Source organism: Pocillopora verrucosa, chromosome 9 (assembly GCF_036669915.1).
Source record: "Pocillopora verrucosa isolate sample1 chromosome 9, ASM3666991v2, whole genome shotgun sequence".
Taxonomy (NCBI): Eukaryota; Metazoa; Cnidaria; class Anthozoa; order Scleractinia; family Pocilloporidae; genus Pocillopora; species Pocillopora verrucosa.
The window spans coordinates 15,973,382-16,088,655 of record NC_089320.1 but is presented as its reverse complement, the minus strand read 5'-3'; the positions used below and the strand labels follow the sequence as shown (position 1 = coordinate 16,088,655).

Here is a 115,274-nt window from a genome sequence, read left to right as displayed (position 1 = left end):
AAATTTACCCGGCATTCTATGAAAAATGACGCAATATTGGTGTTGATACATCTACAAAGCACTCGATCTTTCATGATGATCAAAATTTCAGTGTAGAGTTTTAAATTTTGTTAATCCGGAAGGATTTACAATTAAAGCAAAGTTAAAGTGTTAAAGGGCATTAGTTTTTTATTGGAATGTTTTAAAAGAGACGTTAACAAAGCAAGGGTCAGTCTCAAGTTTATTTGTTTGTTTTTTCTAATTTTTACCCTTTGAACACTTTAATTTTCATTATGGAATTTTAATTATTCAGGTAGGAAATAACTTTGATTACATCGTTTTTTCATTCTCATTTTTTTCCCATTTTCGAAAAAGGGGTGCACTACTACTCATCCGATAGCCTCATCAAAATTCACTTTGTGCTCCAGCTTTCAAAAGTCAGTAAGTGAATTTTTTAAGTAAATAAGATGTGTTTATATTCTGCTGGCAGTATGACCGGTCAATGGAGATTACATCATCACTTTGAAATTTAAACAATTATGAACCGTGAGTTGTGGTTCCGGCAATTATACGGGGTCATTTCTGAGAGAAATTAACCTGATTAAAATTGTCACCTTACAAAATGCCTTTTAGAGTTACGATCTTGAAAAAACTCGGCGATAAGATCAGTCTATCCTTCCAAGTTTTGTGCCGCTCACGTTCACTAAATAGCTACACATCTACAAACATTAGTAAGTAAATAAAAAATTATCCTAATCGCACGCTATTTCAGTGACTAAGAATTCAAAGATTGTTTACGATTTTATATCATGACGTCAACTGAGTATGATGATTGTTAACTAACCTTTTATGTTCGATGTATTTTGGTTGTATTTTGCATTAATTATGCAAGTTTCGATTTGAATAAACCAAATAATTGGTAGTTGTTTTGTCAGGGACAGCTACTTCATATAGAGCCGTGTGGCTTCAGTGAGAATGTAAATTGTCTTATTGCAACTTTAATTTTTCTCCTCATGGAACGCGAAAAACCGCACTTTTGAATATTTGCTTGAGGTTTAATGGAGAGCCGCCAATTTTTTATCTAGATAATGAAGTTTTCAACCGTGGAAAGTTTTGATATAGTATCTCTGATGGACTTTCACGCAATCTACTAAAATAACGCCTGTGCCCAACCCACCCCCGCAAGAAAACAGAAGAACGAGTGACGATACAGTCCGTTTATGTGCCGACCAATCACAGACTAGAATTATGATCGGTCATTATGCATTCTTGCCATCGTTGACGGTGGTTAGGATATTCGTCCGGTTGATGAAGTTCGTTTGAAGTCAAACAGTCTCCTCAGTGTGTAAATGCGTATTTGTTATTCACATCAAATTTAACGGGTCGTGTTGTGGTGAATGCTTTCCCCTAGAATGTGATTGAACCTCGTAAACGCCAAGCAACATGGATGGAATTCGAACACGGCAAGAGGAACGCGCTCATTTGCGAAAACTGATTGCCGAATGGAACGCATGCCGTTTAGACATCTTTGCAATAAGCGAACCTGATGAGGTAGTTTTTGTCCTTACAGCCAGTTTTAACACTTAGATGTAGACCGTTCTTAACGAGATTCTGCTTCTTGAAAGATACCTTGTTAGTGAAGGCTATTCGGGTTGACAATCTTTCGCCATATTCATTTCGCAGAACTTACTCTACCGTGGGGTGATGCGGTTTTATTTTCAAGATGCAGGAGCTAAAATGTCCACGAAATGTGTTCGCGTTTCCAGCACGGAAACAGCGGACGAAGTTACGAGAACTTTGGTGGAAAAGTTTCGCCCGGATATGAAGATGCTTTCTAATCCAAATTACTCTCTCTACGAGGTTCATCCAAGCGGAGGTAAGCCGAGAAACCTTTCAGATCAGACAAATGAAGTAGTTACAATCGCGTGTGACGGTTGTAAATTTCACGTCCTCTTTCTCGTTTTCATGCGGTTTGGTTATAAATTATAATGAGACCCGATTCTTTTTTTAATTATAAATTCTTTCGATTTTTCAAGGATTTGTTTCCCTTTTTATCGGTCTATGGATGCCGTTACGCTCACCCGAACTGGCTTCCAACGCGTCAAACGAATCGCCAAGCTCTGTCGAATGAAGTTGTACATTGTTTATCGTTCCAATCGTCCAGTTTAGAACGCAGCTTGAATACAGTGAACAATTTAATTTTGAAAACGCCCATTCTTACAACACGTTTCACTCGAAGACCGAAAGCTCGCATCGTGCGCTATTTTCGAGATCTTTTAATTTCTTGGGGTACGTGTTCAAGGCCTCGAGTTCGGGCGTCTAAATATGTGTTGAGATGAAAAATTAATCATAACCGCTAGGATATTGATTAGAAGACAGCTTTGGATTCTCGTTGAAGCTTTTGTAGTATCTCGCTGGTTTTGCTTGCATGAAAAGATTCTCTTCCCTTCAGTATGATTGACCTTTCGTCACAATTCCTTTGGTATTTAATTCTTGTGTCATATTTCCTGACGGAGAATGTCTGGCATTCTTCATGTAAGCAGCCGAATTTCGAATCGAGCCAGGTTTCATTGAGGCAATTTTTTGTCGCTCTTTGTTGATTGAAATGTGGTATTTTTGGTTCTGACCGTTTTGAAAGTTTTCAAGGAATATTTACTGCTCTATTTACTGGTGCTGAGCAGTATTTTTAACGCTTGTAAATATCTGAGATATTGGCTCCCATTGAATAGATCTTAAAATACATCATGTTCCATTTGGGACTTCTCACAAGACCGACTTCCGTACATCCTGGTTTCGTAACATTAGAATTATTTCCAGAGATGTATTCTGGATTAAGGTCTTTCGTGATCTGGGATGAATTACATAGTTTGAGAATGAAAGAAGCACCGGTGCGGTTGTACGAAGGTTTAGAACTAGTATGCAGAAAGAAGTCAAGAGTAGACAATTTGTCTAGTACAAGTTTATTTGCTTGATGAGATAATCAAAGTTGTCTCATCAGAACAGCCATTCATTTGCTAGGATATTTAATATTTTCAGTTTCAACACCAGTTGATTGGGGAAGCATTTTCAAGTTAGGTTCTTTTCATCAGATCTAGGGAACAGTATTTTGTGGGTACTTGACAATGCGGTGATGCGAAACGGAATTTAGGCTTCTCTCATGTATCCATCGTGTAAGTTCTTTGTGTTGTTGCTCAACACACTTATAAAATCAATTATTTTGTTAACATTGTGGTGCAACTTATTTAGAATGCTAAAAAAGAACAGAATGTGAGTGTTATGGCTATCTTCTCAACACACGCCTTATGTGGGTTTTGTTTCAATGTTATTCCAATGCAATGTTGTCAAAGGATGAAAGTAACATTTTGTGTACTAACTAGGCAAAAAGGTAGTCTATTTTAAGTCAAAAGTGGAAATAATTAGTAGTTACTGAATGTAAATCTTTCCTTTGTTTTTATGGCTGGTGCAGAAATTTATGCAGTATCTGAAAAACACAATTTCACTTGACAACTTGGAAAAGTGAGGAGATTGTATTGTTTCATTTGCATATGGAAATTGAGAAATTTTGTTTGAAGTAGATTTAATCATTCAATGCCTTTCTAGAGATTTTCAAGTCAAAACCAGTGACTAATTTGTGGTCAACGTTCTCCAAATGATCCCTTTGTTAAGCAACATCTTTCTCTTAGCAACCACTTTGCAAATAACTGTTTTGTTCCATATTAAAAAGCTGTTAATAAAACTGTCTCTTAAGGTATCACTGCTTGTACTTCTTAGGTGTTTGTGTCTACTTTCAAAGTCAGAAATTTTACATTCTTTTGTTATTTTTGTGAGGATGGAACACATTTCAAGGTGCAAAGGTGCATTAGCAGAAACCAAAAATGACCTAGTGGGTACTTTGCTGCGAGTTATTGATTTAGAATTCATATTTCTTGATGCCATAAATCTGTTTTACTTCTTTAACAAGTGAAGAAATAGTAATGATTACAGGATCCATTCAGCTTTTGGTTTTGTGTTGATTTCCCCTCGTATGACCACTTTCCTTAAACCAATGACTTTTTTGTGCACCAAGGGTGACTGTTTAGGGGTAAGTTGATGGTATTTGACTGTGTAATGATGAAGTATTTCTTAGCTTAAATGACTATGTCCGCAGTGGCTCTGAAAGCCGATGCTTTGCTAGTACTTTTAGATGAAGGTTGGTTCAACTGAATTTGTTCCTTAGAGTTGAATCAGCTTTCCTGTCTTCCTTCCTCAGCCTTTCTATGACCACCTTGTTAAGTAAATTCAATCTTATAGGGGGTAAGCAGTTTTAAGAAAGGAATCTCTTTAAATCTTTGGTTTGAATATTTACTCTTTGAGAAAGATTCTAGCAATCAAATTTTCTCCCTTGAGTTTTAAAAATCTCTGGTACTGGAAATAATGTCTTAAGTACAAAATGTATTTATTTTCAGAGTCCAGGAAGCTATTGAAAGATGACAAGCCTTTGTTTGTGCAACTGTTGTGGCTGCAAGGTGACAGGGAAGGGCGATTTCTACTGAAGAGTGATCAGGAAGCATTAATAACTACAAATGTTTTCTCAAGTGATGGTGACATTGAACCTGGTCAAAGTTTCAAGAGGAAGTTGTCTAAAAGAGAGAAGAAGGAGCTGAAAGAGAAAAGGAAAGAAGAAGCAAAGAAAGCTAAAATCTTAGGTCAGCCTTCATCTCCTACAAAAACTAATGATGATTCTGCTCTTGCACAAATTCTTTATGATGAATTGCCTGAAACCAGTTTTACACGAAGCATCTCAAATCCAGAAATAGTCATGAAAATGCGCCGCCAACGAAAGCTGGAACGTAGACTCCAAGAATTTCAAAGTAGTGATGGAGGGACGGACAGTGGAGGTACTTTGAAAATCTTTGCAGAAACACTCAAGCCTCAGATTCCCTACAAGACTCTTCTTGTTTCAATGCGTGATCCAACAACATATGTTGTCAAAGAAGCATTGGACAAATATGGCATGGAAAAAGAAAATCCTGACGAGTTCTGCCTTGTTATGGTTAACATACCACCTGGAGGTCAAAATGGAGGAAGTACACTTGGAAAAGAGAGAGTTGTTCACGATGAAGATAACCCCCTGGCTATTGCTGCAACATGGCCTCAACAGCAAGGCCATGTTGTCTTCCACTTGCGTCGCAGGGCAAATTTGCCCCAATACAGAAAACAGAAGAGAAGGTCTAAGTCTCCCTCAAGGGTACCCATGGATAGCACATCAGATAAAGCAATAGGTGAAAGACTGGCAAATTCATTTCCAGAACATTTGTTGCCCTATCTTCGGGAGTTGTCATCTGATGGCCGAGAGCTTGATTACAAAGCAAACATTCACAGGTTACCCATGGAAATAACCGAAGTGGGTAGTGAAAAGTCCCTGTCATCTGCAAATAGCTACCTGGAGTTGTTTGGATCTCACATCCTTCCCCGTCATTGTGTGATAACCAATATGGATGGAATTGTGTCAGTTGAGCGCACTAACCCTGATGCTGAAATATATGTGGATGGTAGAAGAGTTTATGAGTCAACCAAGCTAAGCCATGGTAGTGTTATAAAGTTTGGTAGACTTCACACTTTCAAGTTCTGTGACCCAGCCTTTGAAGATAAAGTAACGCAGAATTCACCAGTTCCTGACACTGGTAGTGTTAGTAGTGGGCACAGTATGAGTGATACAGATTCTCAGAAGCGGTCATCTAGATATAGGTAATAACCCTTGCAAAGGTTACATTTAGTCAGGGGAGAGGTGGCAAGAAAACAGAACATATTGGTGATAGGATTTGTCTCGCATTCTGTGAGCAAGGTTTTATTTCTAGACCTGGTATCACATAGGAGTTGAGTCTCTTGCCTTCAAATAGCAAGTTAAACCCTGAGAAAACACACACACAGACAAAAAAAACTCCATATTCCAAATTGACATTAAAACAGTAGTCCAAGAACCACTCCACGAATAAGCCACTGCTGAATTTTATGTTTAGTGATATTTATTTCTATTTCATAAAAATCAAGTAAGTTTCACTGCGAGACACTTTGTATGTGTCTTTGCAGCAATATTCTCCATCTGAATAAGTGCTGCTCTTATTTTCTGTTAGCACTAAAATGAAATACTTTTGAATCCCACATCATGTCATGTGGTCATCTCATGTCATCTTAGGTAATTTCATCCACTCTGATTCTTCTCACCCTTAGTCTGTCATGCTTTTCTGACTTCTCATCTTACTGTTGTTTACTAACTTTTTTAAAGATACATATGCTAATTAACTAATCAAAGGTGTACTCTAGCAGAGCTTGGAGGGTTAGGGGCCACTAACTTTTGTTGTTGTTGGAAAACATGCATAATTTTTGTGCTCATGAAAGCTTTTAGAACCAAGAATCCCAGATCTCTGAAACAAGACCCTCCAGGCATGGGTTGATTGTTCTAGAAAATACTGCTTTGCTTATGGAAATTTTTGTGATCAGAAATAATTTTTAAAAATCTCTGACCAAGATTATGTAGATAAGAACTACAATATGTGTTATTGTTACCTAGATCTGATCAGCCTGGTGGAAAAAATAGAGAATATGAGCAGAACAATGTGGAAGCAACAAATCACGAATCTGGCTTGTTTGAGACAACCTTTGGCATTGATGGTGAAATTGAGACTTACACAAGTGAAAAACCTGTGAGTACAAACTTGATAGCAATGATTAATGTACCAGTTACCTTTGTTAACTCTCCCATAAGCAAATTAGGAGATGGGAATATTTAAACTTTTTCCTCAAAGTTATTACAATATTACATTTATTAATATTACTAATGTTACACCAAATTCATGATCAATTTTCAAGGATATGTTTTGCAGCAAGAAGGGAGGGCTACATATGGGTTGTTGGAGTTAAAGTCAAGTCAGTTAAGACTGATCTGAATGTGTTCTGTGTTAGGGTCATGAGCGTCAGGACCAACCCCCCAATGGTCTGCGTTCTTCAGCTGATGACGTTTCAGATGATGGAATGGGTGACAAGCTTCCAGCAAGACTAGAGTTTAGAGAGTCAGGAGAAGATGCTTTCTTTGCAGCAGTTGTCAGTGAGGTGAATGGTGACAGAGTTCAGTTCAAACTGGCACCAACCTACACTCTTTACATGTGCTGTCGTTATCGCATCTCCCCAGCATATCGAGAGGAACTTTCAAAGCTTCAGCGTGGTGACCGGTTGAGTGTCACTGTTCAGAAAATTGCCAACATGGTGCGCTCAACAGTTGAGGTAAAGTTTGCCTGTGACATTCTTGCATTCTTGCTGATTTTAGTTCTATCTGTCTTTACAAGGCTTCTAATTAATGATCATTGTCTGGAAATGCCTTTCTCCCACAGGTTGATCCTTATCAATTCAGTCATTCAATTTACTGTCATCAAAATGAAATATTTAAGGAATAAGCTTTGAAAACAATGTTAAATAGATGTAATCCTCACGGTAACTTTGTTTCTGTTAAGTTTGTTGACAAGCAAGCAAGCTAAAAGTACTTTGTCCCCTCCATCATTTTAATGAATTTAATTACAGTTACGTTCATTCCCTTTGATTTAACTTTGTCATATATGGCAGAATACTGTCACCTTGCTTTTAATAAAAGTATCAGAGCAAACATTTTGGGCACACTTTCTGTTACCACTTATCTAAGATGTGGGAGTAAATTCTCCTTATGATGTGGATACAAGGTCAAGCAGGCAATTGATAATAATGAAAATAAATAGAAGTTTTGGGGAAGTGGTTTGAGTTAACATCATATTTTCAGTATTATTTTCACATGAAATGTGTGACAGAGAGTAAGGAGAATAAATATTTCTTCATGGAAGTGAAAGGGTTTGATCTACTTGAAGTTTTAGAGAAGTCTCCTAAGATTGAGTGCCAAGTCAAATTTTTACCCACAGGAAAATAGTCAGCTGCCAAGCAGTCTGGCATTTTGGATGGCAAACTCATCAGAGCTCCTCCATTTTCTGAAGCAAGATATTGATGTATCACCATTCTTAAAAGACAGTTACCAGGTGTTAGCACAGTCAGTTCAAATGGCATTCAGACACCTTGTGCAGTGTGTAGAGCAAGAGTTGCGACAACTGATGTCTGCATTCCTTGATGTCACTGAGGATGCTGACATGGAAGATGGTGACATAGATTCAATGATGGATATGAACTCTCCTGATGACATTATGGGTGAACGTAGTTTTCGATATGGTCCTTCTGGAAGACCCATGGGTGGAGACAGCTGGCTTGGTGAGTTGATCTTATGATTAAACTTCTTCAGCAAAGGAGATGCAGGGGCTTATAGCCCATTTGCACCAAAGTTTAAACATGTTTTAGAGCTTTTTTTTTTAACATGGTTCCATGCACAGAGCACAGTAACACTCCCAAGTATTGTAACTGTACTCAACCACTGGCAAGTGCATGTACTGCCAGAAAATTTGTGAAAGTACTTAAAGATGCTACAGGTTGGCAATACTGAGAACACAGTACTTATAGCTAATTTTGTAACAAATCCCTGTTTCTAGGTGGCCGCAGACGCCATGGCAAGCCCACAGTGTCTGACATCTTATATACACTGGCCTCGGCTATGTCATTGTTGCGACGCTGTAGAGTAAATGCGGCTCTAACCATTCAAGTGTTCGCACAATTATTCCACTACATCAACATGTGGATATTCAACAAGATTGTACTTCAACCTCAAATGGGCCTGTGTACCAGAGACTGGGGTTACAGACTAAGTCGAAGACTGGCAAGAGTGGAAACTTGGGCCCAGAAACAGGGTCTGGAAATGGCAGCAGAATGTCACTTGTGCCGTGTAGCTCAGGTTAGCCAATATGTTTCAGTCTTACTGTGGAATGGCCAATAATTGTTGGTGTGTATTCCTAGCTACTCAAGTTTTAATTTACAAACATTATTATTTTAAATAGTACACAACAATGAGTGGCAGGGGTAGTTGCCTGCCTTCCATTCCCAGCTGGTCCACAACCCTTCTCTTAACAAAAGAAACAGAAATCTTGTAATAAGCCAAAACAGAATTGTAATAAACAGAAACAGAAATCTTGTAATAAATTACTTAAAAGTTCCCCCTTTCTCCCTGATTAATGTTGCCTGAAATTAGTGGGCCTTTTATTTTAATACCAGCCAACATCAAAATGGGGGAAGGAAGAGTGAAATGAAAGTTATAGAAAAAAATTCAAAAAGAGGTAGAGCGTGCCGAGACTTTGGCCACTCGTTGTAATCTGTTACTGCAGGATGTCATATCAAGGTTAACCTGATAATTTTCTTGTACTCTTCTATACTTATTGGTTGAGAGAAATAACTTGAGCGTTTAGTTTAGTGTCTAATAATACAACACAACGGCACCCCTTGGGTTTGAAAACAAACGGTTCATAGGGCAGGAAGACACACGATGACCAAGTTGCAATTGGTTTTAGTTTTGAATGTAATTGGTTGAGCAAAGTGGTGCAGTTTTTCTGGACCAATCACGTTGCGAGTCGGATTTAAAGCGAAACCAAAGCGATCCCGGTTTCCTGCTCCATAAAGAAATTCGCGAATAGCTGGATTATATTTCTGTATGTGTTTTACATGTTATATATAAAAGCGGAAGTTTAAGTCTAGACGGGCTTCCAAGAACAGCATAATTTAATTTATGTATAGGTTGTAAACATCAGTTCCATCTGGCCAGCACATTGTAGACTGACAAAGATGGGTGAATTTTCGTCAGCTTTCTCGAAAGCCAAAGCAAAAAATTACCGTCTGTACTAATTAAACTTACGTGTGGCAAATTTTATTTCCTACTCAACCAAAACCATTTGTTTCCGTTTTGTCTTACTTTTAGACAAACGCACTCAAATTTGACTTTCATTAAGATAAAATAAACATCGAAAAACAGATGTCACGAACCGGGTGCAGAGATAAGAGCGTTGGAGTAGACAATCAATCATTCATAAGTCGACAGAGTTGAAGACGCTCAAGACGTTTTATGTTGGTTATTTTATCTTGCTTGTTTTTGTTGTTGTTGTTGATTTTTTTTAACTTCTTTTTCTCTTAACAGGCGGCTCATTTACTACAGGCTCCTAAAAACTCTCACGGCGACATCAATTCTTTATCATCAGCTTGTTATAAACTGAATTCAGTGCAACTACGTGCCTTACTTGAAAATTACCGACCTGCTGCGGACGAACTTAATATCCCAAGGTGTGTAAAACATTTTTAATATGAATATTTGATGCAACTGGTAACTGCTTTGTTGATACTTATTCGCTGTATAAAAGTATTGTGTGCTTTAAAAATCACCCCAACTTATGAGTGAGAAAATTAAAAAAGTAAAATTACCTTTAAAAATACAGCAGAATGATAACTAGTGTTACGGGCTAACAACGAGAATTCTATTTTTGACGTGGATAATTTCTCTCTGGAGCGGAGTTTTATCGGATTGCGCGGCTCAGCACAGGATCAGTTGAATGATAAACACGCTATCCTTCATGAATTATTTAATCGACAACGATTTTCCGATTTTCACCATATCCTTACCGTGCAAAGACTATGCGTTTTACAAACATTTATGAGTGTTTTTCCAAAGTGATTGTCTTAGATGTGTATGTACGCCTTTACTAATATCCACTTATTTGGATTTAAACTTTCTCAGGGATTTGATCGACAGCGTTGTGGCCGTTGCCGAGAATACGGCAGATGAGCACATTCGTAACCAGGGCCAAGCCGTGACACTTGAAGAGGACCCTCAACTTCAGCTCCCTTTCTTACTCCCTGAGGACAGGTACTCGTGCGAAGTGATCCGTGGCGTTCCTTCGGGTTTAAAGGAATTTTTGAGCCCTCTTGCAGGAATCGGTGAGTGTTTATACGAGAAAATTAAATTTTGGTCAGGAGAAAAGTTAGAGTTCACGTTTTTTGATTGACCCCAGCGCCATTGTAATTTACAATTTTATGATTAATCGTGTTTTCTTCATATGGATAATGCTTGGGTTGTTAGTTATGGTCCATCTTCCCTTCTTAAGGAGATGATTCGTTATTCCACAAGGCTGGTGTTTTGCCGAGTGGTCCCGGGTTCAAGATCTCTAACCCTGCTACACGCTGCATTTTTTTTTTTTTCGGTTGCCCCGAGTTCAACTCCTTTGCTGTACTTTGTTTATAGCAAACTGGTCTGCCTCTTGCCAGTTGGGATTTTTGAACACTACGCTTATTTACAATATTTGTTTCCAATTTTTGATATTGACCCTGAAAAGTCTAATTGGGGGTGTGGTTAATTTTGAAAACACACTGACCTTCGAAACAGGTCATGCTAAAAAAAAATACTTTGATAAAGGAAACCTTCCTCCAAGAAAGAAATTAATTAGAAGTAAATCCACGTTCACATTTTGGAACTTGTGTTTAGTTGATGGAGTAAGTCTTGGAAAGGTTTTAAGGAAGTGGAAAAGCAAATTTCACCATGTTTAACTTTCTTGCTTTGCAGGCTTATGTAGATTGACTATACAGCCAACCTCTTCGGGCTTATGGACTGTTTACCACGCCAAGCACAAGGACTCTGGTGAGAGAACTTATTCTCGCCGCTTGAATTTATCTGATTAACAAATAGATGCCGTGTTGCTGTACATCTGTTCAGTAATAGATCACAGATGACGTCAAAGTTTGTTTCTTATGATAGTATAGCAAAAGTTTGTTATGGTGACCTCATCGATCCATTTTTCCTTCAAGAGATCTTAAGTAAAAACTAATCAAAGTGCGTGGATAAATCACTGAGCTTATTGTATCATTCATTGTTTCGGTCATACTCGATTTTTGATAACCTGGCTTTGTATTTTTTCGTAGGTGGTGAAATTTCTGCAAAAACTCCTCAGGTATGGCGTTTAATTTTCGTCCGTCTGGAATCTTTCAGTAATAGCTTCCGCGTATATGTATTTTTTGCAGAAGTCCTCAATGAATCTCCCTTTGATTTTCTCTTGATCCTCTTGAATAACATTTGAATTTCTTTTTATTTATTTTATTCTCAGACCCCTGAAATTATGGACGTCTCCTTCTACAAAGGACAAGGAGGCATGGGTCTTAGCATTGTGGCCGCTAAGGTAATTTATTTTATGATTATCTTAAGCACGATTGTAAGGAGAAAAAGAACTATAAAGTACATGTACGTCTAGTCACTAGGTACATTATCCTCACGCTGTTGCCTTTTTTCATCGTTTTAAGGGTGTTGGACAAGACAAACTTGGCATTTACATCAAGCAAGTTGTTAAAGATGGTCCTGCTGCTAAGGTGGGTAACATTTTCCGTTTTACTTTTTGAGTTTTCATTTGTTATTTCGGAAATTTTTCGCAATGCTGAGATGTAACAGCTATTGCGTGGCAACCTCCTGCTTTCTAAAGTTTGAAATTTCTTATTCCTATCGTTAGGATGGACGTCTACAAGCAGGAGATCAGCTTTTATCCGTGAATGGCGAAAGCCTGGTGGGCGTTCCACAGGAGAAGTAAGAATATCTTTAAATGAATGTTTCCGATAAAATTAACCCTTTAACTCCCGTGAGTGATCAAGAGAGAATTGCTCCTTACTATATCTTTACAATATCATGCAGACAAGTGATGAGAATAAAGAAATATATTAATTATGGGATTACTAGTTGATCCGATACCAAATTCTCCAAACTAACATAATGAGAATCATTTGGCAGACAGTAGAGAGAATTACTAATGAGATCTTAGGAGTTAGAGGATTAATGGTTTTAACCCATTCTACCCTAACATTAGCATTCATATTCTCCACACTGTTCTCTTTATATTTTCTATGGCAATGACGTAAATAATTTGTTTGAAAATCAGGAGCTCCTAAAATAGGTGATCATGCTTCTCGTTCTCTTGACCTTTACATTTTATTGATTCGGTAAGGAGAAATTACAAGCTAGACTCTCTTTAAGGGTTAAAGGGTTAATAGTTATGTGGTTTATGTCTTGTTTTTTTTTTGTTGTTGTTTATTTCCCTTTCACCCTGTGGTGAGAACTTTTGGTAACAATTTCGTCTATGTTCCAACACTTAAAGGAAACACCTTGTAAAGAGAATCCCCACATATATGCCAAAAGAAACGTGGGGAGACCTGGAAGGAGAATTTACCAGGATTTACGTTTGATATGAGTCGAGTAATAATGTCGTGTTTGTTTCCCAGGGCTGCAGAGCTAATGGTCAAATCTGGACCTGACGTTACTTTGCGCATATCCAAGCAAGGCGCAATTTATCACGGCCTTGCCACTCTGCTGAGTCAGCCATCACCAATGGTTACCAAAGGTAAGACATGAGCCTTCTTCTAAAACTTTAGCATACTGTGGTCGTCGTCTTCGCGCTGAACGCAATATGAAGCAACAGGCTCTAAAGTATTGACAACAGATCACCAGAAAGAGTCTTGAAGATTGACACGGATCGATTCTTAGGCGTGTACTCGAATCTGACCGTAACAAACAAAACGTTATCTTAATATTTAGTGAATGATGTTTCTATGATAGTGGTTGTGGAACAAACATCATATCACAAACCAGACTATGCTCCTTATCAACAAACCTTTTTTCAGGTTTTTTTTAACGCTTTAAACCTCAACAAGGACCAGCATCTTATTTTCTTCGCACAGTATTACTGTTGATTCATTTATTGAGATATTGGGCATCAGGTAAATGATCGCCAACCTGAAAAACTTTGATTGTGAAACAAGTTTTCCACGTCAGTCTCAAAAGAAATGTATAGAGAAGTGTATGGGGTGGATTCTGATGTTAAGATGAAACAGGTTAATATCACTATTTATTAATTTATTTTTACGTAGAGCCACAACAGAAACTTGTAGCAGTGGACAACGAAGAAATACTTCAAGCATCACCAACTATCTCCGAGCAAGAGATGCAGCGGTCTCCTGGGCGGTGGCTACAAAAAGACCGCGATCAGTCCTACAGACAGGGTGACGAGGAAAGAGGGCGCCGGTATCAAGACCAGTGGCAAGTGGATGAAGACAGGAGAAGGAGGGATGGAGGAGACGAACGACGGCGATACTCTGAGGGTCAGCGGCGGATGGAGGAGGAAGAACGTATGCAAGTGGCGGAAAGGGAAAGGCGGTATAGAGAAGACGAAGAAAGGCGACTGGAAGAGGAGCGCAGACAGGAGCAAAGACGACAGGAAGAAGAGAGGAGACTACAGGAGGAGAGGCGGCTTGAGGAACAGCGAAGGCGCGCCGAGGAACAACGAAGATTAGAGGAAGAACGAAGACGCGCCGAAGATCAGCGGAGACTAGAAGAAGAACGGAGGCGCGCCGAAGAACAGCGGAGACTAGAAGAAGAACGAAGGCGTTCCGAAGAACAGCGGAGACTAGAAGAAGAACGGAGACGCGCCGAAGAACTCAAGTTAGAAGAAGAACGCCGTCGGGAAGAAGAACGGAGACTTGAAGAACAACGTTTGTATGCAGAGGAACAAAAGAGAATCGAAGAGGCTCGGCTACGTGAGGAAAGGCGAATAGCCGAAGAGCAACGAAGATTGGACGAGGAGCGCCGACGAGAGGAGGAACGAAGAATAGAAGAACAACGACGATTTGGTGAAGAAAGGCGTCGGCAGGAAGTGGAAAGGAAACGAGCGGAAGACGCCCTGAAAACGATTGGTGAACATCAGCGTCGACAAAAGACCATTCAAGTTGAACCCGTCCGATCTCCTTACAGGGTCCGATTTGAATCTGAAGATGTTGAGAGAGAAAGACAGCGATCACCACTCACTGTGAAAGTAGAAGAACCTGAGATAATGGCCCGTGAGAACAGAAATCGGATTTATAGTTCACCCACCTCCCCTGGGGCAACATCGCCTGGGAGGGGATCCCCTAGAGAGGTTTGTGAAAGTAGATAAGAATGCCTAGATGAAGAAAAATGATCGAATGACAATATCTTCTAGATGCTAAATAACAGTTCAACCTAAATGTGTCACAAGCTGTAGGAGGCGAGCTCTTTTCCATGAACTTCACTGCTTCCTGATAGGTGTTTATAAAGTTGATTTTTCTCAATACACTTTCGTTTTATTTTTCAGGAAAAATCTCCAGATGAACCTCCTTCAAGTCCAATTCGAGTCGACAGCCGCAATTCACGGTACGGACGGTACATCATGGTTAAACAGGGAGCACAAGCCACAAGACCAGGAGAAACTGAACAAGCCGGTAACTTAAAGCCGAACGAGAGAGACGAGTTAAACCGTTGGCAACGAGAGGAGGCAAGAACCGCTGAAGAAAAGGAGGGCACGTTGGAGCGCCGCGATCGAGATGAGCGAGCTTGGAGACATCATTTGGAAAGGCAGAGGAAAGAGCAAGAAGATAAAGAGCGTTTAGAACGCGAACGACAAGAAAGAGAGCAACAGGAACGACAACGTCGTGAAAGAGACAGGCAAGCACTTGAGAGTATCGAACGGTCGCGCGCGGAGCGTGAAAGACAGCAAAAATACGATCGTGAACGAGAGGAACGCGAGCGCGCTGAAGAAGAACGTATCATGAACCAAATGCAAAGGGAAGAATTGAACGAGCAGCGAGAAAGAGAAAACCATTTGAAGCAACTTGAAGAGGAACAGAAACAGCTTAGAGAAATGGAGCAATCCAGGCTCTCGAAGCTTTCAAGAGACAAGGGCAGCAAAGAATTTCTGGACACCATCGAGGCTCTATCGGCAGACGAGGTCGAACGAGAATTCCAAAAACGTCTTGAAGCAATGAGGAATCGTCGGGAATCTGCTGAAGATGAAGAGGTAAATGCATCACTTTTCGTTATCCTAACATTTGAAAAGTTTTTTTGTGTGCACGGAAATAACACGCAAATTGCTGGTATGATATTTTCTGGAGTGAGATCTTGGGAATTGAAGGATCCTCGCAAACTTTATTTTCATAAGATAATTGCGTGAGATATGGTACATGTTCGCACACAGGGGAAAAGTATGTTTTTTTTAAGTTTCCGACAATGTTTTTTCGCGACAGAGACAAGTGTGCGTAAATTTTTATCACCAATCTTTCGTTATTACAAAGTCTTCAGCGTAATTGAGTCGAGGATCGAATAACTACTCCTTCCAAAAACGTGTTTCTCGTTTTCAAAAAATTTCCTTTCCATTGAAAGTAGAAACGGTTAACGCTACCGACATGATTGTTCCGTTGTTATCCCATGGAGTGATTGGTTCAATTGTAACTGACGTCAGTGCTTTCAATTTTACTCGATTTTTTTTCACACTTTGTTACTTTTATTCGGTGTCTTTGCTTGATATTGCCAAACTCAAGTAGTTTAGTTTCGTACAAACTGTTTCGCGTTGATTCTTCACGAGAAATTGATATCGATTACTTTAAGTTACTATAGCTGCTTTTTTAAGGTAGGTTCATGTTTTCACGCTTAGAGAAGTCTTTGTCACTGGTAATGCCAGATACCCCGACACAATTTTTTTTCTAGTCTTTAGAATTTATAATTTGGTTGATTCCGTCGTCCACTTCAACGTTGGGAAGATTTGCCGCTATCTGAAGTATTTTTCCTAGAAACAATAGATTCGTTAACCGTGAAAAATTACCTAGAGATGTCTTCGAAGAATAACACGACTGACCGATCTTATCTAATATCCTGTATGACATGTTCGTTTTTCTTTCACATAGCATTTCTTTTCAGTTTGCCTGATGTTATTTCAAAAGGTTAAACTATTTGAAACTCATACTTGCGTTTTTGTCTTCATACACGAATGGTAGTCGAACAGTACACCTCTGCTAAAAATTTTTCAAGCGGTGAATGACAGATTTGGCTTTCGGTACTGTGTCCGAGATTTTATGGTTTTGGTGGTTTTTTTTTTTATTTCTTTTCGCCTTTTCTCTTGTATTCGTCCCATTATTTGAATTTCAATTTGGTGAGCTTAGCTGCTGCAAACGCAGATGACTTCAGTGCCTTGTGGATCATACGATGCATGTAATGTGAAATTCAAGATTAATGAATGGGTTCAGAAGTAAAAGTAGAATCGCCTCGAAGAATGCTTTCGGGTCAACTTTGTAATAACTACTTCTACGCCTCTGAGTTCAATCCAAGTAGTATTTCCTGTAGCATTCCTAAAGATCCGGTGGCTAGTAACCCACTGAAGATCTTGACTTTTTTTATATTTTTACAATTGCTTTCATTTTTTGGATATTTTTCGTTTACCTTGAGAATCTAATAACCTTGACCATGCTCTTACTTGCAAAGTAGTCTCGTTCGAAAAAGATGGGCATAATTAGAGATAGCACAAGCAGTTATTGAGTTTTTTTTTTTTCAAGAGAACTGCCTTTTTATTCATAGGTGCATGTGAATGAGGTATTAGCTCTATCTGTTATGGTTAGGACAGTAAATCGCTTCATTTTTTTAAAAATCTGTCTTGTATCGTAATTAAAGGATTGACTTGGGGTAAAGTTTTGGTTGCACTTCGAATAAACGACTTGGTAAGGAACGTGGAAGGGCAAGTCACTCCTTCCGTCGATGACACCGTCAAAGGATCATCTTTGTCAACTGTGCATATTTACAGAAGGATAACTAGTGTTTTTAAATCGTTTCAGTTAGCAAAGCGAATGAAAGAGTATCATAAGAAAAACGAGTTTTTAATAGACTTTGATTCAGTAATCAATCCGACAGATCAGAGAAGATAAGATAGAAGAGCAACAACAACAACAAAAATATAACACGATATAACGAATTAAGATATGATGTACTCGTGTTACATGTATATTTCAAAATATCTTAGCGTTTTAAGTCTATTTCTCCAAGGGTCACGTTTAAGGTTGTCTCGCAGTATTAATTTCACATTAAACCCTGTTTGTCTCAAATAAAGAAGGGATGATACTTTATCCGCTGGACAACGCTGTTCAGTTTTGAGTAACGAGGATTTTGCTTGTCTTGGCCGAAATTTAAAGCAATGGTAAACGGATCAGAGGAAAAGCTGAACAGCTTAATAATCTCTTTTTATTCTTCTCTTCTTCCTGGTCGTACAGGAGCGCACCGCTGGCGGACTGGTTTCAGTAACACGTGTCAAATACTACGCACCAGATAAGGAAGAGAGAATGGAGCGGGGGAAAAAGATTGACTTGCTACTCCAAGAAAACATCCGGCGTGAAAAGGAAAAGAAAGAAGCTGAAAAGAGAAGACAACAAAAAGAGGAAGAAGAGGAGATACTTCGAAGGTGATTGTTGAAGATATGGCTTAGTTTTAGTCTTGAGAAAAGGATATTTCACTCGCTAGATGATTTGTATTATTACGCCGGCGAAAAAGGGATAATACGATTCTTTTGTGCAAAAGAAAAATCGACGATCGGTCGATAAATAATCACTTAACACTCGAAAGTTCTCTTGTCAAGGTGGTCGTTTTCTGTGCGAGTGATTTGGGAGAAGGTAGTGGAAAGGTCACGAGAAAGAGGTTGTAGTGCTCGTCTTAGTCTTGACACAAGTCAGTTCACGCGGAATCAAAATTGATACCGCGTCTCCCATTAAAGATAGATGTTATTAAACTGGAATCGCGATGCCCAAGTGTAACTAACTCCTGCGATCTGTGTTCTGTTTTCAGAGAACGACAGCAGCGCAGACTTCAGCAGTTTGAATTAGATCGCGAACAGCAGAAGGAGGCGCAGCGAAAAATTCAAGAACACCGTGACCGAGAGCAAGAGGAATGGTTGAAACAGCAACGAGAGAAGAGAGATCAGCAGAGAATGGAACAGGAGAAGCAACGGCTGGAGAAGAAGATGCAAGAGGAAGAAGAACGTAATAGAAAGAGACTTGAAATACAGCAGCGACGTGATCAGGACGAACGGCTGCGGTGGCAGCAGAACCAAAAGTTAAAGGAGGAAGAGGAAAGATTGCGAAAGGAGGAGGAGCGAGAGGCGGAGGCTAGGCGTGAGTTCGAGCGCCAAAAGCAACAGGAGGAACAAAAGATCGTCAGAGAAAAAGAAGCACAATTGCGAAAGCAGCAGCTTGAAGATCAGATGCTTCAGGAAGGGAAAGTTCGGAAGCCTTCGGTCGAGGAGCACGTCAATGAATTGAAGAGTCGTGCGACAGCTGACTACGAACGGAGGCGAAAGCTGATTGACGAAGAGATAACTCGACGGCGTTCTGAACCACCATCGGCACTTCGCAATTCGGGATCAAATCGCCCCAAGAAGCAAGTATCCTTTTCAAATGTAGCGACAGAGATTCGCGAACCCGCTTCTCCAACATACGTGGTTGGGACAGCATCAGGTTACACAGCACGAGTTACTCCTGCCCCCAGTGTCCGGTATGTGAACACTCGTGCTCCTAGTGACTCTGAACCAGATTCTGCTAGGCCACCTCTCCCTGATGATGACGATGACCTACCGCCTCCTCCGCCACCGCCTCCTCCCCCTGACGAGTTGTTAGAAGACGACAATTTTCCACCACCACCTCCACCAAAATCGCTTCACAGCTCTGAACGATTTGCTGCTCTCAGTGGTGAGCGACCCTCGCGAAATGGTGGGTACACGTCCAGGGTGACGATCTCTGCCCCTGGGACTCGGGATCAAGCCTTCTACCCCCAACCTTACTCTAACACGGGAGTTCCTCTTCGACAGCCCCCAATTACCTCATCTTCCGCTTACCCAAGTTACGCCACATATCCTAGGCGACCTCGACCTGTGTCCTATCCAGCAGCCTTTGAGATGAATCAGCCAGGTCCTCCTCCGGCCCCTACAAGGTATGGTTCGCAGGACAATGTCTTAGACGGACCTCCATCTCGATCCCAGTCTCAGTACGCACCAAAGCCTGCCCGGTTGGATAGCGACGAGTTGAATGGGATGGAGATGACTCGCGGTCGCCTGGGTCGGATGTCCTTGACTGACGAAGAGAAATCCGAGGGCCAGTTTGTGTCCAAGAAACCAGAAAAGCTTGACTTCAAGGACAAGCTCAAAATGTTTAATAAAGACACACCAGAAGAGAAAGTCAGGACATCAAGATGGGAGCAAGGACAACTAGCGCAAATGAATGGCGATTTAACCTCTCCTTAACGGTATTTTAACCGTCCATGAGTTTCGAAGTAAGCGATGATTACACTGTGATCTCTCTATCTGAATAGTTTTTAAGCGAAAAAAAAGCGATAAGGGTGACTGTGCCAGAATGTTCGTATATTTTTATACAAATCTCTGAGAGGAACATTAACAGTCTTAAAGTAAAAAACCCGTGTAATATCCATTGCGAGAGGCCTGTACTTACCGGTGTCAAGCTACGAGATAAATTTAGCAGTCTCAGTCCGTGAGGTTCTCTGAGTTTTCTCGTTGTCACTGGCTTATCAAGGGAAGAATGTTTTAAAGAAAACTTTAAGGTTGGTCAGATCACAACATTTGGTGTGAGTTTGACCCCATATGATGGAAATTTCTTATTTTACTTGTTTTTTTAACTACTTGTACGTGGGAAGTAATATCATGCTTTATATCTTCATTATCTTATTTTCAGTTATAAATACACAGAGAAATAACTATAGAATTATTGTTTATTCAAAAGTGCTCTAATGAGAGGTGTCGTTTTCTTATTAAGAGAGTCATATCAAACGCGAAAAATTGCTTGGGCTTGATAGAAGCTATTTGGTTGTACCTTTCTGAAGCTGTAGTTGACTCAGGATTTTTTTACTTATAATTATATAGGGGATCTTAGAGTACATTTACAATAACTTACTGTGACATTATGCATTCTTTCGTATTACTCTGGAGATAAAGCTCTTCTGTAACGTTTTCGATGGAGTCGATGCGTTCCGAAAGTATACCGATTGATCACGACGGAACGATTAGTTACCAAGTGGTTTCGAAAATAGCGCGTTGAAAGTTTTCGCAGATTTTCACTATTCTAAGCACATGGAATCCAAATAGCATTTTAATTTTTAACAAGTGTGTAAATAAATCCAAGCTCTGAGCATTAGTTAAATGTCTGTATATAATATACGTTTTGAAAGGTATAGAATTTTCTCGGATGGGAACCGGGTATCATACACACTTGCTGTCATTAGTTTCTAAGGAAAAGTTTTATGTAGTTTTGCGATCTTTAATAAAAATGTTAGACTAAGAATGAACTGAATCTGTGTCAATAGATGACTTGTTTCTCGCTGTCCGCATCGTGAAATTGGACACCCAACGCCTCTGGTGATACCGAGAAAAAACACCTACTCTGGAACGGAGGGCAATGGTGGCATTTGTTGAACAAGGCGTTGGAGCATGAACATCTTGTTTTTTTTCCCACATTTCTGACGGAAACGTGGGCTCAACTACCAGTCGCGGATCAAGAAATGGGGCCACGTCCGAACCGGATTATTGAAAAAGGTGTAAAAATAAGCCTTATGTCAGGGGTTGTCTAGCTGCTCAAACGATAAGTCAAACATGACGACGGCATGAACCCCCAAAGGACTTGAACGAGATAAACAAACAAATGCAACAGCGCACGGGTGGGCAAGAATGATAAGGACTAGCTTGGTGTCACCTAGAAACAGTATCAGGACCTTTCTGTGTGAAACTACCATACTTAAAACTAGGAAAATCATCCCTTGTTGAATATGTGGTAAAAATTTGACTGTTACTCTTCCATTTGCGTACTAAAGGCTCGTTATAGTAAAATTTGGTTAGCATATGTACGGGAGCCAACGCCCACAATCTTAGCTGTAGAATGCTGTGTTGTTATAGTTAAAATAGTTCTATATTGTGACAATCAATTTACACACACTGTCCATACGAAAAAGATCCGACACTAAAAAGTTACTCTAACGCAACGAATCATTTCTGCAACGTCTCTGGAAGTTGGCTGAATCAGGCTGAGAACACATGGCAAGGGCGTGTCCGCTGAGAACTGTACATCCATCAAGCCAGAAGCGGAAGCCAAGTTCCTTTCAAATTGCTGCGTTCTCTGAAGAAAACAGGAGAAAGGAACAAACATCAGTAGATGATAGTAAAGAATTTATTATACAATCTCTCATTCCAAGGAAACAGACCTTTTCCAACACGAATTTCATTTTAAAACTCTGGAGTTTTTAAGATAGTTGACGTTATTGTTACAAGTTGATGGGAAAATAATTTTACTAACCCTTTCTTGAAAAGCAATGGCAAATAAATTAGGAGCTTTTATCAAATTTTTGAAAAGGAAAAGGCCTTATAAACAAGTTTCAAGAGATAACATCAACAGCTATCCTCATTTGTTACCACCACCACCTTTCTTAGGAGAGGACAAATGGTTTACCCCTTCCTGTTCTGTTAATTAGAAGAAAAAAAAGCAAAGTTTTTATACCTTATGTAATCTCTGGCATAGAGCTGGATTGCGGCTTTTCATAGCCTCTTGAATCTCCAGCTACAAATGTATCAAATGAGGACAGTAAGCCATAGCATGTAAAAAGAAAACTATGGTAAGGACTTTGCTCACTTAACCATAGCAAAATGTAGAGACCCAGAAATGCATACCCTGAAAATTTAAACCTTGGACAAAAGGGGCACATTAAGTTGGAGACAGACTGAATCATTAACCTGGGTTCACATGATCACTGGCCAGTGAGAACTCAAAGGCATGGGAAGAGCAGATGTCCAAGAAGCTGACAAGACACAACTGGTTTTTAGCTTGGAGTATGATTGGTTGAGAGAGTGACACAAACTTCATCAGAGTGATGTAAAGGAAAACAACAGTAATCACGAATAACTTTCAACACTCAATTGGAAATTATCTGGCCTGAATTGCACTTACTCTGTATTCATCTATTGGATATTCCAATAGTTGTGTCAAGATCTGGGAATAAAAACAAAATGAAAAAAACTTAAGATGAAATGCACACAGGTTTGATTTCAGTAGCCTGGTACTCTCTCTAGATGGGATATCAGATCAGTGAAGGCTGTTCACAGCACTTTTCCAGTTTTCTGTGAGTTTCCATCCAGGCTTTTTCATTATTTATCAAACAATCACAAGGCATGAAAATTAACTACACAAGAACGACTTGAAACACATTTCCCCACCTTTTCACTCAGCAAAGCATCCACAGTTGCTGTTCCATCATTGAGTTTTACAGTAATATTCCACTGGGTTGACATGGGATTTGGACGAGATAGCAATGTTGCAATGTAAGCCTATGTTACAGTTAAACAAAGGTGAAAGTTGACAAAAGTACATGACGTGATCAGCACTTCAACAAGGAAATATTCACCTGAAAAACTATAAACAAAACCCTTTACCACCTTTATCTAAAACTAAGCAGCAAGTAAACTCTTGCCCAAGAGTCATCTTCCACTCTGCTGGACCTCATCCTAGTTTCTGTTGCATAAAGAAACTAGGAAAAATATAGGTCCACTGAATGAGAAGCAAGTCTAGTTTCTGTCCCTACCCCCCAAATTTTTGATTTTCCCTAACAATCTGACAGAAACCATTTATACCAGTAAGCATACAAAAGTGCTATATCTTTCCCAAGAGGATATGTGGTGGTGAAACAGTTAGCACACTGAACCTTGAGTTGAGATACCTTGATTCAAGACCTGGTGAGGTTATTGTGGCAATACTCCCAATCACTTCATACTACAGAAACTGAGACAAGCATCAGCTGGATGAACTATTTCGTTTGAGTGCTTACTAAATTTTTGTCACGACACAATCTTGCATGGTATTTGCATCTTTTAATCTGTAATTCAGCACATAAAGAACCTTTATGCCTCTGCATTTCTCCCATTAGTATTTGCAGTTAACCTAGGCTCAAGCACACCAATAAGTACTTATTTTCAATACCAACCTTAACTCTGACAGTCTGATTCTCATTGTGAGGGGCATGTTTCAACACATCTGATAAGTACTTAAATGGAGCAGAACTATCTTGCAGATCTGTAATTGTTTGTAAATAAACAACCATTAGTTTAAAAAAGCAAGTTACATTTTCATTTGTGGGCATTTGATTCAAAACTATCATGTTATCAGTTTGCCTTGGATAGAGCAACTTTGCTCTTCAGTGATGACCACACCCACTATTGCTGTACACCCTTATTCCTTCAGCAACCACATCCCATGCAATACATCAAGCAGGTGAGCTGAATAAGAATAATGCTGATGACTGCTTTTTGCAGAATGACTTAGATGATTTTTGTTTTACAAAAACTTGTAGCTCTATACAAGGAAATGCAGCAACTCAAAAGCAGCATTCAAATGTTAAGAGCACAGAGTTGAAAGAGCTCTGAATTGGGCAAGCTACAGGCATTTTTATGACTCACAAATCTCCAATACATCCTCTACATGTTACCTTGTGTAAAAGCACTCAGGTGTTGATTTCCACCAAACTCAGTAGGAGAGGCATCATTGTCAAACTCATTATCTAGTTCTCTCTTGATAAGAACGCCAGAGGACTTGGTGAATGCAAGTCTTTTTGTTGCCAAATGATCACTGTTAGTATTTGTTGGATTTCTCTTCATCTCTAAATCTTTGGTCTTGTCGACTGGCTCACATTTGACAAGAGGAACACATCCATGTCTTGGATTATTCTTTTCACCCATGAATCCTCTTTTCATGTTGTCTGAGGAATTTGGTTGTTCATTGCTTGGTCTCCATGTATTGCCATCTGATTTTCTAGACATAGCAATAATGCTGTTAAAATTGCTTGATTTCTTTGCATGATCGCTAAATTTTGTTGATGAACTGTTTGATGCTATACTTGCTTGTTTTGACGCATGCACATGCCCTATAGTTTCTCCATTAGAAATTCTCTCATGAAGAGGTTTTATTTCCATGGAATCTGAATCATTTGCCAGTATATCTTCATCAACAAAGTCATCATCAAAGATCTCATCATAACATAGCATTTCACTGGGGATCATGTTCAACTTTACTGGAATACTTTTATTAGCTGTTGTGCTTGCTGAGGTTTGCATGTCTTTTTCAAGCTGATCTATTTGTTCCATATCAAAGTCCTCCTCAATCCCAAAGAAATCATTGTCAGCAACAGCTGCTAATAAGTCATTGTCATCATCAAAAAATTCTTCGTTGCAAACATTTTTCAATTTATCAACAGCACCAAACTGTTGAAGATCTCGACTGCAACTTTGAACCACTTTAGGTCCATTGGGTCCCTGTTGTTTTGATTTCCCTTTGTATTGGTTTTCATTTCCTGTGTTCCCTCTTTGATTGCTGTTGTTGCTGGTAAGACCCCCAGCACTAAAATTTCTTTGGTTTGTTTCTCTTTTCACCAGAGTTCTTGAATCCCTTAGGGTTGTAATATCAGCAGTTGAGTTATCTCGAACAGTCATTTGATCAACAGTGTGCATTTCAATGGTGATAGCTTCTGTTTTTATGCCATCTGGTTTTCTAGGTGGATCTTGCCCTCTAAAAAAAAGAAGAAAAATTTCTGCTATCCTTTACATCTTAGATGAGAAAATAGTTTCAGATTTTTTAACTTGGATCACAAAGTTCATCTGTAGTTACACTCATTTGTTGTTTATGTTGGGGGATCACCAACTACAGAAAAAGTATGTGGAAGCTGGGGCTATGATATAATTGTAAGCATGTCACAGAAACTGTTATCACTGCCTAGGGAATTAACAAATAGGAATACTTAGTACACCACTAATTGCAACTAAGATATCCTATCCAAAAGGATAGCATTAGACTTACATGGCTTGATACAGCATGTTCCAGTAAGAGTTTTCTTCTGTCAGATGCATAATACTTCCACCTAATACCTTGACATTGCTGGGGGTTAGTAGGAGGGCTCCAAGTCTATAAGTTAGGGGACCACTCACTTGTATCTTTAAAGAGAGAAGAACAACAGTCATGGTATTGAAAGAGTTTAATGGTTGTCACAAACATGGGGAAAAAAAGTGGCATGTTATGGTCTGAAATAGCATCAGCATTAGTGCCCCTATCACTGAGGTTAGGCCCAACAAACAAAGTGGCACAGGTTCAAAATCAAAATTCAAGTTTTTACTTTAGATCCAGGAGGTGTGTTGAATGTCAGGGATGGAATCTGTTGATACTCCATTCCAAATACAGTCTGTTTTCCATCTGTTATTTCAAGCAATAACATTCGACTTGGTTTTATCTTTGGTTCTGAGGGCTAAAAGTAAACAAGTAAGGATTATAACAGTAAGAGATGTTCAAAAGTGCACAGTAAGACCATATGTATGAGCTAAATTTTTTTCATTTTAAAGCCATGCTTACATTTGCTTTGAAGTTCAGCTCTTGAGGGTCATCTTGACCTTTAAGTTTCTGAATCTGAGAATATGCTGATTCTCCAACATTAAGGACTGAGTTAATCTGTGAGACCAGGAGAATGTAAAATCAATACTATGAAATAACTTTCCTTCACAAAAACTGTTACTTCTCAGCTAGTATCAAATGGTAATTATTGTAGAGTAATTTAGTATTATCAACTGAGTTGAAAAACATAAATTGACCTCTGTTCAGAGATTTGAAGCTGACATTTTGAGTGTTGGCCCTTCCTCAAGATTAATAGATGGAGGTTAGGTGGGGGTCTTAAAAGTAATTTTAAAACATGCAACTTCTCCTTATAATATCCTTTCATTATCCTGCAAACAGGTAATGAGAATACTCAAACGTATCAGGTAAAAGTTGTCATCTCGATTCAACACCAATTTCTTGTTACAAGAAAGATGGAGATGTATACCTCTCCCTTATTGGAATGAAACTGTATGTGCTGCAGAACACAGTTCAATTTCCGGGTCTTGAATTGGTCTCATACAGGGTAAGAATTCTCTAGTTAGGATCCTGGCAATTGTCTCTCCCAAACTAAAGCCTGGAAGATTGATCTGACTGGGTGTACACCTTAGCAGAGCATGATTTACATGTGTAGTGTGAATAATTTTTGACAAGTGAACTCTAGTAATATCTGTTATATATGCAAAACACGGTCAAGAATAGAGATCTCTACCACATTCTACACAAGGGTCACCGTTTAAAGCCTTCAGTGACACAACCTTCAACCAAACTTCTTTTCTCTTTCAAGTTTTAAAATCTTATCCTTCTAGCCAACTAAAGCATGAAAACAGTTTATCCCTTTCATGAAAAACCCTATTATTAATGACAAACATCATAATTACTACTCAAAGTAATAATTAATTTTATTTATTCATAAAATCATGCCAAAATTGTGATGTATCATCTGTAACCTGAAGATTGAAAGTCCCCTCGAGTTTACAAATATCCTGGTTCTCAAGGCCTTCTGGAAGACAAGGACGACTGGATTCCTGAATTTCAGCCATCAGCCACTGTTCATACACAAGTTCGTTCAGTTGATCAGGAGACAATGTTCCCTACAAATCAAAAATTATTTAATGCTGCTGTAATTTGATTGTTAAAATTAAACGTAGCCGGATACACCCATCATTGAAACTTAAAAACGGGCCAGCTGCAACAATTATTCACCCCCAGTTGTCGTACCTCATTGTCTTCTTTCACAAAACTTATGCAAGCATCTAGCCAGTCATTTTGACAATAGGTATTACGAGACTCTAGCCACCGACGGACGACCGCCATTTTGAATCTAGCGCGCGGAAGATGAACACATGCGTAGTACGTTAATTATGACGCAAAGGTTGTCGGGGACGGCCATATTTGTTGATGGCAACTGCAAACATTCTGCACATTTAGGAAGAAATATTTTTTCTAAATATTAACAGTTTTACAAAATGCTGCAAGGAGTGCATCTCGTTGGTGAGGATGAAGACGACGTCTACGGTGGTTTTAACGATTACAATCCAGCCTTTGATACAGAGGTTAGTCGAAGTTGTTTTCGTGTGAAGCGCCGTTCACCGAAAGAGATTGTACGAAGTGATCTGTACTGTGATTACGGAAAGTTTTGCGCGAAACTTTACAAATCCTGGATTTGAATACTGGTTAAGATAACTTAAATGCTCAAATAATTGAAGTGGTAAAAAGTCAGCCACCTCTTTTTTCTCCTTTTGCCTAACGTGGCAGCCAGTTAAACAAAACTGAGACAAGATCATGCACAAATAGGAATCTTTTACTGGTCCGGCTAGATTCTGACCCAGACTTTTTATCTTTGGTCTAAAACAAAGGTTTAAGCTTTCAACATATTCCCTTATCTCCCTTCTCTACCGAAAAGCTTAGGCTGCACAATTTGTACGTGAAAAAATTGTACTTTCAAATTGCATTGAGTGTTGCAGGTAATTTTTGCATTGTTTTGTTCAGGAAACTTAGGCCGCCCTGTCAGCCAGTCAGATGCAAAACTATCTCATCATGATTCCGTCAAACCTAATTAGATTTCGATTAAAATTTATCCAAGTCATTGAAGCTTGACTGTTCAGAAGGATTTTTCATTAGTCAAGAGATTTGTCATTTGAATAGCAATTGTTTTTTTCGGGTTGATTAAAATCTGTGTGTGGCCCTATCAAATAAGTGATCTTTCTCTATTTTGGTCATAAGTACTACCAATGTGCCTGAAATAAGATTGCAAAGTTTTCAAGGCGTTGAGATATATTGCAAAGTTTACATTTTATGTCAAAAGTCCAACCTGTTGAAATGGAGGATTTCCACTTAGTTATGCTTTCAATAGAATGTTAGTGGTTAAAAAGGTGGTAATCCATGTCAGAAGTGACTTCGTTATATTACAAATGATTATACTTCATTATAAGTGTATTTACCATGATGTTAACTACATCATGGTAACTTTTAATGGCACATCATCAGTTTTCTAGATGTACCCCTCTCCTCTCTGATTACTTGGAATCAAGACCCTTTTTTCTTATAGATAAATTATTATCTCTATTCTAATTATTGTACATACATATTAACATACTGGAGAGGAGGAAAACAGAAAAACAAAAAAGTTACAAAATGATTCACAGCAATGTTAAATACAGTGTAATTTTTTCTATAACTTGCAATCAGTACAAATGGATTAACCTCTTTCCTTAGCAGTGCATTTCTATTCATCAACATCATCAGCAATAATTAATCAATACTGTGTTTTTTTTGATGAGTAAGAATCTGTTTGATATCCTATTAAAAGACCCTTGAAATTGATTGTTCTGTTAAGCGCAGTCTCCATATCTAGCGGCCAAAATTGTGCTCTTTGAAGAATTACCAAGTGCATTAAGGCTCTTTTCTCAGAAATCAAGGCTGCCTAGCTCTTGAAAGCATGCAAATAAGCAAGGATGGATTGTGCAAAGACAAAATTCATTTCACTTTGGCACTTGTGCTCTGCTAGAGCACAGGCATGCATGACAGGTCCATGTAAAAATGTTTGTACAGTATCTAAAAATTTAAGAGCACAGAGCAGTATTATGAATAGAGGATATATCAGTTGTCTTGAATTTCACCCTTATGCTAATAGAATTAATATGTAGAATTGTAACCTGCAGTTTGTGTCATAACTTAACCTTAATTTCTATTATTCCATTAAATCCTACCGAACATTTTCTTTTGGATTTTTAGAATCTCGAGGAAGATGAAGAATTTCAACAAGCCCTGAAAACAAGTCATGGACAGAGACCTGGTTTGGTGAGTATCACATTTTGTTGTTGCCTTTCATTTTGCACTTAAAAGAGTTTGGTACCAGAAAGTCAACCCCCATAATATAACCCCCATAACTTGAAGCATACAGTTTGTTATTTTTTTTCTAAAAAACAGTGTTTCCTTTTACAACTTTGTATTGTTCAAACTACTTAGTAAACTAAAGAAATAGGAAAAGAGCTTAGGAGCATTTTTATTAAAATGAGAAAGGATGTTGTGTATGGGATTGGTTCACTTTAAAAACTGACTATGCATATATTTTATTATTTTGTAAATAAATGTGAGCTGATCCCAAATTGTAACAACCTGCTGTAATAGTTAATTAAAGATATACATGATGTGTTTGGTGTACTTACATATGATGTCAATATGAAATTATTTCAGACTAGTGCAATTTGTATTTTCTGCTTGTTGAGGATTATGGTAATGGACCTAGAACTGTGGAAAAGACAAGTCAAACTACTTTTTTGCAGTCTTTTTGACCTGCAATTTATTGTGAATGGCAGTGCAAATGTTGTGATCCTATATTTTACCTCGTTTAAGATTTGTATTTTCTTCCTCAAATTACAGAAAACTGGCATGAAAATATCCACATCAGCTGGGGTATGATACAACTTAAATTGCTATTTTCAAAACCATCCAAGAACTTAAAGTGTTCCTCAATTTCACTTATTGTTATCATTTCTCTTAAATATACATTTAGCGAGGGAAAGTGCCAGGATCTTCAATGGGACGACCAACAACTGGAATTGCAGTGAGTTTATGGTCTTCTCTTGCGTTCTTTTTTTTATGAGTTATTTTTGTTTTCTGCACATAAAGGTTAATTATTATTGTCAAGTTGCTTTTAACTGCTAATGCTTATCCCTGGTTTGTGTAGCACAGATTGAATAGGATTATGGTTAGTCCCTCTTAGATGGTATGTTAGTCTGTTAAAGATTCTCTCCAGTGCCCCCTCCCAAACATTTTGTCAGGTTTCCCTTGACAGTTTGTTGGTAATTGTTTATTTTTTCTGGCTCGAGAGAGGCACTGTGAGGGTGAAGTGTCTTGGCCATGACCCAGTCAGGACTTGAGCCCAGGCCTCCAGATCTAGAGTCCAGGCCCGGGTTGTTCAAAGCTGGGTTAAGGTAACTCAGGGCTAGTGAGAGATTTGATTTCAGGTCTGAAAGCTTTAAGAGAAAATTCAGTTCAAATCTTTTTGCTTCCAATTTGATCATTGGATGTTCTAAAAAAGAATGCTGAAAATTTTCCCTAAAAGACTCTTGGACAAAGAAATAAAGAAACCTGAATTAAAATTCAACACTGGGTTAGGGCTAATCGACCTTTGAACAACTGGGCCCAGGGCACTAACCACTAGGATAAGTTGTATCTCTCTTATATCTTAAGCATTTGTCAAACATTTTGGTTGAATTTTGAGTGTCAGATCTCTGAAATGTCAATGTTTGTATTTTTTTTATTGTTTTTGTACAGTCTATGTAGTAACAAAACAACCCAGATTGGGAGAAGAGATTGATGTATATAGTTTTAAAGCATTTAGTTCTGAAGTACATGTTTAACTACAATGTAAACAATGAACATTTCACCCTTGAGAAAAATGATATTATGAGAAGAACAATATCATGAGAATGTATACCAATAATTGAATTTGCAAAGAATAAAAAGGAATATTGTCTGATAGTGAAATACTTTCTATCTAGGATACAGGAATGGCTCGTCCTATGACTGCAGTGCGTGCAGTGGGTTACACATCATCAGAAAGTAAGTACTGAACTACAAGGTCTTGAGGCAGGCTGCATTCTTTGCAGTGAACACTGTATCACTGAGTACCAGCAATACTACTAAAGAACAGTTTGCTTCTACTTTATATACATATACACTGTATCTTGCATGAGTACAATTGAACCTGTATTGAGCAGCACCATACTAAGCAGTCACCTTGTAGTAAACATTTGGTCATCAAAATTCCAAATTTGTTTCCCCTTAATCACAGTAATTTTTACCTCTATTAATTGGTCACCTCTATGAGGCAGTCACAATCACCTTTGAGTGAGTCCCAACAGCCAGTTTGTATTTTCTTTCACCTGTTTTGAGCAGTCACTTAATGCAGAACTACTTGAATAGAACTAAGTAAAATTTAATCCATATTTCTCTCCTGAAATCAATGTCTGTGGTATTTTTGAGCAAGTTTTTGTACAATAAATGGTCAATTATGGTATAAAATGGTGTTTTTTTTATGGTTTTTCATATTACCCCATATTCTCCAGAACATGTATTAAGCAATCACCTACCGTTCCCTGTGGGTGACCACTCAATACAGGTTTGACTGTAAATTTTGTTGTCAAGAACAGTTAAGGGTAAAATTCATTGCCTAAATATATTTAGTAATCTGTGAACTTTTTCATGTTTGTATTGGAATGAGTAGTAATTGTTGATGTTATTTTAACATTGCAACTGCTGTCAGGGGACTTTAGTTACTTTATTTTTGATTGAACGCTAGGATTTGTATACTAAATACCTTGTTGCCAAGCTGGAGTTGTGATAGTTAATTCAGTAGAATTATAGTGCACATTTTTGTTTTCAAGGTGTAGTTAGTTCAGTGTTAATGGTGAGATGTGTGGCTGTCTTAGATAATGGATGTTAACAGTCATAAATAAACTTATTTGCACCTTGTTAACCAGATTAAGTTTGGATCGAGTGTCAGTGTAAAATATGGCATATACTAATGAATTGTACTTCAAAAAGATGAAAGATGGTAAAATGCATTACAGTAACCCTTAACAATTTATTGACCATGTATTTACATGTACTGCCTTACAGAAACATCCATGACTGGGGGTGCCCAGTTTGACCCTTTCAACCAAGCACGTTTACCTGCCCCTCCCCTTGAAGGAAAGGCAGAGGAAAGGTTGGTTGTTGATTCTATGTAAAGTACGTGCGTAATATTTAAGTTCATAATTCTAACTCATCAATTAGGGGCAACCTTGGTAGGTGCCTCAGATGATGGTGGACCCAGGGGCATACAAGCTTAGTGTTACATCAACATAACTGTCACACTGACTAAAGGAAATTTGGCTGAAATTGAAAATGTATATTTGCCAGTGAAGGAAGGGAAGGGGAGAGAATTTTTCATAAAGATGCGAAACAACACAGGGAAATCTTTGCACTATTAGTGTTGTAAGGCCTTGTACAGGGTTTTCTTTAGAAAGCTAAATTTGAGATGACAGTTTCACTCTACAGGAGGGTTAGACCCTCCTATTTCATAGAGGCAAGGTGATCTTATGTGCCACTTATTCTGCCATGGTAGTGTTCATAGTTTAAAACATAAGTGAAACTCTTGCTGGAGACCTTTTTACTTTCTGAGCTCCTAAATATAGATACAGTTAATCTTTCATAGTGTTGTTCTGCACTGCATCAAGTTAGTAGCAATACTTCAAACCACCATTACATTGAGTTTAAATTGCCTCATGTTGGTTTCATTTACAGTTATATTAAACCCTTTGAAATGTAGTTCTTAGTGTGAAATCCGATTGTTACTGATTACTACACTCTACTATAATTATAAATATCTCTACTATGTACCATTTTCCAAAAGTATTCCAGTACATTGATTATTAGTTTGAAAATTTTGTCATAAAGAGCAAATGATGACACGAGACTTGCTTTATGCTCAACAGTCCGGAAGAAAAAATTAAGCAAATGGAAAAGAAAGTAAATGAACTGGTTGAAGAGAGCTGCTTTGCTAATGATAGAGGAGAATATCCTCTGGTAAGTCAAATGCATTTTTTCAAGATACTTGTATATGTTCTCAACACTTTGAATTGAAATTTTCAGAAATTATTTTCTATATCTTCTACTCTGCTCCTTTATCCAAGTATGTCATGTAAGAAAACACTAAAAAAAAGGCTAAGATTAGAGTAAACTCCATCTAGGAATAGATGAAGTACAAAATTTTTGTGCTCACAATTTCAGTGACCTTCGGGATAAGGCACTGGAAACCTGAATATGATGTACAGTTCTGATTTATGGGCCAGTCCCAATGTTTTTGTATCATTTAGTAATTCACATGTAGGAGGCAAGACACCTTTGAATAGAAGATCTAGTACAGCTTCCTACCTTTCCAGGAAAAAAAAATGGCTTTTAACCCTTCAGGACACTGCACATGTTTAGAAAAAACTTGGGACAAATGTTTTCTGAACTGAGGGTATGGTTAATGGTAGTTGATGGTATTATTCTTAATTTCTCTCTAAAAAGGCCCTTGAGAAAGCCAAAGAGGCGGGCAGGAAAGAACGTGCCTTATGTCGTCAGAGGGAACAGTCATCTCTTGGAGAACAGGTCAATCTGGATATGACTTACTCGGTGAGCACCTTGTCATAATTTCATTTGGATTAATTTTCCCTTCAAGGAGAAAGATGAGGAAATTTATAACCTCTACTCCCTACAGTTAACAGTGACTTGTTCTGTAGTCACTTCTGTTATAATTATTTGGTATATTTATCCCTGTATCATTTATATGCTGTCATTTAGGTGTTGTTCAATCTGGCCAATCAGTATCATGCCAACAAACTGTATGCAGAGGCACTGAACACTTACCAGGTTATTGTCAAAAACAAGATGTTTAGCAATGCAGGTAAACTTCATTTTACACATATGTTGAGGCTCACTCGATCTTTCCTGTTCAAAATTTTTCAGCACAGTTGATCATTATTAATCTTTGTCTCAGATTACAATAAATTTGAACCAGACAAGTAATGTTATCGTAATGGATATGATGTATGCCTCCTTTTGTATATGTAATGTTTAGGCCTAGAAGGTGAGGAAAATGGTCTCCAGTGTACTTTAACTGTATGAATAACTTTGCCTAATTATGTGAATTTATTTTGTTATCCTGCACACTGAGAAAATATCATTAATATTGGTGCTAGTTTTATTTCATGAAAAACATTTTCCTTTAGGACGGTTAAGAGTGAATATGGGTAATATCTACTGTGAACAAAAGAAATATCCCCAGGCAGTGAAACAGTATAGAATGGCCTTGGATCAGGTGCCCAACACACACAAGGACATGAGGTATGTGAAGGGTACAAGATCAGAAAACAATATCTTGTAGGGGTCAGGTAAATTTGCAAGAAATTTTGCTGTTGATTGTGACTTGAAGAATCTAAGGATGAAATTGATAATGCAGCAGTCATGTTTCAATATTTGAATCAAATGAATGCGACTCAAAGGCAGTAACATAGACAAATTACATGAAGTATTTCATTTTATATTCTATAGTTTGGTTAAGAATTTCTAATTTTTTTAAGCAAAACCACAAGAAAAGAACAAGTGTCTTAAATTTTATTAAATATAATTCTTTCTTAGGATAAAGATCATGCAAAACATTGGTGTGGCATTTGTTAAGATTGGACAGTTTTCAGATGCTGTTACTTCTTTTGAGCACATTATGGGTGAGAAAGCAAGTTTCCAAACAGGTAAGATTGGTGAAAATACCTTAAGTCAACACTAATCATGAACCAACTCTTAAAATCTTTGCATTCAACTCATCATGATAAGCTGACTCAATCTCTTCACTCAAAGCCATCTTCAATATTGTCTTAATAAAAGAAGAATTAGCATTATTGGCTTTTGTTTCAAGCACATACATTAAATTGTTTCCTCAAAACTGTAATTAAGAACCTCAAAAAGTACTTTGAGCATCTCAATCCTCAATTCTCCATACTCAAGCCTCTATTCTTGAACCTCGATTCTTGATAGTTTCAAGTATCGAGAATCAAGTTTGGAGTCAAAACTGTCCACTTACTTTTGAGTAGTACTATAGGGCCAAAGAAGTAGTGCTTCATAAATAACATTTTTTAGTTATTACATTTCATAAGACTGAGATATGGAGTAATCAAACCTGCAATAATTATTAACATGGTTATCTTTAATATGTGATATCTATGTATTCAGGGTTCAACTTGCTTTTGTGCTACTATGCATTGGGAGACAAAGAAAAAATGAAGAAGACTTTTCAAAAATTGCTAACAGTTAGCCTTGGGTTTGATGACGAGGACAAGTACACTTTGACAGGGGTAAGAAAAACTTAAGTTCACATAATTTTGTAATAATTATTATTTGTGACTTCCTTTTTCAGTCTTACAAAGCTAGAAGAATTTATAAGATAAATTTTGCTTGTCTGGTGGGAGGAGTGCTTTATGAGCACTAGTTAACATTGTCTGAATCAAAACCTTCTTAGATGAAAGGATGGATGAAAGTGTTTCACCTTGACTGGGTTGTGATTTTTAGTTGTTTGCCTATACTTCTGCAACCTACCAACAGTTGGATGTTTAGGGTTTACAAAATAACCAGCCCTGCTGCTAACAAATGAATAAAGGGGGTAAGTTTCTAAAGAAACTGTGATGCAGCATCAGTGGGAAAGTCTAAGAGGGTAATTTGGTATATTATTAAATGAGTCCATAACATAACTTTGCAACTGTAAAGAGAATCAAAACTTATACATAGCTTTGAAACTCTTTACCATTGCCAATTTATGTTATCAACTCAGTTGATAATACTAAATTACCCCTGCTGCTCATAAGACTGGGATCAGTGACACTTTGCTGGTAAGCTCCTAATTTAATGCATTATGCGTTTCCTGTGTACAGTTGTATCTCCACACAGGACCCTGATCCTAGAAGTATGCAGGGCACTTGACACATGATCATAGTTTCTGCATGTGTGCCAATTTGGAATATTTAGAAGATTAACGTGATTTTTTTGTTTCAATCTTCAAGGATGATCCTCAGCAAGCATTGATTTTGGAAGTAATAAGAAATGACAGGCTGCGACAAATTGAACGTCAAAAGTATGCTTGACAGTGGTTAAATCTCTTTTAACTGTTTATATCTCATGGCTGTGGACAATAAAGGAGAGGTTTAAGGGTGTAGGATGAACTTTGTATTAACTAACAGATTTGTTTGGGACATAATTTGACTCTCAATTATAAGTGTGGGCAATCTACATTCCAAATGCATTGAATTATCCTTGGGACTTGTTTTATTTGGTAGAAAAAGTAATAAGCAGACAAAGATCTTATCTTGAAAAATTGTTTAAATTGTGTTGGTCTAGATTGAAGTTAATAAATTGCAAGCTTTTCATTCCCAAGCTGTTGTCAATTAATTAATAAATTTTAAAAATAATTTGTTATTTCTTTTTAGGAAATCCCAAGCAGATAAATGCATTATGAGTGCTGCTAAACTCATATCTCCTGCAATAGAGAGTAGTTTTGCTGCAGGATTTGACTGGTAATGTAGCCAAGAATGGTTCTGTAATAATTTCAGATTCTACTGAGATGACATAGTTGATCCAGTTAAACTACACAGTGTACTTGAGCTCATGTTTTATTATGTATTTTGTACTTATTAACAAGCCAAGTTAAAAAAGTCAACTTACTCTACTCTGAAACTGAGAAAATTGTGAATAACAAAAATATGTTTGAGGTGTTATGGTGTTCCATGGAAAGAGCCAATCAGTCATGAGAAAGCTAAACCCTAAACAGCAACAGTATTTAGTTTGTGGTTCAAAGGGTTGCTCACTTGTTGGAACCTTAGTTATGTTTGGTCAGCGCATAAAATGACGAAATAAGAATCAAATCTAAGTGTTCAGAGTGTGCTGAGTATCACAGCAATTGAAAAAATTGTATAGAAAATTGAGTTGATTAATTTCTTGCTATTGGCTTTGCAGGTGTATTGAATGTGTAAAGGCATCTCCTTACTTGGATTTAGCCAATGAATTAGAAATCACCAAGGCAATCACTTACTTGAAAGAGAAGGATCTTGCTAAGGTGTGGTTTGGTGGTTAATATAAAATTAACTGTAACTTGGCTTTATGACTACTCTACAGGTACTAATAGAAATACAATGTTTACCAAATTGACTTTGTTCACAAATCAAGTTTTTTTCTGTAAGGGTCACAATGAGTTTATTGATTGCCCTATAATATGTCAAATTCTCCAGTAGTCAGTTTTGAATTGATGTGCTAAATAAGCACGTTTAAAACTAAGAATGGTACTCTCATTTTAACTTATGCTTCATATTTTGCATTGATTGGCCATTCCATAAGTTTAACTGCTAAATGTAGTTCTTGTTGTATTCTGTATCATCTTTTTGTACCTCATTCACTTAATTTCTCTATAAAGGCCATCGAAACTCTCAAAGGATTTGAGAAGAAAGACTCCAAAGTACAATCCACTGCTGCCACCAACTTGTCCTTCCTATACTTTCTGGTAAGTTTCAAGTAAAATATGATGGATTATGTTTCTATACTCATCTGTAAAGAGGCATCATTAATCCAATTCTGTCTCTGCTTTGGTAATTATGGTTGTACATTTATACCATGGTTGAAATACACCATATTCTTTATTGAACCTGGAATGCGGTTGAATAGTCTCAATGTGTACAGAAATACTCAGAAGCAAAGAAGCAGTCAAAGAAGCAGTCAAATGTGTGATGGTACATATTTCTTATTTAGGAAAATGAAGTGTCACAGGCTGACAAGTATGCAGAACTTGCCATAACAGCGGATCGATATAACCCTGCTGGTAGGTTGGCACCCACACATCTTTAAGAGTTTGTATGTTTAATGTGAAGCAATGGGGGAGATGCTAAAAATTGAGTTAGAGTTAAATTTGTGAACACAGTAAGGGCACTGTAACTCTATTTACATAGAAGTGAAGAGTACTGGGATTCACATGAGGATAACTTATTAACTGTTCATTTCTGTATTTGCTTTCAGCATTGGTTAACAAAGGGAACTGTTTGTTTGCCAATGGGGAATATGAGAAAGCACGAGAATATTACCAGGAGGCTTACAATGTAGAGGCTTCTTGTACTGAAGCTCTGTTTAATTTAGGTGTGTCTTGAATGATTCAGTGGTAAATTAATGAGTCAGTTGGTTAACCAGTTAAGCAGGCAGGTGGTCACTCAGTTAATCTGTTAGACAGACGGACGGACATACTGACAGACAGACAGACTGTCAGTTAGTCACTTAACTGGTGATAAGGCAATCCATCTGTCTGATGGCCTAATTAACCACATTCCTGCACCTACTCTTGAACACCAAACAAATCAAATTTGTTATTCATAAATACAACAAGACAAACTCTGCGAACTATTTTCTCATTTGATGTTAAATATTTTTTTCCCCTGTTAAATGAACAGGTCTTGCAGAGAAAAAGTTAAACAGACTGGGTGTTGCTCTGGACTGTTTTTACAAGCTGCAGGCCATACTTAAAAATCATCCTCAAGTTCTTTATCAAATTGCAAGCATGTATCCTTTCTTAATCAATAATCAAATGAAATGTGACAAATATTCTATTTTTTATGCTACAAATTGTATCTTGTATGCTCACTTTTTTTAATTGGCTTCATGTTGTATTACAGAGGTGACAATAACTCACTTAATAACATGCTTATACACCTCTATATTCCATTTAGGGAAAGAAAGTTTCCTTGTTAATGATATTATGGAAGATTTTTCTAACTTGATTTTGATGTAATAAGAAACTTTAAAAACACAGTAGTGCACAAGTTTGTTGCCAAAAGCAAAAGAGTAAAAAGACCAAGCACTCTATTGAAAAATACTTATTTAAAGGTGATGAAAGTGTGGTAGAAAGGACAAACCATAATCATGGTGTATCCATGGATCATTTAAACTTGTTTATATTTTTGTTTCATATCTCATGAACAAATTAATGACATCATAGCTTTGATTTCCTTGACATTAGCTCAGACATGAAATGTTAGAAGACAAATCTCAAGCCATTGAGTGGTGAGTCCAAGTGGCATGTGCAGAATGTTTATCTTATTGCTACTACTAAATTTCATGGGCACTTCATTGTGCAAAAATATAAGAATCATAGTTGGCAGGTTCCTATTTTATATTGTACTATTTCATGTTTTGGCAGAAAATTTTGGTAGTAGAGCTTTGATGTTGAAATCTACCATTCACAATAGCTAACTGTCACATGCAGTAGTTGCTTGGTTGTCAGAAATTAAACAAGATGGGGGACTGTGATTTTATAAAATATAATGTTAAGTCCAGAAAAATAAGCTATATTCATAAGGTGAAGGTGTATAAAATTTCAGGGGAATGTAAATGATACAGCAGTAGTAATTGTACTATTTATAATAAGTAGGAAGAGTGGTGGTTCTTTGTGTGGTGATGCTCATTTCTCACAACAAACATTAAATATTTCTCTTTTATTAAAGGTACATGCAGCTTGTCTCTGTTGTGCCTACTGACCCATCAGTCCTGTCCAAGCTAGGTGAACTGTATGACAGTGAACAAGACAAGTCACAAGCATTCCAATATCACTTTGAGGTTAGAATTTTGAAAATGTAATTTGCCTTCACTTACCTTTTGGTGGAGACATTACTTCAGTTTTTCCGTCCTGCCCTTTCTCTTTCTTTCTCTGTTTTCCTCCTCCATATTTTCTTCTGGTTGGTTTTCTGTCTTGACCATATGAAAGACTTCTGCAAAAAATGCATGTCTCATTTTCATCAATTTCACTCAGCTTCCACATCCCTTAAAAAAAACAAGACTGTAATGATTTCCTTTTTTTATCAATTTAACATTTGAATGTAAAGCCAATTTAAAACTGATCATAAAATGTTCCTTTTCTTAGTCATACAGATATTTTCCATCAAATATTGATATTATTTCATGGCTTGGAGCTTACTACATAGACTCTCAGTTTTGTGAAAAGGCAATACATTACTTTGAAAAAGCAGCAGTCATACAGTAAGTTGGTTCTGTTCTGTGTTCTGTATGGGAAATAACAAAAGTGACATTGAAACCAGGAGCTCTACCTTCTCATGAAGACTTGCTTAGTGTTGAGACAATCCATCCAGTGAAAGCTTTCTGTAATTTTAAATGACAATTTTTTTGAAATAGTGCCCCAGGACAATGCGCTCAACCTCTCCAATATTTTCAAAGCCTCAAATTAAAGGCCTTGTCTTCCCTTACCTGGCTTTATTTACTTTTTTCTCCATTCAAATGGCTCCTTGCTGAGCAAGATTCCTCTACCATTGTGGTTTGTGCTCTTTCTGGTCATAATCTATCCATAGGTAAACAGCACCCAATCAAGCTAACTGTAATACAGAACACTTCCCTTAAGTTTTTGTCCCAGTATGTGACTCTTGTTATCCTAGGTTTGGATGAGCATCAACTATCATAAATGTTACAGCAATTATAGTATAGTGTTGTGGAAATGGATGTAGGCTTTTGTGAGCCACTGGGCTTGGTGAGACATAACTGTTAACCATTAGCCATTATTGACAAAATAAACATCCTTTTTAAGTAATTTTAAAACAATGTCAAACATCATCTTCAGGCCAAATGAAGTCAAGTGGCAGCTTATGATAGCAAGTTGTTATAGAAGAAGTGGTAGGTAGTTGAAATTTGAAAATGCTGTCTTTGTTTAAATGAATCAATTTTTTGTTTTTATGCTGTATATGGCTACAGGGTAGTGGAGCTGTGGGATCTGTGGCATATGAAATGCATTCCCCTAATGTAAGCTCACCCTAAGGCATATTTTCTTGGAAAACATGCTGCAAGATGCCAGAGAAGCTCCCACTGCTTCCACGTATCATGCTGACACACTATGTATAATTTTCCTGCGCAAAGCTACTTGGGATATATAACTGTCTGATATGGAGTTAAAAAACAGTTAGGAATTTTTATCAAATCTGGTGAACAAAATTATGGAATATGTTGGTTTCTAAATTGTTTGTCCTCCCTGTACTGCATTATGCTTATGTTTATTTGCAAATTACTCTGTTATAGAATTTTGCATCCTACTCTACATTTTCATGAGGACATACAGGTTTTCCAAATCCAGTATGCTTTCATTTTTTGCACCTTTTTACCATGCATGACATATTTCTTTTTACCATAACATATAAGCAAAGAAACTGTACTTTTATTGTTACAGGTAATTATCAACAGGCTTTGGAAACATACAAAACCATACATAAAAGGTTTCCAGAAAATGTGGAATGTAAGTACTTTTTACCAAAACTGCATGGGTTAAAAAACACAACAGGCTGTGCTCTAGTAGAACTTGAGTGTCACAGGTCACTAACTTTTGTCCTTGGGTGATTCATATAACTTTCCTTCTGTGAAAATTCTTGAAGCTAGGCACTTAAGACTCCTGAGACCAGAGCCATAAGGTACTTGGTTATTCCTTTGGGAGTGTGGTGTTTTATAACAAATTTATTTCCCTATTTTATGTGAAGATGTTACTTTCATTTAGATGAATTAGTTTCAAAGTGGTTACTCCCAAACTCCTTGCTTACCTGAAGAATCTCAAAACAAAACTTTTTTTTTTTTTTTTAAATAATTTTATTTACAAGACGATCACTTACACTACTTACAGTATTAATGACACTTACATTGTACTTGCTACTTACACTACTGATACTTATACTTACACTAATTATGCATACACTACATTACGATACATGTATTACAATATTATTAACATTAATTTAATTTACGGTTTGCGTGTTTACAAAGTTATTTTCAATTAAAAGACAATCACAAGTGAACATACAGGTCTCAAAAAATGCTACATTTCTTTGGATATTTACTTTTGATATAGCTTAAATAAATATTTATGAAATTAAGTATAAGTCTAACCTAAAAACAACAGCAGCATGAAAAATTAAAGTAAAAAAGCCCACGTGCAATAAAATTTCGGAAGTTCTTTTTTTGCGGTCGTGATCTCTTTTAGGATTTCAAGTTTTCCCGTGATGAACAGTAGGAAGATTTGAAAATCTAAGATGTCTCTGCAAAGGCTTGTGCAGAAAATGTGATATTTGGCTAACAATAGGCAATAATTTAGGACTTGCCAATGCTTTGTCCTATAATGCCAGCCATAGAGTATATGACTTGTGGATAACGTTATTGTTTCATTTGTTTTTTGGTGCCATCAGTCTTGAAACAGAATCCAGAAGTCTAGAAAAAAACTTGTTTAAATTTAAAATGAGTGAAAAGATAATCTTCTCTCAGAAGTTTTATGGATACCACATAAATGGTTCACTATTGATGGTCTCCTTGAGAGTATTAAATGAGTAGAATTCAGACTATTGAATTATCACAATTTTTGTCCCAACTGATGTGTTATAGGACAGCCTTCTATAAGATTTGAAGTTTGTTCTTTGATTTCTTTCCTGGGAATTTATTGTTCTGGACACTAAGGATTACTGTGCTGTCATTGATGTGGTTGGACCAAAACCCAAGTCTTCTCAGTAACAGTGCTCTAGCAGCATACTTTGTTAATGCCTGTTTATTTTAAAGGTCTTAAATTCTTGGTGAGAATTTGCACAGATCTTGGTTTAAAGGATGTTCAAGACTATGCTCAAAAACTGAAGAAAGCAGAAAAAGCCAGAGAGATGAAGCAACAGGTAACCAAGAAATTTTGATTGACTCTTCATCTGCTTTAAGTCTAGCTCTCTGATAAATACTACTATATGTCACGATAATCTTTTTATTTTGTCAAAAAGTTTCTATAATGCTATTCACAATAAGAATTATGGTCAGAAAATGAGCCAAACTCTTTGATCAGTTATCAGTGCTGAACTTGTTTATTTGTCCAATGAATGGTCTTCCTCCTACTGCTACCACTATTGTCATGTTGTTTAATGAAAGATTTAAGTTATGACTGATACCTGCACCTGAAACTTCTTGACCCTCAGAAACAAATGTGCAGACAATACTTTAACTTATTTTAGAAAAAAGCATGAATTAGAGGTTCTAGAAATTTGACAAATGACATCAGTTCTGTTAGAACTGTCCTCTGGGAAAAAAAGCATTTCTTTCTGCACTCCTCTATGTGATTCTAAGAACCCCAGAAGGAGAGACACTTAGCAAAGATGTTTGTGGAGAGGATTGTAACTCAGACATTACACTATCCTCTTTCTGCAGCGTTCCAACAGTGGATCTAGAAAAGGAAGTGGGCGAGCTGGAAGTGCTAACATGCCTGGTTCTGGTGGTTCACGCAATAACAGTGCAGGGAGTGGTAAGTGCAATTTTGAACATCACATGTTGACAGTGCAAACATCTAAAGTGGGCAGGTTGTATATCAAATTATACCCAGTAACTAACCTATCAGACTGCATAACATAGAGATAGTCACAACAATTAGGTTAAGGGAGAGAGAGCCTCTTGTGCAGCCCCTCCTTTCAATCTTCGTCAAGAAAGAAGCTAGCTTGTTTGGGATCCCTTACAAGAAACAGCATAGGGAAAATATCTAAAACAGCAAAGAGGAAATTCACCTAAACCCTGAATTTACGCAGATATTTTCTAAAAATCTCCCCTTCTGCTTCAATTGTCTGGTCACCGCATCACATATACTTAAAGCTTAAAATAGAACGCGTGCAGCGCAGAGCAACCAGATGGATATTAAAGGAAAGACTGCACGAATCCTCTTACAAAGAACGCTTAATTAAGTTGAATATGTTGCCTCTTTGTTATGACCGAGAGATCAAAGACTTAATATTTTTTTTATAACTGTCTGTACGGAATATCGCCTATTGACGTTAACAACTTTGTTAATTTTGTTCCCCACAACCGCACAAGAAACTGTTTTAATCCGGAATTATTGCTGAAAACTCAGTCCTGTAAAACATCTTTATTTAAGGCCTCATATTTTAATAGAATTACAAAACTGTGGAATATTATGTGTAAAGTAGCTCCTCCGTCTTCCTTAGGTACTCTTTCATCCTTTAAGAACTTTGTCACTAATCACTATTTTAATTTATTAGCAAATGTTTTCGATATTGACCAACCGTGTACCTGGTCAGTGTTTATAGACTGTTCCTGCCATAGAACTCATTCGCACTGACTTAAAACTTTGTAATATTTATTTATTTTTTATTCTGTAGGGAGTTTCCTTGCATGGGTACTCACGTCCCGTTCGTTACTCCCTTTTGGCAATTTTTTTTTTTTTTTTTTTTGTACGTGTAACTTCTCGTTTATTACTTTTGTAACTCAGTAGAATGCCAATAAAATTAATAAATAAAAAAAAAAAAAAAAAAAAAAAAAAATTTATCCCCTTGTAAACTTGTGAAGAAAATTTTATGTTTTTTCAATAACATTCAACAGATGCTTTTGTCTATTCCCACCACCCTTTTGTTGTATAATGCATAGAACTTGTGGGGAGAAAATGCATGTCAATTGTATCAGAGAGTTAAAGGCTTTATCTTATTGGTACTTTATGTAGAGTCAGGACGAGTAGACAGTGGAGGATCGGATAGGAGGAGAAGTGCCAACCGCTCTGCTGGACGAACAAAACCATTCATTCCAGATAATGATGACTCATTTAGTTTTAGTGGATCAAAAGAAGTTGGTGAGTTGGTAGAGAATTATTCCTTGGGTCAGGTTTTTAATACCACAGTTTTTAAGTATAAATTTAGTTTAGTTGGTAGCTTTGGAGACACTCCATCTATTTGTATGACTAAAAAACATATTACTCTCTTCAGTCACTATTTTGAGGCTAGGCACACACTGTAAATATCCACAATTGTTCACCTCTACTTCAGTGAATAATTTTATCTAGTTGACTCAGACTCCTTGGTCATAATCTAAAATAGGTGAACTGATGATTTGATCAGACAATTTTATCAGTAAGATAGTCCTACATTGGTGTAACAACAAAACTTCTTAGCTTATTTACTGAGAGCACATAACAGATTGAAGAGAGAATTACCAATCAGACATCTAGAGTTAAAGGCCTAACCCAGGTAGTGCATGTAGGTGAAACTCTTTGGGAAATGTTAGGTACCCTTCCTTGAATTATGCACTGATTTAAAGGAATGCTTGGTAGTAGGTTATGAAGTTTTGAGTTACCTAGTTCACAAAGTATCTTCTTTCCAATAATTAACTGTTTAAACATCCTGGTTTGTAGATGCCACTTATGCAGATCCTCTTGGAGAAGCTCCAGCAAGGCCAAAGACTGCTGGCAGGCAAAGGCCACAGCAAGTTGAGGATGAATTTGGTGATGAAGAAATTGGAGATGACCTTCTTCCTGACTAGAAAAAGGAGCCTTGATTTAACAGCCATGACTGCCCTAGAAATATAATCTTCCCACACCTGATGAAAGTTCTTGTTTAACTTATTTCCTTTTAACAATTCATGACATCAAGTCAGCATGCATAGAGACAATACCTTATGAAAGCAAATGAGCAGCCCATTCAAGTGATTCCTTGTCAGCCCAGCTAAAGAAATTCTCTATTCAAAACATGCTCTTCATGCATATACCAGGGGTTTCTAGAAGCCTTTTTCAGTTCCCAAAAATTTTCACTTTCACATTGAAGCCAGGTGCACAAAATTATTTTTTTGTAAATGTGGGTTTTCATTTTACATTTCATTATAAAATACAGGCTTGTGTATCTAAGAAATGACCCAATCAGATTTGTAAGGGAGAACATTTCACCCAATACACAGGCTTAAGCCAGGAAAGGTTTATAATGTTCACCGTCTGACTTTAACCCTTAAGTCCCTAAGAGTGACTAGCATCTTATTTCTCCTAAGTATATCACCCCTGAACCAAACATGAAAGTAATGAGAGTAGAAGAGATGATCACCAACTAGAGCAGCTCTCGACTGCTATACAAATTTTCCTTGTCAGCCCCTTTGGAAATGTATGGAGAACAGTATGGAGAATATGTATACTGATGTTAGGGGATAAAGGGGTTATCTTTTCCACTTGGCATTTTTAAAGGGCTGGAAGGTTGACATGATTTACTTACATAAACAAGTCATAAGGGAGAGCACTGTACAGAACTGTTCAAAATAGTACTCAAGTACCCTTTAAATTATTTGTAAAATACTATTGTAATTAAAAAAAAAGGAGAGAGTAAACATCTCTTCACAAGAAACTATATTTTATTTGTTGTTAAATTTGTAATTTAGACTCAAAAAAAGAAAGAGGGAAGAGAGCCAGCTCAAGCCTAGATTCCTTACACCTTATGAAAAATCTGAGCTTTCTTTCTTTATATGTCATAATTTAATAGAACTAAAAAGGGAAAAGATAAGACCAGACCTTTTGAATGTTAATGGCTCATTATGGATGTAAGGACACTTGTCACTGCATCACATTTTTCACATTTTTCTTATCTCCTTTTTCCTACTTTGAAGGAAGACCTCGTGAGCACTGCACAAATTTGGTTCTTAGTTTTATAAATGAAGATAAGTTTCTTGGACATGTAATACTTCTTCAAGTAGACAGCTCTAATCCAGAGAATGAATCACAAGTCTTAGTACAAAGAGGACAATGACTTTCCTTGTTTATCATGCTTTGAGGAGACCCTCAGGTTAGACTTGCCCTGAGCTTGTCCTTGTTCTCGTGTACACCCTTTGGTACTGAATCCTAGTCGTGAAAATTTCAAACGTTATGCCTTGAAGGGTCAAGTTCACTTATCTACTATTCTTTAAATTGCTTGTTATTGCTGTGTTGGTCTCAAAAATATTTCATCATAACCACTAGAATCCTGGTCTGTGCTTTTTCTTTCCTTTGCCAGATTTTTTTCCTTTCTTGGCTTCAATCCTTTCTTTAATGTTTTTTCGTCTTTGTTTTTGTTTCTCCTCTGCCATTTTCTTTTGATAACCAATCCGTTCTTCCCACTGCTTTTTACTTTTTGTTTTCGCCTTATCTCTTTTTTTCATCGCCTTCTTTAAAAGTTTAGGGTCATCGTGTTGTTTTATACCCTCAGCTTTTTCAATCGCCTGACTCCAAGAAAGTTTATCCATTAATTCTTTAGCTTTCGACAAATCCTCTTTTCTCAAAGATTCCAGCTTTTTCTTTCGAGCTTCAGCTTTAGCGAGCAGTTTTTCGTAATTTTTCTTTTTCATCCCAGGTCTTGGTTCTTTCTTAGCTTCCAAGAAATCAAATTTACTAAAAACAACATCTCCACTTTCGTTTAATATTTTCTGGCTGGGTAAAGAATCGTTTTGTCTACTTCCTTTCGATTCCTTAAAGGTAGCAGCCAATTTCTGCTTATTTTTTTCTTTTACTTCTTTCTTCGATTTCTTCGCACGTGGTTGTTGTAAGCCATCTGGCCTCCCACTTCCTGCGTTACGTTTTCTTTGCAAGCCTTCTATTCTCGCATGCAGGCGAGATCTTAGGTCCTCCAGACTTTTGCTTTCCACCCTTTCGACACTAAAGTTAGGACTCTCTATTTTTTCTTCATCGTTTAGATCAATTTGATTTCCGGTGGAAGCATTTCCCTCAGCCTCTTTTTGTATTTCTTGAATTGTTTTATGCTGGTTCGGATCGAGTCTTGCACGTTTGGCTTTCCTTGATGCCTCTTTAATAGTCTGTTTAGGTGCTTTCCTCGAACGATTTTTATAAAACTTGTTTGCTTTCTCTTCTTCATCAATAGGTAGGTAATATTTCACTGGTATCAACTCGATCAGGGAATTGAAATAAGCGGAATGGCTCGCTAACCGCTCTTCCAACTCAAGTCTCTCAACGTCCGCCATCTTACTTCCCACATGTGTATTAGAGCCTCGCATCGATGACACTTTCCGATAGGCCATTGATTTGCCGAACGAACAAAGCCATGTGATCAGACCAGACCAGGCGGCTTTCAAGATGGCGGACGCTGGTTTCTTTCGGGTGAGCAAAAACTAAGCTTGATATCTAAGCTTTCACTCGCTGTTTTTGAGGGTTTGGTTAGCTAAAATTCTAGAGGTTTCCCTTTTCTACAGGGTACGAGTGCAGAACAGGACAATCGATTTCTTGACAAGCAAAAGAAGTTGTTGAAATCAATGCGATTTGACGACGTTCTCAACAAAAAGGTAAGCCAGTGCTTTGTTGGCGTTTGATTTTCTCTTTCAAACTACATGGGTAACTGTAACATATTTCACGAGTACTACATACTTAAGGTACTTCGAAGACTTACGAAATTTTTCAGTCAATATGGACACATGCAGTATTAACATGCATGCAGCAAAATTGTGTTATCATGTTCACGTGCAAACGCTATTGTGTTTATGAGCCTAGGGGAAGCTTAAATTAGTTGACTAAGGAAATTGAAAATGTTAACAATTTACGTATTTTTCATCGAAAAAACTTTTAAATTTAGTACGATACATCAATACTTTTTATTTTTGGCTCGAAAATTATCATTAAGGAGTGACCTTAATGAGTATACCAAGGACGTAAAGTCTTAAGCTGCCACTATGGGCCACATCATTGAGGCACTGTACAGAAAGAGTTCTTTATTTTCAAATGTTTCTTTGACTTATAGCTTTGAGCATACTTGATAGACCAAGACGGCAATAAAGGCCGTTTGTATTATTGTCATGTAGGCAAAATGAACAATACTCATTTACACCATAACATCAGTTTGCAAGTTCTCCAAGTTCTCCTTACCATCCTCTATATTTTTCCCATGGTACTTACAAGGATTATTTGCTTTAGTAAGAGCTTCTTTACCAACCATTGTTATTGTTTCCTTTACTCTCATGACCTTGATATCTGATTCAGGTGTGATGCTGTTGCAAGAAATTAGATCTAAGCTTCTCACTCTCATTGGTGAAAGGGCTAAGATTCTAGTTCAGGCCCTTGTTTTTTTAAGGGTAGATAGTGCTATCCTGTAGGTGAATGGCAATCCAATTTTGGTAAACTAGTTTTTAACCATCATGGATAGATCAATGAAAATGTATTCCATGAATTGTGTTATACAGCCTTCAAGTAACTGTCACAACATGGTAGAAATAATAGAGAGCCTTGCCCTTTCGTTAACATGTCTTTTCTCTTCTGAATTTTTGTGTGTCAGGTGGACATGGAAAAGGTCAACCTTGATATAATAAAACCTTGGATAACAAAGAAGTTGATTGATATACTTGGAGCTGAAGATGATGTGGTTATGCAGTATGTCTTTAACATGCTAGAATCAGAAAAGGTGAAATAATGATTACTCATTTTACAGTCACTTTCTTTTGAGCTTTGAGTTTCACTCAGGGGGCCTTACAGAGTGACATTCTAATAGAAATAGGTAAAGAACAACATAGAATACAAGTAGAGAACCCAGGAAGCAACCTCTTAACCAGGATACCAAGTCTCCCTTGTCGAATTATTGTAGTTGAAACCTTCCAGAGGTGACTGCATTTTACAGTCTTTTGACAGGGTATGGGAAAATTAAATTGAAATCTTGCAGGAAAAATGTAAACTGTGCAGGATTATACAGCATTTTTGAACATGTATTTGGTACAATGATAGGGTTTTTTCATACTGGTATTAAGCTATTGTTTTACTCACTAATCAGTTACTGTTTCTTCCCTTTCCAATTATATATTACAACTGCCTTTCTTTATTTACAAAACTGTGATTTCAGCTGTGAGAAAAACATTGGGATTTTAAAGTATTACCTATTTATTTTTTATGTATTTGTTTTTTCAGAGTCCAGATCCAAAGTTCATGCAAATAAATATTACTGGCTTTTTGCAATCCAAAAATGCCCGTGAATTTATGAAGGAGTTATGGACTCTTCTTTTAAGTGCACAAGAAAATATTGGTGGTATTCCTTCTGAATTTATGGAAAAAAAGAAAGAGGAAATCAAGCAAAGAAAGGTTTGAATTCTCTGTTGGAAGAGGAATTGTTAGGATACTCAATAAAGAATGATTCTTGGGGCATTTGGAATCCAAATTGTAGATTGATATTTTTACTCTTGGGCTGGGTTATTTTTGTTTTAACTTTGCTCTCATGACTATCTTCACTGAGAGCAATATTCAATTGTGTGTCCCTAGTAGTTGGCAAATATATTTGCTTTGCTTCAGAGCATTACCCCTTTGTTAGAGTGCCCTGACAAAGGGCTAATGCTCAAAATGTCAACTTTACAAACTCTTAACAGCAGATTGCCAATTTACATTATCAACTCAGTTGATAAAACCCAAATTATCTTGTAACACCCTCCACCAATGTAGTATCACAGTCTCTTTAGAAACTTACCTCCTTAATCCATAAATCATATTCAAGCCTGATAAAAACCTGATTACTGTTTTGAGCTCTTTGATTCAGTGTTCTTTTCCTGTGAATTAGAGCTCTCTCTCTCTCCATATAAAGACCAACTGAAATCCTTGAAACTAGCGACACTAGTTCAGCACAGAGAGTTTCTTAGTTTGTTTCAGCTTTTTAAGTTCATTAAAGAATACTCTTCTGTAAACACTAATGATTAGATATCCTTAAGTAACAGGCAATCAAGAAAAAGTCATCAGTTTAAACTATATAAACCATTTTGCTCTACAGATATCTCTAAGTATTTTTGGCACAGATATATTGACACATGGAACAGTTTACCATCATCAGTAGTTGAATTTGACTCAATGAATGCTTTTAAGAAAGCACTAAAATCAACATTATTTAACTAGGCCTGTAATTACAAAATTAAATTATTCTATGTATTATACATTATTTAATTATCATTTTAAACAAAATTTTTATCTTAGATATGTCTTCTTTATTTAGATCTTATATTGATATAGATATATGCTTGTGTGTAAAATGTTTCAGTATGTATATGTATATTGCATAGTATTAAATTTTTATATCTGGGATATAGTTTACAATGAGGATTAAGTTCCTCCCTTCTATAACCCTTTTTTAATAATAATATGTTATATGTTATTATTTAAATAAAGTTGTTATGAATAAATGTTTATTTGCATTTTTGATAATTATGGCTGTTGTCTTCTTCTCTTGATAGCTGGAACAAGAGCGTATCCAAGCTAACCTTCAGAGATATCAAGGAGATCAGCAGCAAACAGAGCCAGACAGCACAGCAACAGATGATAATGTAGGCAATGAAAATGGATCTGCACCTGCATCTGCTGACATTACAGAGGAATTTCGGAAAGCTAAAGAACTGGCAGAGCAACTAGCAGGGAAAGAAGTGAGCATTTCTTAATTTCTTTTTACAATTGATTAACCATAGTGATAGAGAACTGTTAACAAGAATTGGAAGAATCTTGTGGAGGCTCTCATTGTTCAGATGCAGTAGATTGACACGTCAGGTAATCATATTACATGTGTTCACAGGTTTCACACATTCTATACCCTGTTCTTGATGAACCAAGGTGGTTAGAAAAATTGAGATTGTAAGCAGGGCTTGAGATTGCAACTGATGCTGGCACCAGTGCGACTAACATGTTCTGGTCTAGTCACTGTGTTACTATTTGAGCCTCTTGAAAATGTAGCTATTATCTTTCAAGTTCATTTTTTAACCATCTCCACCTTTAACTGTCCTTGTTTCTATCAATTTTTACAATTGCCTTTTTTTTTTTTTTTTTCATTTTCTTAGTTTAATTAACTAGCATTATTGTCTCTGACAAGTTAAGGGTGGTAGGTCACAAAAGTAATTCCAAATATTGTGACAGACCACATCATCTTTGAATAGAAAAGGCTTTGTTAAAAATAGTAATAATAATAAGAATAAAAAGGAACAAAATTGATAAAAATGGGTATAACTTGTATGCTATAGAAAATTATGCATTCACTCATGTTAGGTAACACTTTTTGTACACTGGTGTTTGTCAGAAATGTCAGGAAAATGCATTTCTGAGTAGGTGCTTCATGAAATGAATTTCTCTAATTGTAAACAACATCTTCCCTGGAATGAACAACTGATCATAATAATAAAATCAAGAAAGATGTTTCATATTTGTCACCATTATGGGAAAAATAAAAATCTGTTTTCCACTGGTTGATTCTAACCCCAGCCACTGCCAATTTTACACATGATTACTTCAACTAAGTTTGGAAGAACTTGTCGGTGAACAAGGCCATATGCAATGCATGCTTCAAGGATCTACAATGTTGGAAGTGCCTGGTTGTGAGATAGAGGAAGGTGAAGTTGCAATCAGAACATATTGTAAGAGTTTGAAATGGAAGTTGACAACACAAGCTCAATATACAACAATGATACAGCACTACCACTCTCAGGACCAAGAGAGTTGTCTCCTGAACAGGGATACTTCAAAAGAGAGATTCTCAATTAAATTCATGGAAAGAGGTCTTCTGGAGAGGTTTAACACATCCTCTGAATGAAAAGAAATGTTTCTTAGAATAGCATTTCTCTCCAAGTGTAGTGTATGTTACTCTTGCTGGACATTGGTGGCTGGCTAATGCCTCTTAAGGTAGAAACATAAGTGAGCTGCTTCTGCATCTACTTCAGTAATATTTGATTTTTGCCCTGATGTAAAGAGCTACATATGCACTATTACTTTGGTGTGTATGTGTTCTATAGTTTGAGATGTAACCCAGTCCATTTGTATGTAGTTCAAGGTGCATTAAAGGAGGATGTTTATATTCTGAACAAGCACTGGGAAAAAAATTAGTAGTTCCTCAAGATGTAAAAGAATTTCAGCCAGTTTTTATATCATTGTTAGATGTTCTAAGTGAGCTACAGAGATCATGATTGTAAGCTAGGCTATACTCAGTAATACACCTAATTCAGCATTCGTTTGTGACAAACTTCTCCATTGGGATGAATGAAAAAAGTACTTATACCTGTCAGCATTCACATTCAGACTAGTTATTAGGCTCCAAATACTCCCAATACATTGTAGCTTAAAGTGACCTATTCAATATAAAGACAACTTAGCAATGTATCAGGCAATTTGTCTCATGAACATGTCCTGCGAGATGAAATTGTAACTGCAATGTGCTGGCTTTGTGGTTGAAGTTGAGCATGGCTTCTTTTATTCACAGCAGACTAGAAATACTCTATTTAAGTATCTTCAGGTAAGAATATTATAATATAAGTTGTCATGGATAAGTTTTGGTTATTTGAATTTCTATGTTGCTATTTCATTTTCTATTTACTTTTTATTTTACAAACTTTACTAAGGTAAGCTAACTTTGAAATTGAGATTTTTTGTGTTAGAGTTACAAATTATGTTATTTATTTCAACACAGAACAACCCAAAAAGAGAGTACAAGAAGTCCAGGCAAGACTCTGCTCATTCTGACAGTGGTGAGAGTGATGATGAGAGGGCCTCCAGGAAAAAGAGTGGGTCAGACACAAGAGTAGATACGTCTGACCTTACATCAGTTGTGGAAGTGAAAAAGGAAAAAGATGCAGAGGTGAAGTCACCCAGTAAACTCCTCCAACCAAAATGGAGGTCTCGGCTCATGTCCTCAGCTGCCCAGCCAGTTGACAGAGATAAACCTGGATGGGATAAAGAGCATCAGCAGAATGTTGCCCTCGCAGCAACCCCTGACATCAATGTTGTCTTGACCGGGGACTCTATCATCAAAGGATTGAGTCGTTATCCAAAAATCTGGAGAAAGTACTTTGCCCCGCTGAAAGCACTGAACTTTGGTATTGGTGGTGACAAAACTCAGCATGTTCTTTGGCGACTCCAGAATGGGGAACTTGAGTGTGACCCTAAAATAATTGTTGTACTTTGTGGCACCAACAACATAGACAAAAACAGTTCAAGTGAAATTGCCCAAGGTATATTGGCCATTGTTGACTTCATTCGGAACAAAAAGCCCAATGTGAACATCATTGTGTGTGGAATCCTTCCCAGGGATTTATACCCCAGCTCAAGGCGCAACAAGGTTGATGATGTCAATGAGGAACTGTTTCAGTATATAAGCTATTCAGAAGAGCTGCAGAATGAGAATGTGTATTTCTTACCACCAGAGAAGGGCTGGACTGTCAGAGGAGGTGAACTTGACAAAAATCTCTACTTTAAAGATCACTTACATCTTGTAGAGGAAGGAGACGAGAAGCTTGCCAAATCAATCACACGTTTGGTGAAAGAGCTTCTTAAATCTGATGATACAGAAGGAGACAGTTCTGTTCCTAACAAAAAGCTCATTAAGGTATATATCTTCATTTGTATTGCCACTCCCCTTGGATATGGTCCTAATCCATTCCATACAACTCAAGCAGTACATCAAGTTTTCCCCAACAGTTTTTTGACATCCTTCACAGTCTCAAGTGAAGAGAGGCACTGAGGCTTAGTTGCTTGTCTAAGAAAACAACACAGTCATCTAGCCATGCCACAAAGTCAAAAATCTTTTGCAATAGTCCCTCTGATGTGATAATACTTGCATTAACACTCTTTTTTCCAACCTTACATAACACCTTTTCTTCCTCTCATCATTATTGTTTAGATTATCATGTACTAACATGTTGTTATCATTATAACTGATTCTTCAAGGAAGACCCATGCTTTCTGTAAAATTCACTCAAAGAGTGATATACATGTTAAAGTACTGTTATCCCGATTCTACACTGTAAAATTAATTCACATGTGCTAAAGGTCTACAAATGCCATGTCTCACTTCTATTGTTACTTGTACTTGCATGTAAAGGTGGACCCCTTTTTGCAGGAGATTTTCATATCGTTTCAGAGATGTCGAATCAAGCAATAAATTGCATGACTAAGTATGGTTGGGATTGTGATTTAGTCATGCAGCAACAAATGATTGTGAAAATCAGCTTGCCTAAGAAAATTTACCCCATCACAAAACTGGTGGTGTGTTCACTCTCCATGCTAAGTTACTTTGCCTTAGATGTTCACCATCATTTCTGTGTCAAAGATGAGTCTGATTTGGGGTTGTTAAAACCATAGAATATTTATACAAACACCAGTTAGCTTGAACCTAAAGCCTGTTTATAAAAGAAAATAAGTTGTGTTTTTACTGTAAATGTGAAGAAATACTTCTCTTAACCTCTGCATTCGATCTCTTGTTCTTTCCACCCACGTTTACCTTTGCACTGTAACAAAAAAAGAGTTTGGGGAGGGGTAGATTGGGAAGGGAAGAGCAAGGTAAAAGGATAGAGGATGTCAGAAAAGTATTTAGCTAAATATGTGCTTGTGTTGCTAGTTGTTTCTAAATATTTTTATCTTTTTCCTTCATCTTAATTTTACTTAAATGAGAAAATATGTACTGGTTGTGTATTTAATTCGGCATTTTTTTCATGTACATGTCAGAGAGGTTTTGATTTTTTTATTTGAGGTAGCATTATTTTTGTTTTGTCTCTCTATTGTATCAACACGATGCATTTAGATATGAAAAATGTTTTTTTTTAAACTTTTCAATTGACAGTGAAATGTAATGGGCCAGTGCTCATGGAAAAGCAGTTTAACAGGTAGTTACAATCTAGAAAAGAAGTGGCATCTGGCTGCTGTGTCCACTGAGCAAAATTAAAACTGTTTCTGTTCTCTATATTAAGTAATCTATGGTTTTTCCCATTATGCATCAACCATTAAAACCATCAAAACTCTCCAGGAAAAGAAAATATATCAGGCCCAAAGTGAATTTTCTTTTCTCTCTCTGTTACTCTCCACAGCAAAATGAAATTGAAAGAGCTGAAAAGGCCAAGAAAGGTAGGTGCAAGTTATGACATTATAACAGTGTTTCTTAAACTACATTCTAAACTTTTAGTAGCGTTAAAGTTCAGCAATTTTGAGTACCATTTCTAGTCGTAGTGCAAATTGAAATTTTTGCTCTGAACAGTCGTAGATAAAGAAATTGCCTCTCTGCAGGTGAAGCAGGCCTAATAAGGTTTTGTCTGCTTGAATACTCCTCGTCACAGAAGATGAAAGACCACAAAACTCTTTTTTTTTCATCTTTGTTTCTGTCCCTTCAGACAAGCCCCTTTGAGTAACATGTGCGCAAATACGCAAATTCTTGGACGCCGGAGTCACTGACTTCCAAATGATGATGATGTAGTTATTATGAGATTACTAATATTGATTATTATGATAATAATGATTTCAGCAAAAATTAATAAAAAACTGTTTCTTCATAACACAAATGTCCCCAAAAGGATATGTTGGCTTGATTTGTTTCCTTTACTATTTCTTAAAACTTGTCATTATCTTGTTTGTTTTGCTTCTGCAGAGGCTGCTGAAAACAAAGATATGAAGTAAGTTGTATAACTTACTAACAAGTTTTATTAATTATGTTTTTCATTATTGGGCAATTTAGTATTATCAGCTGAGGTAATAACGTAAATTGGCCACCGTAAAGAGGGCTAAGCCAACGTTTCGAGCGTTAACTCTTCGTCAGAGCGTCCTTACAGTGGCCAATTTACGTTATCAACTCAGTTGTTAATACAAAATTACCCTGTTATACTCTCCCACCGACGCATCATATTCCACGGCAAATTTACATCTCAATGAAGAAGACAGATAAACAGGAAAAGAAACTCAGGAAGGATACTTTGTTAAGATATAACTCAAGTAAATGTTAAAAGTGTCTGAAAAAAAGAAAAGGAATGAGAAGCGATGATATAGGCGACGATAAGGTGAACAAGGTTTACAGATTTAGAAATTCAAATATTCAGGGTTCAACCTTTGATGTCTATCGTTTATGAAATTTTCAGAAGAGGAAACTCTAGTTCACGTTCGCGGTCACGTTCAGGATCACGCTCTCGATCACGTTCACGTTCTCGCTCAAGAGACAGAAGAGACAGAACACGGTCAAGAGACAAGAAAGGACGTAAGCGTAGTCGGTCCAAGTCCTCAGCTTCTCGGTCACGTTCCCGGTCGTACTCAAGATCACGATCACGCAGTCGGGAAAGGCGGAGAAGGTCTCGTTCTCGCTCGCCCCGTCGTGTTTCTTCGTACAACAGAGGTCGATGGTCACCTCGCAGACGCCGTAGAACGCCTTCCCCAAGGAGGTGGTCGCCACCTAGAAGGGGAAGATCACCACCACGTAGAAGGTACATGATAGTTAAGTTCGATTTTGATCACATTTAGAGCAGTTTCTTTACCGCTCTCTTTGATTGGTTAAGAGAATTCGTGCAAGTCTCTCTTCTAATCGACTGCGCAAATAATACTTACTGCATCTCGAACACTTGAGGCCGTTGAGATTTAACTTTGAATCAATTGGTTCCTTTGTATTTATCTTTTCCCGGTTTGGTTTTGGTATTTTATTCCAGTTTTCGTTGTATTAAAGTCATTCGACAGATAAGCGCTTCGTACTGTGGAATTAACTTTATTTCCTCAAAGATAACGATTATGTATTAGAAAAGAACTCGAGCCTCTTGGATGATATCATTTCAGCTTCGGATGGAACGCGAATAAAGAGAGCTTGAATATGGTTCACGAGGTAGACTCTTGCACTGAGTCTACTCTAACAGCTGTCTTTTGTTGTCGCTGTTTTGTTTTGTTTTTTAAGAAGTCCCATTGCACGCGGAAGGGTCTGAACTAACTCAAATTCTGAAATATCCAAGGGGATCATTGTGTAACGAACTAAGCATTATTGTTTCTAGGTCTCGCTCTCGTTCACCGCGCAGGAAGCCACGTCGATCTCCATCTCCTCGCCGCCGATCACGCTCAGCGTCAGCGTCATCACGGTCACGTTCTGCAAGTTTCAGCTCACGATCGTCACGCTCACGCTCAAAATCACCTCGAGCCGACACAACACGAACAGAGAAAATGGAAAAGGGTAAAGAAAAGGAAAAGGAGGTTGAGAAGGAAAAAGAAGAACAGCAAGAAGACAATAAAGTTAAATCAAAGGAAAAGTCGGCCAGTCCGGAAAAAGCGAAATCAAAGGGTACTCCCAGCCCTCCACCGACGCATCATCGATCATCCTACAAAAAGCAGGAACAGCCTCATTCACCGGTCAAACAGCCTTCCCCGTCCTCGTCATCCTCTGCCTCGCCACCACCCCCTCAGATCAAACAAGAGAAAGAAGTCACGGAAGAGAAAGAGAAGTCGCCGCCTTTACCAAAATCCAAGAAAACGACAAGCCGCCGCTACCGCAAACACTCGCCGTCACCATCCTCGTCTGAAGGGGAGTGGTCGCCAGAGAGGAAGAAGAAAGCTGACTCCTCTAAAGATCGGAGAAAGGAACGAGAACGAAGTGAGTCACCAAGGGATCGGCGAAGAAAGCCCCGAGATGAGTCACTTTCCTCCAGACGAAGAAGGAGAGACGATTCACGCTCGCCTTCCCCACCCAGACGAAAAAGAAGAGAGTTTTCCCGTTCGCCTTCTCCCCGAAGACGGCGCCAAGAGAGACGTTCTTCTTCTCCTCGAAGGAGGAGAAAAGCAGAACATTCGCAATCACCATCTCCCAGGGAAAGGCGACGACGACCTGAGCCATCGCCGCCACGAAGTAGAGAGCGTAGAAAGGAAAGAATACCGTCCCCGCCACTGCGAAGACGCCTTCGGTCAAGTTCGTCACCTCCTGTAACTCGTCGGTCAGAATCGCCACAACCATCGGGTCGTCGTCGTGCCGACGAACAAGATCAAAAAGAGCGTCGCCGCTCTCCAGAACCAGAGAAAGTAGCTGGTCGGAGACGAAAGCGCTCGGAGAGGTCTCGGTCTTCTTCAGGCTCGCCAGTGTCACCACAGAAGCCACAGGCCGAACCTGATTCAGCGAAGAAGTTAAAAGCTCGTCAAGATAAACGATCATCTTCTTCGTCTGCTTCCCCTGAGCCGTCATCGGCTAAGAAAAAGACGCGTGAGACTCGAGAGTCTCCCGTCAAGTCTCCTCCAAGGGACGCAATTCGAGGAAAAGGAGAGGGAAGAAAACGATCAAGGTCGAACTCGCCTCGCGAGGATGCTCGGGATCGGAAACGTTCGGCTTCTCCTCGAGAAGATTCTCGTGATAGGAAACGAGGGGAAAGAAAGTCGCCGTCCATGTCACCCAAGAGGTAAGATGTTTAGGCTGTTATTTTGAGCGCGGTAATAAATGGTTGACAAAACTCCTACCGATATCAAATCTTCTCTTTTCTTACTTCATTGTTTATGGTTCAGAAAGTATATTGTGTGTGCATTGCATTTTACATAATTACTTATTTCTTAATTAACAGTGATTTTTTTTTGTATTGAAACTTAGTGGAAAATGAAAAAACTGGTTTCCTTAGGATAGTCAACATTTAATTTGTTTTAAGGCCCAAAAGTCGGAGATCAGCACAAGGTGCCTCTGCTTCGCCTGGCCCCAAAACCAAATCTCGTACAAAGCGTTCTGCTTCAGCCTCGCCCCAGCCCTCACCCGCGAAGGCTTCAAAGTCACGCGCCTCAAGGAGATCGCCGTCATCTTCTCCTGAACGGGAAGTCAAACCTAGATCTCGCGCTGCCAAGCAATCCTCGCCTGCCTCACCCGAAACTCGTCAGCAATCGCACGCGACCAAGAGGAATCCTTCGGCATCCCCATCACGTGAACGGGTCAAACGGAAAGCGGCAGCCAAGAGGACCTCTAGTGAGGAAAAATCCCCCGAGCCCTCAGCAAGAAAGGCCCGAAAAAGCCCCTCAGTGCCGGAAGAAGAGCCGCCGAGAAAGTCTCCTAGCAAGTCCCCTCCTGCTCCTGCTAAGGTATTATAAATACTCTCATAGTATTCGGTGTCAGTTATGTGGCGATCTTAACCTTTAAACTCCCAAGATCTTAGTACTAATTCTCTTTACTGTCTTCAAGATGATTCTCATAATGTAAGTTTGGAGAATTTTGTATCGGATAATATATGGATATTATTGGAGAAGTTTCATGTTAATCACTTCTGGGAGTTAAAGGGTTAATCTTGGTTTGTGTAACCTTTAACAGGAAAGCTCTGCTGAGGAACAAGAGAAACCAGAGGAAAAGGAAGCAAAAGGTGAAAAGAAAAAGAAACATAAGAAACACAAGAAACATGGGAGCTCGAAACACAAACATAAGCGTTCAAAACACAAGAAACACAAAGACAAGGACAAGTCACCTGGGGTTAGTAGTAACTTACGTGTTAACGCTGCGCTTTAAGAGAAATTTTTTGCAATTGAGTATCGAAAGTAGACCGGAATATTGCATCGGGTTTGGTTTTTTTCGCTCTGTCATTGGTCTAAAAAAACTCGTGTCACTCTCTCAACCAAACAGATGCAAAACTTAAACCAATCACGAATTGGACACCCGTGTTGTCCCGCGCTTTTGACAGCTTGCTTGATTGACTTTGATTTCTCGTTATTTCCCAAGGGTATTTCCCTTTCATCTCATCGGTTGTTGTGATACCTTTGAGTTTGGCTTTATGACACTTCATCGAAAACCGCTCCATTTTGCAAATGGGAATCGTATTCACCGACGTCCTAGTTAGCGCGCGGGTGTTGCCTGCGCCCACATGTCCACGTAATTTGCACTCTTTTGTACATGATGACCGTCAGAATTGATAAAAGGGGCATTTCTCGGGTCTAGTTTGTCTGAAGGTTTTCCCTGACAGAGCCCTTTTTTTCTGGGATAGTCGTTTATAAGGTTCTAAGGTTGTAAACAGATTAACCGTAAGATACGTTCTACACAATGAGGGAATGGCCTTCAACTGTTTGATGACTGTTTTAATCGTTCTCCAGTAATCGTATGCTAAATTTGTTTTTCCTTTTTCACAGCACTCGGATAGCATGGACGAAGATGACACAGAAACCTTGGAGAGAAAGCTAAGAGAGAAGGCTCTTCAATCGATGCAGAGACACGCCAAATCACCGGAAGGACAGGAGGAGAACGACGACGATTGATTCGCTGAAAAGTTAACAAAAGGCAAAATTCAAAAGTAGAGACCGACCGACTATCTTTGAGAGAAACACCCTGCCATTACCCAGGCGTTTAATATCTTGATATTTCTCTTGAAATAGCGCAGTTATCGTACACAGTATTAGTAGTTGTTCTTTATTTTTTAGCTGACCTCCTCCCACACAAAAGGACTTGATTTCAGTCCTTTTTTTTCAAACGTGATTCACCGCCAAGCGGTAGAGTGCGTGCTAGCTTAAGATCGTCTATATGCCTCCAGAGTTTTGTTTTCCTCTTTACCCAATATACAACCATTAGGCGAAAAAAAACGTTCTCAACTTGCCAATCAGTTTTGCACATTGCGGCTTTCGAGTTTAGAACAGAGAAGAATTTTGGTTCAATAGCATACCTTTCCAGTGGCATTGCACCAAGCAATGTTTTGTTCTAGTTAAGGGCTCTTACACGTCATGACTCCAGTGAAAAACCTTTCAGGTTACTGTTGTGCGTGGAATTCAAAATAGTAGAGCCTGGTTTTTAGTGCACCGCGCTTCTTGGTTGTAATGAAACGTCCTACGATACGTAAAGCTTTTTCAGGTTTCTGTGTCGGGACGTGTTTCTTCTAAAGCATAGGTATTTATTATGCGCATTAATTTTCCTAACCGTGTGTGATAAGTGGAAAGAGACGCCAACAAACGAACATTATTTCGAGGTATTTTATTTTCCGCACACTAAGTTTTATCTTTTGAGAAGAAGACAAGTGAGGCAACCATGATCAACCTGCGAGTCTTTTTTTATTAACTTTTGTTGTAATTTAGTAAACAAATCTGTAGTAAAGTCATTCTTGCAAAATATAACCGGTGAATCTCTTTACTTATGGTTGATGTCGCCCCATTAGGCAAGAGGGTTTCCAATGGGAAACGGGTCCCTGAATACGTGCGTTTTCCCGCACGATACCGACTGTAATCTTATTTTCTTTGTAATGAGCCGTCTCGTTGTTACCTTTTGAGGGTCATTGCCACGAGGTTGAACTTGGTTGAATTAAATTTAATTGTAAGTCAATTTGGGCGGAATCCACTGTTCCACCTGATATGTTTCAACACTCTTGCCAAAAAAAATCACATTTCTGGCTATATTTTCTGGACTTGTACTTCCAAACGACCCGAAAACTTAACGCTTCTTAGACTACGAGCAGTCCCTCCTTTTCGGCGGGTCCGTCGCGCGAGTCTAAAGAATTCAGCCCTCCCAGAGTTCCACGCAGTTCGATAAGATCTTTTTTTTTCCTTGAATGTTTTTTTATTCTTTTTTCTTCTTTTTCACTCCCCCGACGGACGTCGCCTTAAAGATGGCACTGCTCGTAGTCTAAACTTTCCTTAAGTACATAACAAATTACCACGCCAATTACGGGTATTTTTCTGTAAATAAGTACCGTGAGAATGGGATGGCAAGTGAAACCTTTACATTCATCTGTTGGGGCAAAATCAAGGCTCAGCACTAGTATCTCGAGCTTTTTTTTTATTTGTAAATTAAAACACTTTATCATGGATTAAATGAATTTTGTAAAGCGACCCTAACTACCGCGCGCGTGCATTTCTTTTCTCGCGCTTGACGTAGATCTTTGTGGCGTACAATCCGTCGATTCAAACGTCATTTTTTCCGTTTAGTATTGAGATGTCTGCTACACTGATTCGCACAGAAAAACAATTCTTTTAACTGGCAGAAACAGTTCAAACTAATTTGTTCTTCCGTCGAAGACACAGAAAGTGGATAAGGTGGTTTTAAAGCCGGAGTTTTCCTACAGGGTGTACATCGCAGCCGACCGGTAAGATAGTGCGCAAACTTAGGAAGTCGTTTCATGTAGATTACAACAACCAGAAGCAAACGTCTATCGCAGTCTGAGACCTATAGGTAAAAATCGTGAGACGTTGCCAATTCCTAAAAGCCTTATCAATTTTCGTGGGAAAGATGCATTATTTCACCGAGGAGAAATTTCAGTCACTGAATCTAAAGATTTTGGTTTCACTTCATTGTAACATACGTAGACAGAGGAAACTTTCTTTAATTTAAAGATAAAAAGATTCTAGCACTAATTGAAACGCTTCCTTTTATTTGTTATTTTACCCAGGAGATGAGAGATTGCCTGGGATTTTCAGGCGAAATTTTCGTGGGCTATTACAACGAAGTGAATCTGTTCTTTAAAGAACTCTCTATTTTACTGTATCACGGGTTCACGTAACGCTGAGACAAACTAGTCAAATCTTCAAGCATTTCTTTAAATGTTTCTTCTTCAGTACCTGATTCCAAAAACAAATGATGCTTACTGATATTTACTCTTTTTGCCCACTGAATCAATGACAGAAGCATACTAGCGATGCCGGAATTTGTCTCGAGACGACTAAGAACACTTGTCTGACTCACTCGTACACTCTCTGGTCTTGTATATCCATCAACAACAAGTCCATCATTGGTTACTCTTGAGCCGAAAATATTTGGAAAAGGAGGCTTGACCATACAAGTTTGATTGACATTCCAACACACAGGTTGAGTCTGAGGGTGTAAATTTTGCAGAAATGTTTGAACCATTTCACTAGCAGTTGTGCAAACTTCAAATGGGTTCTCATGCAACACAGAATTCTGGGACTGGATGTTTTGTTGAGGTGTATGGGTGAAAGAAGCAGGGATGCCTCTTATGACTGAAGACTGAGATATAAGAGAGGAAGAATGTGAAATACCAGGAGTTACTGACTGAAAAAGTTCTGTTCCATTTCTACTCAGTGTAGAGCCTAGAAGGGACGACAAAGGAATAGCATCTTCTATGGGTAAAGGGAAAGTCAACGAGAGGCTGGCAATCTTTCTCTCTCCAAATGCCACACTATTTACAAAGCTGTTCATGTTGACTGCCTGAGGTGTGAGGAGCCGGTAAGGCATAGTGATTGTGTCCACACATGCTCCCAACACTGCACTGGTGTGGTATGACAAAGCAGGCTGGGAAAGAAAAACAAAAAAAATACCTTAGCAAACAATTGCTTATGAGATGATTACTGGTTCTATAATGCTCATAAAAGGAAACTAAATCACCTTGTAATCTAAAAGAGGAAAATCCCTGGCTTGTCCCAGGTGTGGCCACACCTCTTGAGCAAGTGACATAGGTACAAACAGATCACTGTTTAATGCCAACTGACCAAAACTCAGAGCTGAATTCAGGATTCTATGAACAGCATCTTTATGTGCTTCCTTGGGAAATTCAGTTGGTGTAACTCCAAATGTAAGAAACGATTTATTCCCATACTCATCTCTTAGGTCTTCAAGTAGCTGGCTGCTTATGCCACCAAAACCATTATATACATCAGAGAATATCTGTAGGAACAAAATATAAAACTGACATCAGTTGAGCAGACATTGCAGAGACCTTAAAGAAGTGTCTATAACTGAAGCTGGACACTTACACATTAACCCTTTAACTCCCAGAAGTGATTAACATAAAACTTCTCCCTACAATATCCATACATTCTTCAGGAAACAGGTAATCAGAACTAATTTCTCATAACTAATTTAAAAGGAAATGTGTAGCAGATACAGGAGAGAATTAACAATCAGATCTTGGGGGTTAAGGGGTTAAGCAGTGCAAAACTAACACTATAGTTTTCACTATGCTCAATCAGAACATAGGAAAATATCACATGAAGCCAAAGAAAACTTAAACTACAGACACATCGATGGCCTCAGGCACAGGAAAGTGTGAATGGCTGAGCTATGATTAGTTTATATCTAATTGATTGCATATGTAGCACAGGTTTTCTGAACTAATAACAGATGAAAGTTAAGCACACAAAAAGCTAGACAAGCACCAGGCTCCTAAGTGCAATTAGGCCGGATCACTGGTCAAGGGGGGCAGGGGTTGGGAGAGGTAGAAGGAAGGAATTGAAAAAAGCAAGAAAATATTAGGGGGAGGGAAAATGGGCAGTAGATTGTTTTCCTATTATCAATTCTGTTCCTCACTGAGAAGCAAGGACCCAGATTAAGGTTAAACAGACCTGGATTACAATCCATAAGGCGTTAAGAATCACTTGAAAACAGACAACTACCTCTCTCAACTTACAAAATCACTAAGTGAACAAAATGGCGAAATGATCAAAACTTTGGTCTGATAGCTTCCAGACACTCTATGGACCTCACCACAAATTCATTTTTCCAAGCGGTATAATTCTAACCTGGAATCCCTGTAGACTGTCACATTCCTCGACAAAGAAATGAAGATTGCTTTCAAACTCATCATAAAAGTGTTCATCTTTGGCTACAGACTGTCCGTATCCAAACACATCAAATGGACTAGTGCTTCCACCATGCAGGTAATCCCGCACAAGCTGAATTGATTTCGGATGCAAGCAGGTTCCTAAGAAGTCTGACCACACAGAGACATTTTTATCCAGGTCATAATACTTTTCTCTTGGGTTTTTATCGACAGGATCCTGATCAAGCGTTCTATTGTCAACAGAAACTTCTGTTTCGCGATCGTTCTCAGACTCCAGTACCGCTTCTAAGTCCATTTGAAATTCATTTTTAGGTTCTGGTTCTGATTCATGTACAGAAACTGCCCCTTCCCACAAGGTTTCGTGGCCGTCAGATGGAGTCTGATACAAAGTTCCATATTTTGGTAGATTTTTTAGACTTCCTTTCAAATCGAACACCAACAACCTTGGAGTGTAAGTTTGGTCGCCCTGTAAAGTTAAACCTTCCCTAAACAACACATCGTGGTTAATTTCTTGTTGAAATGAAGAACTAGGGTCATAGCAGAAGCTAGATTCTTGAATATTCCACCAGTGAGTACCGACAAAGTTGGAGTAATGACCAAATTGGAGAGTTATCACCTCTCGTGTTAGACTGCCCGCCATATTGTTACTAATCGATCCTTATGAGCAGCGGACCCTAATAACAACTAAAGCGTGAACATATGTTAGTATGCGAATCCGCAGAATGATCGCAGATTCTTCCACCCTCATGTTCCAGTATATCTTCGTGGATTTTTGCAATTAATTCATCCATACATATAAGTTAAGGAATGAACAGCGTTGGACCTGAGTGTAATGACTTGAAGAAAGAATACGATTCTTGCTTTAATGTGTGGTATTCGGAGAGCTTCCTCAAAGGTGACTACAAAAGTGATCCTTGTAGTGAGCTGCTCAAGAACTACAGAGCATGTGTTTTGGTAAGTTGCACGATATATTAAGATACTTAATATTTTTCCCTTGAAGAGAAAATATTTTTCCTAACGAGGGTAGACGAGTTATCAATGAATTCCATGAGTTCATCATCATCAACATTTTCTAATCAGAAGCTTGCCTCTCTTACATTACGTTGCACACCGAAGATTGATGAGTGGTAGAAGGGGAAGTGAAGGGGTTGGGGCTGGGGTGGGTCGAGTCCCTGTTTATAGCCACAATGTGGGCATGCGCTCCTTGGTATCCAATCTAGTTGCCCCTGGACCAGCTCACCCACGCCAACTCATCCATGCATAAAATCACTTTAACAAGCCAAGCTCATTACAGAATTAGTCTTGTTTTAAGTTAAGGTCAGATATCTTATGAAATGATAATAAAATAATTGAAGTTTCAACATCAATTTGTTGGCTTTATGCCGTTGCATTACAAACTGAAGTGTTTAGTATCTGGTATACCGTTACACATAAACACTTAAATGCCATGGACACTTTCTAACACCTTTGTGGAAATGTGGATATCTTCAGAACAACAGCTTTCAGTTTGTTTGTATCTTACAATTTCTTTTTGTCATGTATGTCATGTTACACTTTGATGTTGATGGATCAACTAATCCCCAAATTGATATTTTTCTTCTTTCTCATCACTTATCTGTTTGATCTTGTATTGATATTGTAAGGAGAAATTCTGTCTTGGTCACTCATGGGGGTTAAAGGGTTAATGACTGTGAATGACAAAAATCGTATATGTGAACTGCTGATTAATAAATGATTATGAGAAGGATCTTTGTAGCAATGACCACTACTTTAAAGGCAGTAGAAAAGAAATTTTAAGTGTGGCTTGTTGACTTGGGCGAGTTGGTCTATGAGCAACTCAACTGAAATTTTGCTCCTCTGATTTGATAACAAAGGTACTTTTATCACTTGCTAAACCAAGGCTCTGTTAGCTCAACAACAACATCCAATATTCTAGGCCATATATAGAGACAATAGTTCATCTCAAGTTATTCTTCCAGAGACTTAATGCTTGTGTGATATATTTCTGTGGTCCTTATATGTTTGTATCTCTTTCTATAGAAGGCCATCAAGGAGAAAAATATAGATCTTTCAGATATTGAAACAGATGTCCTTGGAACCAACAGAGAAAAGCAACCACCTCCAGAAAAGTAACCACCTTTCATAAAATCTTGCAAAGTCATCACCAATGTTAGCAGGTCAATGTAGTTATCCCAGACAATAGCCAAGAAACCACTTGTACTTGGCATGGAATCAAACACAATTATTTGGTAGCCTTCTGACAAAGTTTACCACATGATTAAGTGTTTGAAAGCTTGAAAACTACAGCTACCAGGCACTGGTTGTAGTCCACTGTCATCTCTGGTTAGATAACATGAAATTCTCTGTATGGTGTTTGGAGTGTAAAAACAGTTTGCTTAATTTGCAGCAAAAATGCTATTAACTTCTCTGTTGACTATTGGCCAGACATAATTTGATATGAATGTACTACAAGAAAAATAAAATATGATGGAACCCTGTTCAGCTAGTTTAATGATTACTCTTACATTCATTTCCTTTCACTCCCAAAGTCTCATTTTAGTAATTCTCTGTACTGTCTATAATACAATTTATCAACAAATAATCCCCTAATTTATAAATTTCCATATTCTCATTGCTTGTCTGCTTGAGATTGTATTGACATTGTAACGAGAAATTATTTCTTGGTCACCCTTGGAAGTAAGGGGTTAATTTGAATACTTTGGAATCAAAAAGCGAAGTTTTGCTCTTTCATAATAGTCATATATCAGTTTTCCACCTTGTGCTGGCCAGTCAATTTAAAACCAGCTGTTCAGATGTTTTCACATGGCATACAACTCAATTTTTTTTAACAGATGTTTATAGGCCAACTCTCCAGGATACAGGAAAAATATCCCTGTTATCACCATACAGTAAATACTAGTTTTGAATTTAGGGACAGATACAAATTTATTTCTTGCACCATCTTGTGTTTTTTATTCATAATAATTTGTAAAATTTTTAATTTCATGAATAGTTGTGAAATGTAGAATGAACTTTACTTAAAGCAGTAGTAAATAATAGGAACATTTGTGAATAAAATTGATCAGCTAATCAATTCTGTGAATAAGGCTGAAGTCTAACTTTTCCAAGGTGTGGTGTAGTTTGTGTTGTTTTCAAATCTAAGGCATAGAATGTTTCTAAGAGTAAGAGAAGAACAAAAAAATGGCACACAAGGTAATGCTAGGGGGATCACTGACATTCTTATAACAATTTGATGTCTTCCATCATCTATTACCAAACAGAAGAACCAATCAAAATGCATGTATACTTCAGGTTGTCATATAAATAGGAACATTTCAACCCAAATGGGAAGGCTTTTTAGCTGTTTTGGTCTGCAAAAGAGTAAAGAATTTTCAAATTGAAAATGGATTTAGAAAGAGGCATGATTTGGTTAAAAAAAATTGAGACAAGATTTGGAGAACGTGGACAGCACATCCCTGCCAAGAATATCAAGGAGTGCAATTTCAACTTCCTGAGCTATGTTTCCACCTGTACACTCGTTGTTCACATTTAAAAACCAGATGAGAGCAGGCGGACTGAAGACTCGGATTAAACCCCCCTCCCCCATTAGACTATCTTTTTCATCTTCCACCTAAAGTACCCTTGAGGATTTTTGAAAGTACAGATATCTATATATATATATATATATATATATATATATATATATATATATATATATATATATATATATATATATAAGTGAAAGAATCAAAGAGGACGCATCGATTCTCTGTTGCGGAGCGGAGCCCGTGAGAGACCTGGGATCTAATAATAACATTCATCAAGATATCAAGATGGCGGACCTCTACTCAATTTGCTGCACCCAGCGAATTGTACTTTACGAGACGAAAGCGGTAAATATCATATTTAGGATAAGAGATAAAAACCTAGTTATATGTTATAATAACAATTTTTTTCGTCCTTCTTGCAGAGGTTCTTCCTCGTTGGCTCGAATAATGCAGAAACTCGCTTTCGTGTTTTGAAAATAGATAGGACTGAACCGTACGAACTGGTATTTTTCGACGATAAGGTTTGTCTCAAAACAGTTTACTTTAGGAATTATTTTAAGTAAATAACCCATTTATGAACGTCATCACCCTAAGCGACTCAAAGATCCCGTGCGTTGAAATGATATGAGTGATCAAAATCAGAAATCTCTTTAACTCTTTCACTACTTTGATCTAATTATTAACTCTCCTTACTCTCTTCTGTTTATTTCTTCGTGTCTAAGATATTTGTGTTAGAACAATCTATACCCTCCTCCCTTAAGATAATAGTTCTCTTGTCCAAAACCCAGTCACACAGAGTATGGCAGGTGCTTAAACAAGTACTTTTTTAAACCTCCATTTTGCATGCCAAAATCACGATATCTCTTTGAGATTTTGCACACCAAAATCACCAGATCTCTTTGAGTTCTGCCATACTCTGCAGACTATTTCAAAACAAGAACACAAGTCTCAAATGTGATTGGTTTCAAACAGACTGATTTGAAAGGACAGTTCACCCATCATGGATTGGACAGAACTGCAAATCACAACAAATGTAGATGTTCATGGGTCAAATTAAAATTCATCAAATATTTTGTGTTCTAATTCAAAAAATTTGCACTTGGTTTTTGCTCATGAGTATGTTTTGGATTTTTTTTTTTGAAAGGAAATCATTATGATAATTGTTATGTTGATTTTTTGAACCTAAACACTTCCTCTGTGGAACATGGTCTAAAAGTGTAGTGTTTGTTATGTGGATGACTAGAATTTGAAAAACCACTACTGCTATGTGTAGCTATGATCATGATGTTGGTGGTTGAACCCAAAAAACTGCTGTTGCTTTGCAAGGTCTTCAAGTGCAATGATTATCTTGTTAGTAGTTGGAACCTAAACATTGCTTTTGTTGTGCTTAGTCTACTTAAACAAATAGATTGTATGTTGCTGTGCATCTGTTCAGAAATAGAAGGCAGATGAGCCGAGTGCGTCTCTGATTTTCCTTAACCTCATTCATTAGTCTTCTTTGATCTATTATTGTACTAACCCACGGCAACATGGAGTCTATTTTGTATGGTAAAAAAGCAAAATGTTATGGATGGTGATGCCATTTCAGTAGATCATGAACAAGAACCAATCAAAAATGTATGTGCAATTCAGCTTTTCATATAATGTGCAGTGATTATGTTGTCAAGTTGGAACCTTGACACTGTCACTGCTGTACATGGTCTACATTTGTAGTAATTAAAATGTTCAAGTCCAATTCAAATGTCCTGTTTGAACAAGAAATGGCTGTATGAAGTGGACATATAATAATTAATGACAGGTTCCCTCTTAGATATTGGAGCTGAATGGATTTTGTCTTAAACTGCGTCATGATTTTATTTTATTTTATTTTTCTTGTTAGGTTGAGTACAATCAAAGGCAGATCAAGGATTTGTTGTCCATGATCAATGCTGGCAATTTGCCAAATAAAAACAAACCACATGAGAGTTCAAATAAAGGTCTACACAGGAGTATATCTGCTTATGGTATTGTAGGTGAGTCTTAATCTTGCAAGATTATTTTTCTCTCAACTCTTTCACCTCTAAATCCCTTAGATCTCAATATTAATTCTCTTCTCTATCTATTAAACATTTCTTCCAATTTAAGTTCTGAGAATTTGTCATGAGATCAAACAAACAAGAACTTCCATTTGATATTTGTCTTTAGATCAAACAAACAAGAACTCCCATTTGATCCCTTACCTCTGTTCTTGACCTCTCTTCTTGTATTAGTAAGATTGGAAGAAATTTCTTCTTGTCTGACCCAGGGAGGGAAAGACCCAATATAATAGATGAGAGTTGTTATACCAGGCATGACAGAGAGAGTCCTAGAATAATGAATAAGTCTTGAACAACTCTGTACTTGGTACAGACTGTCTTAGTTAAAATAAATTAGTCTTTGTGAAGTGTTCTTGGGCAACCTACTATAATCTCACACTAGGAGTCTGAAAATGTATTTATTGTAAGGAAAACAGAGCAGAATTGATATTAACTGCAGCTCCAGGATTGTTTGGGCCACTAGGTTTGAGAACAGACTATTGCACTGTACAGTTCAGTATTTCTCCTTAAACTTATGTGAAGTGGATATTCTTTGCAGGATTTGTGAGATTTCTTGAGGGGTATTATATCATATTGATCACAGAGAGAAGGAAGTAAGTTTACTTGTTAACCTTTTACACCCTTACATTAATATCGATATTCTCCATACTCTTTTGTATGGATTTCCTTTGGTACTGACAAGGAGAATTTGTTTAACAATCAAAGTTTTCATCATCATAATGAATGGTTAGGCAATATTACTGGAAAGAGAATTTGATGCTTGTCACTCTAAGGGATAAAGGGCTTGACTGTAATTTGCAAAATGAAAGGAAATGAAGATCTGTAATTTGAAAAAGGAAATGTGAAATGTGAAAAGAGAATGCCTGTTTCACTGACTGTTTTCCTCAAGCTCATTTTGATGGTATATTTTGGAGGCAAATTTACTCAAGTTCACTTGAGGTAAAGTTAGCTTGAGTTTCAGTTTCTCTGTGTCAAAAGGTCACACCAGTCTTTGTGACCAATATCAAGGTTAAAAACTGCAATACTCAATTATTATTCCATTAAAATGTTTTGGTATGCAAATCAAATCATAAAAATTCTTGAAGCTTAAGAATATCAAAGAGCTTGAGTCAGTTTCATTTACCCACCAAACATGATATTTCATTTAGAAACGTGCTGCATACACCTTTGGCAGCAACATCTTCTAAGTGTATGTCTGGTCATTTTTCAAATTAGAGATTTTCATTTTGATGGCTTATTGGCGCAATTCTTCTTAGCCAATGCACTGATTCATTCCCAAACTTAAGGAAGATTTTGCAAACGACATTCAAGAGATTTTACATTTTTCACCTTCGCGAGTTTGCATAAGCAATACACACTTATGGTCAACTGACAAATTTAACCTTATGGCTGGTGGGTTTTTCCATGGGGATTCTCGTTTCACAAAGTACAGATTTACATTTTGCAAATTACAGATTTTCATTTCTCAACTTACAGATTTTCATTTTGTTTTGCAAAAATTACAGTAAACTGTTTAAAGAGCTCAGTTGTGCATGAAAAAGTTAGGTTAAAGAGAAATATGAGGTGTTGTCATGATTGTTTTACTGAATTTTGGCTTAACCCAGAAATGCTTTTTTGATTTAACTTAACTTTTTAAAAGAATATGAAATATTACATTTTACAGGCAGGCTGAGATTGGAGGACACAGCATCTATAAAATTGAAGATACAAAGTTAATTCCAATAGCAAATGAACTCGTCAGACAGAAGTTCCAGCACCCTGATGAGAGCAAGTAAATGTTGTTACTGCAAAAACATGAAAACATGTTTTTTTCTATTTCCTTTACAAGCAGGCCAGTGGCAGTATTATGATATGAGTAATTCTTGAAAATATTCAATGAGTACATTCTCTTTCTTCAGATATGTCAAGATCTTTCAGAATGTTGATCTCTCTAGTAACTTTTATTTTAGGTATGTAAAGCTCTTATTCTCTTTGTAAGTTTGTATTTTGCCAAAGTAATCAAGACAAAAGAGACCACTGTTTCTGTATTGAGTTTTATATGTTATTATTATAATAACATGAATACAGTCATAAGCAGGTTTAAATCTACAGAGGAATGTACATGTCGGGGTTCAATTTTGTTCCTGTTTTAAATATTACTAAACCCAAAAAAAAAAAAATAGCCTAGAATAAAAAATCTAAAACCAAGGAAAAAATTGAACTCAACAAATAAATATACACATTCTTCTAAGCAGCCATTACATTTTGTAACAACTTTTTCTATTTCTTAAAGGCATCTGCATGCACAACCATCAACTATGCTTTTCATGATTAACGATCTGACCTAACGTTGTCTTTGATCTTTTCCTGCAAGTTTGTCTTATTGAGTGGTCAATTGGTTCCAACTTTTGCTCTTTATTGTGTTATAGCTACAGTTATGATTTGACTCATAACCTCCAGCGTCAAATGGCTCCCATCATTAATCCCCCAGCTTACTCTAGTACTGCACATTCATGGCAGGCTTGGGGACTATGCACTCACTTAGACAAAGAAACAACACAAGATGCATGTGCTTTGTTAGCTGTGCCAGAGGGCACAAAAGATAAATCTGATCCTCAGAATGCCAATGAAAATGGAACACATGATCAAGCTCTGGGCGGGAGTAAAGAAACTGGTGAACTAGCAAGTGACAAAGGTGCAAGTGATGTGCAAATTCAAAATAATGATGGGATCACTGAGCAAAGTGGAAATTTTGAAACTTCAGATACTGTGATATCCAGTGCATGTGATCAGAGGAGTGAAATAACAGAAGTTGGTACCACAAAACAAGATTTTTCTGCTGATCATGTTGTTGCTTCATCATCAAAAGAGATTCAGTCATCACCAAAGAAACCAGGACAAGCAACTGATTCTACACAGAAACAAGAGCTGGCAAGGGACTCTTGTGTCAGTAAAGATGAAAGAAAAGTTCCCTTTTGCCCTGACTGTGAGAAATTGAGGCAAAAAAGAGAGAGGCCTTTTTTGAGCAAGAGCAAATCATGTAGCAAGTTTGTGTGGAACAGATATCTGCTGAAAGGTTTTGAAGGAGCTGTCCACTCTGACTGGATTCTGCACATTGTGAATGGCTTTGTTGGACAATCTGGTATCCTTTCATTTATTATCAATAATTTTGGAGAAATATCAGATGTTCAGATATTGAAGATAATTATTGAATCAGATGTACACATGAAGGAAGGAACAGCATATTAGCGAGCTTTTCATCCACAGTTTGAACACAAAATGTCTTCTACTCTTGCAGTTAGAGCTGCTGGAAGAATGTAAGAGTAAGGTGAATAGGCTTTAAAGATAGCAGATTTGGCCTGGGTAAGGGATTTTATCTTTTTAAACTTTAGGCTTGTAGATCAAATCATTAGTCTTTGATCAGTTGTCCAAATTAGAGAAAGTGAAAAAACCTTTAAAAAGTTTGCTAACTTTAAGACCCTGACAAAGCCTTGATCTTGACAGCTTAGGTATTTAGTGTTTTTGTTGCCACAACCCTGCTGTCTCAAACACCAACAACTACCGAAAATCTTCAGGTGAAATCCAAACATTGTTTAAAAAACAGGAAAATATACATATATATATATATATATACACTCAGTGTGATAAAGTTATGTTGGATGGCATAAAATTAACTCAGATGTAGTTTTTTTTTAAAAAAATGTTGTATTCTTACATTGGGCCAAAAGGAAGGGTATGTTAAAGAAGTAAGCTAATGTTCTAAATTTGGAAAGGATCAGCTCAAGTGAGTCAGGAAATATCTCTTTTGTTTGATGATGTTTTCAGTGTGGTTTGCCCTGTCCATCATTTCAACAACAAAATTGATGTATTGCTGTTAGAAACATAAATATGAGTGAAAAACTACAAAATCTGTTGATGCACCTTTAACTTGTGATACATAATACTTCAGATATTTGTGTGTATGGTCGGCCCATATATGTTACACTGATTGCTCGAAGGTCAAAAGAATTTGCTGGAACTAGGTTTTTAAAGAGAGGAGCTAATGATGAGGTTGGTACCAAAAAACTGTTCAATGCTTGAACACCTTCTCACTATTTTAGAAAGATTTTTGTTAATGGAGTCAAGGGAAGTAGTGGTCCTATTGCTGATATGGTTGACTCAAAAAGTTCCATGCTTAGGGCTGGTCAGGGTGGTTGCATTGTGTTCCTGGGCAAGACCCTTGGCATTATTACTTCTCATCAAATCCTAAAGTTTTCAGGCTTCTATTCTACAATTACTTATTAAATTTCAGCTCACCTGCGAGGAGCATTACTTTCCTGGTCAGATTTTTTTCAATCCACAGTTTAAATGAAATTTATCTCATAAAAAATTGAGACTTCACCCTCACAGCCCTCAAGATTTACAGTTGATTGTTTTTTTTTTGTTCTTTTAGGGAAATGTAGCCAATGAGGTTGAAACAGAACAAATTGTTCACGATGCCTCTGTTTTGTCATTCAAGAGTGGAAGATTTACATCTTATGTTCAGCTCAGAGGATCCGTTCCATCTTTTTGGTCACAGGTACAATGATATATTTTGCTTCACCACCATTCAACTCTTGTTCCTAATTTTTGGGCCATTTCAAATGATCTTTTTTGTGCCATTTAACCCTTAAATTCCCACAATTGATCAAAAGAGAATTTCTCCTAACAATGTTAATACAATATCAACCAGACGAGTGATTCATATGAAGAAAAATATCAATTAGAGGATTATAAGTGGATCCAATTTCAAATTCTCTGAACTAACATTATAAGAAATGTATGGCAGATACCAAGGAGAACTGCTGATGAGATCTTGGGAGTGAAAGGGTCAAGATTGACCATGTCTGTTGAACATCTTCTCTAATTGAGAGAGAATTTATTTTTTCAGGATGTAAGACAAGTAATGGTGCCTAAGCCACAAATAATAGGTGGGTAACAATCAAGTACATGACCTTTATTTTCACTTGTACACAGTACTTGTGTAGTAATTATCTAAATTAGTTGTCAGTGATTCTGGTGAAAATCACAGTAAGATTTGGGTCTTTTTGCAATTGCTCTATGATGTTGATCCTGCTGTTTTTGAGAGATACTTTGTTCAAAAATCATCGCTATGTTGATTTTGTATTTGTAGGAAAAATGTTGGTTTATGGTTCAAAAGGTCTGTGATAGAAAGCCAATTAGAAGTTGTGCAGTTTGCTAGCTCTTTAACCCCCATGAGTGACCATAGAGTGGAAGGGTTGTAAGACCTTAAAGCCTCATTGTAACTGACCGTTTGAATGAGTTATATGAAACCGTGCATGCTTCATGTCTGTGTTCAAGCAGTTGTGATTTGTGATGATTGTTCTTTTTCATTGTTCAGTTATATTCGGGATTAGAGTTTCACTTGTCTAACATAATGTGTGCTGTTTTATTTTAAGTTGATCGTGCAGATCCATTCTGCTCGGCCGCTGGGCAACATTTTAACCAACTTCTTAGACGGTTTGGTTCTCCTGTGGTCATTCTTAATCTTGTAAAGGTGGGTTATATACTTTCTACGTCTTAAGTGTTGGAAAGTCTGCACAACACGTAACTGCATTTCCTCGAAAAAGCACCCACATTGCAAGAAGCACCCTTTCCCGAGCAAGAGTAAATAGTGTTGGAAAGTCCGCAAAATACCTATATGTAAAGGACGCTATACTTAAATCCCTGATTTTACGAGCTTTCGATTTTCCCGAAAAAGCAATTCATATCAAATAAGCATCCGTTTTTCTCTTGTTCGTGAACTGTTAGAGGTCTCTTTCCAACATATAACCTATGTATACTTCTTATTTTATAGAAGAGGGAAAGGAAGCGACACGAACAGATTCTCAGTGAGGAATTGGAAAGAGCAGTGACGTATTTGAACCAGTTTTTGCCATTACAACATGCCATAATATATAAAGCGTGGGACATGGCGCGATACAATAAGAGGTTGGTTCAAGGAGGGAGTTTTGTTGTAAAATGTGTGTTTGGTGATAATGATGGACAAATGTTTACTCGTTTGTCTCTCGATTAAGAGTCGCTGTCTAGTGTATAGTCTGTATGTATGTTGGCCGTACTGTACCTCTGCTATAAACATTGAATTTACTTAAAAATAAAGGAGTTAAGTTTCTCAAGAAACTGAGGTGACGCGTCGGTGGAGAGTATAACAGGGTAATTTGATAGTATCAAGTGGGTTGATAACGTAAAATGGCCACCGCAAAGAGCTTGTGGACCGTAAAGATGTTGTGGATGTTGTTGTTAAAGTTATGTTTTTTCAGTCTCTCGCAGTAACTTTTAGCAACCCCAAGTCACAGATACCACCAAAAATACCCGACAAGTCACAATATTGTTGCACCTTGTGTGATTACTACATGCCTACTCATTTCTGCTAAATTTGAGCTTATCAAGTTGCTGAATCAAATAATTGCTGTGTTTTTCTTTTACAGTAAAGACTGTAATGTCATGGAGAAATTGACTGTCATAGCTGATGAGGTTTGTGTTAAAATAATAATAATAATAATAATAAAGCACTATTGACTTCTTAAGTTTAGTGGTTGACTTGTCATCATGCCTCCTCGCGCGAGAGGCCACTTAAGGCTATTAAGTTAAATAACCAACCATATCTTTTCCACTCCATTCCTTTGACTGTATTTCAGTCTGTATGCGTTTTCCTCTCCTCCGCTACAGTTTATTATTAATGCCTTATTCATCAATTGTATGTTCTATTTGAATTCTGACTGAATGAGTGATAACGTTAAATGCCTCCTTTTGTTCTTCCTAACTATGAGTAAAACTGTTTCAGGTTTTCAAATCCACTGGCTTTTTCCACAGTGGACAGGAATTGTATTGCAATCAGATAAGAAAAGATTCAAGGTATGAGTCTTCTAGACAGACAGACAGATAGATAGACAGATAGACAGACAGACAGACAGAAAGACAGATAGATAGATAGATAGATAGATAGATAAACAGACAAACAGACCGACAGACGGTTAGATAGATAAACAGACAAACAGACAGATAGATAAGCAGGCCAGCAGACGTACAGATAGACGGACAGACCCTGGCCCACTTTTAAGATTTTTCAGAATAGCCACATGCCCAAAGTATTCTATCTTAGGTCAAAGAGTCAAAGCTTCAGTTTAAACGTTCCTTTTGTGGAAATTTTTGAAGATGACAGTACTTTGTTCTAGGTTTAACGGTATGTGTGGCACTGGATACTCTGACGATTGTCTGGGAAGGGAACAGGTATAGTTTATAATTGTCATTTGCTTTGGCTATCTATAATTAGTGTTGGTATTACTTGTTTAATTACGTTACTCATTGTGCGTGCTTCTTACAGAGTTGAATTTTACATATCCAAAAATTACCCAAACCTTGATCAGACTTTTTTTTTCAGTATTCTTGTCTAAGCTCATTTACTCAGTTTTATTCCGCTTCCAAAACATATAGCAGTTTTCAAGATCGTCGTAAGAAATAAGAACTTCGGATCCATTGGCTTTGCCGAAATCTTCTTCGTTTTTGTACTGGAACATTTGCACAAGCTTTTCAACAAATCAAATGCATCATTAAACCAATCCTAACCGTTTACACACTAACATCAGTAGCCATTTTTCTTAGTAATTTTCTCACGAAATTTCCTATGGTGCTGGCGAGTAGAACATATGTTTAACAATCCAGAACTGATCATTTCCTTTATTCTCGTGACCTTAATGTGAGCATGATTCAGGGGTGATATTGTAAAGAGAAATTAGATGCTAGTAACTCTTAGAGACCAAAGTGTTACTTTAAGGCAGTTGGCTTCTTTCCTCCCAATAACATCCACATTGTACTTTTGTGCATTATTGCCTTTGTGATTAGTTCATCTTGTCGATAAATGAATTTAGTCTCATTTTTCTTTAGTTCAACTCTTTGGATATATTCTATTAATTAGTTGCCAGTGTGCACCCTGTTTTGTTATTGTTTCTAGTAGTGTTACTTGCAGTTTACATTGTCTTGAAAACGTCACTTGGGATACAAATTTTCTAATCTATCTCAAGCTAAAGCGTACTTACGTTTGCACGTCATGATAAACTAAGAAATGACAATGTACAGTTTCCTTTTTTTAAATGCCAAAATATCATGTCACCAAAGTCTGCTTACAGCGTGATTTTTTTTCTCATCCTAAGAATGGTGTACTCCGGACAAACTGCGTAGATTGTCTGGACAGAACAAACACTGCACAGTTTATGGTCGGTAAATGTGCTCTTGGTTTTCAGGTGAGTATATTATATTGTGATGAAATTTCAAAAGTTGAAACAGTGTGTGGGCGGTGTTCACCTACAAACTGCTACCACGTTCACAGATACACCACTAAAACGTTGACAAAGCGTTTACGTAATTTCTCTGCAAAATGTTCACACGTTCACGGACACACTGTGTTTAGAGGCGCATTTGGCAGTGTGTCTGTGAACGCGTCGTTAATGTGTCGGGGAATGAGTTGATGTTGTCGGTAGTGATCGTTAATTCGTCAGTCACAGATTGTTAGATTTTAATGAGTACACTGAGCTCTAGGGACCCAATAATTTGTATTTAGATCTTGATTAACAGCCTACATCCCTGTAGCTAAGATTACCTGCTATCACACGGTTACTATACGCTATAATATCCGCTGCTTTTCTTTCCAGTTGCATGCGTTAGGAGTGATTGACAAACCGTTTCTTCAGTTTGACTCCGATGCTGTGAGGTATGTTTGATCATTTCCGCCTTGTTTAAAGCACTGTGGAATAAAATACACTCTGAAATTACTGCTTATTTCACCCTTTAACTCCCATAAGTGATCAAGACAGAATTTCTCTTAACGATATCAATACAATATCAAGTAGACAAGTGATGGGAATAAAGAAAAATATCAGTTAGGAGATTATAAGTTGATCCAATATCAAATTCTCCAAACTAACATCACAAGAACTGCATGGTAGACAGTTAGGAGAATTGCTAATGAGATCTTGGGAGTTAGAGGGTTAAGTACTTGTTGAGGAAAACGTGCTGGCTCAATTCTTAGCACGCTTGTTTTTGGGCAATACACCGAACCCTTCTTAGTCCCCCCTCCCCCTCCATCCAGGGCCCAGTTGTATAAAAGGTGGATAAAGCTACCCAACGGATAAATCGCCATCCAGCGGATAAGTGATAGCAAAACGTATAGCGTTATACACAGGATAGAGATTTATCCTGTGGATAGCGTTAACCGACCAACCGATCAACCGGGGCCAGGAGTATAATGAGGTATACTATCAAATTAACAGAGGGTCCAAGAATTGCTTTCTACTTGGTCGACGAGTGACCTATCAAAGGAAGTTTTACTATAATTGTTCATAGTTGTTTTATCTCTCTAAAATTATCTTGAATAGGCCTGTTCGGCAGGCCACTCTGGTCCTGAAATGTAAACTATTTGTAACCGTTGTATTGAAGTATTTTGCCTTGTTTTTTCAGGATTTTGGAAGATCTTTACGAAGCTCATGGCGATACTCTTGCTTTACAGTATGGAGGATCCCAGCTTGTGCACGGGTGAGGCATTTGTAATATGAGCAAGAGAAATCGTATACACCATTGATAGCAATGCACGTCAATCCAGTAGACCAATAAATATAGTGAGATTGACGCTGCAATTGGTACCTGAATTCTCTCCATTTAGCGATGTGTTTTTCCTTATCCCACGGTCCTTGTCTTCTCAGAATTCGCACGTATCGTAAGGTGTCGCCGTTCACTTCTCACTCAAGGGATATAATGCAGACAGTATCTCGCTATTACAGCAACGCATTCACGGGTAAGAGAACTCTAATTTGCATCCAAGTTGTTTATCGCTATATTTTTTTCCCTGTCATCTTAGCATGGGTCTCTTCATGGAGCGCGTTTCGTTTGAGTAATCACAACGGCCAATTAAAGGAAAGGATTTATTACTGGAAGGGAATGGGATTCAAATTATAGCGGAGCTCGCAGAACGTAGCCCCATAATTATACAAGATAGCAGTAACCCATGAAGCCAAAAAAATTTGGATGTACGACCCTACAAGGTGCTACTTTTAACATGCGTGGTCAACTGTACAGCGGGTATGCCAACGCCACGGCATTGTTCAGTAGTCCAGTGGTCAGTGCACTGGGCTCCGAGTCAGACGACCCGGGTTCTAGTCCTGGCCGGGGGAAGGCGTTGTGCCCTTGAGACGTGCGGGAAAAAAAAAATGCGAGCTCCGATTTTAGGCTTGGCTAAATGTATATATTAAACTGCTTGAAGCGCGGGAAAACGCGAGTGACCCAGTCGTCATTGGTTTTGTTTTGTATCTGATTGGTCGAGAAAATTGTACAAATTTCTGAAGCAATTACAGCGTGTAGTTCAAGTAGACTAATGCAACAAAATGGCCCTTTTACCAATATGGCGTTTCTTCGAAATTTCAGCTGTGCCCTCCCCCTACCCACAACCCTCTGCTTGTTTTTTTTAATAACATCAGCGCATTATTTTCTATTTGTCTCTTTGCTGGCCCTTTGCAGATGCTGACAAGCAACAAGCCATGAATCTGTTCCTTGGGATATTTTCACCGCGACAGGAAAAACACAAAATTTGGGAACTGCCTAGTGATTATTATTTGCACCACAACACAACATGGGACTTGAGAGCGTCCAAGAACAGAAAAAGGTGATAGAGCTTAAAGCGTATTCTGATTTTCTGATTAAGAGTCGTTAGATCAAAATAATAGCGTTGTTTTTGCTCATCTGTTTTGTTTTGTTTTGCCTTTTTTGTTTCGTTGCTTTGCGTTCTGTTAATTTTGTTGTTGTTTTTTTTCTTCGCGTTTTCGTCTCTGCAGTTATACCAAGTGGTGGGATCAGGCTGTGGTCAACTCTTTGCCCCACCCCACCCCTGATGGTTTGTATACTTTTATCGTACTACAGTGAGACATTAAATGTATTATATTAGTCAAGTTAAATACTACCATGTTTTAATCTCAACCTTTCCATTCCTTGATTTGAATTCATTGGAACTTTTCCTCACAGTGATTCAAGAGGGCGGTATCATGCTATTTCATAACTTCCTTGGTACAACTGCGAGATAGTGTCAAACGACTCTGTTATGTACACGTACGGGTTTCTTTTAATTATCATTGAAGAAAATAAGCTGAATTATTTGATGCGCAAATATAGTCGAAGATTTGCAAAAGAAAACTGTCGTCTTCTTGTCACTCGCGCGTTGGGATGTAACGCAGTGCTGCGTGACACCCCAAAGAATCATGGCGAAGGACAATAATACAACTAGAGATGAAATTGGGACGCCACAGTACGCGGAATCTACCGCACACGAGTTGGTTTTTTCCACTTGCGCGCGACTTCGCCCTTGAACTTTTGCGACGTCATTGTTAAATCTATAATAACAATTTTGCAGAAACGCCACTGGACGACGCAGGAAACAAGGAACAAAGGGAAGACCCCTGGCAGTGCTCAGACTATGCAGATCATGAATCGGTAGATATGTTTTCAGAGTATTATCACCCGGATAACTTGACCGTCCTTGAGACAGTGTATCCTCATCGTATGCAGAAGTCTTGTAGGTAAGCGATCAAAGTATGGTATCTCATTAGTGTGTCAGTTCAATCTCAAGTAAACAGGTTTTGAGAATAAGGAAAATTTATTCTTATGTGTATTGTTTACAGCCTCTTCTTTTCCTGAAGTCTAGTTATTACCTTGATTTGTCGCCAACTTCGGGAGACTCTTTGGAAGGAATTGACTGGGTCTTTGGTGTGTGTCTGTGTTCTACAATGCGCAGTGTAACGAGCTCCGGGGATAGCAAGAGGGAACCTCACAAAGATTTTTGTTCGATTGGACTTTGGTTGAATATATACTGAATGGTGTTCGCGTATCTTCGTCGTTCTTCTTGGAAGCTAGATCTTGTCCTGATATTTAACCTGAGAAAAAGTTTATCGGAAATTAACGGTGAATGTATAATGGACAATATCAAAAATAAGAGCTGTTTTTATTTTCAGGGATTTCATGCCACCAACTGCTCACAATCATAGTCCCTTTGTAGTTAGAGCTCCTGCAAAGTCACCTGGGTAAGTACTCGACGGACATCCAATTTGTTTTAATTCTCAGAGTGATATTGAATCTAATGTCGAAAGTAATGCGAATAAAATAAATAGAGAAAATATAAATAAAGTATAATAAATACTTGGACTTAACTGCTCCCTACTCTGTGATTGATCCAGAAAAAGTTGCGCTTTCTATCCAACCAATCAGATGCATAGCTAAACCAATTACAGGTTGGTTACTCGCGTTTTCCCGCGCTTCCAACAGTTTACTTGTTTTACTTTGAGTTTTATTTGGCTCCGTGTGATTTTTCTCCTGGTTCTGATTTGCCATTTTGATTCTTTTGGTTTTGGTTCTCTGACACTCAACTAAAATGCTTTAGGCCGTTTACCAAAATGGAGGCTACAAACTTAAGCCATTATGTAATTATTGTGCAGTGAACAGTTTAAGTAACATCTCCGATGATTTCAGTGGAGTTTCAATTGTCAATGTCAGAATAGTCCTGGAAGGACTGTTGTCTGAGTAGTGAGGGAAGTCTCAATACCCTAAGTGGATGTCATCATCCGAGCCAAGTAAAAAGTGTAATTATTTACATGACATTTTCACTTCCTCCTAAAACCACGTTGTTAGTAATGGTGATGATAACTGTGAAGATGAAAAAAATTGATTTCCTTATCATAGCCGACGCCCTGTCCCGACTCGTAGAGCGGTTGGTGCTGCTCCTGAACCGCTCAGTGTGGAAGACAGCTCCGATGACGGCTCCAGCTCAGATGATGACAGTTCAGCCATATCTCTTCTGGAGAGGATTAACAGCACAAGCACTTGTGTTGTCTCTTTTCAGGTGTGCTACAGAGATTTTACAAGGCGTTCACACTTTGAAAAATTTGTGCAGGCTTTTGGATCCCAGAATACACTGAACATCGAGCATCAAATAAAAAAAAATTGCGCCAGCGTTTATGAAATTTTGTTCTTAAATATGTTGATCGCAAGCATTGACATTTCAAAATGTGCCTTCTTCAATTAATTGATTGATTGATTGATTGACAGGTTAACAGAATCTAGATATTCGTTGCTGGTGATGATTGACTGTAAGAAGGAAAGAAAGAAGAAAACCATCTAGTTAAACAAACTGCTCATGGAAACCTAATTACTGTGCTAACACTTAGTAAATTTTTTTTTCCTCTGGTTAGGAGCTGTTGCCATCTATGCAGGATATATATGGTGTTGGACTGAAGGAACCCAAGGATCGAAGTATGGAGGCTTACCAAAGGTACTTAAGTTAACAGATAATTTGGTTTTATCAAGTTTAAAATGGAAATTGACTGCCGTAAAGAGTTTATGAAACTAACATCGCCCTTCGTCGAGCGAATGACCTGTGAGAATTTGAATTAATTGTAAAATATCTGCAACAAGCGCGAAAATAAGACCTGTGTTTCCATTTGAGTTAATTTCCTGAGTTTTAAATCCATGTTATCGTGATGATTCCTGAATCAGTATATTTATAAGAAAATCTTAATCAAGGGTTGTTTTTATGCAGGTTTGTTCAATTTGGAAAGACTTCACTACCTGACAAGGAAAATCCTGGAGTGAAACACATCCATTACAATTGGTAAATAATTTACTTACGAACGGTTAACTTATTTTTCACAAATTTTTTTTCTTACGATGTAAACTGCGATGGACGGAAAGAAAACTAATAAACTAATCATCTTGTGTTTTGTTGGTTTAGGGAAGCACACAAACCTTTTGCGTCGGACTGTAATCATAAAGTTAGACTGCCCACAATAGACCGTCCGTCGGAGGCTTTGTACACAGCATACGTTCATGCTGGACAAAATGGTCGCTTTTGGACATCGCCAGTCAGTGTTGACGTTTATAGGAAATACGTCAGTAAGAACTACCAGTGAAATCCAACAAAAATTTAGGGCGGGTTATTTAAACAAAGTTTAACCGTTGTTTAACAAAACCGTGATCTAAGCCATCTTCAATTTAGCCGAACCTTTTATTCGAACATTTTTTATGTGGACAGTGTCAATAGGGCCGAAAGCTAATTGTGGAAAGACATTTATTTAATTAATTAACCCTCTCATAGGGGATCCCTGAGGCCCACTGATTTCGTAAAACTGCGGTTTGGGTAGGATCTCATCGAAATAACCGGCCCTTACTCCGCAGCCGCTTTCCAAGATGTTACGCAACACCTCGCGTGACATCACTCAGAACGGATGCTAAGGAGACCAACAGATAGCTTGTTTTTGTGCTCTTGATGTTTACAAATTTAAAGATTTTAATAAATGAGTAAATGATTTCGCTTTATGATAACGATCTACCGTAATGAGATTAGATATTGTAGTGTATTGATTATAGAACGCGTGCTCTCGTTTGTCGATTGGTGGGTTAACATGAGAAAAAATAACATGGTTGTGACGTTTAAATCTGTGCACATTTTTGAGAAATAGGTCATAAAAGCATTATAGGACTGTTCTTAGCCTTATCCAAATACGCAACATGAACAAAAATTTTCGAAAGTTATGCAAACCCTCGACTGGATCTTGGATTCGCTAAACTTTCTTGAATTCTTCCAACTCCTCTCGCGTTTAGGTGAGGCTATATCAACACGGGAAAGTCCTCTACCATGTCTAATGCTCAATTGTCGATGAATCGACAGTTAAGATAATATTTTTGTAAAGGGATATTAAGGGGAAGCAAGATCAAGGCACTTCTTGAAAATTTCAAAGGTGTGAAATTAAATTAATCAAACCTTTGCATAAATACGAAAAACTGATATTCATGTTTACTGCAATTCTGTCTTCAGCGAACATGGAAAATGTTACAGAGAACATTATCTTACGTATAGACACATGATGGAGATTTGAAATAAAAATTTGTAAATCACTAGTTTGTCTGTAAGTTTTTAAAATGTTGGTAAACTTCTAATATAAACAGCAACTAATTAAACGTGATTAGGTTGTTCTTGGTTGCTTTGCTTTATTTTCTTAGTTGCTTTGTAAGTTTTAGTTGGTCTGTAAGTTTTTGATATGTTGGTAAACTTCTAATATAAACAGCAACCAATTAAACGTGATTAAGTTGTTCTTAGTGGCTTTGCTTTGGTGTAGACGTTCCCGCAATGCTGTTGGCCGCGTATGCTAGAAGTAGCTCGTTGTACGTACGGTCGTACAGTCATACTCTACCAAATTTTGATGGGTAACTAGTACTTTTTACAAGTATGGGGCCTCGTGGCGTTTGAACTTGACGCTCGATTTAAGCTCCGCTATTGAAATCATATACGTGCCTCGAATAGCCGAATAAAACAGTTCCTTCGTCTGTAACATGTTTCGTCGACACTGATGCAGATTGGAAAATAGCAGCACCATTTTAACTCGAAATCAGTGTCCATGGAAAAGAAACACAAAAAAAGTACCAGGAAGTCATGGCAAGCCCAAGTTATAGGCTTCTGTAATGACTTAAAAATGCTGTTCAAGCAAAATTTTAAGTTTAAGCTCATTTTAGTTTAGTTTAGAAGATATTTTTGAGACTACAACCCTATTCAACTTTTTCAAGTAGAATATCAGTGGAAAGCAAGGAATCCTATTTCGTTATACGACCGAAGAACTGTGTCGATTATTTTGAACTCACCTTTTCAAGTCGTAAAACTCATTTGAATTGCAAATAACTTTCAAAATTGATATTCACGACCGCGCTCGGTCAGTTCAGTCTTGCACGTGCAAAGAGCTTGCAAACTACGACAACTTTTAGCGTCTTTTTCAGCTTCTAAGGAGTCAAGAAACACGTCATTTCGACCCTATTACCTTGGATACTATCTGTTCTGTCCAGGTCTGCCAGTGTCTTTATGCTGGATCAAGTGGTCTAGATACCATGTCGAGGATTTGTGCTTTTCACTTTGTCGCGTCGTTTCTTCAGGTAAATGGAAAAATGTGTGTGGATAGAAAGACAGTGTTCGTCTTTCTCGTTGTGGGCATTGTAAAATAAATATATAGAGTTAAATGTGACAAGGAAGAGCGTAATGCACATAGCATTGTGCAGGAAAAATCCTAATTAGCAACCGCCATGACAGCTCTTCTTGAACATGACTTCAGTGACAACGCAAGAAGTTGTTACTACTTGTATATTGTTTGTGTACTTACCGCTTGTTTATTCATTTCTCTTTTCATTTCTGTGCATATTTTTTCAACTAGCTTTTATGATTATAGCGTTTTGACCTGAAATGCGTTTCAAACGCACTTGTTCTTTCCTTTACCTTCAATTCCAACAGAGAGAGACGGTAATCGAGAAAGCCTAATAACATAGACTCTGTATCTGTTTATCAGAGAATTGGTTCCCATCTTTCATACAGAGGCCGCGGAGGGTAGTCCTTACCTTAATCTGCATTGTCAGGAAACCTGTAAATTCCCTAATGCCTTTGTTCAGTAAGAGTAAAGGACATGAAATTTGTCAACAAAAAAATTTGGTGGCTATAAATGAGTTTTTTAATTCAGACGTTGACATTTATCATTTAGAACGAATAGCACTCAGGTGCGTAAGTCTTCATAATATATTTGTCTCTTTTTTTTTCTCCATTGGACATTATCAAGAAGAAAATTAGAGCACTACGAAATCAACAACTTCAAGGAAGGAAGGAAATACATGACAACTCCTAACAAGGTCAGATTACTTCCTTTTTTTGCAAAATATAATTTATCTAGGCCTGTTTGTCTGCGTTTAACGATTTTAACCTACCATGAATACTTTTTATTTGTCTCACCACTGTCAACGAAATATCTCAACATAAAATGCTAAGTAGGGCGTTCATTTGATGACAAATTTCGGTCAACCTAAAGCCTGAATGTCTCGGCTCTTAAGGCAAAACACGATGTCATATTTTGTTTTTCTCCGACTAAGTTATAGAATTTTGTTTTAGATCTTCGATAGGTTATAGTCTGGTAAGTTCTCACTCTTTTACCTCCTTCAATATAGCTCTTGGAGCTTTAAAATTACTGAAAAAAAATATCAATATGCTCTTACAATTATCTTTTTTTCCTGAATTCTTTTTTACATCTCTGACAAGGTTAATAGTCTTACATTTTCTTACAAGAATTAACCTTTTTTCAATTCAAACGGAAAACCCTTGGAGCCTAAGTGTTATGAAGTTAAGTTTAAACCAAACTAAAAGTGTATACTCCAAAAGTAGATTTTATTGACAAGTTATTCTTGCGTTTTCCGTCCAATTATACAGAGTCTTTTTTTGACATGATTTAATAAAAATCTTCGAGCCTGAGTACTAACACTTTCTGGTGGTATTTTGTGGTGGTATTCTCCAAATTGATTTTTGTGTCGCAAATTGCTTGTTAAATTTAACATCAACTGACACATGAAGCGATTTCAATAAATTTCTTAGCGACTAATTATTTGAAACGTTTGAGCTCGCAGAACTTAAAGCAAATTGGAAAAGTATGTTCCATGAGTTTACCAGTGCTTGTTTCTCAAATTGCTGCTAAGGTTTATCATCAACTGATGCATAATATACGAACCTAATCATTAAAAATGCTTGAGGTCTTAGCTAGGTTTCAACCAAAGTGAACAGTATGTTCAGAAGTTGGTCATTGTCTCTCAAATTGCTAATAGAGTTTGACATCAACTGCGTCTTTGTGATGCGATTCAATCTCCGAACCAATTTTTTTTAATTCTGAGCTCTTGAGGCTTAAACTAACTGAAAGAGTATGCTCAAAAATTGATTTTTTGTTAACTTCGTTTCGTGCTTTTCAATTCATTTTAGTGTTAGATGTTGGTACAGTCGGCCGGCTTAAAGATACTTTATCGTGAGAAACTAGCAATAATCAAAGATTTGTAAAGTGCGTTCGATCTTTAGTAAAAGAATTTTTCTATTGTACTAATTGCGCAGAAATATTCAAGGAAAGTGGATTGTAGGGTGCTTTCGGTCAGTGTCATAAACCAGTTGCAAAGTTGAAAACAACAATAAGGTTTAATAGTTAAACATCTTAGTAATGTACTTGATACAATGGCAGTGGCCAAAACAACTAGTAGGACAAAATTGAACAAATCGAAAAACGAAAATATGGAATAGCTGGCTGCAATCTTTCCACCTCAAACGACACCTCGAGCGGCAATTTCACGTACAAGTGTAGCACCGATTCCAAATATGGCGGCGTGTGCACGAAAGCGAGGTTTTCGGTAGCAACTGTTGCTAAGGCAAAAGCTGTTAATCGTTTCTCTGTGCGAGTTCGAGTTGTTTACAATTTTTTGAAGCGTGTTTTTCGAAGATATTCCCACAGCACACATACAGGTACGGAAAGAATTGCTCATCAATCTTTTTTAAAATACTTGGGAGGCATTTCAAGGTCAGTAGACTCATCCCATTTTGTTTGCGAAGCCTTTTGTTATGCAAATGTTCGTAAACGGGCGCCATCGTGAAATTTATATTAGGAGTTCCGAGACAAGAATCGCTTACAATCGCCAGCAGGATCTTTATTTTTTCTGTATTTTCCAAGGATATGCTTGTAAATATACTTAAGCGTAAAAGAAATACGGGTATAGCGACGATTCAAGACATAGTTATGTTATAAATGTTAGCTTTCCTGTCCCATGTGTAGGCCTATGCAAAGGAAATGCGTCAATTGTAATGAATATCGCATTGTCTTATAAACCTTTAAACTTCTAGTAAACTGTGGCTTATGCTGTTTTCCTTTTAGCGTTTTTATATTGAGCAGCGCTTTACCAATTTCTCTTTTGTCGAAATCCCAGTGAAGTATGCCCGATAATTGATGTGTACCGATGTGTTGTAAGACAGGATATTATGTAGATGCAGATGTTAGAAAGGTCACTTACTAATGTCTTTCAAAAGAGGATCCATCAAAACTGAAGTTAACTTTTGCTACTTTCTAAAACTATTGTGGTTTTAGTAAAGAAATTCTGATTTTATACAGTTTGTATCTAAATACATACAATACATTATGTTTATAGACCTGGCTTATCGAAATTCGGAGAGATGTTTCGAAGGATTTTCAAATCACCGAACGAACAAAAATATGCTCACTTCACTTTAAGTACTTGCATTTTCGCCGCCATATTTGCAATCGGTGTCTTCAGCTCAAAGCGGCCAAGAGAACATTTGCATATGAGATCGAGGCTATTTGTGCCACACAGCCAGTCCGCCGGTCCAAAATGGCGCCCAATGCCTCAAATCGCATGGTACCACGATCGATCCCCTCAGGACTGATTTATAAAACCCTCGAGAGTGATTTCCGTAAAAACGACACGATTAGTATGCGTTTTCCTTCGTCGAACGCAAATATTTATGGAAAATTTACTTCTTTGGCTCTCTCGTCGAAAATTTGAACAAGAAAGCAGCATTTCTTTTTCATAAGGACTTTGCGAATTATTTGAGTCATAATTTAAGAAAGCAAGAACTAAGTTAATGCAGTTATTTCTTATTCCTTCCTGATTTTTCAAAATGTAGTAAGAACAAAAAAGTGGCACACGAGGCGCAGCCGAGTGTGTCACTGATGTTCTTACCACATTTTGACGTCCTCTGTGATCTATTACTGAACAGACGCACGGCAACTTGGAATCTATTTGTTAAATAGAAAAAAGCTGAGCTAAAGTTGTCACGCCATCTGCAAAATTGTACTATGTCCGACCTTCTCCGCGACTTCTCTCTAGTTTTTTTTCATTAATTAAAAGTGAAATTTCGAACAGGCAAGCTTGAAAATAGCAACAGAAGAACCAAACAAAGGTTTGAAAACATGCGAGGCGCCGTAACTGACGTTATTACAACGTGAGCAGAGACGAAAATCTTGAAAGAAATGCGCCACATCTATTATGTACCTTAGAATAGATTATGTATTTCACTCGGATCAGTCTTTCTTGTTTGATTTTTGCTTGAAGTACCAAGGACATTCACCAGTCAGTCTGCAAAGAATAAAAATAAACCATACATGAACAAATGCTGCAAAATTTAAACCTTGTTCTCCCTAGCGAGAATAGCACAGTGTTGTTTAATTGTCTTAGAAACACATTTGATAATGTTAGACGAAAACTATTTATTGTTTGACGTGATGTTGATGTTCTTATGTTCTTACTTACTGTGATGTTCTTACTTACTGATGTTCGAACTGTCGTCAATAAAAATTACCGACGTTTGGAGAACTTAAACGAAGATCTTCAACTGCTTTGATTAGGAAGCCACTATCTTCCGGTTGTTGTTAGCCTCGTTGCTTTTGTTGAATATCTCTGACGAGACCACTAAGGACACTGTAAGAAAAAAAAAGATCTATTCCTACAGATGACTTCTAGAATAATCTTTCCAGCCGACGCCGTCTAAAAGTACAACTATTAAGACCCTAACAAGATTAGTAGAACAAGTTTGCAACGTACTAGACAGCTTAGCTCACGGATAAAGAATTAAATAGTCAAACATTTGGCGGTGTTTTTTCTTTGTTTCTATTCTTATTTGTTGGTTTATTTGGCTTATCATGTCAGTAATCAACGTACTTATTGGATTCGCAGAATAATGAGGTGGAAACAGACAAGAAAACTGTTATGGAATAGAGGGTTGGAAACTGAGAATATGAAACGAACGAAGTGAAGCAAAGAACTCAGCTAAACGTGAGTTGTTCAATTTTTTTTTTTGTTTTGTTTTGTTTTTCTGGTAAATTAAGGCAGTCAACTACAATGTAATGATGCCCCGATTGATTTGAAGCTTGAACATCCCCTCCCCCAGGGCAAGCCACGGGCACTTGACGGCCGTCTGTGCCCGATGGGCGGAGAATTTGAACCTTGCTTGGCTGGGTTGGGGAATTTGAAGCGGAAGTGTCAAGTATTTCCAGTGAAATACACAAGTTTTATCTCCTAATATGGAGGTTTTTAAAAGTAAAGAGTTCACTATCGCGAGTAAATGGCTCAGAACAAAAGGTCTACAACTTGTAGGTTTTCAAGCTTGGTATATAAGAAGAAAGTCACGGTCGCTAATTTTGCCTTTTACGAAAATATTGACCTTCAAATACGGCCCTTAAGTGTGGCAATTGAACATAATTTTAATCCCGAGTACGACAATTTGAACTAACCAATATTCAAAAGTTCAAATACCCAACGAGTTGCCCGGGGGGATGTTGAAGCTTTGAATTCATCGACGAACCAAGGCAATCCATTACAATGTAACTTGGAGAACGTGGCCAAAAATTTTAACAATGACAAAGTATTAAGTTGATATAGGGACGTTTTCAAGGCGTTGTGTTTACCTTTTTGCTTCTCGTTGCTAAGTTCCAGGAACATTCCGGTTAGTTGCAAAAGTTTTAAAACTGAAAAATCAAAACTATTTTCTTACGGCAGAAAATTTTGAAACAGATGAACTTCAGAGCTGAAGGAATTAAAAAAGCTTCGGAAAATGACCGCTTAAAACTTCGTAAAACTAGATTAACAGGCTTTGAGTTCAAAAGGAATATTTCTCAACCGAGTTACATTAAAAACGGAAAGGTTTTGCTTAAAATTGCGCAGATGTGACTAAAATATATGGTAGAACCAAGCGTAAACGTAATTTTTATCTGAAGTAAGTTCATACACGTGGTAAATTGTTAAATTTCTTGGGTATTTTCAATTAATCAATCATTGAAGACATAGGATCAGTAGAAAGAACTGTTGACCAATCACAGCTGACTAGTTCTAGACAAGCAAATTGATATTCCGCCCGTTGATAAACTGGGCACTGTAAGTACATGTCACGAAAGACAGCAGCATTCTGCGCGATGATTCAAATTATATACTTTCTAAACCTTGAAGAATATTGTTTGAGATCATGCAATGAACTGAGCGTCCCTGCAGGTATCTGAGTGAAAGAAAAACAATTCAACTGAAAACGAATACATAACATTTGTTATATTTTTATCAGAAGATATCGTATCAGGCCCCCGTACGGGCCTGAATTTTTTTCAGGTCCTATTTACAACTACTCGTTCCAGTAGTGTTCTTAGCTGCGAGGTCCCTTTTTTCATCTTTCCACCGCAGTGCAAATATGTGAATTTTCATATATCTAAAATCTAAATAATTTACTGTTGAACCAGAAATAGTTTTTGGAGATTATTTGGAAAAATGACAATTTCTCAAATTTTCAGTTTCACTATGTGGCATCTATTTTCTCCAAGTGATGGCTTTATTGCAAAAAGAAAAAAGTAAAAGTTTAAAGCTCCCGGAGTATTGTCTGTGAATGCTTTTGGTGAGGAAAAAGGAATTTGTTGGATAGCTGACGAGTTTTCAGAATTTCGTAGAGAACAAAATGAATTTCCCTTTTTTGTTTACTTTTCGCGAGGAGCAAAAAAAACTTTCGTTAGAAATACACCGTAAACTGCCGCTTATAAGCCTCCCGCCAGTTAAAAGCCCTCCCCTCACTTATACCCCACCCCTCCCCTCACTTATATCCCACCCCCCCCTTACTGGATATCGGCCCATTAGCCCGAAAACAAAAAAAAACATATCCGTCCGTAAGCCTTCCTCTAGCTTTTCTTTTCTTGTTTTGAGACAGGAACTCAGTACTACACCTGTAATTTTAACAGAAAATTTGAAATTTTTTGCAGAATAATAAATTTAAATTATCAAATCCTTTTGTACTTACTAAACCTTTAATTATGTTCCAATCTATTGAAATGAATTCGATTTATACTGACGTTTTTGAGGTTAATTAAAAGAAGTAAAGAAAAAATGTATTTTGACCAGCACTTATGTAGCTCGTTTCGAAGCGCTTTTTCTAGTCCGGTTATGAGCCTACTCGGATATACGCCCTCCAAAAACTCGATCCTTACAAAGTTGTATCAGCCTCGAACTTATAAGCGGCAGTTAAAGGTATGTTCCCTAAATCTCTCTCTTGAGCTTGCCTCGAGGGTTGCTATTTTATCTGCTTTTTTTTACTCTAAAATTTTCGGAACCATTTTCCTCCTAGAAAGGCCCAAAATATTAACTACATTTTCTTTAGCAAGCATGGAACATTTAGGAAGGGTAAACGAACGAAAACAGAAACAAGCAGAAAAAAAAAAAAAAAACAGAACGCTGGGAGGGTCATCTATAGACGAGCCAGGTTGTGAACCATCCTGTGAAATTTCACCAATTAGAGCGATTTCTTTTCTTTAAATATCGTGTGCGCTTAGAATTAATTTTTAACCTTTTCCTGAAATTCTCATGGAAGCACATTTCACAAAAAACAGGAAATGATGATGACTTATGCTTCAACTTGTGAAAACAAAAGGAACGATATCTTGTCTTGCAATTAAACTTGTCGGGTGAATAGTTTTGAAAAAGAAGTGATTTTTTTTTATAAGAGAAATGTTTTCCAAAGAAAGGTGGGTGTTTAATCATGCTTAAAAAACCCAGGCATTTGTCTCACGCAGGAGATTTCTCAACTTTGTTATTAGAACTCACCAAGGACAGCCACAATTACCAAGGGAAGCACGCTACAACAAATTAGCATGAAGCATAATGTCATTCAGTTTGTCTTAGGAAAATTTTAGTCCGTAGAATGGATGCCAAAAGTTTTTCACCAATTTCAAATTTCTGACGGGGTAGATGTTGCATAAAATAGCCAATGGACTATTTTTTATGACTGTCCATAAAAAAGTTTTGACGAGAAAGTTTTAGTAATGGTAATTTTTTAATCCACAAAATGATTACTGCGTAAATGCATTTACGAGTTGGACTTCCCAGTTTTACTTATGGAGTGATTGCTTTTTAGCCTGATGGGGACTGCTTAGTTTTTCATGAAGTTGTATGTTAAGAACCTAAACAGCTGACCACTTGATCAAAGTTTCAAAAACCGTTTTTTAAATCTATTTCAAGATCGTGGTGAAGTTGAAAATTCTGTATCTTTAACGTAGGAGCTATTAACTAAAGAATCAAGAATTTGGTTAAGGTTAAGCAAATATTTCCCACGGTAAAAAAGGAATTAAAAAATAACATACTCTGACTGAAATGGTATTTTGCTAAAATACAAAAACAGAAAACCACGGGGTAAAAGTTGTGACTGCATTTAGTAAGGCGAAGAAATGATTGGATTTCCGTTTTTTTCTTTTTTTTTTTTTACGGGGGCGGGGAGTGGGGGAAAAATAATTTCCTTTTAGTTTCCAAGTACCAAAATTTCGTTGGATTACAGGTTTATTTCAAGTTCTTTAAGTTTACAGAAATATTTTTATTTTTATGCACATTTTGCAGAGCCATTAGTTTTTCTCAATACTTCAAAAAGTAAACCCTGCCCAAGTTTGTTTAAACCAGTACTTATTTTTATGTTCAATTTTACCGAATATAATGCAAAGACCCCTCTCCTTCTCCAGATACTGTAATGGTTTCCCATTTATGTTTAGTAACTGTTTCCACCGTGTTTTTGTGGTTTTGTGCAAAACTTAAAGCGCACGACACGGCAGCCATTTTATCCTCAGTTGTTTATTTAAAATTGTAAATTTCCTTTTACTCCGTAATCAGAATATTTTTAGTTTTAAGATCTCCGAGAATTTTTGTCTGGAAATTTTTTTTCCAAGAAAAAAGATTCCAGCAGATATCTTTTGAGATCTTAAAATCAACTCTGCTTCTTTAAAGATTAAAAAGAAAAAGAAAACTTACCAATGGGGCCTGAGCCCCTCCGAGGTGCTTTAACAACTTAAATTAAACGACGGCTGGGGGGATCCAGCCGCCGTTTAATTTGAATTATTAAATGTGCACTACCGCTAGACCACAGAGGCTTTTGGTAAGAGTACATGGCAAAATTTCACTAGAAGTAGGTTCGCTCCCATTGTTGATAGAAACAATAGGTTCACTCAGTACATGTATCACCCTCTTGGGAATGTTAAACATGCACTGTTTGCATCCTTACCTATGTACAAAACATATGTTGAACAACCGTTTTATGATCGACCCACTCTCCTCTAAATAAATGCTCTCTAACTTTATGGTAAACTTTTCAGCCCAAAATAATTCCTGCCACTCAAAACTCAAACTAAACAATTTCCTTACGAATTTAATGCAAAGGGTTACACAAGGGTCGAGAAAAGCGTGGAAACTAGAATTAACATAAAACATTTATTTTACGTACGTGAGATTTGTGGTTTAAACTCTGCATGCAATTATCGTAGTGAACTTTCAAAAATAAAATATTTGTTTTCGATCTCTTTAGGGTTAGAACTCTGACAAGGAAGAAGTTCAAGACATTGACAAATATAAATGAAAATATGTGAATAAATCTTTAGTCGAAACTGTGACGTTTTTGGTGTTTATTTTTCTTTCTCTTACTAACACTGCAGCTACACTCTACCTTTGAAAGATTATATAACAATTTTTCTCTTCCATTTTTTACTTCTACAGTGTGACAGACTTTTGACTTGCAATTCTTCTACTAGTCTAACGGTTTTTTTAATGACTTTTTTCTTATTTACATTACTACTGCTAGACTGACAGATTTTTATCAAAGACTTTAATTTGCACTACCACCGCTAGAATTTGAAAAATTTTAAACCGACTATTCAACTGCACTACTACTTCTACAGTCGACAAATATTTTTAATGACTTTCACCTAAATTACTACTGCGAAACTTTGACATACTTTTAGAACGAGTTTTTTACTTGCACTACTACTACTATTAGACTTCGAAAGACATTTCAATTGCACTGCTACATCTACGCTCTGACAGATTTCGAACGACTATTTTGTTGGCACTACTACTACACACTGACAGATTTTGAACGACTCTCTTATTTGCACTTCCACTACTACACTCTGACGGATTTGGAACGACTCTTTTATTTTCACTACTACTACAACACCCTGACAGATTTTGAATGACTCTTTTATTTGGAGTACCATTATCACACTCTTTTTTTCAGAGTGTGGTAGTAGTATTGCAAATAAAAGAGTCTTACAATCTGACAGATTTTCAAGGACTCTTTTATTCGCTCTGTTACTACTACAACACTCTAAGATTTTCAACGACTCTTATTTGCACTATTACTACTGCAACACTCAGAGATTTTCAACGACTCTTTTATTTGCACTATTGCTGCTACAACTACTGCAACACTGACAGATTTTCAACGACTCTTTTATTTGCACTATTGCTACTACTACAACAACACTGACAGATTTTGAACGACTCTTATTAGCACTACTGCTACAACTACAACACACTGACAGATTTTCAACGACTCTTATTTGCACTATTGCTACTACTACAACACACTGACAGATTTTCAACGACTCTTATTTGCACTATTGCTACTACTACAACACACTGACAGATTTTGAACGACTCTTATTTGCACTATTGCTACAACTACAACACACTGACAGATTTTCAACGACTCTTATTTGCACTATTGCTACAACTACAACACTGACAGATTTTATTTGCACTATTGCTACTACTACAACACACTGACAGATTTTGAACGACTCTTATTAGCACTATTGCTACAACTACAACACACTGACAGATTTTCAACGACTCTTATTTGCACTATTGCTACAACTACAACACACTTGCAGATTTTCAACGACTCTTATTAGCACTATTGCTACAACTACAACACACTGACAGATTTTCAACGACTCTTATTTGCACTATTGCTACTACTACAACACACTGACAGATTTTCAACGACTCTTATTTGCACTACTGCTACAACTACAACACACTGACAGATTTTCAACGACTCTTATTTGCACTATTGCTACTACTACAACACACTGACAGATTTTCAACGACTCTTATTAGCACTATTGCTACAACTACAACACACTGACAGATTTTCAACGACTCTTATTTGCACAATTGCTACAACTACAACACACTGACAGATTTTCAACAACTCTTATTTGCACTATTGCTACAACTACAACACACTGACAGATTTTCAACGACTCTTATTTGCACTATTACTGCTACTACAACACACTGACAGATTTTCAACGACTCTTTTTCGCACTTGTACTACTACACTGATAGATTTTGAGCGACTCTTATTTGCACTACTACTACTACACTGATAGATTTTGAACGACTCTTATTTGCACTACTACTACTACACTGACAGATTTTGAGCGACTCTTATTTGCACTACTACTACTACACTGATAGATTTTGAGCGACTCTTATTTGCACTACTACTACTACACTGATAGATTTTGAACGACTCTTATTTGCACTACTACTACTACACTGACAGATTTTGAACGACTCTTATTTGCACTACTACTACTACACTGACAGATTTTGAACGACTCTTATTTGCACTACTACTACTACACTGATAGATTTTGAACGACTCTTATTTGCACTACTACTACTACACTGACAGATTTTGAACGACTCTTATTTGCACTACTACTACTACTACACTGATAGATTTTGAACGACTCTTATTTGCACTACTACTACTACACTGATAGATTTTGAACGACTCTTATTTGCACTACTACTACTACACTGATAGATTTTGAACGACTCTTATTTGCACTACTACTACTACACTGACAGATTTTGAACGACTCTTATTTGCACTACTACTACTACACTGACAGATTTTGAACGACTCTTATTTGCACTACTACTACTACACTGATAGATTTTGAACGGCTCTTATTTGCACTACTACTACTACACTGACAGATTTTGAACGACTCTTATTTGCACTACTACTACTACACTGATAGATTTTGAACGACTCTTATTCGTACTACTACTACTACACTGATAGATTTTGAACGACTCTTATTTTCAGTACTACTACTACACTGATAGATTTTGAACGACTCTTATTTTCAGTACTACTACTACACTGATAGATTTTGAACGACTCTTATTTACACTACTACTACTACTACACTGACAGATTTTGAACGACTCTTATTTGCCCTACTACTACTACACTGACAGATTTTGATCGAGTCTTATTTACACTACTACTACACTGATAGATTTTGATCGAGTCTTATTTACACTACTACTACTACACTGATAGATTTTGATCGAGTCTTATTTACACTACTACTACTACACTGATAGATTTTGATCGAGTCTTATTTACACTACTACTACTACACTGATAGATTTTGATCGAGTCTTATTTACACTACCCCTCTCTAAAAGATTTTTGTTTTATTTGTACTTCCACTACTACTACACTTTATCAGATTTTGAACGAGTATTTCATTTGCACGACAACTCTCAAATTGTGCAACATCTACTAGACCTTAACAAAATTTTAGAACGAGATATTATTTGCACTACTGCTGAATTTTGAAAGACTTTCTCAACTTTTTTCTATTAGTAATTTTTTGCCGGACTAAGACAGATCTTTGAACGACGTTTTACCTGCACTGCTACCTGTACATTTAAGAGACCTTCTAAAAAACGTTATATTCGCACTGCTAGTGCTGGACTACGACATATTTTTAACTACTTTCTTGTTTGCACTACGAATAATGCTACCGCTAGTCTTCGACAGTTTTTTTGACGACTACTTCTATATTTGACAGATCTTTAGAACGACTTTTTAATTTTGCACTAGATTTTGAATGACTTTTTCACCGATTGTCTATTAGTACCATTACTGCTAGACTTTGACAGATTTTTGAACGACTCTTTACTTGCACTACTTTCACAACAAGATACTTTGAAAGATTTTTCACTCACGAATAGATTCTAAAATGTTTTACTTGTACTTTTCTACTACACTTCTTTATAAAATTACTTCTCACTTGCATCACTACTACTACTACAAGATCTTCACAGATTTCTGAACGTCTTTTTTTCTCGCACTACTACTGCTATACTTTGACAGGTTTTAAAACGACTCTTGACTTGCACCACTAACCCCACAGAGACTTTCAGAGGTTTCTTCCTTCAGTAATAAAATTCAAGCAAGCTGCAAAAAAGAACGCAAAAATGTAATGTAAACACAATAGAATTACAAGTCTCAGGAGGATGATAGCACTTAGAATCAAATACTATTCACAAGCTATTATTTCTGTTAACAATGGGAGCAAACCTACTTCTAGTGTAATTTTGCCATGTCTTCTTACCAAAAGCCTCTGTGGTCTAGCGGTAGTGCACATTTAACAACTCAAATTAGGCGACGGCCGTATCCCCGCCGTCGTTTAATTTAAGTTGTTAAAGCACCTCCAAGGGGCCTAAGGCCCCGTTGGTCAGTTTTCTTTTTCCTTTTAATCTTTTAAGAAGCAGAAATTAATTTAATTTCAAGAGCTCCGAGAACTTTCTTCTGATTTCTTTCTTTTATTTTTTCAGAAAAAAATTCTCGCGGCTGTTAAAATTAAGCAAATTTCTGTTCCTTTTAAGATTAAAGCTCCTCAGAATTGCAAAGCTACAGCTTAAATTTAAACTACGATGGAAGGATACGGTCGTCGAACGAGCCAAGCAATTTGCATTACCAGAAGAAGCAAGAGAAAACGGGATAAAAGAAGAATATCTTTGGGAAAAAAACTTTGAAATGTAAAAATGATTATCATTTAACATTCGACATGCAGAGCATTTCCTCTTTCAAAGGCATACATTACTTTTTCTAGGAGACATTTTGCTTGTTTCCAGTTTGTCTGATGAACACTATTTTTTCAACTTTGTTTGCTGTTAGATTTAAATTTTAGTGATATTGGCGATAAGGTAATTTCAAAAGTTATTTGTTTGGATTCAAATAGTTCTAATAACTTCTAGAAATTGTTTTACAAGTGTTAAGAAATATTTGTATCTTTATTTTGGTTTTAAATTTTTTACTAACAAAACTTTTGCCTCTGCTCAGTTGTTTTTTGTTATTTTTTAGTGAAATATTACCGTCCTTTTAAGTAAAGAAGGGTCAATATTTTCAATCTGTATATTTGAAACAAAAATATATTCTCTATTTGATAGACAGATAGGCTGATAGACAGCTAGAGCACTAAAGGAACACATCAAAATCTCTCTTAAAGATTTCAATTTAAAAGGCTTAAAACGACATAGCATAACGCACAAAAATTAAATGAGCTAAAAAAATTTTAAAGTGACGGAATTTTTAGATTTTCCTCTTTGGGTTCATTTTGTATGAAAACTTCCTTAATGAGAAATACATAGCGTTGAAATACTTGTCATTATGAGGTTCAATTCTGTGTTATTGCGAAAAAAGCTTCATGGTTTTATTTAAGTGAGTTGCTTGAGTCAGAAGAGATTTCAATTCTTTTCAAAGTTGTCCAAAAGTTTTCGCGGACTACTAATTTAAAATTATTGAATTTTCCATTTATTAAAAAAAACAGCCTAATTATGTAGTTTAAGTTGTTCCGTTATCCAATTGTCATGATCTCTTACCGTTAATAAAATACACCATGTGTTTCCAAATGTCCTTTAAGATTCTTAAACAAATCCACTATAACTAATGAAAGCACTAATTTTATTTCATAGAGTAAATCACAGCTTTTCCTATGAAGCTCAAAATTTTTCCGCCATCCACGCGCTATATACTTTCTTTCAAAATCTATCAAACGATTAGGATAATTTTCATTTTGCTACAAAAGACGTCAAAACGTCAATATCATCTTTTTTTGGTGAAGGGAAAATATTTCCAATTCCGACAACAAGTTTTTTTTTACTTCCCGAAATATAATAGTGGAAATTCACGTTGTTGGCAATATCAGTTAGAAACTATTGTTTGTGTGTGAAATATTTCAGTTTCTAGTAAAAAAGGTCCCATTCAATTTGAGAAGTATCCTTTTCATTTAAAAACCTGTGTCATTTTATATGAAAAAAAATCCACTTTTACTGATGAAAGTCTCCCGAACTCCAAATTTATTTTTCAACAAATTGCACGTGGCAACCTGAATTAGGAGAGAACTTTGACTTTGCTGCTAATTTTGAATATAACATCCACTGTTTTTGTCGATGCAAATGGCTTAAGGGAAAAAGGAATCATGTTCTATAGAACGACTTCTCTTGAGAAGTTCAGGAAGAGTCAGAGAGTTATCCCTTGCACTAAAAAAGTGACTGTCTTAGTTTGTATAATTTTGAATGTTGCATCCAGAGGTCATGATCTCGCTCGCCAACTTTTTGTTGTTCTACTTTTATGTAGCAGATTTGTAAAGGTAAAGTTTGGTAATATTTTGCTTTTTCTGAATGTATGGTGTTAAACAAAACTGTTTAACTTTTGAGGGACTCTAATGAACAAGTTAAAAAATTGTTTAATCCAAGCAAAGTTGTTATGGTTTTTGAATGAAAAAAAAAAAAAAAAAAGAGAGAACGTTATTTTTTTTGTTTGCAAACAAATCCCGGAAGAAATAAAACAAAAAAATTCTCTCGCCATGTTGAGTGTTCTCAAACGATTTTCTCGAATATTTTCCGTTCGTTTAAAAAATAATGGATACACCATTTGATTCACAAGCTACCTAAGGATGAAACTTTTGATGTAATATCTGTAAATGTACAAGTTACGTCCATCAGTGACTCGATAGATCTTACTCTCCCATCACAGTTTGTCGGATCTGAAACAATAACGCATTTGATTATCTATCTCTTACGTCATGTGTTTCACTTCCAAAGTCTTTGCTATGATTTGTTCAGCACTAGTTTTGAGTTACAACTGGTTAACATTTAGGATTTAAAATGACAAGTACAACCATGTTTAGAAATGCCGTTTTGGGGTTAAAGGCCCTCTTTCTTGATGATAATCCTCCCTCGCTCAGAAAAGGTTTTTCTCTTGCAAAAAGAGCTTTTACTCAGGAAATGCTTTTCTCTTGCTAAAAGAGCCGAGGCTCTGCTCAGCAATAAGTAAAGAAATTACTTTAAGCTGTAAAAATAAATGCTTTTAGCCAAGAATGTTTCTTAAACAAATTCTCCTGGGCAAAATTTCTATCAACCTGTACCAATAAATCCTTTTTTCAAATCGGAACTTGAATTTGCGAAGAAAGCGCAATCTTAATTCTGCCGATATCTTTGCGTTCGCTTGAAAACGGCTTAAGTGCCAGACAAAACTGACTTTGTAATCTCTCAAGTGAGACCTCCTTTTGAAAAGTTGATGATGATATGCTTAAATTAAGACGACATTCAATGAAAATATGTTTTTATCCCATCTGTAGAACTTTAAGGCAACACTTGACAAAATTAATGATTCTGATTGTTCCGTTTCGAAAGAGAATGCTTGGAGAGGTAAATGTGGGAGTATTTCAGGTCCTCCAGAGGAAGAAAGTGGTTGGAAGAGAAATTGAGGGACCATATTTATTATTTCCACAGTAGCTTTTTCGAACTTTAGAAAATACGGAAACTATAAAGGTTTGTTCGTTAGGAAATCTTCCAATATATCAGACATTGATTAAATTACTTCGCTTCACTAATTCTTATGAAGCTTCTCCTCCGACGCTTTTCACCCGATTCAAAGAGGGGAACAGTTATTTTAATAAAATTGCTCAGATTCTTTCGAATTCTGTTGTAAATTTTTCTTGTCGTCGAAACCATTCTGTAAATAGGAAAAACTTTGTGCATGTTTTGCTCCAAATGTTATGGTTTCTCGTGTCGAGATAAGCAACTAGTTTCATCTGGAATTTAACATCAAAAACTTCTATGGTACTTTTGAGAAGTGTTAGGCCAAACTAAGTGGCACCTTTTGGGTTCCTAGGAATTGAAATTGAAATTCACTCTTCCTCGGTGAAATCGACAAAATGCGAGGTAGTCATTTTAAAATTTCGCAACCCTGCAGTAATCATCTTAGGTGAGGTGATTATAGTGAGATATGACGCAATCCTCGACCAATCAGGGCGCTAGAATTTCAATATCCAACTGAGCAATTATACTAATGAGTATCAGTTGGCGGCGTTTCTACATTCTTATGGCAATGGTTGCTTTGCACTACTCGCCTTACATGTATTATCTGTTGCATATACTTGTTTATTTGAAAATGACCTTTTAACTGGTTGTAACTGCTCACTTTGTTTAAGCTCAGTCTTTAATTTTCCACTAGAAAATATAATAGGTGATTTTTTTTAGTCATAAAATTATTTTAAATTTATTATGAAAATGGTTACTATTATTTCCTTGGAAATTTTTTCCACATCGAAAAATGTAACTTTCAATGATTTGATTTTTTTCCACCTTGGTGTTTTCACCTTAGTGTTTTCGCACTAAACGAGAAAAAGCGACGGAATCATCAGAAGAATAAAAACTTTGGCGACGTTCTTAAATTCCTATTGTAACTGTTGCCTTGAATTATTTACAAAACAAAACAATGATGCAAACAACTTACATTTCGCCGAGTTCTTCTTTATTTTTCTATTTGTTTCCCATTCCATTTATCCAATCCTCGTTGAATCCCTGTTTTCCTCCTCTCCTTTTGACTCTGCAAATCCATTGATTAATAACATACAACGCATAAGGTTAATTTTCTCTTCGTCAAATGAACCATGTTTGTTTCAACTAGTACCACCACAAAGTTACAAACAACCACTAAGTCACGGTGTTTTAGAGGCGTATAACTCTCTTGATAAAGCTCAAAACAGAAAGCTAAATCGACAGGATAACCGTTCTTGAATAAGCTTTGCGGTCCAAAAGTCTCAATTAAAACGCTATCTGTCCAAAATTGATCCCCTCAGATCCCCATCTTAGCTGGGCCATTGCATCGTAAAGCTGCGATGCCTTGTCTATGCAAAGGGTAACATATGGGTAGAAGTCAGTCAAGTATATTTTTACTAGAGTTAACTAATACAGATTCGTCATCTAAAGTTGTATGCGGTGTGTTAGTTCTGTGTAGTAAAAATTGGTGATTGGTGAACATGAAACTTTAAGTCTACATACGTACGGTTTTCACCTGGAGTTAAAATTAAAGTCGATACAAGAAAAACATTAGCCCAGAAACTAATTTGACCATTCAGAATTCAAAAGCTACTGTTCAAGCTGGTGTCAACCTTGGTTTAACTTGCATGTAATCCAGCACACTTACTAACAATGTTCTATTATTTTCGTACCTTCCATTTCATTTCGTAGTTCTTGGTTTTCGCTAATCAGCTCTTCATTTTCCCTTTTCAGCTGATGGATAATGTCCCCAGGCATTTGGGTGATCTCGTCTGGGTGAAGAGCAACTTGACACCAGTACTGAGATCGCTCTGCTCGGCGAGTTGTATTGTTTTTGACGCTACGTGCCTTTTTCACGATGTAGTCTACTCTTCTGTAGACGGCCATCCCAACTCGAGAGCGAGCAGACGACGATAATTCGTAGCCGACTTTAACCAAGCTGGCCTGTAGGCTATCGAAAACTTGGTTGTGGCTATGAAGCTTCCTCCATTGCCAGAGGCCCTCTCCATTGAGTTGAAGAGAAAATGATGGGTTTTTCTTACCCATAAACGGTGCAGAGATATTTATGAAAGCAGGATTGATCGGGGATTCTACGAGCTCTGATGAGAGCTCCCGATCAATACGCTGCATTTCTTGTACGGAACACATGACTGAAATTATGAGACTCTTGAAACTTAGGTTGCTTTAGCGATTGAAGAAGACTTATGATTAAAGCAGCTTTTTTCCCCGAAGTTAATTGTTTCGAGGGAACAATAGTTGCGACATTAGAGCCAATTAGACAGCAGTAGCCAATAGTTACGCATCTGAATTCATAACATTTGTCTGTAAATAACACTTTTCTTTAATGAACGGTTATACTGAATTTTGCAAACATTGCTAGACGTATTTAAGTAAGTAACTTCATTCTGAGTCAAACATAAAGACCAGCCAAAGGAAAAATCCAAATAGGGGGCATGTAAGAGAATAATGGTATCTTTAAAGTTCGATTAGTTCAACAATCGAACTCGCCAAAAAAGTAGGTTCCATGAACCTCCAACCAAGGATTGAGGTCGATAGCCGGATGTTCTGTTTTATGTTATTGCCTATTTTCTATTTCGTGAAAATCGCTTCAATCGGTAGAGAAAAATATGAGCGATGCTTCCAACAACCGGCTTGTGAGTGCGACGATCGTCGAGATAGAAGTCTATCTTGCGACAATAATAGGAGTGTGGTTTCCATATGATAGTAACGATTGCTGAATATTTCTGCAGCGATCTCAGCGATCATATCTTAAAAGCTTTTACAGTTTTTTAAGCATTGTCTAGTTACCACCTCAATTTCAATACTAATTAGGCGGCGTGTGCGCGATTGTTTGCGGAGGCGGAGCTTAGCATACCTTGATATTCTCGCGGGAAGTTTAAAATAGGTCACTTGTATTCTCGTGGGGGTCTCCAAAGGACAAATTTGGATAGAACACTACGATGCTGAGCAAACGTTTTCGAAATTCGCGTTTTGCGACTACTTCCAAAGTTTGGAATCCCTTGAAAATTTCTATGACGCTTTCTAGAATATCAAATAAAAATAACCATATGGTAAAAGAGAAATCTAGCAATTGAGTGAAGATAAATTACGCCTGAAAGTGCGTGGAGATCGACTTCTCATACAAGCAGGATGCTAACATAGTCAATTTTCAAGGCAAATTTGCGACCTCTTCTGAAAGCGCAAGAACAAAGTGAGAATGATACACTGTTCAATTGAACTTTCTTCTTTAAAAGCCATATGGTAAAAGTAGCATTTGAAAAGTAGTTTATACGTAAACGAAGAGAACGTAAGCCTTCCTCGACATTTTCAGCCCTTTTCCTTTATTGTTTGACAATCATTTTCTAATTAGCTTTTAAATTTAGCGCCAGCGTCTCAATGAAAGTCCCGGATATGTCGCTGAATTCTGGGCGATGAGGCATGCGCGACTTTTGACTGCCGTGTTTTTTTTGGTAACCTAACTTTATCTGATGTCAAATGAAAGGATTTTTGGTCGAACAATTTGATGGTATTTTGCGGCTTCCCTTGAGTGTTGCCAATGGTGTTGTTACAAATTATCGAGAGAAAGCACAGACGCAAAAGGGCAATAGGACTGTAATGTTTGAGAGCATTGTTCTCTCCATCTTCTTCGTCTCTTATCACGTCATGGATATAGAATCAATGAAAGTAGAGCTGTTCCATTGATCAAAATTATACATGATTACCTTGACCACTGAAGTACTTGAGTGAGCCATGGTTGCGTATCATTGTTAGATTGTAGTATACCAAGATGTGAATATACGGAGTTGTCATTATTTCATTGGTGTAACCTGAGCCAGTTCCAGGCATCCATATCAAATAGGCTCTCCACATTTTAGCCTGTGTATTTGAGAAAGAATGGTTATAAAAATTGGAATGTCTTTTTACAAAAAGTACTAAGGATTGAAGTAAAAAAGTTTCTTTTTTTAACACAAACCTTATCCTGTAGTTTAACGACTTTATCTTTGCCGTGGGTATCTTTGCGTAGGAGTTCTAATATCTCCTGAAAGCACTGAAAAGAGAGGATTTTCATTTATTGAGTGAAAGTTGATTGAAACTGTTCAAAAATCTGTTTAAACCCAAGGTTGTGGGTTCCTTTCAACACAAGATGAATTTATTTATTTATTACTAAACAATCATTTACTCACTGTCTACAGTTTTTGAACAACATGTGCTCTTTCTAGGCGCAAAAACTTGTAAAATGACAGGGAAGCTTTTCCAGGAGCAGTCACTTCTCTCTTCCCAGCGAGGATGTCCTTTTAAGGGTCCTGCTTGATTCTCTTGTTTTCCACATGTTGAGAGAGATTCTTAAGGAGTGTATGATGGCAAGTAGTGCATCTAAATGGGGAAAGTACCTCTTTGATGGGGGCTTGCCTTGGTTGTCAGCCTGATTTCATGAAAAGTAAATTGCATTACAAAGTGAAACTCTTGCAATACTCGCTTTGAATTTCTTTAGATAATAAGACAACGAAAGATATAATTTACCTCATCCCGATCAACATCTTTAAGGATTAGCCCTGTCTCTAGTCTGTCCATCACTCTTAACATCAAGTGAAGTTCGTCAGTGGCAATGTTGCTAAGAAGTATTTCAAATAATGGTTGATGCAAGCATCCAACTTGCTTGTGCCCGTCCGGGCCCAATTTTCATTTCAAAATTTCCGCCTGGTATTATGAATATGAAACATCCATGTTGCACCTTAAGATGAGAAAAAGAGAACAGTATTGTAAAACATGTTTTCAAGAGATGAAAGACATAATATAATTTGAAAAGAACCTGTCTTTTTTGCGGATTAGGCACCAAATGCATGAATTGTTTGAAATGACTTTTTTTTAATACCCATTGCCAGAAGCAGAAACTGTTGAAAAAAAAGAAAAACCAGGTATTATAAATAACAAACTTAAAGGTTGTCACATGTATATAGTCAGATACATTGTACCTACTTTGTAGTTGCCACCAAGGTATAACTACAAATTTACTTTCTACCTTTGATCAAGATGAATCCATCATCAATTAACTTTTTTACCGTCTGCGTTACACTTGCCAGACCAGTTCTCAGGTTTTTGAAAACCTCAGATGTTTTTAGTACAACAATGGTGTGGTTGCCTGTTGTGACAAAATAAGCAAGGTTGATAGATGGTTATTCTAAAGGTGTGATTAGAATTCAGCATTTTTTTTCAATGTTGTCACAATTATTAATGATACACGTAGTCAGAATTAGTTTTACCTGCACTGTTTTGTACTGTCTGCATCTTCCAGTTAGCCTTGTAATTGCATGAATTCAAAATAATTACCTATCAATGCACTGTACTAGCACTACAGAGAACATGTTGATGGTCATATAAGATGGAAAAGGAACAAAGGAAATGAGACATTCTAGCTCCATCGCCTGATATTTTAACTTTAACTGTTGGACTGTCTTGGTGATTGAATTCCTTCAGCGGCAGCAAAATGAAACAGATCAATATATTTGATAACACTTAATAATTGAGATTACCCACTCTTAATTTGTTTTTGTGGCAAACAAGGCAAACTATTCATAACCATCTCTGGTAGTTCTACTTAAATGATCTTCAATTCTTTGATTAAGTAGGTCTTCAAGTGGCAACTCAGCTCCTGGCCGATTCTCTGATGTTTTTTGAATGTTACATCTGGAGTCTAAAACTGCTTTACATCCTTCCACCAAGAAGGTTCTTGCAAGTGATTCATCTTGCTGTGTCGGCTCATGGTAGACCTCCCATGAAATAGAAAACCTATCCGTGATAAAGAATATTGCTTTTATTTTTTCTTTCTGGGCTGAAGGAAGCTTGTTGTATGCCCGCTTTTTCTTCTCTATAGGAAAATAACAGCAATGACAACATGTTAGTAGTTTATAAATAAAGAAACAGGAATGAAGTATTATCATCATCCTGGTGGAGGATACTTGCGGGATTGTGGCAATGATTGGTCAAAACTACAACATAATTTTTTGTTTTTCAACACAAAACCTGTCGTTAATTCCTTTTTGTAAAGGTCCCACCGGAATCCGTGGAAGACAAATTTAGCGGAAGAGCCGATGCAATAAGCGACATTTCCAGAAAATCACGATTTGATATGACTTCCACTCTATGCAATCTCGAACCCAAAATTTTCCATAAGGTTTCCCCAACAATTAAGTTAAAATAACCATATGGTAAAAAAACAAAAGAAATTTCCCCTTCACAAAATTACGTCCATAAGTAGGCAAAGGGCTGTTTCTCATACTAGCAATATGTAAAGAAGCTAGTTTTCATACTCGATTTGATATGTCTTCTAGACGTCCTAAAGTAACAGCAAAGGTACAGGGGGCCTCCATAATCTCTCTTCTTCAAAGGCCATATGGTAAAAGGGGTTTATTCAAAGCGATTTTGGTGAAAACAAGAAAAAAATGCACCCCTGTGGTGATTTTTAGGCCATTTTCTCTATTATGTGGCGCGCGCCTCGCCAATTCAGTTTCAAATTTACCAATGGTAAGTCTTTAAAAGTCCCGGTTTACCAGTATGTCGCTATAGGTCGGTAATCTCCAAAGTTCGATCCTCAGTGTTGTTCGTGGTCTGACGAAATATCCCAATGGGCTTGTAACAATAGAATGACACACACTTAAGTCTACGCAGACTTCCGCATAAGTCATCGAAACGTAAGCAAAATCAAAGTTTCGGAAACCAGCCTTGCAAGCTATAAATAGTTACAAGTAGTCAGTGGTTACTAACTGAAAAACAAACCTTTCTGGATGCTTCTATGGTTTTTTTTCCTCCCTTGTATCTCCTGATTTCTAGGTTTTTATTTTCATTCTGTGCTTGACACTACCTTGGGAGGAAAAAATATACATACCCTCTTTTAGATAAGCACTCGTATTAACTAAAAAAAGTATCTTTTTTTCGGATTCGAAAAGAAAAACACAACGGATAATCTTTTTTATCAGATAATCCCCTGGTAATAATAGTTTAAGGTATACCATTTTTCAATAAGTATTTCTTTTTCTAACCCCTTTTCGAGATTAGTATTCTCTGAAAAGATATCGAAATTAAGGGAATATTTGACAGGCTAAACTGTCGCTACATTAGGTAGGTCAAGTGGACTTTCATGCATGATAACCATTAGTTATTTCTTTGACACCAGTGTTTTGCTATCAACAGAAACAAAGCAATTGATTCCTCAAACCAAAAGCGCTGTAGGCCAAGAGATTCGATCAATTTTTTGTTTTAGAACCCAACTAGTTTTTGTATTTCAGTCCATTAAATCCAGGTTTATGCCTCAAACTCCCACGAGTGACCGAGACAGAATTTCCCCATACAATATTGATACAATATCAAGCAGACAAGTGATGAGAATACAGAACAGTATCAACAAGAAGATCATTAGTTAGCACCAAATTCTCCAAACTAACGACATAAGATTTGTTTGAAAGACAGTAAAGAGAATATTGATGAAAGGATTTAAGCGTTCATAGCAAATCAGACATACAAGCGCCTAATTCACTTTAAAAAATTTAATTACCAAACATAGAAAAAGTTGCCCAGTTTCTATCATTTCCTTCCTTGAATTTCTTATTTCTATTCATTCTATGCTTGACGTTGTGCTGAAGAAGGAACCAAAACACAAAACACAGTTTAAATCGATTTCGAACGGGATTGTACCCTTCTCTATGTAAGTACATGTACTTCAGGTTGCTGCGAATGATAAAAAAGGATGTCTAGATGTCTTGATGTCGAAAGAATCGAAAAGAGTTCACAAGAGTTACCATTCTAATACAATGAAGTTACATTACCTTCGAAATCCTTTGAAGGTGATCCGAGATAAAATCTAATCTATGCACACGAAACTAATTCTAACACCCATGGCTGCTACCGAAGCATATTCTGGTATCTGTGATATGAAGATTTTAGGAGCCTCCGCTTCTTCCCTGGACGAGCTGAGCCCCCTTAAGTATTTTAACAGATTTCTCCGACAGTTCACGGGTACCTATTTAGATTATTTATATTCATGGGTCGAGAGAGACGTTATGGAGTTGAATTTTCTCGCCTAAGTACATAAAACAATGACCCAGCCAGGGTTTTAACCTTGCGTGTCAGGGAAGCGATGTGCGCGTTTAAGGAAAATATAATTTTGACATACTGTGAGCATAAGTGATTGCATCGCGTAGAATAAGAACAAATGTAGAAATAAAAAAATGATGAATAACTAAACAAACTATCAATAACCTAACCTTTATGTTAAAAATTTCTCACTGTTAATCAAAGAGTCACATGGCGCAATAAGAACCGTCATGGCGGCTGCATTTGGGGAGTAGTCTTATTCTGTACCATGTATAGTATGCTTTTCCTTTTTGTATCGTACTCTACAATTTAAACTGATTTTCAAGGGAAACGGCGAGGCACTGTATTTCTATTCAATATGCATTTACACTTAGTTACTTACCTCAGGAAAATTCGAGACAAAATGGCATTCATCAATCCTCGTCATCGAATTTGAGCCACCCTACGCAGCAACTTCGAGCGAAGAAAGAGACACAAGCTGGACTTGACACTGAACAGACCATATCTAAAGGTATAACAGTGGAAATGATGTGTTTTGTGGCCCCAGAGAAGCTGCAAAAGACGCTGAAATCTCTCGAACTTCTTACGCTCTTTCCACGTGCGAGACCGATCGCAAATATGAACATTAACTTGTAAAAATTATTTGTAATTCAAATGAGTTTTTCCGACTTTGAAAGGCGTACCGAAAAGCATCGAATAGCTCTTCGGTTAATATCGTTAAATTCAATAACTAAATGGGAAGGCCAGCTGATGGCTGATTTCAACTTAGTAGATTTCGAAAGGAGCAAATACTATCGTAGAAATATTAGGTATAGAACTCAGATAAAATGAAACTGAAAAAAATAAATTTTGTCATTTCTGACAACATCTTCCCTTTTCTTTTTGAAAGGGAAGATGTCAGAAATGTGTTATAATACTTCGTAGCTTTGATTGACAAAAATAAACTTTGAATCGTTTTTCGTGATTCAGTCAATATCAATCTTGTCGAGGTCCGCAGAAGCCAGCTAAGTCGAAACCGATGGTGTCCTAGAATAAATAATTGAAAGAATGTTTGCCACAAGAAGAATTTATAACTTAGGGTGATGAAAGCTCCGTTATGACTATTAGAGAAAAGGTTCCGGCCATCTGGCCTTAAGTACTTGCAACCGCTGTCTTAAAATAAGCTTCAAGATTTAATGTTGAGTGGAGGGTGGGGGAGGGAAAAACTCACAATCTATATGTAACCTACACAACCTACTGTTTTTAGAGTTGAATTATCAAAGTACTTTAGTCATTTAATCCAATTGGTTTAAATTTAAGTTGGTTTAATATAGTTTCGTTATTTTTAAACACCAATTCTTAGATGGATTTTTCTATCTAAACTTTTGAGTGTTCCTAGAGCATGGTACCAAAAACGTATTCAATCACTCCTCACTATTTTATGACCATTTCCTGACAAAAGGTTACCATAGCATCACCCTTACCTTTAAATTTATGTGCGAATTACTCATAAATGAGTGCAGTGAGCTGAAAAGGGATGCACAGTGGTAAGAGCGCTCTCCTCCCACTGCACAACCTGAAATGACACGTGTCAGTCTTACTCGCAAATAGTTTTGGCATATCCACTCTGAAAGAGCATATTTCCTCGTGAATGGTTGTGCCGGTGAAATTTGCTTTTGCTCCACTATTACTGCTCGACATTTCATATTTATCACGCCATCTTGAGCCGAAAAAAGGTTTTTTTTACTGTATTTTCTATTTCCATAGGAATTGAATTTAGCTGTTTACTTGATACTAACGCCCCTTATTCGCGTCTCCTCTATATCTCATATTTAGATGTTTACCACAAAAGATTTACAACTGATCTACCATCATTAGAAGGTTTACCTCCTATTCAGCGATACCTGAGGATCTTTTCCTCTAACTCTGGATTAAATAGTTCCATATATTAATAATTTTCAGCATCATCAGCTGAAGGCGACTAACAGTATGATACGTCGCTAGTCCAAAGTGACTACATCGTAAGACAAACGATTACATTTCTCTTTTGAAAGTGCCTTTTACCACGATGACTAACCAAAACCTATTTCACGATACAAATAACTGTTACTGTCATGCGTAAGGTATTTTTTTGATAAGGTTGAAACTGTGAAGTAAAGTTAAGGTGCACCTTGAGGTGTCACAGACACCCCACGATGAGCTCTGCCATGACAAGGTCTAAATGAGTCACGCGTCTTGCACACAGTTGCGATAAACAATATCGAAAGCGTCATATTCGCGAACAGAATAAAAAAGAGACAAGACGAATAAACACCTCTCTCTCTCTCTCCCAACCACTTTACTTAACTCAAAATTTATCATCTTCCTTATTTGAAAGGTTGTTGGAAGTTCTCAGTCAACCCTAGAAATAGACAGTTATCTCTTTCAGAGATTTATCTTTATACAATACCAAATCAAGAGAGTGAGAGAGAGAGCCTTAAATTTAGAGTGGGCAGGGCAATATACTCATGTCATGTCCCACACTGGGTCACAGGTCTAAACGCGAGTTTTTGTTTTGCGCGGGAAAACACGAGAAAATGCGTGAAGACACGCCGTCGATTCGGTGTTACTTTTCTCTAGTGTTCTCTCACTTCAATGTTTTTATAAACGTTATGAGCATTTTGCCATTCGTCGAAGCAACGGGCACCAACTAAGAACCAAAGTAATCTAAACGAACTTGCCGATAATGTGGAAATAACGAGAATGTCCACTTCATATGTCACGCGCGTGAAACGAGAACGTATCTGACTCCTCGCGAGGATTCTTTATTTTAATGTTTTCATTTAATTTTCATTAAACCATACTCGCAGTGGCGTAGCTGAAAACTAGTCGTTATACCAAGTGTGCAGATCACTTAAATAAATAAAGTGATTAAGTCTCAAACATACATTTTTCTTTATACTTGTAACCGAGTGGCAGCACAAAATAATGAGGAGTGCATTACTTTATTGCGCTTGAGTAACTCTCTTGCGTATCAGGTCGAACGTGTAAACAAGCGCTAACAGGATTAATCCATTTTTAAATCGAGAATGCTTGAACGTGATGCTTCCTGTGTTTAACAATGACCCAACTTAATACTTTTATTGTCTTCTGGACAAACGAGGATTAAACAATACAAAACTAGAAAACGTGATCAAGATTTTATTCACGTACGCTCGAAGAAACGTGATTTACGGATTTTCTTATCTTTGTAGGTGAAAGTTCACTGATTTCTCTGCTGTAACTGTCAATGTTTTGGCATAGTATGAAAAAACCACGGGTCGTTATTCGCTCCTGACAAAATATTATATTCTCTTGCTCCTGACTAACACGCCTTCCCCGGTTTTTCTTAACTGGTCGGAACCTTTTCTTACAATTTTCGTATTAGTGTGTTCAGGGCCTTACTGACTCTCGCACCGTCAACCGAAAAGAGATAGGAGAAATTATAGTTCTTGACGCCGTAAAACAATCAGCTAATCAAAGAAATCGTTAAATCAAATCGATGCTACTTTTTGTTGAAAAATCATTACACTAAATTGCCGATGAAATTCTGAGTTTTTCTTTGATTATAATTAGTTTTAAAGGTAGTTGAGAAAGTTGCCAAAAAAATACTGGTTGAGAAATTTGCCAGATTTTGACAAGCTTTTGTGTTCGGCTTTACAGTACGCGAAAATGGTTGTTGTGCTGTTTGTTTATTAAATTCTGGAAACTTCGAATTCAAATGAAGTCTCATTTCGTGAAGAGACCGCCGCTTTGTAGGGAACAATGGGCTGAATTACAGGTTGGCAGGAGATTGCTTTATATTTCCTGGCCGCTTTGAAACAAATCATATTTGGGCTATAAGTTACATTTCCACTTATGAGCTCGACTTTGAAAGCTATCCAAAGTTATCCATTAAGACAGCCCAGCACAAAAACCCATTTTTCCACGTGGATGCCCAATAAACCTCTTCTAAAATTGGTATCTATAAGGGTACGTAATTAATTGCCAAGTTTATTGATCTTTTATTTGCAGTTCT

The 115,274-nt window shown here is 37.2% G+C and overlaps 8 protein-coding genes, 1 long non-coding RNA gene and 1 pseudogene across 10 annotated transcripts; 6 read left to right on the top strand and 4 right to left on the bottom strand.

Annotated features, from left to right (window-relative positions):
* The first annotated feature begins 1,256 nt into the window (after positions 1-1,256).
* On the top strand, positions 1,257-21,057 carry LOC131780474 (afadin). Its single transcript, XM_059097082.2, has 19 exons — positions 1,257-1,530; positions 1,663-1,855; positions 4,425-5,706; positions 6,530-6,662; positions 6,922-7,239; positions 7,902-8,241; positions 8,517-8,815; positions 10,046-10,188; positions 10,640-10,839; positions 11,462-11,536; positions 11,818-11,846; positions 12,000-12,071; positions 12,193-12,258; positions 12,396-12,469; positions 13,159-13,277; positions 13,804-14,846; positions 15,042-15,743; positions 17,980-18,167; positions 18,548-21,057. Exons 1-19 carry the CDS (start codon positions 1,423-1,425, stop codon positions 19,995-19,997), a joined length of 6,834 nt encoding a protein of 2,277 aa, XP_058953065.2. The 5' UTR covers positions 1,257-1,422; the 3' UTR covers positions 19,998-21,057.
* LOC131780508 (recQ-mediated genome instability protein 1-like) lies at positions 21,046-27,553 on the bottom strand. Its single transcript, XM_059097112.2, is given in 12 exon segments — positions 21,046-21,876; positions 22,255-22,314; positions 22,702-22,743; positions 22,968-23,078; positions 23,732-23,820; positions 24,233-25,308; positions 25,597-25,730; positions 25,910-26,038; positions 26,143-26,238; positions 27,111-27,254; positions 27,382-27,492; positions 27,494-27,553. Coding segments are annotated over 12 exon segments (2,208 nt in total). The 3' UTR covers positions 21,046-21,720.
* Positions 27,550-46,402, top strand: LOC131780498 (intraflagellar transport protein 88 homolog). Its single transcript, XM_059097104.2, has 28 exons — positions 27,550-27,716; positions 29,398-29,463; positions 30,046-30,078; positions 30,179-30,229; positions 31,170-31,230; positions 32,290-32,377; positions 33,147-33,237; positions 33,724-33,828; positions 33,997-34,099; positions 34,425-34,539; positions 34,834-34,943; positions 35,422-35,543; positions 36,246-36,316; positions 36,669-36,755; positions 37,195-37,294; positions 37,649-37,735; positions 37,981-38,050; positions 38,245-38,361; positions 38,670-38,778; positions 39,241-39,279; positions 39,720-39,831; positions 40,136-40,251; positions 40,844-40,896; positions 41,444-41,509; positions 42,811-42,917; positions 43,438-43,531; positions 44,735-44,860; positions 45,419-46,402. Exons 1-28 carry the CDS (start codon positions 27,630-27,632, stop codon positions 45,544-45,546), a joined length of 2,514 nt encoding a protein of 837 aa, XP_058953087.1. The 5' UTR covers positions 27,550-27,629; the 3' UTR covers positions 45,547-46,402.
* Positions 46,403-46,422: 20 nt separating this feature from the next.
* Positions 46,423-47,994, bottom strand: LOC131780519 (surfeit locus protein 6 homolog). The gene has a single exon (XM_059097119.2). It carries the CDS (start codon positions 47,992-47,994, stop codon positions 46,996-46,998), a length of 999 nt encoding a protein of 332 aa, XP_058953102.2. The 3' UTR covers positions 46,423-46,995.
* Positions 47,995-48,066: 72 nt separating this feature from the next.
* On the top strand, positions 48,067-61,804 carry LOC131780484 (serine/arginine repetitive matrix protein 1). Of its 2 annotated transcripts, XM_059097091.2 has the most exons (13): positions 48,067-48,130; positions 48,223-48,312; positions 49,296-49,421; positions 49,919-50,089; positions 51,223-51,408; positions 53,433-54,347; positions 55,825-55,861; positions 56,379-56,403; positions 56,863-57,201; positions 57,754-59,139; positions 59,380-59,800; positions 60,027-60,182; positions 60,833-61,804. In XM_059097091.2, exons 1-13 carry the CDS (start codon positions 48,107-48,109, stop codon positions 60,956-60,958), a joined length of 4,002 nt encoding a protein of 1,333 aa, XP_058953074.2. In that variant the 5' UTR covers positions 48,067-48,106; the 3' UTR covers positions 60,959-61,804. The 2 variants fall into 2 exon arrangements, with proteins under 2 accessions (XP_058953074.2, XP_058953079.2); XM_059097096.2 differs by lacking the exon at positions 53,433-54,347.
* A 541-nt stretch (positions 61,805-62,345) lies between these two features.
* LOC131779787 (protein misato homolog 1) lies at positions 62,346-65,854 on the bottom strand. The gene is made up of 3 exons (XM_059096385.2): positions 65,159-65,854; positions 64,026-64,304; positions 62,346-63,932 (listed from the first exon to the last, which is right to left on the bottom strand). Exons 1-3 carry the CDS (start codon positions 65,837-65,839, stop codon positions 63,168-63,170), a joined length of 1,725 nt encoding a protein of 574 aa, XP_058952368.2. The 5' UTR covers positions 65,840-65,854; the 3' UTR covers positions 62,346-63,167.
* An 87-nt stretch (positions 65,855-65,941) lies between these two features.
* LOC131780318 (TP53-regulated inhibitor of apoptosis 1) lies at positions 65,942-68,295 on the top strand. The gene is made up of 2 exons (XM_059096933.2): positions 65,942-66,153; positions 67,240-68,295. The coding sequence occupies exons 1-2, from the start codon at positions 66,007-66,009 to the stop codon at positions 67,330-67,332; spliced, it is 240 nt and encodes a 79-aa protein (XP_058952916.1). The 5' UTR covers positions 65,942-66,006; the 3' UTR covers positions 67,333-68,295.
* Positions 68,296-69,022: 727 nt separating this feature from the next.
* LOC131780463 (polyphosphoinositide phosphatase-like) lies at positions 69,023-85,989 on the top strand. The gene is made up of 27 exons (XM_059097072.2): positions 69,023-69,092; positions 69,170-69,268; positions 70,627-70,759; positions 71,361-71,415; positions 72,486-72,593; positions 72,721-72,771; positions 73,231-73,943; positions 74,751-74,851; positions 75,234-75,359; positions 75,711-75,750; positions 76,240-76,337; positions 76,638-76,771; positions 77,269-77,314; positions 77,625-77,695; positions 78,016-78,070; positions 78,991-79,080; positions 79,489-79,547; positions 80,294-80,368; positions 80,536-80,627; positions 81,347-81,491; positions 81,661-81,719; positions 82,233-82,398; positions 82,831-82,899; positions 83,555-83,714; positions 84,064-84,143; positions 84,411-84,482; positions 84,603-85,989. Exons 1-27 carry the CDS (start codon positions 69,033-69,035, stop codon positions 84,778-84,780), a joined length of 3,135 nt encoding a protein of 1,044 aa, XP_058953055.2. The 5' UTR covers positions 69,023-69,032; the 3' UTR covers positions 84,781-85,989.
* A 3,104-nt stretch (positions 85,990-89,093) lies between these two features.
* LOC136283612 (uncharacterized) lies at positions 89,094-96,116 on the top strand. The gene is made up of 3 exons (XR_010718880.1): positions 89,094-89,226; positions 91,394-91,492; positions 96,033-96,116. It is a non-coding gene; the product is annotated as an uncharacterized lncRNA (long non-coding RNA).
* An 11,242-nt stretch (positions 96,117-107,358) lies between these two features.
* On the bottom strand, positions 107,359-112,939 carry LOC131780175 (uncharacterized; annotated as a pseudogene).
* Between the last annotated feature and the right edge of the window lie 2,335 nt (positions 112,940-115,274).

Coding starts and splice junctions, on each gene's coding strand:
- LOC131780474 (XM_059097082.2), top strand. CDS start 1,423: ATGGATGGAATTCGAACACGGCAAGAGGAACGCGCTCATTTGCGAAAA. Junction 10,189..10,639: donor GACGAACTTAATATCCCAAG/GTGTGTAAAACA, acceptor AAACTTTCTCAG/GGATTTGATCGACAGCGTTG. Junction 10,840..11,461: donor GAGCCCTCTTGCAGGAATCG/GTGAGTGTTTAT, acceptor CTTGCTTTGCAG/GCTTATGTAGATTGACTATA.
- LOC131780498 (XM_059097104.2), top strand. CDS start 27,630: ATGCTGCAAGGAGTGCATCTCGTTGGTGAGGATGAAGACGACGTCTAC. Junction 32,378..33,146: donor GAAGGAAAGGCAGAGGAAAG/GTTGGTTGTTGA, acceptor TATGCTCAACAG/TCCGGAAGAAAAAATTAAGC. Junction 39,832..40,135: donor CATTCCAATATCACTTTGAG/GTTAGAATTTTG, acceptor TCCTTTTCTTAG/TCATACAGATATTTTCCATC.
- LOC131780519 (XM_059097119.2), bottom strand. CDS start 47,994: ATGGCGGACGTTGAGAGACTTGAGTTGGAAGAGCGGTTAGCGAGCCAT.
- LOC131780484 (XM_059097091.2), top strand. CDS start 48,107: ATGGCGGACGCTGGTTTCTTTCGG. Junction 48,313..49,295: donor ACGACGTTCTCAACAAAAAG/GTAAGCCAGTGC, acceptor TTTGTGTGTCAG/GTGGACATGGAAAAGGTCAA. Junction 55,862..56,378: donor AGCTGAAAAGGCCAAGAAAG/GTAGGTGCAAGT, acceptor TTGCTTCTGCAG/AGGCTGCTGAAAACAAAGAT.
- LOC131779787 (XM_059096385.2), bottom strand. CDS start 65,839: ATGGCGGGCAGTCTAACACGAGAGGTGATAACTCTCCAATTTGGTCAT. Junction 64,305..65,158: donor ACAGTCTACAGGGATTCCAG/GTTAGAATTATA, acceptor TTGTTCCTACAG/ATATTCTCTGATGTATATAA. Junction 63,933..64,025: donor TTCCTCTTTTAGATTACAAG/GTGATTTAGTTT, acceptor TTTCTTTCCCAG/CCTGCTTTGTCATACCACAC.
- LOC131780318 (XM_059096933.2), top strand. CDS start 66,007: ATGAACAGCGTTGGACCTGAGTGTAATGACTTGAAGAAAGAATACGAT. Junction 66,154..67,239: donor ACTACAGAGCATGTGTTTTG/GTAAGTTGCACG, acceptor CTCTTTCTATAG/AAGGCCATCAAGGAGAAAAA.
- LOC131780463 (XM_059097072.2), top strand. CDS start 69,033: ATGGCGGACCTCTACTCAATTTGCTGCACCCAGCGAATTGTACTTTAC. Junction 76,338..76,637: donor TCATTCTTAATCTTGTAAAG/GTGGGTTATATA, acceptor CTTATTTTATAG/AAGAGGGAAAGGAAGCGACA. Junction 84,144..84,410: donor AGTATGGAGGCTTACCAAAG/GTACTTAAGTTA, acceptor GTTTTTATGCAG/GTTTGTTCAATTTGGAAAGA.